At 44.2% G+C, this 144,179-nt stretch overlaps 2 protein-coding genes across 33 annotated transcripts in view; both read left to right on the forward strand.

Annotated features, from left to right (window-relative positions):
- The first annotated feature begins 7,417 nt into the window (after positions 1 to 7,417).
- Positions 7,418 to 117,649, forward strand: LOC129836539 (disks large homolog 5-like). 8 transcript variants are annotated; one of them, XM_055902861.1, is made up of 35 exons: positions 7,418 to 8,184; positions 29,641 to 29,709; positions 34,323 to 34,506; positions 35,582 to 35,725; positions 47,846 to 48,029; positions 48,926 to 49,185; positions 49,269 to 49,467; positions 49,676 to 49,789; positions 67,945 to 68,175; positions 72,484 to 72,668; positions 72,933 to 73,058; positions 74,833 to 74,965; positions 75,160 to 75,287; positions 75,398 to 75,573; positions 75,737 to 75,840; positions 81,663 to 81,755; positions 82,307 to 83,341; positions 83,840 to 83,960; positions 84,811 to 84,964; positions 85,469 to 85,605; positions 85,700 to 85,789; positions 86,511 to 86,679; positions 87,288 to 87,365; positions 88,103 to 88,265; positions 94,237 to 94,370; positions 94,779 to 94,943; positions 95,094 to 95,280; positions 96,057 to 96,205; positions 100,573 to 100,743; positions 100,878 to 101,071; positions 101,193 to 101,336; positions 103,056 to 103,183; positions 106,515 to 106,624; positions 114,872 to 114,981; positions 115,119 to 117,649. In XM_055902861.1, exons 1-35 carry the CDS (start codon positions 7,884 to 7,886, stop codon positions 115,220 to 115,222), a joined length of 6,174 nt encoding a protein of 2,057 aa, XP_055758836.1. In that variant the 5' UTR covers positions 7,418 to 7,883; the 3' UTR covers positions 115,223 to 117,649. The 8 variants fall into 8 exon arrangements, with proteins under 8 accessions (XP_055758836.1, XP_055758838.1, XP_055758840.1 ...); XM_055902863.1 differs by having other exon boundaries at positions 87,306 to 87,365; XM_055902865.1 differs by having other exon boundaries at positions 85,469 to 85,566.
- A 5,451-nt stretch (positions 117,650 to 123,100) lies between these two features.
- LOC129836540 (calcium-activated potassium channel subunit alpha-1-like) overlaps positions 123,101 to 144,179 on the forward strand; it is a 361,164-nt gene continuing 340,085 nt past the window's right edge. For 5 of the 25 annotated variants that reach the window (XM_055902878.1, XM_055902876.1, XM_055902880.1 and 2 more), the window contains exon 1: positions 123,106 to 124,357. In XM_055902878.1, coding sequence (XP_055758853.1) covers positions 124,070 to 124,357 — 288 coding nt within the window. In that variant the 5' untranslated portion in view covers positions 123,106 to 124,069. Of the gene's footprint in view, positions 124,358 to 144,179 lie in introns of all 25 variants that reach the window. The other 20 variants (XM_055902877.1, XM_055902875.1, XM_055902874.1 and 17 more) reach the window with 7 other exon arrangements.

Consider the following 144,179-nt stretch of genomic DNA (forward strand, 5'->3'; position numbering starts at 1 on the left):
TCGGTGTCCTGTTGGAAGGTGAACCTTCGCCTCAATCTGAGGTCTTGAGCGCTCTGGAGCAGGTTTTCACTAAGGATCACTCTGTACTTTGCTCCTTTCATCTTTCCCTCGATCCTGACTAGTCTCATAGTCCCTGCTGCTGAAAAACATCTCCACAGAATGATTCTGCCACCACCATGCTTAACCATAGGGATGGTGCCAGGTTTCCTCCAGATGTGATGCTTAGTATTGCTTGGTATCCTCTAGCACATTGGTGCAGCTGGCTTCCGGGTTAAGTGGGCATCGTGTCAAGAAGCAGTGCAGCTTGTTTGGGTTGTGTTTCGTAGGACGCACGGCTCTCAACCATTGCCTCTCCCGAGTCTGTACGGGAGTTGTAGCGATGAGACTAGACTGTAACTACCAATTGGATACCACGAAATTGGGGAGAAAAAGGGGTAAAAAAATATTAAAATATGTTTTAAAAAGACCAGAGAATCTTGTTTCTCATGGTCGGAGAGTCTTTAGGTGCCTTTTGGCAAACTCCAAGTGGGCTGTCATGTGCCTTTTACTGACAAGTGGCTTCCTTCTGGCCACTACCATAAATGCTTGATTGGTGGAGTGCTGCAGAGATGGTTGTTCTTCTGGAAGGTTCTCCAATCTCCACAGAGGAACTCTGGAGCTCTTTCAGAGTGACCATCGGGTTCTTGGTCACCTCCCTGACCAAGGCCCTTCTCCCCCGATTGCTCAGTTTGGACGGCGGCCAGCTCTAGGTAGAGTCTTGGTGGTTCCAAACTTCTTCCATTTAAGAATGATGGAGGCCACTGTGTTCTTGGGGACCTTGAATCCTGCAGCAATTTTTTGGCACCGTTCCCCAGATCTGTGCCTCGACACAATCCTGTCTCGGAGCTCTAATAAATTTAATTTACCACAGGTGGACTCCAATCATGTTGTAGAAACATCTCAAGGATGATCAATGGAAACAGGATTCACCTGAGCTCAATTTCGAGTCTCATAGCAAAGCGTCTGAATACTTATGTAAATAAGGTATTTCTGTATTTTGGTTTTATAAATATGCAAACGTTTCTAAAAACCAGTTTTTTGCTTTGTCATTATGGGGTACTGTGTGTAGATTGATGAGAAAAACAAAATAAATGTATTCAATTTTAGAATAAGGCTGTAATGTAACAAAATGTGGGAAAAGTGTGTTGTTTGTTTAATGCGTTCCAATTTTCCTGGAAGTGGTTAGATTCTATGGATTCTTCAATTACATTGAGCTGATTTCTGACGTGCTGTTCCTTCTCTCTCTCGTCAGGGTGGTTTAATAAAAAATTCATGGTGTTTCAGGAGCATTTCCCAGACACATAACGACATCATACTGACGTGCCTGCTGCTATCACTGTTTATAAATTATACACCCATAATAAAATCACAAAGTAGTCTTCAAATGGCCTGTCCTCATAACCAGGGCATCATAGACAGCAGCACTCCCCATGCACCTTCCCTGTGTGTGTGCGCGTGCGAGCGTGTGTGACTAAAGTACTGTCAGCAGTCATAGAAGCACCTGCCTCTCTTTTCCTCTTTGACATGAATGTGTGTTATGAATGATAGGGGTGTGTTGTTGCGTAAGCTGTTGAGTAGCATGCACGATACTGAGCAGCAGTCTGACTGACTGACTGTCACCATGGAAATGTGGCGTATGCATGATGATGATTGAGGTCAAACTCATGTTTTAAGATGAGTCTCTCTCTCTCTGTGTGTTGGCACTGCTGATTTAGCAGGGGGCCGAGGACACTCATTGTGATTGTAAAAACTGGTAGGCTGAAAGAACTTTATATTCGGTTTGATTTCTGGTGTTGGTATGGGTGGTGTGTCTGTAAAAACACAGAGAGAGAGGAGTACAGCTATTTGGGCTATTGCCCGGTTTATTCGTAGAATGCAATAGCAGGGATGATGGGATGCTTTGTTTCCACAGAAGTAAAGTCAGGAAATGGTGGGAACATAATATTATGGTAGGAACATAATAAACTCTACAAACTGCATATCTTAAAGTTAAGGGCTTGTTAGGAAGCATTTCACGGTAAAGGTGCTTTACCGTGAAATAAATCATGCTTCGATGACAGCATGGCCAATGTTGAATGTTTATCATTTTAAGTTTGGAAAAGAGACCTCTTGTATTCGGCACATGTGACAAATAACATTTGATTTGATTTAATTTGAAACAGTAAAACATATGTCTGTTTGTGCAGTATGGCTAACGCAGCCGACTAAATGAAAGTTGACGAGTGAAGTCGGGGTAGGTGCATCATCACAGCCAAAAGTCAGACACTGTTGTGGTTAACCTATCGAAAGGCTCCGTGCAACATGTCAGTGATTACATGATTGAACGTTTGCTATGTTGCGTAACGGCTTGTACTGAATGACATGTTTGCAGTGGTTATTTTAGCATGTACATCTTTGTGGGGCAAACAAAACAAAAATGTGGGATGCGTGCCAGCAAAGCCACTACACAACACAACACTAAACAATACATTAATTACACTATAATGGTGACAAATGGTGCCCACAAACTATCAGGACCTACATAAAGCTGTCCCAACACCTTACCACTGCTACACCTGGATATCAGCGGAGCCTTGTCTGGCAGCGAAACAGTTAATTCAGCCTCATTTACTGCCTTTAAAAAAAACATAGCTGATATGGCTGACTTGCTTAAACAAATGTGGTTTCTACTGACAATTGAGATGTACACACTGTGGCATAAGGGGATGACAAGAGGATAAGAGGCAATCCGTAATTTCGATTAAGACATTAATGACCGAGCTAGGACGGACGTACTCAATATAACTATTTGTTCAGCACTTTTGAAATGTACAGCAACAGAATTCAGAACATGGGCCGTTCTTGCAGTGTTCATCCTGTACACCAAGTCAGAACCGTAGGATAAATAAACGGGGCATATAAGCAGACAATGAAAGCTCTTACAATATTCGATGATAATATCTATTTTAAACAAGTTGTAAGGCTACATGTGCACCACCAAGTCAGAACAGTAGGCCATACTAAGAGAGGAAAATATACCAAATTATTAGGGTGAGGCACATGTGCTACTAACAGCTTACTACACAACATATACTTAGTAATACTTTCTTAGCTACAGTATGCATATCTCCCTGGCATATTACATGATTTATGCAGCAGCATACAAGACATTTTTGGACTCACCTTATTGTGCTGTGCTCACTTGAACAGGAAGGTGGTCCTTCGTGGGCAAATTTTTTCATCACACTTTATCATCAAAGTGTCACGCCCTGGCCTTAGTATTCTTTGTTTTCTTTATGTTTTTTAGTTAGGTCAGGGTGTGACATGGGGAAGGTATGTGTTTTGTAATGTCTAGGGGTGTTGTATGTGTATGGGGCAGAGTTAGAGTAGTGTTGTCTAGTTATGTCTATGGCTGCCTAGATTGGTTCTCAATCAGAGACAGCTGTCATTCATTGTCTCTGATTGGGAGCCATATTTAAGGCAGTCATAGGCAGTAGGCTTTTGTGGGGTGTTGTCTATGTTGAACGTTTGTTGCTTGTCTGTGCACTTACGTTATTTAGCTTCACGGTCGTTTGTTGTTTTGTTAGTTTGTGTATAGTGTTCGTTTCGTGTTTTTCTCTCTTCCAAAATAAAGAGATGTATTTTGCACACGCTGCGCCTTGGTCCTCTCTCTCTCACGAAGACGATCGTGACACAAAGTTTGGCATTCTCTGGATTTATGGTGCTTTCAAGACAACTGGGCACTCTGGAAAAAAAACAGTCTGAATCATGATGACGTCAGTGATCTTCAGGTCGTAGCTCTAGAAAGAGGCCAGAGTTCCAGATTTAAAATTCAGAGTTGGATGACCGTTCAAAACGTATTTTCCCAATTGGAGCTCGTTTTTCCCGAGCTTCCAGTTGTCTTGAAATTTCGCTGTTCCGAGTTAAGTTGTTTTGAGCACAGCACAAATCATGCTTCAATGACAGCATGGCCAATGTTGAATGTTTATCATTTTAAGTTTGGAAAAGAGACTCTTAATCCCAGACTTGGGACCACAAAGCCACTCCACGGAATAGCAGGCTAGGGATTGCTTTGCAATGCTTGCAGTTAGCCACTGATTCCTTCCAACCCACTCATTGTTGAATTTGCGATTTGCAACTTGTTGTGTAATGTTTATGTCCAATGGCCAATGAGCACCGATAAGTTTTATATATAATTTCTCTTTATTATTTATCTTCATATGACAAGGATTAAAAAGGATTTGCCAGTAGATTGTCGACTTAATTCATGAGGATGACAGCTAGCTAAGATTTTGAAAGTATAATGTTGACATGATCAGTCCAATCAAAGCTACTGTAGATGTAACGTGATTTGACAATTTTATCTGTGGCCAATGACCTTGAGGGCACTTCTAATGTAACTCTATGGCAGCACCCAAGGGGCTTGAATTTTTTTAGCTCTACACTTAGACTTGGCGGTGACGTAGTGTCCCCACTTAGACATGGCGGTGACGTAGTGTTCAAATACATCTGTATTTGGTAATTGTTATTTAAAACTTTTTTCTGTCTTTGTCACGATCGTCGTAACGTTGAAGAGAGGAGGACCAAAGCGCAGTGTGGTTTGAATACATCTTCTATTTTTAATGAAGACGAAAACGAAGAACACTTGACAAACTAATACAAAACAATAAACGACGAACGTGAAGCTAATCAAAACAATGTGCTAACATGCAACATAGACATAGACAATCACCCACGAACTACCTAATGAAAAAGGCTGCCTAAATATGGTTCCCAATCAGAGACAACGATAGACAGCTGTCTCTTATTGAGAACCAATCCAGGCAACCATAGACATACATACACCTAGACTATACACTGCCCCATAAACATACAAAACCCCTAGACAATACAAAACACATACATCCCCCATGTCACACCCTGACCTAACTAAAATAATAAAGAAAACAAAGCTAACTAAGGCCAGGGCATGACAGTCTTTAAGTATTTTAATGGTTATTTGGAAAAACCAACTACTCAATCAAATTGTATTTGAACGATTTTTCAAATACTTATTTGAAATACTATTTTCAAATACCTGGGTTAAATGCATCGGCGTGCATTTGAGTGTTTTCTAATAAGTACTTGTTTTTTCAAATAAAGGTTATCTGAATACTTATTTTGAAATGTATTGAAAAGTAATTGCAATAACTGAAATAGTATTTGAACCTAGGGGTGTATTCATTCCGGTGATTCTGTTGGGGCGGCAGGTTGCCTAGCGGTTAAGAAAGTTAGACCAATAACCGAAAAGTTTGTTGGTTCGAATCCTTGAGCTGACTTGGTGAAAAATCTGTTGATGTGCTTTTGAGCAAGGTCCTTATCCCCAATTGCTCAAGGGTCGCTGTCAATGATGGCTGATCCCTGGCCATGACCTCACTCTCTCCGGATATGCAAAAGAAAAACATTTTAATTTCACACCTCATGCTTGTACAGGTTACCCACTTGTAAATGCATTGAAACAGAACAAATATAAGCACCCCAAAATGTTTCTTAAACGGAAGCAAACTAAATGGCAAGGGACTTAACTGAATTTGTCCAATAGAAACTCTTGTTTAACTGTTTGGACTAATAATTACACTCCAGGCGTGCTACTCAGTGATTATTTGATCTTATTCACAACCAACATGGTAAATCAAATCAAATTTGATTGGTCACATACACATGGTTAGCAGATGTTATTGCAAGTGTAGCGAAATGCTTGTTCTTCTAGTTCTGACAGTGCAGCAATATCAACAAGTCATCTAACAATTCCACAACGATTACCTAATAAACACAAATCTAAGTAAAGGGATGGAATAAGACTATGTACATATAAATATATGGATGAGCAATGACTAAGCGGCATAGGCAAGGTGCAATAGATGGTCTAAAATATAGTATATACATATGGGATGAGTAATGCAAGACATGTAAACATCATGATTAAAGTGGCAATATTATTATTATTATATATATTTTTTTTCATTTCACCTTTATTTAACCAGGTAGGCTAGTTGAGAACAAGTTCTCATTTGCAACTGCGACCTGGCCAAGATAAAGCATAGCAGTGTGAACAGACAACAACACAGAGTTACACATGGAGTAAACAATAAACAAGTCAATAACATGGTAGAAAAAAAGAGAATCTATATACAATGTGTGCAAAAGGCATGAGGTAGGCAATAAGTCGAATAATTACAATTTAGCAGATTAAATAAAGTGACTAGTGATCCATTAGTGGCCAATGATTTCAAGTCTGTATGAAGGCAGCAGCTTCTCTGTGTTAGTGATGGCATTATTCATCTTCTTGGTTGCTGCCTCCCTTCAATTCATTTTGGCTGCACAGCAATGTGTCAGAGACTGAGAAAAATCTCAGTACAGTTGGCACACTGGTAAGAATAGTTCATTCAGTATCACATGAAAACACATGTTGACAAAACATTAGAAACACCTTCCTATTATTGATTGCACCCCTTATTGCCCTCAGAACAGCCTCAATTTGTTGGTGCATGGACTCTACAAGGTGTCGAAAACATTCCACAGGGATGCTGGCCTATGTTGACTCCAATGCTTCCCACAGTTGTGCCAAGTTGGCTGGATGTCCTTTGGGTGGTGGACCATTCTTGATACGCACGTGAAACTCAAATCTGTGTGCCTGGCGTCTACTACCATACCCCGTTCAAAGGCACTTAAATATTTTGTCTTGCCCATTCACCCTCTGAATGGCACACATACACAATCCATATGTCTCAAGGCTTAAAAATATATTTTTAACCTGTCTCCTCCCCTTCATCTACACTGATTGAAGTGAATGTAACAGGTGACATCCATAAGGGATCATAGCTTTTTCACCTGGATTCACCTGGTTAGTCTATGTCATGGAAAGAGCAGGTGTTCCTAATGTTTTGTGCGCTGTGTGTATTGCTATGTAATTAAACATGTTTTTTTCACAACAAAACCATATGAATTAATATATTCAACGATTTTAATTAATCTAAACATATTAATTTATATTCATATAAACATAATAAAATATCTCCTCTTTAGTTTAAATTTGTACATTTTAATGTCACGTGCACAAGTACAGTGAAAATCTCCTCTTCATCTCACCAAAATGGATAAATGTTGGATACCAAAAATGTTTTAATTGGCTACCACAATGTTTGCTGAGTTGGTTGTCATTACTGCCTCTTCTACAATGTTTTTATGCTACAATGTATGTATCAAAGCAACATTTTTATGCATTTTTTTTATCCATTCTCATCTTTTCCGCCTAGGTTTTCAGAACGTACGCCCATTGAAAAATCAGGTGTGTCTTGGTGTAAGACCCGCCCCGATTTACTTTACATGGCATTGTATGGGAATTTGATTGACAGCAGGCAGCAGCTGCTGAACAGCCCAGACATTGCGCAGGATACAGTATAGCTGGGGAACGGCGAGAGAGTTACGGTAGTTTTCCTCGCACTTGAGTTGGTATAGTGCATGAAATAAATGACTCTTTGGAAAAAGCTCATGTGTTAGGGCAGGGTTTTGTCGGAATAACGCAAAAATGGATGAAGTTGCCAAACGTAAGTAACCTGGGAAAATGTATGGCTGTTTAGTGCAGTCAACAGTAGGCAACAAATATGGCTTCGTGTGCCTTTTCCTATTTGTTATAAAAAATTGCTGTCCCATGCCATTAGATGTCATGGCTGTTCTGCTGAATTCATACAAGTGACAATTAGGAAGTTAGTTCCTTGTTCGCTTATCGGGCAGGGGGGTCATTTTGGAGAAATAAAGCCAAGGATACGTTAGCTAACCAGTCTGCTAACGTTAGCTAGTTAGCTACCGAACTAAAGCGAACGGCAATGGAGCCAAAGCACAAAGAGTTGTTAGACCAATGCCACCAAAACTTGCTGGACTCAATAACTGACGCAGACCGGCTGATAGAGTTGCTGATAATCTCCGGTACTCTAAGCCAGCTCGACCGCTTCGAACTGGACCAAAACTGCTCTTCCAGCGCGGAGAAAGTGGACCAGCTTTTGAAGATGCTTGTGAACAAGGAAAGCGACCATTTCCTCGAACTGTGTGTGGCCTTGGAGAAGACGTACCCTGAGCTGTATTCTGCACTCTTTACTAACGGCGGTGGACCCGTTGACCATTCGTCTGGTAAGATACCATGCACGCATGCAACACTTTTGCACATCAAAACGTACGACGCATTCTTGCTACATTCCTCCACACAACATTAGAGATATTGAAGTGCTACCTATACCCACGTCTCATAGTGCACTTACAGGGTGGTCTGCTGTGCAATACTTCTAAAAGCTATCCTACATAAGATAAAAATGTTTCCTTCCAACCCCAGCCCCATGATCCTATGGATCATTGACTAGCTATGTCATTCTCATGTTGACATTAGGGGTGTTGATATGCAGCATTCAAAGCCATAATATCAGAACTCCAGGTCCTTGTGTGGCCCTTGTGGTTTCTTTCAGGATGGAACTTTTTTGAAGGTGAAATATTGCAGTGGAATGAAAAATGTGATGCTGAAAAGAATGGAACTTTGTTAACATTTTAAGTTGTTACCAAAGTTTGGTTCTGTTTCAGCATCACATTGTTCATTCCACAGCAACATTTCACCTTCAAATGATCACCAGCAGAGACATAGAGGCCACAGGCTCTATAACCAAACTCTTATCACTATTTATTATAGTCAGTGTGGACTCTGCTACTGTTTGGCTAGGCAGTAGATGCTAAATGAACACACTTGCCATTCCTCCTTTTGAATGAGGAGCATGCAATATCTATTCCAGAATAACACTTCAGAGACCACCCATATATAGGTAACAACATATCTTCATTGCAGTTGCAATGCACATATAGAGTCACATTCATAGTGGGCATATTCTACAATGTATAGGATACAGATGGGGCTATTTCACTGTATTTAGGTATGCTTTCCCCCCCCATCAAACTATACTGAACGAAGAGGGCAACATGCAACAAATTAATTGATTTTACTGAGTTACAGTTCATATGAGGAAGTAAATTCATTAGGCCCGAATCTATGGATTTCACATGACTGGGAATACAGCTATGCATCTGTAGGTTACATATACCTTTAAAAAAAAAAAGTAGAGGCATGGATCAGAACCAGTCAGTATCTGGTGTGACCACCGTTTTGCCTCATGCAGCGCGACACATCTCCTTCACATGGAGTTGATCAGGCTGTTGATTGTGGGCTGTGTAATGTTGTCCCACTGCTCTGCAATGAGGCCTAATGAATTTACTTCTTCATGGATATTGGCCGGAACTGGAACATGTCATACACTTCAATCCAGAGCATCTCAAACATGCTCAATGGGTGACATGTCGGGTGACATGTCTGGTGACAATGCAGGCCATGGAAGAACTGGGACATTTTCAGCTTCCAGGAATTGTGTACAGATCCTTGCATCATGGGGCCGTGCATTATCATGCTGAAACATGAGGTGATGGCAGCAGATGAATGGCACGACAATGGGCCTCAGTACCTCGTCACGGTATCTCTGTGCATTCAAATTGCCCTGGGTAAAATGCGGGTGTGTTCGTTGTCTGTAGCTTATGCCTGCCCATACCATAACCCCATCGCCAACATGGGGAATTTTGTTCACAACGTTGACATCAGCAAACCGCTCGCCCACACAACGCCATACATGTGGTCTGCGTTTGTGAGGTCTGTGGGACATACTGCCAAATTCTTAAAATGTTTGTTGGAGGCGGCTTATGGTAAAGCAATAAACATACAATGTTCTTGCAACAGCTCTGGTGGACATTCCTGCAGTCAGCATGCCAATTGCACTCTCCCTCAACTTGAGAAATCTGTGGCATTCTGTTGTGAAAAAACTGCAAAATTTAGTGGCCTTGTATTGTCCACAGCACAAGGTTCACCTGTGTATGACCATGCTGTTTAATCAGCTTCCAGATATGCCACACCTGTCAGGTGGATGGATTATCTTGGCAAAGGAGAAATGCTCACTAACAGGGACAAACACATTTGTGAACAAAATAGAGAAATAAGCTTTTTGTGCGTATGGAACATTTCTGGGGTCTTTTCAGGTCATGAAACATAGGACCAACAGTTTGCATGTTGCATTTATATTTTTGTTCAGTGTAATTGAAGTGTCCTTTTACTTTAGGTTTATTAGGGGAAATGAAATGCAGTAGCCAGTAGGGCTAAATGTGCACGTAATTTCCCAAGTTGTCATAAATATGTAATATCATGTAATTTGCATTTACGTTTAAATACAAGTGCTTCCTGGCTCTTATATTATACGCTCAGACTGACTTGTTTCCATGGAAATGCTCTCGCGGCTAACGTGCCCTTTCATATCAACCCTAGCATGATGTGCATGCGTATAACTATGCTTATAAATCCATAACATGGTGTCAGTCATATTCTCTATTTTCCATTGTACAGTAGATTGCATATAGCCAGTACTATACACCCAGTTATTGTCCTACTAGACTAGTGGTCCCCAATTACATTCAGCCGCGAACCCTGTACTAGGGTTGGTGACTTGTACTTGGTGAACCCTGTACTAGACCATTTTGAAAATGTTGCATCTGAATGACAGTCATTCATTCAGTCTGTATGCACTTTCTCAAATGGAGGTTTAAACCAACCGTTCCCAGACAGTTTGAAGGTGGACTACAGTTGACTCTTGATAAATGCACATCGTATATATGCATTAGGGATGTGCGTCTTTCCCTTTCAAGAGGATACGTATCTAGATACACTACCGTTCAAACATTTGGGGACAAAAAGCAAAGAAAGTGTCCATTTAAATAACATCAAATTGATCAGAAATACAGTGTAGAAATTGTTAATGTTGTAAATGACTATTGTAGCTGAAAACGGCAGATTCTTTAATGGAATATCAACATAGGCGTGCAGAGGCCCATTATCAGCAGCCAACACTCCTGTGTTCCAATGACACGTTGTGTTAGCTAATCCAAGTTTATCATTTTAAAAGGCTAATTGATCATTAGAAAACCCTTTTGCAATTATGTTAGCACAGCTGAAAACTGTTGTTCTGATTAAAGAAGCAATAAAACTGGCCTTCTTTAGACTAGCTGAGTATCTGGAGCATCAGCATTTGTAGGTTCGATTACAGGCTCAAAATAACTTTCTTCTGAAACTCGTCAGTCTATTCTTGTTCTGAGAAATGAAGGCTTTTCCATGTGAGAAATTGCCAAGAAACTGAAGATCTCGTACAATGCTGTGTACTACTCCCTTCACAGAACAACGCAAACTGTCTCTAACCAGAATAGAAAGAGTGGGGGGCACTGGTGCACAACTGAGCAAGAGGGCAAGCACATTAGTGTGTCTAGTTTGAGAAACAGACGCCTCAAGTCCTCAACTGGCAGCTTCATTAAATAGTACCCGCAAAACACCAGTCTCAACGTCAACAGTGACGAGGCGACTCCAGGATGCTGGCCTTCTAGGCAGAGTTGCAAAGAAAAAGCCATATCGCTGACTGGCCAATAAAAATAAAAGATTAAGATTGGCAAAAGAACACAGACACTGGACAGAGGAACTCTGCCTAGAAGGCCAGCATCCCGGAGTCGCCTCTTCACTGTTGACGTTGAGACAGGTGTTTTATGCATACTATTTAATGTGCAAGAACAGGAACAGGCCGCCTACCTTGCATTGGTCAGCGCTCAAACATGGGCACAGTGACGTTACCCTGTGTATCTGAAAATGACCATATACAGTTGAAGTCAGAAGTTTACATACACCTTAGCCAAATACATTTAAACTCAGTTTTTCACTCATTTAATCCTAGTAAAAATTCCCTGTCTTAGGTCAGTTAGGATCACCACTTTTTATTTTAAGAATGTGAAATGTCAGAATAATTTGTTTCATCACATTCCCAGTGGGTCAGAAGTTTACATACACTCAATTAGTAGTTGGTAGCATTGCCTTTAAATTGTTTAACTTGGGTCAAACGTTTTGGGTAGCCTTCCACAAGCTTCCCACAATAAGTTGGGTGAATTTTGTCCCATTCCTCCTGACAGAGCTGGTGTAACTGAGTCAGGTTTGTGGGCCTCCTTGCTCGCACACACTTTTTCAGTTCTGCCCACAAATTTTCTATAGGATTGAGGTCAGGGCTTTGTGATGGCCACTCCAATACCTTGAATTTGTTGTCCTTAAGCCATTTTGCCACAACTTTGGAAGTATGGTTGAGGTCATTGTCCATTTGGAATACCCATTTGCAACCAAGCTTTAACTTCCTGACTGATGTCTTGAGATGTTGCTTCAATATATCCACATCCTTTTCCTTCCTCATCATGATGCCATCTATTTTGTGAAGTGCACCAGTCCCTCAAGCAGCAAAGCACCCCCACAACATGATGCTGCCACCCCCGTGCTTCACGGTTGGGATGGTGTTCTTCGGCTTGCAAGCCTCCCACCTTTTCCTCCAAACATAACGATGGTCATTATGGCCAAACCGTTCTATTTTTGTTTCATCAGACCAGAGGACATTTCACCAAAAAGTGCGATCTTTGTCCCCATGTGCAGTTGCAAACCGTAGACTGGCTTTTTTTTATGGTGGTTTTAGAACAGTGGCTTCTTCCTTGCTGAGCAGCCTTTCATGTTGTGTCGATATGGGACTCGTTTTACTGTGGATATAGATACTTTTGTACCTGTTTCCTCCAGCATCTTCACAAGGTCCTTTGCTGTTGTTCTGGGATTGATTTGCACTTTTCGCACAAAAGTACGTTCATCTCTAGGAGACAGAACGCGTCTCCTTCCTTAGTGGAATGACGGCTGCGTGGTCCCATGGTGTTTACTTGTGTACTATTGTTTGTACAGATGAACGCGGTACCTTCAGGTGTTTGGAAATTGCTAACAAGGATGAACCAGACTTGTGGAGATCTACAATATTTTTTTCTGAGGTTTTAGCTGATTTCTTTTGATTTTCCCATGATGTCAAGCAAAGAGACACTGGGTTTGAAGGAAGGCCTTGAAATGCATCCACAGGTACACCTCCAATTGACTCAAAATGATGTCAATTAGCCTATCAGAAGCTTCTAAAGCCATGACATCATTCTCTGGAATTTTCCAAGCTGTTTATAGGCACAGTCAATTTAGTGAATGTAACCTTCTGACCCACTGGAATTGTGATACAGTGAATTATAAGTGAAAAAAATCTGTCTGTAAACAATTGTTGGAAAAATGACTTGCGTCATTCACAAAGTAGATGTCCTAACTGACTTGCCAAAACTATAGTTTGTTAACAAGAAATTTGTGGAGTGGTTGAAAAACGAGTTAACCAACCTAAGTGTATGTAAACTTCCGACTTCAACTGTAGGTCTACTGATTGTTTTGACTACCAAAACTATTGCTAATGGTGAACCTGAATCATCGAAATAGTGCGCACTTTGCCAAGGCTTTTAATATTCCCTAGGGTTGTTAGGCATGCAAAATCTCTTGACTTACAACACAAGATCAATGACTTACAACACAGTTCCATGCTTAGTTTGACACTGAAGGAGAGGGTGCATCAGTTGTCACAAAAGATGAGGTATTTTCGGAAGAATTGGTGATTCTTAACGTTTGATTCGGTTTTCCAGACCTATGCATGCCCCATTTGGATTGGTTTAGGGTCCGCAGTCCAATGCTGTTTTTTCATTAAACATTTGAATCGGGGACCAATGTGTCTGTGAATTGTTACATTCCTAGTATGCTTGCATACACACTTTAGTGCATACTCCCCTTTTAGTGTATTGCAATTCACCAGTATCAAAATGCACTGTTTTGAATGGTTGGTGATACCATGCTTCATTTAGTCAGTGGCTGTGTGGAGAGAGGGAGCAAGGCGGAGAGGGAGATGTTTACTTATGGGCCCTTACCAACAATGCAGAGAGGGGGAAAAATAATTGGCAATTTGCACATTGCCACCTTGGTGTTGCTGTAGACGAGAGGAGCAGCAGCAGGGCTGTACGTATGGAACTTCGACTGCGTCCCCCAAGGCACCATATTCCATTATGTAGTGCACTACTTTTGGCCAAAGCCCTATGGGCCCTAGTCAGAAGTAGTGCACTAATATGGGCCCTAGTCAGAAGTAGTGCACTAATATGGGCCCTAGTCAGAAGTGGTGCACTACATAGAGGATATGGTTGCATGTAGTACGCAGTCGGAGTGGGTCCATGGCGGTTATTCACCAGAGCACTCTACTCTGCCTGTTGTAAGGTGTCTCTGTGAGATGTGTATTATCATGCCTCCACTGCCCTCTCTATTAACTCCTGCCTCAACACACACACAGGGAGAGCTGTAGTCGAGGTATTTTTGAATTATTTTCATTATCTTAAGTGCAGCGATTCAGGCTGACGCGACTACTGCGTTTAACCAGGCAGGGCTGGTGAGAGAACGGAGACGAGCCTCCTAGTTGCTTCAGGCAGAGAAAGAAAGGGAGCGTAGAGAGGAGACAACTCGTGTGTGTGATAACAACCTGCTCTCAAGCCATCCTCTCATTCGCATTTCCTCACTGGCAGACTCTCCTCCTTTCACTGAGACACACACACAGTGCATGCATCATACACTGTACAAACACACACAAGACACACCCCTTTGACTTCAAGGCACACACACACTTGCAAGCACGTAGACCGTGGAGGAAGAGCAGCGCTTTGGTTCTCCCTTCTCCAACCTTCCCAATATGGCTGCTGTGGGAAACCCAGAGAAATGTACCTTAATTTAATGCACCATTAGCCTAATTGGTTCTCAGATTATGAAAAGCTATAAAAGTTCAAATGCAGGCATGTCACATTGTGCAAAATGCAGGGCCCTAATGCAACATTTTGTTTATTATGGGAATTCTTTCAATGGGATTTTAAATCAATCAATCCGTCAAAACTGCCAATATGAGAGTTGTATTTTGTCAATTAGAGAATATATAGCCTAAGTAGACCACCGGTATCTTTGCCTTGTATAATAAACTATGCTATAGCATTTCAAGCTGATTTCATTCATACACATATGGTGCAATAGGGCTAATCAAAACCAATTTCATGGCTTCTAGTCCTCTCCTTTGTGTAGAGACTTCTCCCAGTCCCCTGCAGTGCTTTGTGGAGAGACTTCTCCCAGTCCCCTGCAGTGCTTTGTGGAGAGACTTCTCCCAGTCCCCTGCAGTGCTTTGTGGAGAGACTTCTCCCAGTCCCCTGCAGTGCTTTGTGGAGAGACTTCTCCCAGTCCCCTGCAGTGCTTTGTGGAGAGACTTCTCCCAGTCCCCTGCAGTGCTTTGTGGAGAGACTTCTCCCAGTCCCCTGCAGTGCTTTGTGGAGAGACTTCTCCCAGTCCCCTGCAGTGCTTTGTGGAGAGACTTCTCCCAGTCCCCTGCAGTGCTTTGTGGAGAGACTTCTCCCAGTCCCCTGCAGTGCTTTGTGGAGAGACTTCTCCCAGTCCCCTGCAGTGCTTTGTGGAGAGACTTCTCCCAGTCCCCTGCAGTGCTTTGTGGAGAGACTTCTCCCAGTCCCCTGCAGTGCTTTGTGGAGAGACTTCTCCCAGTCCCCTGCAGTGCTTTGTGGAGAGACTTCTCCCAGTCCCCTGCAGTGCTTTGTGGAGAGACTTCTCCCAGTCCCTTGCAGTGCTTTGTGGAGAGACTTCTCCCAGTCCCCTGCAGTGCTTTGTGGAGAGACTTCTCCCAGTCCCCTGCAGTGCTTTGTGGAGAGACTTCTCCCAGTCCCCTGCAGTGCTTTGTGGAGAGACTTCTCCCAGTCCCCTGCAGTGCTTTGTGGAGAGACTTCTCCCAGTCCCCTGCAGTGCTTTGTGGAGAGACTTCTCCCAGTCCCCTGCAGTGCTTTGTGGAGAGACTTCTCCCAGTCCCCTGCAGTGCTTTGTGGAGAGACTTCTCCCAGTCCCCTGCAGTGCTTTGTGGAGAGACTTCTCCCAGTCCCCTGCAGTGCTTTGTGGAGAGACTTCTCCCAGTCCCCTGCAGTGCTTTGTGGAGAGACTTCTCCCAGTCCCCTGCAGTGCTTTGTGGAGAGACTTCTCCCAGTCCCCTGCAGTGCTTTGTGGAGAGACTTCTCCCAGTCCCCTGCAGTGCTTTGTGGAGAGACTTCTCCCAGTCCCCTGCAGTGCTTTGTGGAGAGACTTCTCCCTGTCCCCTGCAGTGCTTTGTGGAGAGACTTCTCCCAGTCCCCTGCAGTGCTTTGTGGAGAGACTTCTCCCAGTCCCCTGCAGTGCTTTGTGGAGAGACTTCTCCCAGTCCCCTGCAGTGCTTTGTGGAGAGACTTCTCCCAGTCCCCTGCAGTGCTTTGTGGAGAGACTTCTCCCTGTCCCCTGCAGTGCTTTGGTGTTTCACCTATAGAGTAGTTCTACCTGTATAGGCCTCTCTCCTGACTGACTGAGACATTGATTTAAACAGACACAAAGAGGAATGTGTTATGCGCTGCTCCCTGACAGATCTCTCTGTGTATTGAAGATGGACCATTGCCTCTGGGCGACTGTGCTACACCTCAACTCGGCTCAGGTGTGTGCCGTGTACTCTGAAAACACCTCTGTTTTTACGCTCTACTGATTAGTGGTGAGCTGAGAGGCAGTCGTTAAGAGAAGGCCTCTCTTTCTGTCTTCTAGCTATCTCACCCACCCTCCCCGTTTCTCTCTTTCTATGCCCTTATCGCTCTTTTTTTTAGTCTCTTCCTCAAAATTGGCATCTGTTTTGAAGTGTAGCAGGCCCAAAGTTCCCAATCAGCAGCTTGCTGTTCTCTGTGTGTGTACACGGACTAGGACAGGACCAGTGGGTCTGTCTGCCTGTCGACTAGTGTCCCACTCCCAGCAGCACATAAACCATGGGGACACAATGAGTTATGTCCTGACACTTTGTTACTGCTACTCACTACTACCAACCCAGTGCTCTTATCTCTCTCCTGGGATCTGACTACTGTTGCGCCAAGCTACAACCGCTCTCTTTCTCCCTCTTTCTCTCCCAGCATGTCTCTAGATTAGGCCATCAATCCATCCATCGTACAACCAGCCTGTCTGCTGGATATGATGTCATTTCATAGGCCTTATGTTATACTACATGTCACTGGGCATTTTATTATTGTCTTTTGTACTGCCGTGGTGTATCCACTCCAGCATAACGGGTTACAACTAAGGGTGTGAAGTTGGGGTCCATAACGTTAAGAAAAATCCATAACCAATTTTTACCCCACATAATTTAAATCACAGTGCAGTTATCACAGTTAGTGATGTACCGATATGACATTTTTGGCTGATACTGTTAACCAATATTTAACATTTTAGCTGCCTTTTAAGCATTCTAGTACAGTTTAATAGTTAACACACACACATGGACACAGCGTTCTAAGTCACTGCATCTCAGTGCAAGAGGCGTCACTACAGTCCCTGGTTCGAATCCATGCTGTATCACATCCGGCCGTGAATAGGGCGGCGCACAAGTGGCCTTTTGGGTCTTTGCGTGTCAAATAAGCTTGTTGACCAATCTGGACCTGAATATGACTGTACATCACATAATAATTTAACACGTTCATACATTTTTTTAGTAGTTATTACACATTGATTACACCAGCACTCGTATTTCATATGTCACAACGATTGCTCAATGATGCTGGTAAATTTGTCAGTGCTGGTCATAAATAAAAGCAGGCTAGCTCATGGATGCAAACAATGTTCTTCCCCATAAACATAGCAAAAAGACATCCGTTTCAGTAGCTATAGTTTGCTAGCTAACTCGATAGCTAGGTGTCAATATCTAAAATAATCGTAATATATATGACCGTTCTTTGATTAATGGTGGTTGGCCCCATCTATGTGAAGCTAGCCACAATAAAGATTAGCCACAATAGTGGACTTCGCGGTTAGCCTTCAAAATTAAACTACTATGTCATTGACAGTAATGCAAATGAATACAAATAGTAGAATTATGCCATAATTGAATAGATCATGCTAAATGAGGTTGGAATGTTATATAAAATCAACAAAAGACAATTTGTTAATTTGACAAACCTGAACTCACACTGGATGTATTATATTTTACAATTGTGTTGGGGGCATAGTTATTTCACTGAACAGCTTTACCTATGGATTGTGGATCAATGACATGGGGTATCAGTCTACTCGGAACACCCAGAGAACATTATTGTCGTAGCTCTTATTGTGGGACTCTGAAACAACTGTGAATTGAGACACATTTATTGTCAACCTATGTGTATTGAACACTATTCCCGAGGAAAAACAATACCGTGTGGATGTTTTGAAGTCTGATAACTCTGAGGAGGATGTTGGGAAACATTTTATTGAGTAGACTGATACCCCATTTAATTGATCCCAAATCCTTAGGTAAAGCTGTACAGGACAATATGAATGTCAATACACACAATAGGCTGACTGGGGAGGTGATTTCACAAAGTCATAGTCCCGCGATAAGAGCTACAACGCTAATATTTGCATAAACTTCACAGTTGTGTTCTGTGGGTGTCACCGAGTAGCCTGATACCCCATTTCATTGCTTCACATTCCAACCTTGTTTAACCTGTCTAGGATGAGGGTGCCGCTAGCGGCACTCCCCCCCCCCCCCCACTGAAAAGGCAGAGCCGCGAAATTCAAAAAAAAATATTTTTTTTAAATATTTAACTTTCACACATTAAAGTCCAATACAGCTAATGAAAGACACAGATCTTGTGAATCCAGCCAACATGTCCGATTTTAAAATGTTTTTCAGGGAAGACACAATATGTAAAGATGTACATCTATTACCTAAAAACACATTAGCATAATCCACCATCTTTTATTTGTCCACCAACACCAGTAGCTATCACCAATTCGGCTAAACTAAGATATTTATAGCCCCTAACCAAGAAAAAAACTCATCAGATGACAGTCTGATAACATATTTATGGTATGGGATAGGTTTTGTTAGAAAAAAGTGCATATTTCAGGTAGATGGCATAGGTTACAATTGCACCCACCGTCACAAATGGAATAGAAAAACTACATTGAGCGTTTACCTACTTACTAATCATCAAACATTTCGTAAAAATACACAGCATACACTAATTGAAAGACACAGATCCTGTGAATACAGACAATATCTCAGATTTTCTAAGTATCTTACAGCGAAAACACAATAAATCGTTATATTAGCATAGCACATAGCACATAGCAGCCCAGCATTGATTCTAGCCAAAGTGAGCGATAAAAGTCAACATCGCCAAAATATATTAATTTTTTCACTAACCTTCTCAGAATTCTTCAGATGACACTCCTGTAACATCATATTACACAATCCATATAGAGTTTGATCGAAAATGTTTATATTTAGCCACCAAAATCATGGTTAGACAATGTGAAATGTAGCCCAGCTGGTGAGAAAATGTCCGTGCGCCACTTAGACAGTGATCTACTCTTATACATAAATACTCATAAACGTGACTAAAAAATATAGGGTGGACAGGGATTGATAGACAATTTAATTCTTAATACAATCGCGGAATTACATTTTTTAATTTATCCTTACTTTTCAATACAGTTTGCGCCAAGCGAAGCTACGTCAAAAAACATGGCGTCCTAAGCCACTAACATTTTTCGACAAACACGATTTATCATAATAAAAATGTCCTACTTTGAGCTGTTCTTCCATCAGTATCTTGGGCAAAGGATCCTTTCTTGGGAGTAATCGTCTTTTGGTGGAAAGCTGTCCTCTTGCCATGTGGAAATGCCAACTGCGTTCGGGATGAACTGGAAGCGTGCCCAGCAATTCACAGCGTTTCAGAAATAAATGTCCCAAAATCGCACTAAACGGATATAAATTGCTATAAAACGCTTTAAATTAAATACCTTATGATGTTTTTAACTCCCATAACGAGTAGAAACATGACCCGAGTAATATTACTCCCTCCACTAATGCTTGGAACAGGTGCGGGTCGGTGTCCTCTAGGCGCATGACGCAGCTCCAAAAGAGTGACTAGCTCAGGGTTTTTTAATTTGTAGTGCCTGTGAACGCGCAATCGACCCCATTCAAATCGTCATCACGTAAAGGCATCCAGGGGAAGACGTAAGCAGTGTCCGTATACTCATAGCAATAACAGTGCCCTTTTAACTGACTCCAGATCAGGGGCCAAAATTTCTGAAATCTGACTCCATGTCAGGGAAATTGCTGTAGAATGGGCTCTGTTCCACTTAGAGACAAAATTTCAACTCCTATAGAAACTATAGACTGTTTTCTATCCAATAATAATAATAATATGCATATTGTATGATCAAGGATTTTGTGGGAAGCCGTTTCAAAAATTACACGATTAGCATAAATAGTCACAACAGCGCCCCCATCCTCAACAGGTTAACATTATCTAGTCTAAATATGGCATGATAACATCACTTTGTAACCATCTGCATCACTTTCAAATAGGTACTTTTATTTTGAAGGCAAACTGAAAATTCCACTACTGTGCTAAATCCTTATTGTGGCTAGCTTCACAACATAACCCTGTCCGGTCGAGCCTCACTACTGTAGACAGATTAAGTTAGCTGGCTGGCTATTTATTTTCATGAAATTATCAACTTTAATAAGCGAACAACAAGTGGCTACCTAGCCAATACTTACTCACAAGGATTCCTAAATCATTGCTGAGAATAATGAAAATGACTGCAGCTTCTACTGCTCATTGTTTTACAGGCTGGTTGTATTTGTGCTGGCTAGGTACCAAGCTAAAGCTAGCTACCGGTCCAGCAAGCTAGCTACCGGTCGACGTTGCTGTCAAGTAAATAATGCTTTATTACCAACGCAGTATTGTAAACACATCGTTCGTGGTCGGTGTTTGCAGACTTTTTTTGTACAGCTTTGACAGTGGTGGTGCTTGGCTTGCACGTGCAAATTCAGAACACACAACATTCTATAATAGAACTGTTATTTGACCTGTCAAAATTAAAGATTATTTAACACATCAAATTGTTTTTTGACACGTGAAGACCCAAACTGCGTTCCAAAATATGTCGTGAAGCTAATAGCACTGACGCTATTACTGTGTAACTCCGGTAAGGCAACATGTGTACCGGTGCTCGTCCAGTCGGGCGAAAGCCAACATCATCCACGACAGAGAACGGTTGATTGTCAAGGGCAATGGATTCCATTATCTTGGTGTTAATGGATTTCATCTTTGAGTTGTCTCGATGAAATGTTCTTATTCTTTAAAATAACTGCTCGACTTGTTGACTGCTTGATCCACACAGCAGACATTGTGGGCTAGGCTAGGAATGCTGTGTTGCACATGTAGCGCAACATTTTACGTGGCATCATTACTTCATGTACCTAGGTTATATAGGTATGCACGTCAGCTTTGACATCCGTTTTGCTTTGACATCGGCGTTAAACTAGACATCGGGCCGATACTGATCTTGGCATTTTTAGCTAATATCGGCCAATTCCGATATCACGCATCCCTAATCACAATACATTATTTTCTGTGTTATAGCCTAACTAGACTATTATGGCTATAAAGGCCTGGGGAAAGCTCTGTCATTTAAATAAAGCCAGAGCGGAAGAGGCAAACTTTAAGATACTTTGGTAAATTTGTGAGGCATGCTAGACAATTAAAACATGGCGAGATGCCGATTACGTTGCGTATGTGCACGGTTCTGCCTGCCCCTCCTCGCTCTCGCGCTGTCCTGCCTGCCCCTCCTCGCTCTCGCGCTGGCCTGCCTGCCCATCCTCGCTCTCGCGCTGGCCTGCCTGCCCCTCCTCGCTCTCTCGCTGGCCTGCCTGCCCCTCCTCGCTCTCGCACTGGCCTGCTCTTTCTTTTTGCTAATGACGGGGCCAGTCTTTCGAGCACACCGGGTAGGCTACTCTTCGTTGCAGAGTGGGTTTGGGTGTTTTTGTCTCATAATATGAAATGACAGTAGGCACTGATTCTAGCCTGTATCAATTATCCTCTTCACAATGCTGGAGGAAACGGGTACAAAAGTATCTATATCCACAGTAAAACGAGTCCTATATCGACATAACCTGAAAGGCTGCTCAGCAAGGAAGAAGCCACTGCTCCAAAACCGCCATAAAAAAGCCAGACTACGGTTTTCAACTGCACATGGGGACAAAGATCGCACTTTTTGGATAAATGTCCTCTGGTCTGATGAAACAAAAATAGAACTGTTTGGCCATAATGACCATCGTTATGTTTGGAGGAAAAGGGGCTTGCAAGCCGAAGAACACCATCCCAACCGTGAAGCACGGGGATGGCAGCATCATGTTGTGGAGGTGCTTTGCTGCAGGAAGGACTGGTGCACTTCACAAAATAGATGGCATCATGAGAAAGAAAAATTATGTGGATATATTGAAGCAACATCAAGACATCAGTCAGGATGTTAAAGCTTGGGTCTTCCAAATGGACAATGACCTCAAGCATACTTACAAGTTGTGGCAAATGGCTTAAGGACAACAAATTCAAGGTATTGGAGTGGCCATCACAAAGCCCTGACCTCAATCCTATAGAAAATTTGTGGGCAGAACTGAAAAAAGCGTGTGCGAGCAAGGAGGCCCACAAACCTGACTCAGTTACAACAGCTCTGTCAGGAGGAATGGGCCAAAATTCAACCACCTTATTGTGGGAAGTTTCTGGAAGGCTACCCAAAACTTTTGACCCAAGTTAAACAATTTAAAGGCAATGCTACCAAATACTAATTGAGTGAATGTAAACTTCTGACCCACTGGGAATGTGATGAAAGAAATAAAAGCTGGAATAAATCATTCTCTCTCTTATTCTGACATGTCACATTCTTAAAATAAAGTGGTGACCATAACTGACCTAAAACAGGGATTTTTTACTAGGATTAAATGACAGGAATTGGGAAAAACTTGAGTTTAAATGTATTTGGCTAAGGTGTATGTAAACTTCCGACTTCAACTGTAGATACCCAGCATCCGACAGAGCTGCAGGAGTTGTGACCCATTTATGTTGTCTTAGTTGTGTCAAGGGGGGCTTATTGGGGAGGGAAGCTGTCACATCCAAGTAGGTGGTTGTCCCCCTGTGTGCTGAGGTTGTCGGGCTCTTGTTCAGTTCTGACATTTAGGTCGCTATAAACTAGTACAGTACATGTCCCGGGGCCTGGAAATAGTTGATCTCCCCCTCTAGGATGGAGAAGCTGTCATCGTTAAAGCATGGGGATTCTATTGGGGGGGATATAGGTACCACACGAGGATGTTTTTCTCTGTTAAGATCGTTTTATTATGAATTTCTAGCAAGATGTAAAATGTTCCTCTCTCATCTGCCCCCCCCCCCCCCCCCCTATCTTCCCCCCCTCTCGCGCTCTGTCTTCTACCCCCCCTTCTGTCTTCTACCCCCCCCCCCCCCCCCCCCTCTCTGTGGTCTACCGTCCGTCCCCTTCTCTGTCACTATTCCAATGCAGTCTCTGATGCATAACCAAAGGCCTGTGTTTCCCGCTACTTTATGTTATGTCATGATAAGATGTAGTCTAGACAGGGTGTGTTAACATTTACCTACCTTGTTCATAAAGGAGCGACGGTGTTCTGCTCTCGGAGATAACTCAAGATTATTCAGGATGTACAGATATAATCTGATCACAGTATATTACACAACTGCATGCCCAAGACAAGCTATAGCCAAATGATGACTAAGCTTGCCAAGTGGTCACAGCATTCTGCTGGTTTCCCTGTCTCCCTGGTCTCTCCCAGTCTCCCAATACTGATTGGCTGGAGAATTCACACACCTGGAGAAATTAGTCCCTTGTCAAAAGCCATCGGTGATGTAATCAACAGGACTGTGGCCCCAGGGGACCCGAGCAATGCACCTCCGCTATCGAGATTTATGAGTTGCTATCATAGTTGTTTTTTTAACTATGTTGACTTCTAGTATTCTTCAGGGTTAAAGCACCACTAGCTTGGCTGATAATAGGCTGTGTGTTCGCTGTAATGCAAGTAGGGGCATTACTGGACCAGCTAGACTGCTGCTGTTCAGCATTTCTGCTAGAGGGACAGCAAGCAGCTCATCTCATTGCGTCTCAATATTCAGACTCTTTACCCCAGCCTAGTCCCAGATCTATACTTGGTCATTTTTATGCTAAATGCCAGCGACCATACGAGTTGGCTGTATAGCACTTGAGAGTAGAGGTCGACCGATTTATGATTTTTCAACGCCGATACCGATTATTGGAGGACCGAAAAAAGCCGGTACCAATTAATCGGCAATTTTTCATTTTTTTGTGTGATAATGACAATTACAACAATACTGAATGAACACTTATTTTAACTTTAAATAATACATCAATAAAATCAATTTAGCCTCAAATAAATAATGAAACATGTTCAATTTGGTTTAAATAATGCAAAAACAAAGTGTTGGAGAAGAAAGTAGAAGTGCAATATGTGCCATGTAAGAAAGCTAACGTTTAAGTTCCTTGCTCAGAACATGAGAACATATGAAAGCTGGTGGTTCCTTTTAACATGAGTCTTCAATATTCCCAGGTAAGAAGTTTTAGGTTGTAGTTATTATAGGAATTATAGGACTATTTCTCTCTATACGATTTATATTTCATATACCTTTGACTATTGGATGTTCTTATAGGCACTTTAGTATTGCCAGTGTAACAGTATAGCTTCCGTCCCTCTCCTCGCTCCTACCTGGGCTCGAACCAGGAACACATCGACAACAGCCACCCTCGAAGCAGCGTTACCCATGCAGAGCAAGGGGAACAACCACTCCAAGTCTCAGAGCGAGTGACGTTTGAAACGCTATTAGCGCGCACCCTGCTAACTAGCTAGCCATTTCACATTGGTTACACCAGCCTAATCTCGGGAGTTGATAGGCTTGAAGTCATAAACAGCGCAATGCTTGAAGCACAGCGACGAGCTGCTGGCAAAACGCACAAAAGTGCTGTTTGAATGAATGCTTACGAGCCTGCTGGTGCCTACCATCGCTCAGTCAGACTGCTCTATCAAATCATAGACTTAATTATAACATAATAACACACAGAAATACGAGCCTTAGGTCATTAATATGGTCGAATCCGGAAACTATCATCTTGAAAACAAAACATTTATTCTTTCAGTGAAATACGGAACCGTTCCTTATTTTATCTAACTGGTGGCATCCATAAGTCTAAATATTCCTGTTACATTGCACAACCTTCAATGTTATGTCATAATTACGTAAAATCCTGGCAAATTAGGCGGCCCAAACTGTTGCATATACCCTGACTCTGCGTGCAATGAACGCAAGAGAAGTGACACAATTTCACCTGGTTAACTTCTTGGAACTATAGGGGGTGCTGTTCTGCATTAGCATATTTGGGTCTCCAAATTAAACTGCCTCGTGCTAAATTCTTGATCATACAATATGCATATTATTGTTATTATTGGATAGAAAACACTTTCTAGTTTCTCTAAGCGTTGAAATTTTGTCTCTGAGTGGTACAGAACAATATCTACAGCACTTTTCATGACGGGTCAGATTTCAGAAATTTTTACCTCTGATCTGGAGTCTGTTTTTAAGGCGACAGTGAATGCTATGAAGAAACCGACACTGCCTACGTCTTCCTCTGGGTGTCTGTACGTCATCACGTTTTGAATGGAGTCGATTGCACAATCACAGCCACTATAATTCACGAAAACGTAGAAGTACCGCTCTCTCCCTGCATGCGTCATGCGCCAAATGGACATCAGACCTGCCTCCTTCCAAATCGTTTTTTAGAGAGTGATATTTCTCCGGTCATGTTTTCAGTCGTTATAGTTGTTAAAAACATCATAATGTAGTTAATTTGAACCGTTTTATAGCAATTTATATCCGTTTAGTGCGATTTTGAGGAATTTCTTTGTTGTGCACTCTGAAACTTTGGACACGTTTTGTGGTCCCGTTCGATCGTTAGTGGATATTTCGAAGGACAGAGGACATCTATCGACCAAAAGAAGATTACAACATAGAAAGGATACATTGCCCAAGAATCTGATGGAAGAACAGCTCAAAGTAAGCAATATTTAATATGATAAATCGTTGTTCTGTCGAAATATTTTAAACGCATTTCGCCATTTTGTTTGTTATCGCGTCACTTGGCGAACCCTGTATTGAAAAGTAAGGATAATTTTAAAAATGTAAGTCAGCGGTTGCATTAAGAACTAATTTGTCTTTCGATTCCTGTCAACCCTGTATTTTTTAGTCAAGTATATGATTAGCTTTCAATTAAACTAGATCACTCTGATAGATGACGTCAGACATATTGAGGCTTGATTTCCTAGTATTTTTATTGTGTAACCACGGTTTTGTATGGCTAAATATGCACCTTTTCGAACAAACTGTATATGTATGTTGTAAAATGATGTTACAGGAGTGTCATCGGAAGAATTCTGAGAAGGTTAGTGAAAAAATTAATATATTTTGGCGGTGATTACGTTATAGCGCTCTTTGGCTGGAATCGATGCTCTGGTAACGTTTTCACATGTGCTATGCTAACTTATCGATTTATTGTGTTTTCGCTGTAAAACGCTTAGAAAATCTGAAATATTGTCTGGAATCACAAGATCTGGGTCTTTCCATTGCTATGCTTTGTCTATTCTTATGAAATGTTTTATTAAGAGTAAATTGGTCATACACGTTGCTCTCTATAGTAATTCTAGTCGTCTTGTGATGGTAGGTGCAATTGTAAACTGTGATTTCTACCTGAAATATGCACTTTTTTCTAACAAAACATATTTATGGTATAGGATAGGTTATCAGACTGTCATCTAAAGAGGTTTTTTCTTTGTTAGTGGCTATCAATATCTTAGGTTAGCCGAATTGGTGATAGCACCTGAAGTAGTAAGAAACTGATGGAGTTAGAAAAGTGGTGTATTTTGCTAACTGTTTAGCTAATAGATTTACATATTTTGTCTTCCCTGTAAAACATTTTAAAAATCTGAAATGGTGGCTTTATTCACAAGATCTGTATCTTTCATCTGGTGTCTTGGACTTGTGATTTAATGATATTTAGATGCTACTATTTACTTGTGAAGCTATGCTAGCTATGCTAATCAGTGTGGGGGGGGTGGGGGGTGCTCCCGAATCCGGGTTTCTGAGGCAGTAGAGGTTAATATTGCCTGCTAACCTGGATTTCTTTTAGCAAAATATGCAGGTTTAAAAATATATACTTCTGTGTATTGATTTTAAGAAAGACATTGATGTTTATGGTTAGGTACAGTCGTGCAACGATTGTGCTTTTTTCACAAATGCGCTTTTGTTAAATCATCCCCCGTTTGGCGAAGTTGGCTGTCTTTGTTAGGAAGAAATAGTCTTCACATAGTTCGCAACGAGCCAGATTAGCAGGCAATATTAACTAAATATGCAGGTTTAAAAATATGTACTTGTGTATTGATTTTAAGAAAGACATTGATGTTTATGGTTAGGTACACATTGAAGCAACGACAGTCCTTTTTCGCGAATACGCACCGCATCGATTATATGCAACGCAGGACACACTAGATAAACTAGTAATATCATCAACCATGTGTATTTAACTAGTGAATATGATTGATTGTTTTTTATAAGAGAAGTTTAATGCTAGCTAATAACTTACCTTGGCTTCTTACTGCATTCGCGTAACAGGCAGTCTCCTCGTGGAGTGCAATGTAATCAGGTGGTTAGAGCGTTGGACTAGTTAACTGTAAGGCTGCAAGATTGAATCCCCGAGCTGACAAGGTAAAAATCTGTCGTTCTGCCCCTGAACAAGGCAGTTAACCCACCGTTCCTAGGCCGTCATTGAAAATAAGAATTTGTTCTTAACTGACTTGCCTAGTTAAATAAAGGTAAAATAAAAAATACGTAAATAAAATAAAGGGAACACTTGTGTAATGAGTGATACAATTTATATTGAAAACGTGGGGTGTTTACCTTTTTATTTTGGCAGTTACCTGTAGCAGCAGGCTACATGGAAAATGAAATGGCTCGAGTAGCACAAAAGAGAATATAACATTACAGATAAAGTTCTGAATGACACAATTTCATGTGTACAACATCTAAATACCTGCATCACTTTACTGAGAGCGTTGCCATTTCTAAAATTATGTTTGGAGTTTTTTTTGGCTATTTTGTTATTTTGAGGGCCCCCATACTACACAATGAGGATGAGGAAGTGATTTGCTGTTTTGGGGTAACTTTATCGAAAACATGTGAAATCACAAAGGTGTCTGGACCCTTCTATAACATGCCATTTACAATACAAATTGATTTGGTTGTAAACAAAAAAATAACTTCTCCTTTAATTGCAGTCTTATGCCTGCTTGAAGTGTGACAGAGGCACATCTCAGTTGATCACAATATACCCATTAGACTATATATAACCAGCTATTGTATATCTGTTTGTCTTAATACTCAGAGGAACACTAAACGGTATGTCTATTATGTACTATGGCAAACCTAACTGATTCTTAAAGATGACAACAGCAAGGGCTGCTCATTCAGTCTGTACTGAAGTAAAAATTCCAAAGAGGAACACTGAGAATGATGACATTCTAAGAACTCACTCCGCAAAGGGTTAAACTCATATGTTTACGTGGCCCCTTAAAGGCAGTCAATCTGTTGCTGCAGCTAGAGCAGTGATGTCCAGCAGCATGACCTTGTATAGCTCCCTCTATGGGTTCCTCTACATGAAAAGGTAGCCTAGTGATTAAGAGCATTGGGCCAGTAACCGAAAGGTCACTGGTTCAAATCTCCAAGCCGACTAGGTAAAATCTGTCTGTGCCCCTGAGCAAGGCACTTAACCCTAATTGCTCCTGTAAGTTGTTCTGGATAAGAGCGTCTGCTAAATGACTAAAACGTAGAAATATCAAATGAAATCTCCCTGGGCGTAAAGGAGTCGGCATGCTTCAGGTCGGCTAGGCGAACCAAACTAGTGTGCTCGCATACTCCCTTAAAAGACCATCGCTTGAAAAACAAGAATAAAGCAGCAAAAATGTCCATTTTGAGATGCCGTTTCCAGTATGTACTTCAAAATGAATCTAAGAACTCAAATCAGTCATTAGTTTCGGCCTTTTGTCAAGGAGCTCTTAATCATGCAATTTTACATCTAACTAAGATGTTTGGTCCAGTATTTCTCAATCGGAAAAATGTGCTTGAAAACGAGTCGTCTCTCGTTGAAAAACAAGACAAACAAAACAAACAAAAACGTCAATGTCATAATATATGCATGACCTTTTTTGGAACTGTTTCTGCTGGGAAGCATGCAGGCGCCTTTAGAAGTGTGTAGCGCTATGCAAATAGGGCATCATTGTCCTGAGTGCTGTCTCCATGTGCTGCTTGACTTAGAATGCGATTTTTCTCCTTTAACTGTGACACTCTGCTTGACTAGCAGGGCGATACAGGAAATATACATCAAAGCATTGTACTAGTTGCATGGAGAGCGAGAGGGGACATTAATAAAGATGAGTTAAAATCATAAGTACAGGAGAAGATATATTTGTCCATTTATTTTCATGCATATTTGTATTGGGTTATGAAGCTAACTTTACAGTATTAATTCATTGATTGACGAACCAAACCATTTGTTTCAAGAACGACTTCAATGGAAAATGCCTGATTTCGGGATCTTCTTTTTGACTGGTTACTCTCTTCTTCTCCACCTCTTCACTGTCTTTGCAGGCTCTACATACAGTGTTCTCTCCACCATGCCCTCAGACTCTGAGAGTAGCAGCTCCCTAAGCAGTGTCGGTAAGTATTAGGCCTAGGACATTTTCTGTGTGTGTTCACCATGCTACCTCCTTAACACTCACTTAGTGCCAGAGCTTGACAGGGGTCCAAATGACTCAGCATCACTGGGTGTTACGTAAACCCTTAAAGGCCCAAACTGATGCCAAGGATGGCACATAATCCTCCGAATTCCTGCCTGTTTGGCTCTGCCTGCCTGTCCGTCTGTCTCTTGGTCTGGCCCGCTCCTCCTTCTGTTTCGGGAAGTGAGGGAGGGAGGTAGACGTAGAGAGAGATGGGTCTGTGTCGGCCAACCTGACAAGCCTGCTTCTGTTCTGGGATGAGTGGGAAAGAGGGGTAAACTAAAAGAGAGAGAGGGTGAAGGGAGGTAGAGGGGTCTTCTGTGAAAGGCGTGGTGTAGGCTTACATGCTGACCAGACTGGACACGTCACATGTGCGAGCGTCACAAAATAAATTTAGAAATCCATGTTATTCAAATATTGCACCCACACTGCTCGCGCGTGCCAACAAGCGTCTGCGATGCCAAGGGCTAAAATAGAACCCCTTTCTTTTTCTGATGCAGAACGTGCAGCAAGTCCTGCCTCTCCCATCTCGTCATTGGTTTATAGAAGCAGGTACCGATGTGCCATCTCCTCATTGGTTATAACCACATGGGTGATTGAAAGACCAACTGTTTTGCCGGTCGTCGTGGTAATACTATGAAAGTTTAGATGCGATCAACATATAAATTCAAAGATGAAAAAGCCTGGAAGGAGGAGAGATGACTAGAAACAATTCGGTTGGCCGTTTCATGTGTGGATTAATTGTCGGAGTAGAGGACCTTGTGCATTTCAGGTAAAATAACAACTCAATGTTTATATCCCAGGACAAATTAGCTAGCAACAGCAAGATGGCTAGCTAATTTGCCATACTTATTTAATGCTTTTTGACCTGTCCCCAAATGAATGTCATTGGTTCAGAGTTTGTTTTGATATTTTAATCTGTGTCGTGATCACGTTTGGTGTAGGGGGACAAAATACATTTATGCACGATAGCGCACACGACATTTTGTCAGCCGGTGATTGTCAAGCAAATAACTGCCAGTCCCATGGTAATTGACCAGTAATTAACATAAACATGTTTAGAATCTCCTTGCTTCCACACATAGTCTAGAAGCCACTGATACAGACCTTTTTGAAACATCTAGAATAAATCCATTCAATATAGCCTACACCATCACAATTTTTCATTTATTTTAGACCGGTCTAAAGAAACATGAAATTAAGACATTTTAGAAGAACAAAATGGCATACTCTGAGTTGTCCTGTTCTGGCTACGCCATATGGCTGTGGCCTACACTAGTTCATTTAGCAGACAAGATTAGCTTAGTATTCCGTGGCATTCTTTTATAGTATGAAGAATACAATTGAACATAGCTGAATAAAATATAAAAGGGATATTTTCTACAAACAGTTTCCGAGAAGTGCGTACATGCGGCTATTCTTGTGTTGAGCGGTTAACAAAGAAACATGTCCTTCTATATGCTTAATCTAAGGTTATTTATGCAACTTTAGTTGTGATACAAACGTTGGGCTATATGTTTGGATTTGGAATGTATTCTAAGCCTGCATGATGCGACTCTAATGATGATTTGAAAAAAGTAGCATGGAAGGCAGTGCGGGCTTGTACACACTTCATCAGTCTCTCATTCACAATTTGACAAGCACTTGACAATATTCTTACCAGGCCTCAAATTTCACGGCGGCATCCCCATTGTGTGGCCATAATGCTCCCTAAAAAATCCATGCCTTTTGCGGCCAGTGGTCGTTGTGCTTTTGGGCTGAATATTATAATTCCCTTTTCCGAGCTGCCGTCCTCCGAAGCACCTCACTCACATGGCTCTCTCAGATATCTCAATTCTTATTAGCCAATGCCCGTCACGTGATTGGTTCCTTCTCACAGGCATCTCAGCTAGAAGTAGACTACAAGTGAAGACGGACGCAACTGCGCATCCCTCTTATCAAATTCTGAGGCGCATATTTTAGATGTTTAGCAGAATTGTCCACATTTAGGCTAATTTTCATCAACCAACAAGGTGAGTTGGCCTAACAAACAGCAAAAGTACTAGCCTATGTCAATCTACTATGCCCCATAGTACAAAAGTCGACATTCTATTGGTTAACTTGTCCTTCTATGCAATAAATAAATATTCCAAACATGCTTTGGGACAGTTGTGGGATGCGATAGATCCAAAATGAATACAACCACTTGCATCAAACATTTTAAAAGCAATGAGGCTGATGCCACAGATCAGAACGTTTAGCTTAAAATGGTGATAAACTATTAGGCTATTTCTTCACATTATAAGCGCAGCAATGTGCTCACGGCAGTAGGCCGTAAGTGTGAATGTTCCAAAATGCAGTTAGCGGGAAAACACTGTTCTCAAAAGTGACCGCGAATGTGATTATTAATGTAATGCTTTATTATAAAGGTGCATTTTTATGGTAAAAATGATCTTCCCCAAAGTTGAAACTCACGCGCCGACTATGTATGCCAGTTAGGCTCTACAACGATTGTAAAGAGAATTAATATGCTTAATTTAAAGTTTTTTGTTACTCTAGCTGTGATACAAACCTTATCAAAACATATAGGCAGGCCTATGGGCTAGACTACATGAAGTGTGTGACTATGATTTGAAAAAGACATGAGCTGTTTCTTGCCTTACTGCACACGCTGGGCATCATTCACAAGCGACAATGCAGCGCACAGAAGCGACAATGCAGCGCTCTCAAGTGATAGGCTAATATTGTCACCCATCAGACTACTTTAATCTTCTCTTTACATATACTAAATAATATGTGTGAAATTTGTTTTGATTTAGAATGAACCATTATCATGCACCTGTATCGAAACGGGGGCAGCGGGAAACAATACATGTCATCTATGCACTTAAATAGCGAATGGAGGACGCTTTTCCCCGTGGTTTATTGTCATGCCAGCCTGGTAGGCTATACTCCTGTTGTAAAGATAAGCAACGTGCTTAACATTAGGAAAGTTGAGAAATAAATAGTAGGCCTAGCCTACAGAAAGCTGATGGGATCCTTTTTTTAATGGAGGCCATCACTGTTTTCTCGCGCAATTGCATAGCCTATAGAAATGTTGCGCAACATGAGCTCATGGGTTCTCATGAACTGTTTGATTTAGATTTTCATTTATATTTGCATTGATGTCAGAGTGATTAGAGGGACAATAGAGTGGCGAGTACCAGGCAGTTACCATGTTTGGCAGGCTACTTATGGCCATCAGCAGTATCTGAGCTTGGAGAAGCCTAGTTACCATGACTAAACGGTCATGTGGAATTTGACTGCCTTCATGACCACCGGTGTGGCGGTAATACAGTCAGCCTACCAAGGGCTGTTACGATAACTAAACACGTCCTGTTTCACACCTTAGTCATGTTTAGATGATCCAGGTGTTTCACCTATAGGTGGTCACAAGGAAGAGACGCAAAGAAAAGGTAAAGGGATATTTGAAAGTATTAGGATAGACTATTGGCCTACAGCAGCTTAGAAAAAAACAAGCTTTTTTTCATGATCTGTAGGTCAATAAAAGGATGGAACAAATGTCATCGTAGCTAAGGGAACAGGGGAAATTATTAATTTCAATGTAGACTATTAATCTTTTATTTTCTACTTCCTCAATTTACCTTTTAAATTGTCTTTTTGTACGACTTCATGAATCTATTGCTTAATGCAACGCGATAAAAGTGCCCCAGAGACTCTGCATAAGCCAGACAGACAAAGAGTTCCAGAAATATGTTTTATGAGATATAAATCCCATCTCTAGTATGCTGCTGTCTGAGATTACCAGCATTGTTGCCTTGTGGATCTGAGGCTATTCTTGGAAAATTTGGATATTTACATGGAAAATATTAGAGGAATTTCACATCAGAATATGCTGTGCTAAAGCAGTTCTTTGATAGTGAATTGGTTGAGAATGTCAAGGACAAGGCCTCAACCACTTTAGGTTTGTTTGTTTTGTCATAGTCCAGACTTGCTGTGTTGCATTTAATCATAATTGTCAGTCTACTCGTGGTGGTAACTGGGTTTTTGAGAAACATTGCACTCATATCCAACATTAATACAGTATTAGGCCTAGTAGAAGTTGACAATGTTGCATGAGGTTCAAGTGAGGTTACTCTTTCTTGTTTGTTAGCTGAAATCCTAACTTGAGATTTATGTGCCTTACCACAGCCTTCATCTGAATAACACATTAATGTCAACTTGCAAGTCTAATTCTTGTTTATGTAAATAACTTGTTTAACTCAAGTCAGATGTGGTAGGCCTGTATACACCTGTGGTAGAACCCTATTTTACCCAGAATGAGACACAGGAGAACCAGATCAAGAATCACTTAAAGTTAGAGGTTATTCAATCAATACTCACTGAACTCTAGTGCTCTTCCAATATGAAGGACTGCGCTTATAAAATGTTTCTTTATAACCTTAGGTATTTCTGTGTTTGGTTGATATGATGCAAGCGTGCATTTCATCTTCTCCCAACCCTTCCCCTTCCTGTCCCATGTATTCCGGTGGCGGTGAGCTGTTCTTGCCTGTGGTGACATACTCACTGTTGCAGGTTCACCCCCCGGTACCGGTAACGGCTCAGCCTCGTCTCCGCCCCCAGCCCTCAACGACAACCGGCCAGCTGGTGACAACCTGGACACCATCCTGTTCCAGCTGCGCCAGGTGACCCGTGAGAGGGACGAGCTCCGCAAGCGCCTGGCCCTGGCATCACCCGGCACCACCTTCGACGACTGCAGGTACAGACAACCCCCACCCACCACATGACTGAGGAGAGGGAAGAGCAGAGTGGATAGTCTTTATTCTGTAAATCAATATATTAATCCAACAATTGGTCAAATACATCTATACATAAGTAGAGTAGATCATCTTTACTGAATGTCTCTATGCAACAAGTAGTCAAAATGCAAAATTTAGACAGAGAATACCATCTAGCTAGTCATAAAATTCTAGGAAATCAGCCATTGTTGTGTTGTCCCTAAGCACCTGAACTACATCACACGTTGTCTGCTACGATAGACACAAATATTTTGTTAATTCCTCTCTGTCGGTCATTACTTTGATGATATTGACCTGTCGGTTTATGATTGGTCATGTTTACAAACATTTTTATGAAGCATTCTGTTTCCTGAAGTGAGTGTACAGAATCAAGAGGGATGCACAATAGTGAGTTCATCTCTCATAGGCAGACGTGCTCTCAGGGAAAAGGGCTACAATCCAATGATATTAGTCAACAAACTTCAGACACTGCTATGAAGAGTAGTCTGAAAGTTGCAAAGTTGCCCTGCCTCTGAGTGTATTTAAGGTCCTATCAAGTCTATTGCCCTCCCTGTCATCTGGCTTTACGACCAGTACTGTTGACAGAAATTGATAGGTAACCATCCTGTTCAGTTTATGAACGTCCTCGTGAGTTCCGGGTACCAGGTTGTTGAAAACGCAATTCAGAACAGGGCGGGACGCCTAGTGGATTTGAAGTGTAGAAGAGAGAGATATAGTTTGACATGACTCAGTTATGACATTTTACCATTTTAATCAGAGGTACTTTGAATTTAACAAAATGTACCAAGACAATCAAATTCCAGTCAGAGTGCAAATTAGGAACCCTTCATACAGTTTGCTGAGCTCTGTAGCTCTGCGTTAACTCATGGATGCATTTTCCTTTGGGTCCTCTGCATTTTGATGCAAGGCAAAGCAACTGCATGCCTTGGTTCTATCTAACTCTTATATCTAAACTGACATTGGGCTGCCCTTGTAGACCAGGTCTCAGTTGGTAGTTCTTATGTAGTGTAGCGTCTTATTGTCTCGTCCCCAAAGGCCAAATTCCAAAGCCAGCCATGATTACGAGCGTCTGAAAAACCAGTGTATGAGGGCCATGGCAGATCTCCAGTCTCTACAGAACCAACACACCAAGACTCTGAAGAGATGTGAGGAGGCCGTCAAGGAGGCTGACTTCTACCAGTGAGTACCACCATCACATCACTGACTGACTGGGTTGTTGAAAGAAAGACGTGTCATGTCTGGGTAGAGGTGGACGTTTAGTGGTCCTGGACTACACTTCCCAGCCTAATGTCAGGAATCCTCTGTTCCTCTACTGTTTCGGAATAGACTGTAATTAGATGGGAATAATGAGAGGTTGTATGGCATCATGGTTTTACTCACTTAGACTGGAGAAGTGCCTGGTGCTGCAATTACACTAATTGAAAGAACATTGATGTGCTAATGGTGTGTTTCTATTGAAATGTAATGGGGATTATCTGATTTAAGGAGTTGTAGATCTGCCAACCCTGTTCCACTTTTTAGAGTAACAGACGTGCGCGGCAAATTGGAGATTCAACTCGCGCTTGTAGCACCGCTCAGAATTGGTGTTTACTCTCCTCCCACCCCCACGCTCGTGCGCACGCAGTTTGTGAGTCTATAGAAGCATTGCCTCTATTGCTAATACCAGACACTCATTCATTCTTCATCGTGCAGTCTTCTAAACTCCCCACTCCATTTAATGCCAAGATGTTTATAGTTATTTTGGATTATACTTATGTGATCATAATTAGTTAATCAGGTTGCATGATCCTCGTAATGTTACGTGGAAAATACACCTGATGGGATGCAGAATTAAATGTGCACATGCGACCAGTTATTTTTCGTATTTGCATTTCTTTCACTAGCAAATGCGAGTGAACTGCTGGCACTTTAGAGCCCACTGAATGTCCATAAACGTTAGCTTGAAACAATTAGTGTTTACCTTTCCACAACACATGTAGTCGATAAGGGTTTTGTCCATGTGTTTACCTACAGCTGACAGTCGGCAAACTCAGCATCACAACAAACAGGAGGGGCAGACAGCTACGTTAAATAATGATGTACTAATCTCCATGTCCGTTGACACAAACACCGTACATGTCTGTGTGTTGCAGCTAGAGAATCAGGATGTTAGATTTACTCAGTGGATGTATTTTTTATTAAAATGTATAACATAAAATAAATCAGGCCCTATTAATTTTTGCGTACTTTTAACTCGGATCTCATACCTTCGTACATGGACAGAGAATTGCATAGTTGTTAAGTAAAATGCATCCATGTTGGCAGGTCTATCATTTATAGTCAATTGATAACTTGATAGTAATCCATTATGTTCTATAGGCCTAGCAAATGCTTTAGTCAACCGACAGTATGTGTACCTGTCATGCTTTTAATCACTTACCAGAGTAAAAAAGCTTAATTTAACTAGGCGTAAGTCAGTTAAGAACAAATTCTTATTTACAATGACGGCCTAGGGACAGTGGGTTAACTGCCTGCTCAGGGGCAGCTCGGGGATTCCACCTAGCAACCTTTCGGTTAATGGCCCAGCGCTCTAACTGCTAGGCTGCCTGGCGCCATAGGTATCCTATATGTGGTAATCCATGGCATTAAATCCAGGCATGGAAGGTGAGTGCATGCATGCACTTAAAGGGATAGTTTGTGGATACCATTTGTATGTTGCTTTGTCCAGTATGAAGGAAGTAAGGGGTAGTTTTGTGAGCCACTGCTAACTAGCTTTATGCAAAGACTGGAAGCTAGCTAGCTGTGCCTGACTATTTCTAGTCTTTGCGCTAAGCTTGTTAGCACTGGCTCTGGAAACTAAACTCAGCAAAAAAATAAACGTCCTCTCACTGTCAACTGCGTTTATTTTCAGCAAACTTAACATGTGTAAATATTTGTATGAACATAAGAAGATTCAACAACTGAGACATAAACTGAACAAGTTCCACAGACATGTGACTATTAGAAATGGAATAATGTGTCCCTGAAAAAAGGGGGGGTCAAAATCAAAAGTAACAGTCAGTATCTGGTGTGGCCACCAGCTGCATTAAATACTGCAGTGCATCTTCTCCTCATGGAATGTACCAGATTTGCCAGTTCTTGCCGTGAGATGTTACCCCACTCTTCCACCAAGGCACCTGCAAGTTCCCAGACATTTCTGGGGGGAATGGCCCTAGCCCAACAGGTCCCAGACGTGCTCAATGGGATTCAGATCCAGGCTCTTTGCTGGCCATGGCAGAAAACGGACATTCCTGTCTTTCAGGAAATCACGTACAGAACGAGCAGTATGGCTGGTGGCATTGTCATGCTGGAGGGTCGTGTCAGGATGAGCCTGCAGGAAGGGTGTCACATGAGGGAGGATGTCTTCCCTGTAACGCACAGCATTGAGATTGCCTGCAATGACAACAAGCTCAGTCCGATGATGCTGTGACACACCGCCCCAGACCATGACAGACCCTCCACCTCCAAATCGATCCCGCTCCAGAGTACAGGCCTTGGTGTAACGCTCATTCCTTCAACAACAAACGCAAATCCGACCATCACCCCTGGCGAGACAAAACCGCGACTCGTCAGTGAAGAGCACTTTTTGCCAGTCTTGTCTGGTCCAGCGACAGTGAGTTTGGGCCCATAGGTGACGTTGCCGGTGATGTTTGGTGAGGACCTGCCTTACAACAGGCCTACAAGCCCTCAGTCCAGCCTCTCTCAGCCTATTGCGGACAGTATGTGCACTGATGGAGGGATTGTGCGTTCCTGGTGTAACTCGGGCAGTTGTTGTTGCCATCCTGTACCTGTCCCGCAGGTGTGATGTTTGGATGTACCGATCCTGTGCAGGTGTTGTTACATGTGGTCTGCCAGTGCGAGGACAATCAGCTGTCCGTCCTGTCTCCCTGTAGCTCTGTCTTACGCGTCTCACAGTACGAACATTGCAAATTATTGCCCTGGCCATATCTGCAGTCCTCATGCCTCCTTGCAGCATGCCTAAGTCACGTTCACGCAGATGAGCAGGGACCCTGGGCATCTTTCTTTTGGTGTTTTTCAGAGTCAGTAGATAGGCCTTTTCAGTGTCCTAAGTTTTCCTAACTGTGACCTTAATTGCCTACCGTCTGTAAGCTGTCTTAACGACCATTCCACAGGTGCATGTTCATTAATTGTTTATGGTTCATTGCACAAGCATGGGAAACGGTGTTTAAACCCTTTACAATGAAGATCTGTGAAGTTATTTGGATTTGTACCAATTGTCTTTGAAAGACAGGGTCCTGAAAAAGGGACGTTTCTTTTTTTGTTGAGTTTACCTCTAGCTTCCTTCATACTGGGTACAGAGACATAAAAATGCTATCCATGAGTTCATCTGACTCTGGGGAAGTAGAGAAAGGGCTTCGTTGCCAAAATCCTGAACTATAATTTAAAGGTGTGTGTTTGTGTGAGCAAGAATGAATGAATAAAGCCAAAGTCAAGTCCCTCGTTCCCTCATTAGAAAATGTCAACGTGACAAAAATAGAATATGATGACAATGGTTCTTCAAATTATTCAACAAATCATTGTATGCTAATAGATGGCAGGAATTGAGCTTCAAGTAGACTTAAATATATTCTACAATTTAAATAATGACGCATGAGGTAGCAAGTGAAGTGACGTTGCCATAGACCTAATATGTTGACCTTTAGGTTATTGGTTAGGCTACAGGGAAATACGTTAGGTTACATCTGAGCCGCTTCAATATATCTAATGTCTTAGTACTAGGTAGGTCTATCGATTGCACATACATGAAAGTGATGTCAATCTTTAGCCTAATAATCAAACTATTATATAATTTTGTTCTCAGTTTTTATTTCTTGCTTCGCTTGTTATTCTATTTATATTCAACTATGATGTTTTTGGCTGTCAGAGACAATTTCATTATTTGTCTAGCTGAGGTCTTCTATGTGTAAAGTGACAGTGATCTAACGACACTGAGCTGTTGTAAGAGTGCACTGAGGCAGGTGTTACATTACAAACGATTTCATGTGGTTCTGGGAAACGGATCGGAAATTTACAGATGCTCTTCCGAAGGTTCTAACGATGAACTTAGCCTTGAGGCTTTTGGGAAGCGGGCCCTGGACAGGCATCTGGTGTTTTTATTTATTTTTATTTCACCTTTATTTAACCAGGTAGGCTAGTTGAGAACAAGTTCTCATTTACAACTGCGACCTGGCCAAGATAAAGCAAAGCAGTGCGACAGAAACAACAGAGTTACCCATGGAATAAACAAGCGTACAGTCAACACAATAGAAAAAAAGTATATATATACAGTGTCTGCAAATGGCATGAGGAGGTATGGCAATAAGTAGGCCATAGTAGCAAAGTAATTACAATTTAGCAGATTAACAATGGAGTGATAGATGAGCAGATGATGGTGTGTAAGTAGTGATACTGGTGTGCAAAAGAGCAGCAAAGTAAATAAAAACAATATGGGGATGAGGTAGGTAGATTGGGTGAGCTATTTACATATGGACTATGTACAGCTGCAGCGATCGGTTAGCTGCTCAGATAGCTGATGTTTAAAGTTAGTGAGGGAAATGTAAGTCTCCAGCTTCAGCAATTTTTGCAATTTGTTCCAGTCACTGGCAGCAGAGAACTGGAAGGAAAGGCGGCCAAAGCAGGTGTTGGCTTTGGGGATGACCAGTGAGATATACCTGCTGGAGCGCGTGCTACGGGTGGGTGTTGTTATTGTGACCAGTGAGCTGAGATAAGGCGGAGCTTTACCTAGCATAGACTTAGATGACCTGGAGCCAGTGGGTCTGGCGACGAATATGTAGCGAGGGCCAGCCGACGAGAGCATACAGGTCGCACAAAACGGATGGCACTGTGATAGACTGCATCCAAATTGCTGAGTAGAGTATTGGAAGCTATTTTGTAAATGACATCGCCGAAGTTGAGGATCGGTAGGATAGTCAGTTTTACTAGGGTATTTTTGGCAGCATGAGTGAAAGATGCTTTGTTGCGAAATAGGAAGCTGATTCTAGATTTGATTTTGGATTGGAGATGTTTGATATGAGTCTGGAAGGAGAGTTTACAGTCTAGCCAGACACCTAGGTATTTGTAGTTGTCCACGTATTCTTGGTCAGAACCATCCAGAGTAGTGATGCTAGTCGGGCGGGCGGGTGCGGGCAGCGAACGGTTGAAGAGCATGCATTTGGTTTTGCTAGCGTGTAAGAGCAGTTGGAGGCCACGGAAGGAGTGTTGTATGGCATTGAAGCTCGTTTGGAGGTTAGTTAAGTGTCAAAGAAGGGCCAGATGTATACAGAATGGTGTCGTCTGTGTAGAGGTGGATCAGGGAATCACCCCCAGCAAGAGCGACATTGTTGATATATACAGAGAAGAGAGTAAGCCCGAGAATTGAACCCTGTTGTACCCCCATAGAGACTGCCAGAGGTCCGGACAACAGGCCCTCCGATTTTACACACTGAACTATATCTGCGAAGTAGTAGGTGAACCAGCCGAGGCAGTCATTTGAGAAACCAAGGCTATTGAATCTGCCAATAAGAATACGGTGATTGACAGAGTCGAAAGCTTTGGCCAAGTTAATGAAGACGGCTGCACAGTACTGTCTTTTAGCGATGGCGGTTATGATATCGTTTAGTACCTTGAGCGTGGCTGAGGTGCACTCGTGACCAGCTCGGAAACCGGATTGCACAGCGGAGAAGGTATGGTGGGATTTGAAATGCTCAGTGATCTGTTTATTAACTTGACTTTCAAAGACTTTAGAAAGGCAGGGCAGGATGGATATAGGTCTGTATAGGGGATGACTGCGGCAGCTTTCCAATCTTTAGGGATCTCGGACGAAATGAGAGTTTGAACAGACTGGTAATAGGGGTTGCAACAATGGCGGCAGATCATTTTAGAAAGAGAGGGTCCAGATTATCTAGCCCAGCTGATTTGTATGGGTCCAGGTTTTGGATTTGGGTGAAGGAGAAGCTTGGGAGGCTCGGGCAAGTAGCTGCAAGGGGTGCGGAGCTGTTGGCCGGAGTTGGGGTAGCCAGGAGAAAGCATGGCCAGCCGTAGAGAAATGCTTATTGAAATGTTCTATTATCATGGATTTATCGGTGGTGACCATGTCGCCTAGCCTCAGTGCAGTGGGCAGCTGGGAGGAGGTGCTCTTGTTCTCCATGGACTTTAGTGTCCCAAAGCTTTTTGGAGTTAGTGCTACAGGATCCAAATTTCTGTTTGAAAAAGCTAGCCTTTGCTTTCCTGATTGACTGTGTATATTGGTTCCTGACTTCCCTGAACAGTTGCGGGGACTATTCGATGCCATTGCAGTCCGCCACAGGATGTTTTTGTGCTGGTCAAGGGCAGTCAGGTCTGGAGTGAACCAAGGGCTATATCTGTTCTTAGTTCTATATTTTTTTAAAGGGGCATGCTTATTTAAGATGGTAAAGATGGTCAATCCAAGGTGGCTTAGCAGTTCAGACGTCTTTTTCCGTATTGTCGTGTCCTGTATATATATATATATATATTTACACCTTTTCTTCACATATCTTTTATTTATTTTATTATCCAAGAACTCAACTACAAAAGCTTTCCTGCAAAAGCTTTCCTGCAACCCGCTTCACCAATTACAATAAGTATTATTTACCTCAATCTGAAAATCCATCGTGGAAGATAGCCAGGGGCTAATTCAGAAGCTAGCCTGAAAGCTAACCAGAAGCTACTCCGATAGCTAGCCAGAAGCTAATCTGTAGCTGCCCCGAAATTAGCCGGTTTGCTGGCTAGCGTTGGTGTTTCAGCTGCCCACGTTTTGCGGTCATCAGCTATTCCTTTAGCTCGATAATCTACCGGCACTTTTGTGCAACGCGACTCGGACCGGAGCATTCCGGGACTTTTTTTTTTTTTTTTTTTTCTCTCAGTTTCCCCGGATTCCAACCGCAGGCTCTGGACACTTGCACCTTGATTTCGCAGCTAGCTAGCTGCATACCGTGTGACTATTGGCTTACGTCGACCCCGGAGCAAACTCAAATCATGCTGGAGCTAGCCAGCTGAGGAGTTACATCACCATCCGGACCCGTTTCTTTTGTTGCTGCTGCAGATACGGAACCCCACCGGGCCTTCACGACTGACTGCCGACGTTATCTGCCCGAGGGATTTATCCAACCGGCACCTCCGTCCCGACGTTACCTGAACGCTCATCTGAGGCCCGCTAATCGTTAGCTGTCTTATCGGCTGCTATCTGAACAAAACCCCACTACACGGAACCTACCGACGGAAACGCACGAGGTATCTACAAACAGACCTCCATCCTATGCTGCTACCGATAGCCATATACCCGGCCAGCTGTCTGGATCGCCACGACCCCAACCAACCTCTACTCACTGGACCCTTATTGATCACTCGATTAAGCATGCTTCTCCTTAATGTAAATATGCCTTGTCCATTGCTGTTCTGCTTAGTGTTTATTGGCTTATTTCACTGTAGAGATTCTAGCCCTGCTCTCTATACCATATCCAACCTCTCAGTTCCACCACCCACATATGCGATGACATCACCTGGTTTCAATGATGTTTCTAGAGACAATATCTCTCATCACTCAATACCTAGGTTTACCTCCACTGTATTCACATCCTACCATACCTTTGTCTGTACATTATTCCTTTAAACTATTTTATCGCCCCCAGAAACTTCCTTTTACTCTCTGCTCTAGTAGCTCTAGGCGACCAATTCTCATAGCTTTTAGCCGTACACTTATCCTACTTCTCCTCTGTTCATGTAGAGGTGAATCCAGGCCCTGCAGTACCTGGCTCCACTCCTATTCCCCAGGCGCTCTCTTTTGATGACTTCTGTAACCGTAATAGCCTTGGCTTCATGCATGTTAACATTAGAAGCCTCCTCCCTAAGTTTGTTTTGTTCACTGCTTTAGCACACTCTACCAACCCGGATGTTTTAGCCGTGTCTGAATCCTGGCTTAGAAAGACCACCAAAAATTCTGACATTTTTATCCCCAATTACAATATTTTCAGACAAGATAGAACGGCCAAAGGGGGCGGTGTTGCAATCTACTGCAAAGACTGCCTGCAGAGTTCTGTTATACTATCCAGGTCTGTTCCCAAACAATTTGAACTTCTACTTTTAAAAATCCACCTCTCTAAAAACAAGTCTCTCACCGTTGCCGCTTGCTATAGACCACCCTCTGCCCCCAGCTGTGCTCTGGACACTATATGTGAACTGATTGCCCCCCATCTATCTTCAGAGCTCGTGCTGCTAGGCGACCTAAATTTGAACATGCTCAACACCCCAGCCACCCTACAATCTAAGCTTGATGCCCTCAATCTCACACAAATTATCAATGAACCTACCAGGTACCACCCCAATTCCGTAAACACGGGTACCCTCATAGATATCATCTTAACAAACTTGCCCTCCAAATACACCTCTGCTGTTTTCAACCAAGATCTCAGCGATCACTGCCTCATTGCCTGCATCCGTAATGGGCCAGCGGTCAAACGACCTCCACTCATCACTGTCAAACGCTCCCTGAAACACTTCAGCGAGCAGGCCTTCCTAATCGACCTGGCCGGGGTATCCTGGAAGGATATTGATCTCATCCCGTCAGTAGAGGATGCCTGGTCATTTTTTAAAAATGCCTTCCTCACCATCTTGAATAAGCATGCCCCATTCAAGAAATTTAGAACCAGGAACAGATATAGCCCTTGGTTCTCTCCTGACCTGACTGCCCTTAACCAACAGAAAAACATCCTATGGCGTTCTGCATTAGCATCGAACAGCCCCCGTGATATGCAACTTTTCAGGGAAGCCAGAAACCAATATACACAGGCAGTTAGAACAGCCAAGGCTGGCTTTTTCAAGCAGAAATTTGCTTCCTGCAACACAAATTCAAAAAAGTTCTGGGACACCGTAAAGTCCATGGAGAATAAGAACACCTCCTCCCAGCTTCCAACCGCTCTGAAGATAGGAAACACTGTCACCACCGACAAATCCACTATAATTGAGAATTTCAATAAGCATTTTTCTACGGCTGGCCATGCTTTCCACCTGGCTACCCCTACCCCGGACAACAGCACTGCCCTCCCCTCTGCTACTCGCCCAAGCCTTCCCCATTTCTCTTTCTCCCAAATACAGTCAGCTGATGTTCTTAATGAGCTGCAAAATCTGGACCCTTACAAATCAGCCGGGCTAGATAATCTGGACCCTTTCTTTCTAAAACTATCTGCTGAAATTGTTGCCACCCCTATTACTAGCCTCTTCAACCTCTCTTTCGTGTCGTCTGAGATCCCCAAAGATTGGAAAGCAGCTGCGGTTATCCCCCTCTTCAAAGGGGGGGACACCCTTGACCCTAACTGCTACAGACCTATATCTATCCTACCCTGCCTTTCTAAGGTCTTCGAAAGCCAAGTCAACAAACAGATTACCGACCATTTCGAATCACACCACACCTTCTCCGCTATGCAATCTGGTTTCAGAGCTGGTCATGGGTGCACCTCAGCCACGCTCAAGGTCATAAACGATATCGTAACCGCCATCGATAGGAAACAATACTGTGCAGCCGTATTCATTGACCTGGCCAAGGCTTTTGACTCTGTCAATCACCACATCCTCATTGGCAGACTCGACAGCCTTGGTTTCTCTAATGATTGCCTCGCCTGGTTCACCAACTACTTCTCTGATAGAGTTCAGTGTGTCAAATCGGAGGGTCTGTTGTCCGGGCCTCTGGCAGTCTCTATGGGGGTGCCACAGGGTTCAATTCTTGGACCGACTCTCTTCTCTGTTTACATCAATGATGTCGCTCTTGCTGCTGGTGATTCTCTGATCCACCTCTACGCAGACGACACTATTCTGTATACTTCTGGCCCTTCTTTTGACACTGTGTTAACAACCCTCCAGGCGAGCTTCAATGCCATACAACTCTCCTTCCGTGGCCTCCAACTGCTCTTAAATACAAGTAAAACCAAATGCATGCTCTTTAACCGATCGCTGCCTGCTCCTGCCCGCCTGTCCAACATCACTACTTTGGACGGCTCTGACTTAGAATATGTGGACAACTACAAATACCTAGGTGTCTGGTTAGACTGTAAACTCTCCTTCCAGACCCACATCAAACATCTCCAATCCAAAGTCAAATCTAGAATTGGCTTCCTATTCCGCAACAAAGCATCCTTTACTCATGCTGCCAAACATACCCTTGTAAAACTGACCATCCTACCAATCCTCGACTTCGGTGATGTCATTTACAAAATAGCCTCCAAAACCCTACTCAATAAATTGGATGCAGTCTATCACAGTGCCATCCGTTTTGTCACCAAAGCCCCATATACTACCCACCACTGCGACCTGTACACTCTCGTTGGCTGGCCCTCGCTTCATACTCGTCGCCAAACCCACTGGTTCCAGGTCATCTACAAGACCCTGCTAGGTAAAGTCCCCCCTTATCTCAGCTCGCTGGTCACCATAGCAGCACCTACCTGTAGCACGCGCTCCAGCAGGTATATCTCTCTAGTCACCCCCAAAACCAATTCTTCCTTTGGACGCCTCTCCTTCCAGTTCTCTGCTGCCAATGACTGGAACGAACTACAAAAATCTCTGAAACTGGAAACACCTATCTCCCTCACTAGCTTTAAGCACCAGCTGTCAGAGCAGCTCAGATTACTGCACCTGTACATAACCCATCTACAATTTAGCCCAAACAACTACCTCTTTACCTACTGTATTTATTTATTAATTTATTTTGCTCCTTTGCACCCCATTATTTCTGTCTCTACTTTGCACTTTCTTCCAATGCAAACCAACCATTCCAGTGTTTTTTTTGTTTTTATTTACTTGCTGTGTTGTACTCACTTCGCCTCCATGGCCTTTTTATATTTTTATTTATTTATACATATATCTGTTTGCCTTCACCTCCCTTATCTCACCTCACTTGCTCACATTGTATATAGACTTATTTTTTTTTCACTGTATTATTGACTAAATGTTTGTTTTTACTCCATGTGTAACTATGTGTTGTTGTATGTGTCGAACTGCTTTGCTTTATCTTGGCCAGGTCGCAATTGTAAATGAGAACGTGTTCTCAATTTGCCTACTTGGTTAAATAAAGGTTAAATAAAAATAAAAAAATAAATAAAAAAAGAAATTACTTTCAAAGAACGACCAGGCATCCTCGACTGACGGGATGAGGTCAATATCCTTCCAGAATACCCAGGTCAGGTTGATTAGAAAGGCCTGCTCGCAGAAGTGTTTTTAGGGAGTGTTTGACAGTGATGAGGGGTGGTCGTTTGACCGCGGACCCATAGCGGATGCAGGCAATGAGGCAGTGATCGCTGAGATCCTGATTGAAAACAGCAGAGGTGTATTTGGAGGGCAAGTTGGTCAGGATAATATCTATGAGGGTGCCCATGTTTACGGATTTAGGGTTGTACCTGGTCGTTTCCTTGATAATTTGTGTGAGATTGAGGGCATCTAGCTAAGATTGTAGGACTGCTGGGGTGTTAAGTGATGATAAGAGAGGTTGCATTGCTGGACACGCTGTTTTATACTGGGTGAGGTCACCGCATGTGTGGGAGGTGGGACAAAGGAGGTATCTAAGGCATGTACAGTGGGACTAGGGGCTCCGCAGTAAACTAAAACAATGATAATTATCCTAAACAACAGTATACAAGGGATATTGACATTTGAGAGAGACAAAGCGAGGCATAAAGCAATCACAGGTGTTGATTGGGAGAGCTAGCTAAGTCAACAACAGCTAATCAGCTAAGTCAACAACATGTAAAATGGCGACGAATGGGCAGAGAGGGTCGGTTAACTACACACAGGGCCTGTGTTTCGGGCTAGGGCCGACAGATAAACAAAGTGGAGGACCGTGATAAATGAACAGTCCAGCAGGCATCGGCTATGTAGCCAGCATCAGCTATGTAGCAGTATTGGCGCAATAATGGGCTGAGCTTTGATTGGTTCTCTCCAATGTTTTTTTTTTTAATTCCTGGGGGATTGAGACTTCACGTTGTTTAGATTTGAAAATCCAACAGTGTTATGGGAATGGGGCGGCGCTCGGGAGCTCTGTGGGGTTGTCCATGAGGGATTTTTGTGAGAGACACAGAGGAGAACCAAACTTTAAAACAGTAGAGCTGCCTTTATTATCGACTCCATGCCTACAACACCAAGCAGCCAGACTCTGTAGTCAGGAGGACAGTTTGGTGTTAGTCTGACTACCATGTGATCATGGGGAATCTCTATTCAGACCGTGTTAAGGGATGTGCCATCAGTGTCTTCCCCTCCCCCAGTTTTGACCTCTGTCTCCAGTATGCTCCACAGCCGTGTGTTCGGAGACCAGTCTCAGCTGAAGGAGGAGCTGGAGGTGTTGAGGAGAGACCACGCTCAGCTGGTCAGGGAACACAACCACCTGAAGCAGAGCTGTGAGGAGCTCCACAGGCTGCACAGTGACGACCAGAAGGAGGTGGCTGACATGAGGCTGCAGCAGCAAGAGGTACCACACACACACACATCCACACAAGGTTGCTGTGACCTATACTTGGCTGCCGTGCTTCCACACATCCTGGGAGTAGACTACTGCGGTGGACAGGAGACACACTGCTTGGAGATGCATACGGAGCGCTTCTGTAAAGGGCAGTGTTTGAGGACAATGTCAATGGCTCATGTAAAGGGTGTGTAGACACTTACCCCTCCCCCCCCGTACCTCGTCATGGTCCTGTGTTCAGAGATCTGTAAGGTCAGGGGAGGTGTTTGAACTAAGCAGCATATAGGTCTCCATCTCCTGTAAGGCCACAGACATACCTATACATGTTGTGATGTCTGGATCAATACTGCCCTGGGGTCTCACCTGCTCCCACACTAATTACCACAGAGTTCAGCAAGCCTGGAGGTTATTACATTTTAATGATGAACAGGTGATTTTACAGGCCGGCAAAAGTGAAACCTAGTTAGTTACACCATACTATCTAAGGCTGCGTTTACACAGGCAGTCCAATTTTGATATTTAGCCTAATTATTAATAGATCCTTTGCCAATAATCTGGCAAAATATGAGAATTGGGCTGCCTGTATAAACGCAGCCTAATCGTCTTGAATAATCCACACTGCATCTCCTCACTGTCGCCCTCTGCTGATTAACTGGTGTAATAATGAATCCATGCTCATTCTGGCTTGTTAATGTTTCCTTGTGGTTTGGTGGTTTAGAACAATAACATTACCACACACTATCAATCTGAAGAAATGCATCTATTTTAATAAACCAATGTTTTTTTGAATGTGTCAACTGTATATAATAAACATGTTAAATTCATAGTTTCACACAGATGGGAACTGTACATGAACTGTATGTAGTTATAAAATCATCAGCTGGATGACCGTGTCCTACCTCCAGGTGATGAGAGAGAACGGTTCCTCAGATGTTCTCAACAAGCTATACGACACAGCCATGGACAAGCTGGAGGGGGTGAGGAAGGAACACGATTCGCTGAGCAAACGCTACGGTGAGAAAGTTGCGAATCACAACACGGACCTGAGCAGGCTGGAGCAGGCGGAGGAAGAGAACCGACGACTACAGAAACAGATGGACACGTTGCTGAAACAACGAGACAAGGCCATACACTACCAACAACATTGCTCTACGTCCATGAGGAGGTAAACACACTGCACAATCCACGAGAATAGTCTATACACTCAAACACCTATACAGCACTACACACCTCTCCTTCTCTCCCCAGGTTTGACTCTGTACAACAGGAGCTGGACAAGTCTTCAGCCCAGAACAAGGTGCTGCAGAGGGAGATGGAGCGGCTGCAGTCGGAGGTGATGCGCTGTAAGAACTTCCAGCTGAAGGCAGTAAAGGACTGTGAGAAGTACAAGGAGGAGAGAGACTCTGTGTTCAACGAGTATAGGCTCATCATGAGTGAGAGGGACCAGGTCAGAGAGAAATACATTTATTACTTTAAAGCCCAGTTTCCCAGACAGATTATTCCTAGTCCTGGACTAAGAAACTACTTTCAATGTATAATCACCATTGAGTATGCTTCTTTTGTCCAGGAATTCAGCCCATTATTATTTTATAAAAATACTATAATAAAATTGTAATACTAAAATATAAAGTGGTTTATTAAATTCTGTGGAACAGGTGATCAAGGAGCTGGAAAAGCTGCAGACGGCGCTGGAGGCTGCAGAGGCCCGCATCAAAAACACCTCTTCTGAAAGGATGGTGGCCAGCGAGGAGACGGAGGCTCTCAGACAGGTTCAGATCAATTTAGAATGGAATCAATCAGTCCACCAACCAAATCAAACACCGCTTCTGTGAGGTTAATCTATTATTTAATCAATCTATCAATAAGTTTATTGCTAGACAGTCAAAACAACTAATACAATAGGGTATCCAGAGAGGATATTGCGTCTGACAGCTAATCATCAATAGGTTAATCAATGAATATACAGTATCAGTCAGGTTTGGACACACCTACTCATTCAATGTTTTTTCTTTATTTGCACTATTTTCGAATAATAGTGAAGACATCAAAACTATGAAATAACACAGAATCATATAGTAACCCAAAAAGTGTTACACAAATCAAAATATTTTTTAGATTCTTCTAAGTAGCCACCCTTTGCCTTGATAGCTTTGCACACGGTTGGCATTCTCTCAACCAGCTTCATGAGGAATGCTTTTCCAACAGTCGTGAAGGAGTTCCCACATGTGCTGAGCATTTTCCTTCACTCTGCGGTCCAACTCATCACAAACCATCTCAATTGGGTTGAGGTCAGGTGATTGTGGAGGCCAGGTCATCTGATGCAGCACTCCATCACTCTTAGTCAAATTGCCCTTATACAGCCTGGAGGTGTGTTAGGTCATTGTCCTGTTGAAAAACATAGTCCCACTAAGCACAAACCAGATAGCATTCTGCAGCGATACGCCATCCTATGGTAGCCATGCTGGTTAAGTGTGCCTTGATTTCTAAATAAATCACTGACAGTGTCACCAACAAAGCACCATCACACCACCTCCTTCATGCTTCATGGTGGGAACCACACATGCGGAGATCATCCGTTCACCTACTCTGCTTCTCACAAAGACATGGCAGTTCGAACCAAAAATCTAAAATTTGGACTCACAAGACCAAAGGACAGATTTCCACCGGTCAAATGTCCATTGCTTGTGTTTCTTAGCCCAAGCAAGTCTCTTCTTATTGGTGGCCTTTAGTAGTGGTTTCTTTGCAGCAATTCGACCATGAGGGCCTCATTCACACAGTTGATGTTGAGGTGTGTCTGTTACTTGAACTCTGAAGCATTTATTTGGGCTGTAATTCCTGAGGCTGGTAACGCGAATGAACTTATCCTCTGCAGCAGAGGTAACTCTGGGTCTTCCTTGCCTGTTGCGGTACTCATGAGAGCCAGTTTCATCATAGAGCATGATGGTTTTTGCGACTACACTTTCAAAGTTCTTGAAATTTTCTGGATTGACAGACCTTCATGTCTTAAAGTAATTATGGATCTTTGTTTCTCTTTGCTTATTTGTGCTGTTCTTTTTGGTAAAATACCATATTCTGTATAGCAACCCTACCTTGTCACAACACAACTGATTGGCTCAAACGCATTAACCTCTCTAGGGTATGTGGGACGGTAGCGTCCCACCTCGTCAGCCAGTGAAACTGCAGGGCGCCAAATTCAAAACAGAAATCCCATAATTTAAATTCCTCAAACATACAAGTATTTTACACCATTTTAAAGCTACACTTGTTGTAAATCCAGCCAAAGTGTCCGATTACAAACAAGGTTTTACGACGAAAGCACACCAAACGATAATGTTAGGTATGAGCCAAGTCACAGAAAAAGACAGCCATTTTTCCAGCTAAAGAGAGCAGTAACAAAATGCAGAAATAGATAAAATGAATCACTAACCTTTGATAATCTTCATCAGATGACACTCATAGGACTTCATGTTACACAATACATGTATTTTTTGTTCGGTAAAGTTCATATTTATATCCAAAAATCTGAGTTTAGGCAAGACGCTACTGTATCACTTGGCAAAAAGCCTGATAAAATGCAGAGCGCCAAATTAAAATTAATTTCTATAAATTACTATAAAATCAAACTTTCATTAAATCACACATGAAAGACACCAAATTAAAAGCTACACTGGTTGTGAATCCAGCCAACATGTCAGAATTCAAATAGGCTTTTCAGCAAAAGCATACGATGCTATTTTCTGAGCATAGCACCATAGTAAACAAGAGAACATTTCAACCCTGCAGGCACGACACAAAACGCAGAAATAAAAAATATAATTCATGCCTTACCTTTGACGAGCTTCTGTTGTTGGCACTCCAATATGTCCCATAAACAACACAAATGGTCCTTTTGTTCGATGAATTCCGTTGATATATATCCAAAATGTCCATTTATTTGGCGCGTTTGAATCCAGAAAAACACCGGTTCCAACTTGCTCAAACGTGACGACAAAATATCTCAAAGGTTACCTGTAAACTTTGCCAATAAATGAACTACTTAGGTATTTAACGTTAATAAATCGATAAAATGTGTTCAATACAGGATTAAAACAAAATGTTGCATGCCTTCTGTTTGATTGAAGCGCATGTCCAGGACACGTGGAGTGCCTCGACTTCAAGATGGCCGTATTTCTTCATTACTCAAAGGAATAATCTCAACATATTTCTCATGACTGTTGACATCTAGTGGAAGCCGTAGGAACTGCAAGCAATTCGCTTAAAAATCTGGTTTCCCAATGAAAACTCAGTGACCTCAACAACAACAAAAATTCTGAATGGTTTGTCCTCGGGGTTGAGGACAAAAATAAGTTCTCTTGTACACAGACATGATTCAAACAGTTTTAGAAACTTCAGAGTGTTTTCTATCCAAATCTAATAAGATGCATATCTTATCTCCTGGGGATGAGTAACTGGCAGTTGAATTTGGGTATTCTTTTCATCCAAATGTGAAAATGCTGCCCCCTACCCGAGAGAAGTAAAGAAAGAAATTCCACAAATTCACTTTTAACAAGGCACACCTGTTAATTGAAATGCATTCCATGTGACTACCTCATGAAGCTGGTTGAGAGAATGGGAAGAGTGTGCAAAGCTGTCAAGGCAAAAGGTGGTGCTAACAGTTGTTGATGTTATTCTTCAATAACAGACCCCAAAGCATATCAGGGGGAGGAAAAGAGGTTTATTCAAAGAGGAGAAATCATGCGGGGAGGTAGATATACATGCTCCCCTGGCCTCAGTGATTCTCCACAAAACAAAGGAACAAGATCTACTTTGTAACTATCCCATTTCAGGTTGTACCAATAAGAATGTGCTACACATAACTACAGAAACAACACTTTCCATTGATTGTTAATTCTAGTCCTCTCGTCCTCTGCGTTGTGTATTTATCGTTGAGATATTTTTACCCTAAAAAAACATGTCTTTTAGAAAATAAAAAACATGAACAAATAGGCAGTAACAAAATCATTCACATTACACCTTGCATTTCTATAAAACACAAAGGGCATATTGTACTTGCTGTTACAATAAGATTTCAAACAAAGTTATAGAAAATAAGTATTAACAGGTGTAATGATGTCCCTTACAATTCCTACCACATCCTGTACTAGGAGGAAACAAAATAAATAATTGTCTACAAGAAAATATTAAATTGTTCGATTGGCAAGGTAATTATTCACCAAGTCCTTTAAAAGTGACCTGCTCTTCCACACTGATATCAGTCCCCCATAGATAACTATTTGAGATGATGTTCTGACAGTCTGCCGGTAGTGAGGAATTCTTCTTCCGTTCCACTGGTTGATAAGGACTTCTCTAATGAGCACTTCACCGGTGATCTTGTCTCATTTCAAGTACAGTCCTGGATCAAGGGATATTGCTTCAGACTATAGAGTCTCATAACCTGTAACAAAGGAAACAAGTGTGAAAGTAACATGTCCTGGTTTCAAGAGAAAGTTTTGTTTCACAGATTTCCTTAAGTAAAGCATGTCGTGATTTTCAGGAAGAAGTTGGACATTTCACCTAGATATCCCTAATATGATGACTGTGGTATACAACATAGAAGCTTATCAGGTTCTGATCATCTTACTATGCTTCAACAGATTGGCCCCCGATTTCTAATCAATCAGTTCTTTATTCTCCAGGCTCCGCTTTGTCATCAAAATGGACAACATGTATCCATTTTGATTTGCCCTGGACTTTTACTGTTGACCAAGTTATGAGCAAAACCTTCTCATTTTGGCACTGATGGGTCTTACATATCTTTTTACCGTCACCCACTGTCCTGGCACGACGTTATTCCCCACGCCTCTTTTACTTGTCTTTCTGATTTCTCGAATCAATTTTTGTTGTGTGTTGTGCAGATCCTCTTAGGGTAGGCTTCAACCCATCATGAAAAACATTCAACAATGACCAGCACATCTTTGTGTCCTATACATTTGGGCAGCGTGATGTAATCAAGCTGTAGATGTCTGAAGGGTCCTTGTGGCGCAGGCGCTCGTGTCTGTACTTTAACTCGTCCTTTGGTAGTGTTTTCCATACAAATGCTGCAATTTGCCACAACAGCCTCAGCCTCTTTACGCACACCAGGATTCCACCATTTGCCCACAAAACGATAAACTATCTTGTCCACACCAATGTGTCCCAAAGAGTGGATCTGTGTCACCAAGTAGGGTCAGGTTGTGTTTCCACACACCTTGATTGAGTTTGCATCCTGCAGCCATCCATTCCCAACCTTCATCTTTTGGTGCACTGCTTTGCATATCTCTGTGTTGCAATGTATCCAAGGTGTATCTCCTAATCAGTTTAGGTGACAGAGGTGTTCTCTTGGCAGCCACCTTGGCAGCTCTGTCAGCCAAATCATTACCATTACTCTTGTCTGTAAAGATATTTCCCATGTGCTTTCATTTTCAAAATTGCAACTTGTCCAGGTAACTGGAGAGCATTCAGTAGAGCCATCACCTCTGGTCCATTCGTCACAGGAGCTCCCAGTGATATGAATCCTTTTTCCATATTTTTCCAAAAAGCATCCTTGAGTCTGTAGATATTAGCTGTTTTTCCTTCAGCCTGTTTCCATTCTTCTGTCAAAGCAACCAGTTCCACCACCTGTGCTGATGCTCCTGCAGGTAACGTGTCTGTCACTATCACATTGTCTGTTGTAGTAACTGCCCAGCCTGCCTTCCTCACACCCCCTTCCACAACGTTTAAACCATCTGGGTATAAGAAACTTAGCGTTTTCCAACGGCTGACTCTTAATAAACCCATCAAAGAGCTGATCCAAAACCAACTCGCAACAGTCGTGTTCAAGTAATGTGGTATCTGGAGGAAGCATCAGAGTAGCTGGATAACATAGTGTGCCACGTTGTATGATGTTAGGAGCCTCCACTACTTTAGTAGCGGCCATAGCTTCCTTTGTTTTGTGCAAGGTGGGGCAACCTGTCAAGCACTCTGGCTCCATATCCAACATTCCACACTAAATTGTTTTCATTGTCCTGAACTGTAGATCCCTGCAGTTGTCTAATTTGCCATGTCACCTTTCCTTCAGAAATGTTTAATGTAGTCAAGGCCTAAAATAGGTTGTTCAAATGAGCCATCCACACCCCTGCATCAATTTATTGGATCAATAGAAATTGATAATGGTTTGGTCTGTTTCATATGTCTCCCCTCCACTCCTGTTGCTCTCATCTTCTTGCCTGTGTATTGAGGACATATTGCATAAGATAGTGACTTCAGCACCCATATCTACTGCAAAGTTATGTAAATGTCTAATCCATCCAATTTTCATATGCACACCAGCTGAGATGGTACGAAAGAGGGGGTCTATTAGTTTCCCTCCACATCATCCAGCAAATTCTGCTCAGCCACAGAGAGCTTCTTACATTTCTGCATCAGCAGTGTCGTTGGGGCTGTCGTCTTGATTCCATTTTCCCATACAGACCCTGCTTCTCCTGGCCATTCCTCATAAGAACATGGTTTCTTTTCCGACATTCGTTGCCAGTGACCAGAAATCCCGCAATAATGAACATTCACCAGGTTTCTCTTCTGCTGAACGAATCTTGTTTGTTTCACTCGGAAACCTGCACAACTCTGATTCCAGCCGGTTTAAATCAAATTGTATTTTATTTGTCACATACACATGGGTAGCAGATGTTAATGCGAGTGTAGCGAAATGCTTGTGCTTCTAGTTCCGACCATGCAGTAAAATCTAACAAGTAATCTAACCTATCAATTTTACAGCTACCTTATACACACAAGTGTAAAGGAATGAATAAGAATATGTACATAAAAATATATGAATGAGCGATAGCCGAACGGCATAGGCAAGATGCAGTAGATGGTATAGAGTACAGTATATACAGTGGGGCAAATAAGTATTTAGTCAGCCACCAATTGTGCAAGTTTTCCCACTTAAAAAGATGCCTGTAATTTATCATAGGTACAACTTCAACTATTAGACAAAATGAGAAAAAAATCCAGAAAATCACATTGTAGGATTTTTTATTTATTTTATTTATTTATTTATCCCCTTTTCTCCCCAATTTTCGTGGTATCCAATCGCTAGTAATTACTATCTTGTCTCATCGCTACAACTCCCGTACGGGCTCGGGAGAGACGAAGGTCGAAAGCCACGCGTCCTCCGCACAACCCAACCAAGCCGCACTGCTTCTTAACACAGCGCGCCTCCAACCCGGAAGCCAGCAATGTGTCGGCTCGCCCTCGAGTCAGCCATGTGTATGGCTCGCCCTCCATATACCTTCTCTTCAAGTACACCATGTTCACGGTTGTTCAAAACAAAGGCTTGTAACTAACTTCCTAAGATTGTAGAGTTTCTTAACGCTTCAAATCGTCCTATGTTTTCATACCCACTTCTCGTGGATGTTAACGTTTTTGACATGCTGATTTGTGTGATTACTTTCACCCCAGGTTTGTCTTTACTACCCTTTACAGCCTGTGTTCTGGTTGGCCTAAGACATCGTTTGTCACTGCTGTCAGAATCTGTTGACTCAAAGCCAGGTAATGCTGACCAGATGCTTGAAACCCGATCATTTTTGCGCAACTTAGCCTGAGGGTAGATTGAGGGAACAAAGTGTCCACTTGTTGGCGCCAAGTCTGTTTTTACTACCCTCTCCTGTAATTGTTGAATCTCTTCTTTCAAGGTTTCTGTTCACCAAGAGCTTTCAAACTTTAACGTCCTGTCATGATTCCCCAGAAAGAATTTCTCAACCCGTTTTGTTTCTTCTGCTAAAACAGTTCAAGACCATAGTCTTTGTCAACAAATTAGACACTTTATTTTTCCCAATCAGACAGATTCCATCTTTGTCAACAATGACAGAATATTTTTCTCGTGCCTACACTTCTACTTTGAAATGGTTCTTCATATGACTTGTTACAACCTGGCTCAAGATTGTAACAAACAATGGGAAACCACACACCGAGTAAAGGAATAACAAAATGAATTTATTCCATAAATAAAGTAAACACTCGCAACAATAATCAGATGATACATGACGGTCAGTAAATTAGGTGTCAACTACAAAGGTATGTATGGAGAGAGTAATCTCTTGCTGAATTGGGAAACAGTGGCTTTATGCAACCGTTGAGCTTTCACAGGTGTGCCCCATCAGCACTGACAACCCTCCCAGCTCTGCCCACCAATCTCCTGCAGGAAGTAAGCGCGGCCAAACCCATTAGCCCCTCCCTGCTCCGTCTATCACACCCCACCCATAAAAACAGGGACCTCCTATGTTCCTGAAACAAATTCAAAAATGTTTTAATAAACACAAGCAAAAATATACCATACTCCCTGGACATCCAACCACCTAGGTCCACCACTTAACCCACACCTCCAGCAACCATGGCGCCTGGATGCAAATTAAGAAGAGGAGGAGGAGAGAGACCGCGAGAGGAGACCAAACACAGTATTAAACAGGACGGCTAAGGAGAAGGCACACAGGACAACGCATCCGCCAAAAACATTGTCCTCCCCTTAATATTTCATTATCAAGCATATACTGAATCTGACTTTAAATGTTTCTTTCTCTAACACACGGTAAAACCGTTGCCGGATAAGTGTGGCATCACCAACGTCAATATCATGATTTACCAAATGGGTACGAGAAGGCATGTCTGTAATTAAAGTAGTACAACTCATGACCAAATTCAGAGCTCGGCACAACAAGGAACAGACAAGTGTCCCAGCAGAGTATCCAATCTACCCAGAGACTCTGAATTCTTTAACCATCCTTCTAGGACACCATCTGGGCTAAGCGACTAGGTTGTCAGGGCTAAATCCTGTGCTTTCCTGTAAAACTTCTAGCTGCAAGCATCAACCAAGGCTACCCCTCCTCCCAGTCTCGGTACAACAACTTCAAGGTCTGATGGAACCGCTCCAGGGCTCTCTGACTCTGCATGATATGCGGTCGCAAGATTGTGTCTGATGCGAAGTTGGCTTAACACCTGTGCAAACGTGAAATTGGAACCTTGATCACTTTTAATAATTTGGGCTATTCTGAAAACAGAAATAAACGGAGTCAATGCCCTAACAATAGACTTGGTTGTTATGATATGGAGAGGATAAGAAGCGGGATAACGGGTCTTATCACCGTAAGCAAGTAAATATAACCGGCTTTGGAACAAGGCAATGGGCCAACACAATCAATAGTTAAATGCTTGAAGGGTTGGCTTACTACTGGTATTGGGTACAAAGGTGCTGGCTTTAACGTCTGGTTATGCTTCAGTCAACTGGCAAAGTTTGATAAATGCTGAGACATCTCTTTTCAGCCAAGTCCAAAAGAAATGACACAATACGGTCATAGGTCTTCCGAACACCCAAATGACCAGCAATATCCCCATGAGGTCTGCAAAACAAAATCACGTAAGGTATATGGTACCACAATTTTGAATGACAGGGTCACCATGAGGCAGCCATTTTCTCACCAACAATTTGATCCTGTAAGTAGTATTGCTGTACTACACTTGGAACATCATCAGCCAGGAGGACCTGCTCAAACAATCATTTCAAAGTAGGGTCAGCCCACTGTTCTGCTACCAGGTCACTACGGGAAACAGAAAGGTCCGGCCCACAAGTTTCAGAATAGTCCGCCACCTCGCTGGTCCCTACACCAGACTCCGACACGGAATCAGCGCGGCTCATTGCACGAGTCACAAGCAGTAAAGACTTTGGGGAAACTCAGCACTTTCATCCGGCACCTCAGATGGGCCGAAGGCATGAAAACCACGAGAGGTGGTTATATATTTCGCCAGACCCGCCCACCGGCAAGGTCATTTCCTAGAATCACCGCCACTCCTTTGACAGGCAATGAGGGACGCACTCCTATCATGACCTCACCTTGTACAAGATCTATGGAGAGCACAGGTTTGTGTAAAGGGACAGACAATATGCAAACCTATCCCTCGGATCAAGACTGTCCTGTATCTGTCTCTGGAGAAAAAGGGAGCACTGACTGAAGAATGAGACTGAAGCACCAGTGTCTCGCAGGAGATTAACTGGGACCCTCGGTTACCCATCAAGGATACTGTTATGAGAATTATTTTCTCAATGTTCATAAACTGAACTTCATTAACCTACTCGGTCTGTTACCAATAATTTGTAAGGTTCTTGTTGAAATGAAACAGACAGAGGCCAGTCTACAATAGTCAATGTTTATTTACGATGTTTGTTTATTTATTTATTTATGCCCATCCTTACATGTACATTGGTTTATATACCTCTCATTTTGTCATAACTGTCCATCCTCTAAGACTATGACAATACAGTTCACAAGTCTTCTCCTTCTCATACATTGCCTGCCACCTGTTATACAATCCACTACAAGCCCAAGGTTTCTCCCCTCCCTGGGTGGGGAGACTTCCTTCCCTGTTATCAGTTCCACAGTGGTCACAAGTTGTCTGCCACAGTTCCTTGCCTGCTAACAGTCCCTCTTATGGAGAAAAATTATTTATCATTATACAGAGACAGGGTAGAATTCTGTTAGTTGTAGTTCTACGTTAAATGTATACAGCATTTAGTCATTCATAAAATTCATAACAGATACGTAACCCTCCGTAATGAACAGTGAATAGATGGATGCAATGTCAACCATACACAATGTTTTTTTTTACTGGTCTTGAGGTGGAACAATTGAATTCCTTAACTTAAAAACAGGTGCCGCTAATGTGTTAGGCCTAACGGGCGCATTAACCCCAGAAGGCCTAGCTTTAACTAAGGACAGGGCATTCATTTTTTCAATGACCTTTACCACGGCAGAAATGGCCGATTTTGCCATGGTCTGTGTTACGAATCCCTCTGGCCCGACAGTCTAGGGGGGATGGTAATGGGACCCGTAACACAACTCATGCAAATTATTATAGTGACAACGTAACAGTGAGAACAAAAATAACCACAGACAACTAAATTACTACCGTCAAACACTCAAGGTTTATTTAAAAACACACGGTAATGGGGGGAGCAGGAAAAGGGGCTGAGCGGGACCCAAGGAATGAAAGAATAATAATTCAAAAACACCCCTAAGCTAGACTAGCCTAATTCACAAACAGCTAACTAACTAACCAAAAATACAGGGGGTGGTCCGCCCAGTTCTAACTAGTGTTTTTAACAATATTTAACTACGGGTAGTGTAGCCCAAGGGCAACTTGTCTGGTTATCCCCTTTTCCCACCATCAAACAAACACTCAAACACCATAACCAAAACAATACTCACAGGTGGGGACAAAGTGACATGTAGATGCAAAACACACAAGCGATCTACAGACAGAAGGCATTTACAAAAGAGATTGAGCTCCTGAGACAACAACTGACAGGGGTTTTAAACCAAGGGAAAGGGACTGTGATTGGGTAGGGGAAAGGAGCAGGTGTCTTCCGATTAGCGACTGATTGATGACTGATTGGGGAATGATTGTCACCTGTGAGTAGGGGAGAAGGAGAGAAAAGAAATACACACAGGATACACACAGAACATTTGTATCCGTAACACTCCCACCCTTAAAAGAGCAACCCTAGGGATTGCGAACACATTTACAAAACATACAAACTTATTTATTTTTACACACGCGACAAAGCATCTGCTATCACATTTTCTGAACCCTTTTTGTGGCGGATTTCCATATTATAATTTTGCACAATCAGGGCCCAACGCATTAGGCGCTGGTTCTGATTGTACATACGGTGGAGAAACACTAAGGGGTTGTGGTCCGTATATACAATTACTGGTAGGGCACTGGAACCAATGTACACCTCAAAGTACTGCAGAGCCAACAACAAAGCAAGAGCTTCCTGTTCTATTGTGGCATATTTTGTCTGACATTTGTTAAACTTCCGAGAAAAATAACAAACAGGATGATCCACTCCACTCTTGTCCTGCTGCAGTAGAACAGCACCAGCACCTCTGGCACTAGCATCTACCTCAAGTTGAAACGGTTTTTCAAAATCCGGAGCAGCAAGTACAGGGGTATTACACAAGAGGGCTTTTGCAGATTCAAAAGCTATTTTACAATCCGGAGACCACACAAATGATTTAGCCGGACTAAGTAAATCGGTCAATGGCGCAACTACCGCAGAGAAATTTTGACAGAAACTACGGTAGTAGCCAACCATCCCTAAAAAACGGCGTAGCTGTCGTCTGGTGGTAGGTGCGGGAAATGCAGTTATAGCCAACACCTTGGCATCAACAGGGCGCACCTGTCCATGGCCGACCTCTTTGCCAAGATAAGTAACAGTAGCTTTTCCAAACTCGCACTTTGCCAAGTTCAGGGTTAGCGAAGCAGCTGCCAACCGTTCACATACTACCCTGAGAGAGTCAACATGATCTGACCACTCAGACGAATAAATCACCAGATCATCAAGATAAGCACTACAGTTGGGTACTCCAGCTAATACGGAGTTAACCAGTCGTTGGAAAGTGGCTGGTGCATTTCGCATCCCAAAAGCCATGACTGAGTACTGTAGGAAGTTGTCGGGGGTTACAAAAGCTGAAATCTCCGAAGCACGTGAAGTTAACGGAACCTGCCAGTAACCTTTTAAGAGGCCCAACTTAGTAACATACTTAGCAGCTCCAATAGTGTCGATACAGTCGTCCAGTCTGGGTAACGGGAACGAATCTGGCATTGTGACAGAATTAACCTTTCGATAATCCGTACATAACCTGGACGTACCATCAGGTTTAGGAACCAGAATGCAAGGAGAACTCCAAGGGCTTGAACTTGGCGTAGCCAGGTCATTCTCCAACAAATATGTCACTTCATCCCTCATTATCTTCCTTTTGTAAGCGTTGATACGATAGGGGTGCTGCTTGATAGGTGTAGCATTTCCAACATTAATGTCATGTTCCAACACATTTGTGCGAGTAGGAACGTCATTAAAGAGACATGGAAAACTGTGTAGTAGCCTCACAACATCGTCGGCCTGTCCGTCCGTTAAATGAACCAGACCTGACTGGATAGACAACAGCATTTCTGAGTTGGGCAATCTAACGCACTGCTGCTGAGTATTGCGCAACTCTAATCCATCTCCCTCACCATCATCAATATGACAGTCCACTATCATAGCAGTAGAAGCAGAGGAGACAGCAGTACCTTCCTCTATTTTTGAACTATCCACTTGGGTGACGGGTCGGATGTGGTAGGCTTTTAACATGTTAATGTGGCACACACGAGATTGGCGTTTTCTATCAGGCGTTTGAAGCACATAATCAGTTTCACTTAATTTCTTCTCAATGAAGTAAGGACCAGAGAAACGAGCTGACAGTGAAGATCCTGGAACAGGCAATAACACCAGTACTTGGTCACCTGGCTGTAGTGGACGAGAAACAGCCTCTTTATCATAGTGTCTTTTCATGATCCTTTGGGAGGAAGACAGAGCTTCCTTTGCAAGAGCACAGGCTTGGTGTAGGCGCTCCCGAAAGCGACTAACGTAGTCCAACACATTTTCATCTCCTGTACACAACTCTTGGGACAAAAATTGTTCTTTAAGAACTTTCATTGGTCCTCTCACTGTGTGACCAAACACTAGTTCAGCCGGGCTGAAACCTAGGGACTCCTGTACAGTGTCACGAGCAGCAAACAAAACTAGAGGAACTCCCTCATCCCAATCTTTCTCAGATTACAAACAATATTTACGTAGCATAGACTTCAATGTCTGATGCCAACGTTCAAGCGCACCCTGAGACTCTGGGTGATAGGCGCTTGACACACGGTGCGTAATTGACAAGGATTTTAACACCTGCTTGAAAAGCTTGGACAGGAAATTGGTAGCTTGATCACTTTGTACCACCTTAGGTAATCCGAATGTCGTGAAGAATTTAATTAAGGCTTTACTCACTACCGGGGCTGTAATCCTTCGCAGAGGAATGGCCTCGGGGTATCTTGTTGCCATACACATAATTGTCAACAGAAACTGGTTACCCGATTTTGTCTTCGGTAATGGTCCAACACAATCAACCACCACATGTTCGAATGGTTCACCTATGACAGGTATTGGACAAAGAGGAGCGGGAGGAATAACCTGATTTGGTTTTCCTGTTATCTGACATGTGTGGCATGTACGACAGTACTGAGACACATCTTGTTTTAAACCTGGCCAAAAGAAATGGCGAAGAATCCGATCATAAGTTTTTGTGATTCCTAAATGACCAGACCACTGGTGATCATGAGCAAGGGATAACACATTTTGTCGAAAGGCTTTAGGAATCACTATTTGGTAAACAGCATTCCAATCTCCGCCCGCGTCATCATGGGATGTCCATTTACGCATGAGGAGATTACCATCAATGAAGTAAGCCACATTTTTCTTCTTTACCTCTTCCAATGAGACAACACTAGAAAAACATTTAGCAAGCTTTGTGTCAACCTTTTGGTTAGCAACCAGCTGCTCACGAGTGACTGGTAACTGTATTGCATCAGCAATAAGTTCAACTTTCTTCGCTTCTTTCCTGGGCTGTTTGTCAGAGGTGATCAGCTTCCCAGAGGTAGCGCACAACCCATCCTCTTGATCATCCTCTTTGAACAGAACTGTGTTAGACAAATCTATCACGTCACTCTCTTGTCGTGCCTGAGCACGAGTGACAGCACAAGCAGGGAACACATGTGGATAACTCTGTGCCAGCTCATTGGAGAGAGAGTGGTCACTTTTATCCAATACTTCCAATACGGGTACTACCTTTCCTCCGGCAATATCGTTTCCCATTATAAAGGTCACACCTTTTACTGGCAACATAGGACGTACTCCCACTCTGAATATTCCACTGATTAACTCAGAGTGTACTTTCACAAAGTGCAATGGCACTGGAACAAGACCCATTTCTATACCCTGAACTAACACACTGGAACCACATGGGAACCACATTCAACCCTTGAGACAAGATAAGGCGCAGTATTAAAGAATTTAGTCATGAATCTCCCTGGGACCATCACTGCGAAGGGGTTCCCCGAAGTGACCTTTATGCATCAGCACATATTCCTCAGCCAAGACGGCAGCCTCCGTGGCGGTCTGCATCTTGTGCTCATTTGTGTGTGGCAAGGCAGTCAGAGAATCTTTGAACTGCTCCAGCACAACTAAACTGCATAACTGCTCGTAGGTTGTAACATCCAATGAAGTGCACCATTGGTTAAACTGGGTGTGCAAATTCTGTGCGAACTCAACATAGGTCTGTCAACTTTTTTCCAGGTTCTAAACCGCTGGTGATACGCTTCAGGAACTAACTCATAGGTGTGCAACACAGCATCTTTAACTTTGCCATAGTTTTGGCTGTCAGCAACGTAAAGAGCCGAGTAGGCCTCTTGTGCTTCCTCAGTTAGCACACATTCCAACATCAGCGTATGGTCGGAGTCAGGCCAATTCCTGAAATCTGAAATCCAACACCTTTTGCAAGGCTTGTTGCTGTTTCAGCCTATCATGATCTAGTTGTAGCAACAACCGTTTCTTTTGCTTTTCAGAACGGATTAGGGGTATTTGTAGTGGACCGAAATGTAGCCAAACCAGGAGAAAATTACTCCATTTGAATGCTGGATTCGATCAAGTTGGCCTTTAGTATGGACTTGAACATCTCATCGTCCATCTCAATTCGTAACAATTGGTCTTTAGTATAGCAATCCAGAAGCTCCCCCTTGGGACTTGAAGAATTCGTCAATGTTAGCCATAGTCTAACAGTAAACCAACTATGGACGAACAACCTGTTCTCGGCCCAATTGGGTTTAAGAAAATAGAAGCAGTGTCAACCACACGAGAGACAAAAAAACAAATGGAACTTCCTCAACCTATTACTAGCTCAACCCTGGTCTTCATGCAGGTACTGGCGGTGGGTATTTATGTACTTTAGCCCGCTGTCGCAGAAAAATCTCCCAGCAAGCTGGTTACCCCTCCGAGCCATGGATGTGCTCCCGAGACAACTGCTCCAGCCACGGTCACCAAACAAAAGTAACAGAGTTAACACTGCCCAACATGTCATAACGTCGCTAAACCTACCAGGGGAGAAGACAAGTCCAGGTGGTCCGTTCACGCTACCCGAACAATCTCTCACTGCTAACACAGCACAAACACTAACCGGATGTCCCAACAATGAGCAAAGCAGGATCTCCAACCGGAACAGGGGATGGAGATAAACTGTGATCCGCTCTCAACTGCAGCACAAACCAACACTACTTCCACACCAACCACAGGTGTGTAACCAAAGAAAGTAGCAACTGGCAGTATCCAAATGTCACATACTTTGTACCTTAGTATATAACTTCCAGTCAAAGTAGTGCCCACAACACAACCCCATAGACTGAAGGGTTAGCCAAACAATAATCACATAGCACTTTACTTTGAAATACCACATTAACCAGTTAGAAAATGCTACTAAACAAATGCAATTCCAGGGAGTAACTCCAGAGGTCCCAGATGAGCCCCCACTTGTTACAACCTGGCTCAAGATTGTAACAAACAATGGGAAACCACACACAGTAAAGGAATAACAAAATGAATTTATTCCATAAATAAAGTAAAAACTCACAACAGTAATCAGGTGAGGCATGAAGGTCAGTAAATTAGGTGTCAACTGCCAAAGCCACAACAAAACAACCAAAGGTATGCATGGAGAGAGGAATCTCTTGCTGAATGGGGAAAAAGTGGTTTTATGCCACACCTGAGCTTTCACAGGTGTGCCCCATCAGCACTAATTACCCTCCCAGCTCCGCCCACTAATCTCCTGCAGGAAGTAAGCACAGCAAAACCCAGAAGAAAGAGCATGGAGGGGCTATCACACTAGACAGTGAATTTAAAATCTCTTTCATGCTCACATCTGGAGGAGCTGTTCCAACCTTTTCCAGAGTTGTTTTCTCACTTAATGGCATTACATTAACTTCAACAGTTGTTTTGTCACCAAAGCCCCATATACAACCCACCACTGTGACCTGTATGCTCTCATTAGCTGGCCCTCGCTACATATTAGTTCGACAGACCCACTGGCTCTAAGTATTTGCTTGGTAAAGCTCCTCCATATTTCATCTCCCTGGTCACGATAACACCCACCCGCAGCACACGCTCCAGCAGGTATATCTCACTGATCATCCCCAAAGCCAATACCTCCTTTGGCTTCCAGTTCTCTGCTGCCAATGACTGGAACAAATGGCAAAAATCACTGAAGTTGGAGACTTCAGCTATCTGAGCAGCTTACCGTTCACTGTAGCTGTACACTGCACATCTGTAAATAGCTCATCCAACTACCTACCTCATATTTTTTCCCCTGCTCTTTTGCACACCAGTATTTCTACTTGCACATCCTCATCTGCACATCTATCACTCCAGTGTTAATTGCTAAAATTGTAATTACTTCGCCCCTATGGCCTATTTATTGCCTTACCTCCTTACTTCATTTGCACACACCATATACAGATCTTCTATTATGTTATTGACTGTATGTTTGTTTATTCCATGTGTAACTCTGTTGTTTTTTCGCACAGCATTGCTTTATCTTGGCCAGGTCGCAGTTGTAAATGAGAACTTGTTCTCAACTGGCCTACCTGGTTAAATAAAGGTGAAATAAAAATGAAATCTATTTATTTCACCCCAAAGTGTGTGTAACCCCTTTTTAAGGACTCAAACCTCTTCTAGAACACAAAACCTCTTCTAGAACACATTGTTTCTGTAGGGCCTGGCTACCCATAACTTATGTCCACTTCAAAAAACTTGAAGGCTTACATTAACCACACGTGTAAAAATTGCTACTCAACTAGCAGCTCACTTCTATGCAACAAGGTTTCACAAAAAGGACTAACCTTTTAATAGAGAACAAAGGACTTGAACCTTATACATCACAGATACGTATCACTCATTGTACGCACTAATTTTAACCTGATTTTAAAAAAAGAAGAAAAAAGTTTGTTATATTGGTCTTGACTTACCCAGCACTTCCATCAATCAGGAGATTAAGAGTTGACTCCCCAAAGTGGCTTGTGCTCAGCCTTTCTTCTGGATCAACACACAGTTGAGTTTTTCTTGTTGACCAATTCATTTCGGGTCACGGCACCAAGTGTTAGCATTTGATGTTATTCTTCAATAACACGAACACCAAAACAAATCAGGGGGAGGAAAATATGTTTATTCTTATTCAAAGTGGACAAATCATGCAGAGCGGTAGATGTACATGCTTCCCTGGCCTCAGTGATTCTCCACAGAACAAAGGAGACAGGATGCACTTTATAACCCAGCCCTAGCCGGTGGTTGACCAATTAGAATTCCTTGCAATAAAACTGGGCCAATGGCCAAATAACAAGTATCCTATTTCAGGTTGGACCAATGAGAACGTGCCACATGTAGCTATGAGTTTAGGACTGACATTACTAACAGATGTTGAACTGAAAACCAACTATTTCCATTGATGCCCTATTACAGAAAAAACGCTGTTTCCATTGATCGCTAATTCTAGTCCTCTGCGTTGTGCATTTACGTTCAACATATTCTTACAGTGGCTACTTGAAGGATTTTGATTTGTTTAACACTTTTTGTGGTTACTAGGCTCTCAGACCACTGCCAATTAGCTTAATTTGTCACTTTATTTTTTTATTTTTTTATTTTACCGTTATTTTACCAGGTAAGTTGACTGAGAAAACGTTCTCATTTGCAGCAACGACCTGGGGAATAGTTACAGGGGAGAGGAGGGGGATGAATGAGCCAATTGTAAACTGGGGATTATTAGGTGACCATGATGGTTTGAGGGCCAGATTGGGAATTTAGCCAGGACACCGGGGTTAACACCCCTACTCTTACGATAAGTGCCATGGGATCTTTAATGACCTCAGAGAGTCAGGACACCCGTTTAACGTCACTGCCTGATCAACGAAGAGATTTTGTGATTGATTGTGTTATGCTGTTAAATCTGATTGAAATGTTTGTTTTTAGGAGCTGAACTCATCGTTGGTGGACCGGGATAGAGCAATCTGTGAGAGGAACGAGCTGTTGGAGAAGTTCTGCCACGAGGTGAAGGACAAGGCTGAGGCCCAGAAGGAGTTGAGCCAGGCTTGTAAAGATATCGAGGCGGTCCGGGAGGAGAGAGACGTGGCCCGCAAGGAGAGGACAGAAGCTATCATACAGAAAGAACAGCTACTGAGAGAATACTACCAGGCTAGACAGGTAACACACACACACACACCTGGGAACAACGCACAAACACCTGTATTAGAGAGAGGACAAAGGTTGTCATACAGGGAGACCAGCTACTGAGAGAGTATTACCTTGCTAGACAGTGAACACACTCGCACCTGGGAACAACACATACACCTTACAGATATAATACACCTATTTACGCATTAAAAAAAATGTATATACACTACCGTTCAAAAGTTTGGGGTAACTTAGAAATGTCCTTGTTTTTGAAAGAAAATCAAAATGTGTCCATTAAATAACATCAAATTGATCAGAAATATAGTGTAGACATTGTTAATGTTGTAAATGACTATTGTAGCTGGAAACGGCAGATTTTTAATGGAATATCTACATAGGCGTACAGAGGCCCATTATCAGCAACCATCACTCCTGTGTTCCAATGGCACGTTGTGTTTGCTAATCCAAGTTTATAGTTTTAAAAGGCTAATTGATCATTAGAAAACCCTTTTGCAATTATGTTAGCACAGCTGAAAACTGTTGTTCTGATTTAAAGAAGCAATAAAACTGGCCTTCTTTAGACTAGCTGAGTATCTGGAGCATCAGCATTTGTAGGTTCGATTACAGGCTCAAAATGTCTAGAAACGAATAACTTCCTTCTGAAACTCGTCAGTCTTCTTGTTCTGAGAAATGAAGGCTATTCCATGCGAGAAATTGCCATGAAACTGAAGATCTCGTACAACGCTGTGTACTACTCCCATTCACAGAGCAGCGCAAACTGTCTATAACCAGAATAGAAAGAGGAGTGGGAGGCTCTGGTGCACAACTGAGCAAGAGGGCAAGCACATTAGTGTGTCTAGTTTGAGAAACCGACGCCTCACAAGTTTTCAAATGGCAGTTTCATTAAATGGTACCCGCAAAACACCAGTCTCAACATCAACAGTGAAGAGGCGACTCCGGGATGCTGGCCTTCTAGGCAGAGTTTCTCTGTCCAGTGTCTGTATTCTTTTTCCCATCTTAATCTTTTCTTTTTATTGGCCAGTCTGCGATATGGCTTTTTCTTTGAGACTCTGCCTAGAAAGCCAGCATCCCGCAATCGTTTTGCAGGAGAATGTTAGCCTATCTGTCTGCCAATTGAAGCTCAACAGAAGTTGGGTGACGCAACAGGACAACAACACAAAACACAGAAGTAAATCAACAACAGAATGGCTTCAACAGAAGAAAATACGCCTTCTGGAGGTGCCCAGTCAGAGCCCTGACCTTAACCCAATTGAGATGCTGTGGCATGTCCTCAACAGAGCAGTTCACACAAGATATCCCAAGAATATTGCTGAACTGAAACAGTTTTGTAAAGAGGAATGGTCCAAAATTCATCCTGATCATTGTGCAGGTCTGATCCGCAACTATAGAAAACGTTTGAGGTTATTGCTGCGAAAGGAGGGTCAACCAGTTATTAAATCCAAGGGTTCACATACTCTTCCACCCTGCACTGTGAATGTTTACATAGTGTGTTCAATAAAGACATGATAACTGTTTATTGGTTTAAGCGGACTGTTTTGTCTTGTTGTGACCTAGAAGAAGATCAGATCAACTTTTATGACCAATTTATGCAGAAATCCAGGTATTTCCAAAGGGTTCACATCATTTTTATTGCCACTGTGTACACACGCAAGCACACACACACAAATGTTTTCTGAAACACCGGTATGGACAAAGTACATAGGCATCGAAGGTCAATTTGAATAAAGAAAAAAATACAATCTACCCAGTTATCAACACCATCCCTGCTGCCTGTCAAAAAGTGACAGCTCCCAGCCACAGGTTAGACACATGATGAAGTGACAGCTCCAAGCCACAGGTTAGACACATGATGAAGTGACAGCTCCCAGCCACAGGTTAGACACATGATGAAGTGACAGCTCCCAGCCACAGGTTAGACACATGATGAAGTGACAGCTCCCAGCCACAGGTTAGACACATGATGAAGTGACAGCTCCCAGCCACAGGTTAGACACATGATGAAGTGACAGCTCCCAGCCACAGGTTAGACACATGATGAAGTGACAGCTCCCAGCCACAGGTTAGACACATGATGAAGTGACAGCTCCCAGCCACAGGTTAGACACATGATGAAGTGACAGCTCCCAGCCACAGGTTAGACACATGATGAAGTGACAGCTCCCAGCCACAGGTTAGACACATGATGAAGTGACAGCTCCCAGCCACAGGTTAGACACATGATGGAGTGACAGCTCCCAGCCACAGGTTAGACACATGATGAAGTGACAGCTCCCAGCCACAGGTTAGACACATGATGAAGTGACAGCTCCCAGCCACAGGTTAGACACATGATGAAGTGACAGCTCCCAGCCACAGGTTAGACACATGATGAAGTGACAGCTCCCAGCCACAGGTTAGACACATGATGAAGTGACAGCTCCCAGCCACAGGTTAGACACATGATGAAGTGACAGCTCCCAGCCACAGGTTAGACACATGATGAAGTGACAGCTCCCAGCCACAGGTTAGACACATGATGGAGTGACAGCTCCCAGCCACAGGTTAGACACATGATGAAGTGACAGCTCCCAGCCACAGGTTAGACACATGATGAAGTGACAGCTCCCAGCCACAGGTTAGACACATGATGAAGTGACAGCTCCCAGCCACAGGTTAGACACATGATGGAGTGACAGCTCCCAGCCACAGGTTAGACACATGATGAAGTGACAGCTCCCAGCCACAGGTTAGACACATGATGAAGTGACAGCTCCCAGCCACAGGTTAGACACATGATGAAGTGACAGCTCCCAGCCACAGGTTAGACACATGATGAAGTGACAGCTCCCAGCCACAGGTTAGACACATGATGAAGTGACAGCTCCCAGCCACAGGTTAGACACATGATGAAGTGACAGCTCCCAGCCACAGGTTAGACACATGATGAAGTGACAGCTCCCAGCCACAGGTTAGACACATGATGAAGTGACAGCTCCCAGCCACAGGTTAGACACATGATGAAGTGACAGCTCCCAGCCACAGGTTAGACACATGATGAAGTGACAGCTCCCAGCCACAGGTTAGACACATGATGAAGTGACAGCTCCCAGCCACAGGTTAGACACATGATGAAGTGACAGCTCCCAGCCACAGGTTAGACACATGATGGAGTGACAGCTCCCAGCCACAGGTTAGACACATGATGAAGTGACAGCTCCCAGCCACAGGTTAGACACATGATGAAGTGACAGCTCCCAGCCACAGGTTAGACACATGATGAAGTGACAGCTCCCAGCCACAGGTTAGACACATGATGAAGTGACAGCTCCCAGCCACAGGTTAGACACATGATGAAGTGACAGCTCCCAGCCACAGGTTAGACACATGATGAAGTGACAGCTCCCAGCCACAGGTTAGACACATGATGAAGTGACAGCTCCCAGCCACAGGTTAGACACATGATGGAGCTTAGAGTAACTGTCAACCATTGGATTATGTCAGTGGAATGACCCTAAAACAGACCCTAAAATTTAGACCCCTAGATTAATATTGCTGCTGCTGACACTTCCCTGTTCAGACCACTAGATGGCCCTCCTACTACGGTTTACACGGTTTACACTGCGGCAGCGTAGCCTAGTGGTTAGAGCGTTTGACTAATAACCAAACGGTTGCAAGATTGAATCCCCGAGCTGACGAGGTACAAATCTGTCGTTCTGCCCCTGAACAAGGCAGTTAACCCACCGTTGCTAGGCCGTCATTGAAAATAAGAATTTGTTCTTAACTGACTTGTCTAGTTAAATAAAGGTAAAATACATTTTAAAAAGTCGGGATGCCTAAAGGTTGACTCAGTAAACCGGTTGACTCGGCAGCAACGCAGATATTGAGATGAGCGAGAAGCAAGACTTCGCTCTCACAGTCACACACAGTATCTGCGCATGTGCATGGGTTCACTTCACGCTGTCACAGCATGGAAGCCAGGGAACCAAAACAGCGGAGAAGTTGAGCCTCGCTTCAACCCTCTTAGTTGTTGCGGAAATTGACCCACTATGCTGTTTACTTTCTATATCTATGTCATATCGCTGAGTTCACCTTTAAAATATGTGTTAGATATACCAGTTGGAGGATTTCCTCTGGTTATTTCCTTCTGATTGTGGGAATTCTCCAACTGGGATTACTGAGAAACCTGGAAAGTTTCTGGAAATTTGGGTTTGATCTGTTCAAGTTGCATGTACTGAAAGTGACTGACTAACTGTGTCTCCTGTGTGTCTGCTTTTCTCTTGTGTCTGCGTCTCATGTGTGTGTGTGTGCGTGTGTCCGCGTCTCCTGTGTGTGTGACAGAAACAAGATTCTGCCACCCTGGACATAGAGCGTGTCAACAAGGAGATGGAGGTGTTGAGGAAGCAGTACGAAGCCATGTCTCAGGAGCTGAAGGAGGCCACGCAGGAGGCTGAGGTGGCCAAGTGTCGACGTGACTGGGCCTTCCAGGAGAGAGACAAGATAGTGGCAGAGAGAGAGAGCATACGGTGAGTACAGGGGAGAGAGAAGGGGGGCTGGAGAGAGGGAAAAGAAAAGGTGGGGTAGACTCGCTCTTAATTGGTCTTTCTTTGATTCCTTGTATCTTCTCTCCTTGCCCTCTTCTGAAAACACATTGGAGTAAATGGTCAGAGAGGGGGAACCTCGGATCTTCCCCAATGCGTTTCGAGAAGGAAGCAAGGAGAGGGGATGCAAGGAATAATAACAGACTAAACTGTGCTGATGCTTGACGATGTCATATCCTGCCCCACCAGGACGCTGTGTGATAACCTGCGTAGGGAGAGGGACCGGGCGGTCAGCGATCTGGCCGACGCCCTGCGTAACCTTGACGACATGAGGAAGCAGAAGAACGACTCGTCACGGGAACTGAAAGAATTCAAGTGAGTCCCTGAGTCTTTATACACACACACACACACACACACACACACACACACACACACACACACACACACACACACACACACACACACACACACACACACACACACACACACACACACACACAGACACAGACACAGACACAGACACACACAGACACGCACTTTCAACTTTCTCATCCCCTCTGTATTGATGTGAACATCTCCCTCTACTGGTCAGTGTGTGACTGCCATTTTAAATTCTCTCTGTTTCTTGTGACTTTGAGAGGTCGACCTCCTTCCTTGTGACGAAGAAGAAAATAGTAAGATTTAGACTTTCAAGTCAAAGACCCCCTCTAGGTCTGCCTCATGAGGACATAATGCATCTTAGTGACAGTCAGCCACCGTAGGCCAGTTTCTCCTTCAAACTTTCCTTTACACACTGCAGAATATGACCTTCCTACCGCTTTTTAGACTTGCTGCACTTGCAGCATCTTTAAATGGTAGGTAGCATGAATGCAACTACAATGAATATATGGATTTGCGTTATACGCATCAAAAGCTCCAATGCAAAGTTACACCTCACTTTTCTATTTTCCGATCAGAATTCCTGCAGACTTTAGCCTGCAGACGCTATTCCTACCAGCCTGCAGACGCTATTCCTACCAGCCTGCAGACGCTAGCCCTACCAGCCTGCAGACGCTAGCCCTACCAGCCTGCTGACGTTAGCTAGCTAGCCAACCAACCACGGTCAACATGGCTAAGTAGTAAGCCAGAGAACAACACCAACTAGTCTTGCACAGGCAGGAAACCACAGAACACACACAAAAAGAGAGAGCAGAGACTTACCGATTGACGGCTGAGTTGGCTACCAAAGGAGGACCAAGGAGCGATACCCTTCAGAGGGATTGTCAGCTAATCCAATAGCGATATAGTGAGGTAAATCCAAAAAGACAGATTCCAGAGGCAATAATCCATTGGACAAGGGGAGGAGTCAACAATACGACAGCGATCGGAGGAAGGCTTCAAGCAGATGGAAATTATCACAACAGCACAGTCAGCTAGCTACTGTAGCGCGCTAATACTAAGCAAAGGTTGAAAAACTCTGGTAGCCTACTACACGGAGATCATGTGAGTAATCTGATTGGTTGTTTACATCACACCTCGTGATTGCAGGATTGTAGCTCAACACTTGTTTTGCGTGGCTAATGTTAGCCAGCTCTGGGATGTCACTTCATGACTTGTGTGCAGAGGCCCCTCAGATTTGTCCTGTCTTTTGTTGATGTAGTGCTACTAGCCACCTAGCAATTTTCTGAAGTTGGCTTTAGCTAGCCCACATATTTTCCCAACCTCATAACTAGCTACCAAGAACCAATTTCAGGCTATCAAGTTAGTTTAGACAAGCTAGCTACTCAATCTTAGCTGGTATGCCTGCTGGCAAGGTTGGTAGACTTTAGAAAAACGAGCAATAACTAAATGTGCTGAATAAGTCTCACATTCTTTTGAATGTGTTACCCAGATTTTACCAGAGAAGCAAATGTAGTTTGTTTAATAAAGAACCACCAGTCAGGTGGCCACAGACCGATCAAGAGGTAGGCTTAGATATTTAGGAAATGTGACATATTTTTTACATAGAAGGTAGCATAATGATTATAGATCTAGATTGCAGGAAAAAGCTTTTTCACGTGTTTGAAAAATGCTCAATTCTCCAACTTCCGGATGTTTCGAAACAACCCCCAGCCGTCCTCACATACTTCGTGATATCACTTCCCGACCTGTGTCTTGTCACTGTGTTCAGAGAGAAGATGGAGAGCCAGCTGGACAAAGAGGGAAGGTTCTGTCAGCTGATGGCACACAGCTCCCATGACTCGGCTATCGACACAGACTCTCTGGAGTGGGAGACTGAGGTGGTGGAGTTTGAGAAGGACAGGGTCAGTCTCGAGACGTCAACTACTGTTATCGATTTAATTGAATTATTATTTCCCCATGCGTGGATGTATTGATGGCTCGATTGACTGATTTCATACTTTGATAAATTGATTTCCAAATCCTGGTAAATACATTCTCTGAACCGATGTATAGAAAACCAGTGTACAGTATATTAAACTTAGATGTTTTCCTGCAGGATGACATGGATTTGAAGGCACTTGGGTTTGACATAGCAGAAGGGGTAAATGATCCGTATTTACCAGGAGATTGTGGAATATTTGTGACAAGAGTTGACAGAGGAAGTATTGCAGATGGAAGGTTAAGGTAATTCTCAGATTTTTAAAAAACATTTCCATATGTTACTTTTAACATCACTGAACACAACCTGTTCTTTCCTCATCTCCAATAACACGTTTTCACTTCCTGCTTTTCAGAGTGAACGATTGGCTGCTGAAGTTAAATGATGTGAATTTGACCAATAAGGACAGGAAGCAGGTGGTGAACGCGGTGCTTAATGGAGGCGGACTGATCAACATGGTGGTGCGCAGAAGGAAGTCTCTGGGAGGGAGGCTGGTCACCCCCATACACATCAACCTAATCGGACACAAAGGTACCAGCTTTTTTGACAAACTCTTTTTAGAGTTAACGTTGGTAATGAGTGTTCTGGCACCTTCCATATTGAACTCTGCCTTATGATGCATCCCTTTTAATAATGTTCCATCTAGTGGACATGGCTTTTATATCTTTGTCCTCTATCCTTCTCTCTAATCCAGACAGCGGTATAGGTCTGGAGAGTGGCGTGTTTGTGACGGCCCTGGTCCATGGGAGTCCTGCTACCAGGGAGGGATCTCTGACAGTCGGAGACAGACTTATCGCTGTGAGTCCTTCTTCTCCTACACCTCTTTTCATCCTCCACCTCCTCCCACGTCTACTCCTCTTCTTCTCCGCCTCATTCTCCTCCTCCTGTTCTTCTCCTCCTGTTCTTCTTCTAATCCGTTATCTTCCAACCTCTCCCTCCTTTTCCTTCACCTGATTTCACCCCTGTTCCATGTATGTCTAGTTAGTATTAGTACGTTAGTATTCGGCTAACCACGGTTTGTCATCAGCTGTTCCTTTAGCTAGAAAATCTATCGCCAGTTTTGTACAACGCGACTCAGACCAGAACATACCGGACCTATTTTTCTCTCCATATCCCCGGATTTCAACCGCAAGCTCTGGACATTTACACCTGGATTTCGCAGTAGGCTAGCTGCTTTCCATGTGACTATTGGTTTACGTCGATCCCGGAGCAAACATCAATTATTCCGGAGCTAGCCAGCTGAAGAGTTCCATCAGCCACTCCTGGGCTTCAATCACCTATCCGGACCAGTTTTACTGCCGATGCGGAGCCCCACCGGGCCTTCACGACTGGACTACCGACGTTATCTGCCCGAGGGAGTTATCCAACTGGCCCCTCCGTCGCGACGTTACCTGAACGCCCATCTGTGGCCCGCTAATCGTTAGCTGTCTTTTCGGCTGCTATCTGAATAAGTCTATCGGACAATTTTTCTTGGGTCACTATAACTATATCTATTTTGCCAATTGGATTGATCCCCTCTACCACACGGAACCCCACTAATCTACCGACGGAAACGCACGGGGTGGCTAAAAACAGACCTCCATACTATGCTAGCTTGCTACCGATGGCCCGGCTAGCTATCTGAATCGCCGTGACCCCAACCAACCTCACTACTCACTGGACCCTTATGATCACTCGGCTAAGCATGCCTCTCCTTAATGTCAATATGCCTTGTCCATTGCTGTTCTGGTTAGTGTTTATTGGCTTATTTCACTGTAGAGTCTCTAGCCCTGCTCACTATACCTTATCCAACCTTTCAGTTCCACCACCCACACATGCGATGACATCAACTGGTTTCAATGATGTTTCTAGAGACAATATCTCTCATCACTCAATACCTAGGTTTACCTCCACTGTATTCACATCCTACCATACCTTTGTCTTAACATTATACCGTGAAGCTATTTTATCGCCCCCCAGAAACCTCCTTTTACTCTCTGTTCCAGACGTTCAATTCTCATAGCTTTTAGCCGTACCCTTATCCTACTCCTCCTCTGTTCCTCTGGTGATGTAGAGGTGAATCCAGGCCCTGCAGTGCCTAGCTCCACTCCTATTCCCCAGGCGCTCTCTTTTGATGACTTCTGTAACCGTAATAGCCTTGGTTTCATGCATGTTAACATTAGAAGCCTCCTCCCTAAGTTTGTTTTATTCACTGCTTTAGCACACTGCCAACCCGGATGTTCTAGTCGTGTCTGAATCCTGGCTTAGGAAGACCACCAAAAATTCTGAAATGTCCATCCCTAACTACAACATTTCCAGACAAGATAGAACAGCCAAAGGGGCTGTTGGGGCCGGTGTGGCAATCTACTGCAAAGATAGCCTGCAGAGTTCTGTCTTACTCTCCAGGTCTGTACCCAAACAATTTGAACTTTTACTTTTAACAGTCCACCTCTCTAAAAGAAAGTCTATCACCGTTGCCGCCTGTTATAGACCACCCTTTGGCCCCAGCTGTGCTCTGGACACCATATGTGAACTGCTAGGCGACCTAAACTGGAACATGCTTAACACCCCAGCCATCCTACAATCTAAGCTTGATGCCCTCAATCTCACACAAATGATCTACCAGGTACCACCCCAAAGCCGTAAACACAGGCACCCTCATAGATATCATCCTAACCAACTTGCCCTCTAAATACACCTCTGCTGTTTTCAACCAAGATCTCAGCGATCACTGCCTCATTGCCTGCATCCGTAACGGGTCTGCGGTCAAACGACCACCCCTCATCACTGTCAAACGCTCCCTGAAACACTTCAGCGAGCAGGTCTTTTTGGCCGGGGTATCCTGTAAGGATATTGATCTCATCCCGTCAGTAGAGGATGCCTGGTTATTTGTTTAAAATGCTTTCCTCACCATCTTAAATAAGCATGCCCCATTCAAGAAATTTAGAACCAGGAACAGATATAGCCCTTGGTTCTCTACAGACCTGACTGCCCTTAACCAACACAAAAACATCCTATGGCGTTCTGCATTAGCATCGAACAGCCCCCGTGATATGCAACTTTTCAGGGAAGCTAGAAACCAATATACACAGGCAGTTAGAAATTTGCTTCCTGCAACACAAACTCAAAAAAGTTCTGGGACACTGTAAAGTCAATGTAGAATAAGAACACCTCCTCCCAGCTGCCCACTGCACTGAAGATAGGAAACACTGTCACCGCCGATAAATCCATTATAATTGAGAAATTCAATAAGCATTTCTCTACGGCTGGCCATGCTTTCCACCTGGCTACCTCTACCCCGGTCAACAGCACTGCACCCCCCGCAGCTACTCGCCCAAGCCCTCCTCATTTCTCCTTCTCCCAAATCCAGTCAGCTGATGTTCTGAAAGAGCGGCAAAATCTGGACCCCTACAAATCAGCTGGGCTAAATAATCTGGACCCTTTCTTTCTAAAATGATCTGCTGAAATTGTTGCCACCCCTATTACTAGCCTGTTCAACCTCTTTCGTGTCGTCTGAGATCCCCAAAGATTGTAAAGCAGCTGCGGTCATACCTCTCTTCAAAGGGGGGGACACTCTTGACCCAAACTGCTACAGACCTATATCTATCCTACCCTGCCTTTCTAAGGTCTTCGAAAGCCAAGTCAACAAACAGATTACCAACCATTTTGAATCCCATCATACCTTCTCCGCTATGCAATCTGGTTTCAGAGCTGGTCATGGGTGCACCTCAGCCACGCTCAAGGTCCTAAACGATATCTTAACCGCCATCGATAGGAAACAATACTGTGCAGCCGTATTCATTGACCTGGCCAAGGCTTTCGACTCTGTCAATCACCACATCCTCATCGGCAGACTCAATAGCCTTGGTTTCTCAAATGATTGCATCTCCTGGTTCACCAACTACTTCTCAGATAGAGTTCAGTGTATCAAATCTGAGGGTCTGTTGTCCGGGCCTCTGGCAGTCTCTATGGGGTTGCCACAGGGTTCAATTCTTGGACCGACTCTTCTCTGTATACATCAATGATGTCGCTCTTGCTGCTGGTGAGTCTCTGATCCACCTCTAAGCAGACGACACCATTCTGTATACCTCTGGCCCTTCTTTGGACACTGTGTTAACAACCCTCCAGGCGAGCTTCAATGCCATACAACTCTCCTTCCGTGGCCTCCAATTGCTTTTAAATACAAGTAAAACTAAATGCATGCTCTTCAACCGATCGCTGCCTGCACCTGCCTGCCTGTCCAACATCACTACTCTGGACGGCTCTGACTTAGAATATGTGGACAATTACAAATACCTAGGTGTCTGGTTAGACTGTAAACTCTCCTTCCAGACTCACATCAAACATCTCCAATCCAAAGTTAAATCTAGAAATGGCTTCCTATTTCACAACAAAACATCCTTCACTCATGCTGCCAAACATACCCTCGTAAAACTGACCATCCTACCGATCCTCGACTTCGGCGATGTCATTTACAAAATAGCCTCCAATACCCTACTCAATAAATTGGATGCAGTCTATCATAGTGCCATCCGTTTTGTCACCAAAGCCCCATATACTACCCACCACTGCGACCTGTACGCTCTCGTTGGCTGGCCCTCGCTTCCTATTCGTCGCTAAACCCACTGGCTCCAGGTCATCTACAAGACCCTGCTAGGTAAAGTCCCCCCTTATCTCAGCTCGCTGATCACCATAGCAGCACCCACCTGTAGCACGCGCTCTAGCAGGTATATCTCTCTGGTCACCCCAAAACCAATTCTTCCTTTGGCAGCCTCTCCTTCCAGTTCTCTGCTGCCAATGACTGGTACGAACTACAAAAATCTCTGAAACCGGAAACACTTATCTCCCTGACTAGCTTTAAGCACCAGCTGTCAGAGCAGCTCACAGATTACTGCACCTGTACATAGCCCATCTATAATTTAGCCCAAACAACTACCTCTTTCCCTACTGTATTTATTTATTTATTTATTTTGCACCCCATTATTTCTATCTCTACTTTGCACATTTTCCACTGCAAATCAACCATTCCAGTGTTTTACTTGCTATATTGTATTTACTTCGCCACCATGGCCTTTTCTTTGCCTTCACCTCCCTTATCTCACCTCGCTTGCTCACATTGTATATAGACTTATTTTTCTACTGTATTATTGACTGTATGTTTGTTTTACTCCATGTGTAACTCTGTGTTGTTGTATGTGTCGAACTGCTAAATGAGAACTTGTTCTCAACTAGCCTACCTGGTGAAATAAAATTAATGTCTCTAGTGACTTAGTGACAAACAGAATCATAGCCAGTCATCACTCTACCTAGCAGAATGACCTGCTCTCTAATCATGATCCACCAACTGCAGCAGAAAGCATAATCCTCCAGATCCTGATGGTGAAGTTCTGCTGCTTAATAAAGCTACTGGGCTTAGATGTCTCCCCACTCACCTCTAATGGCAGACCAGGGCTGTGTCGCAGTAGTGCACCCTATTACTCCCTACATGCAGCACTGTTTTTAACCAGAGCACATTAGGCCAAGGTCAAAAGTAATGCACTATATAGGGCTTAGGGTGCCATTTGGGATACACCCAGTTGATACCCTCACCTTCAATAGTAAAGTCAGGCTAGCTGATATGGGAGATGACCGCTCAGTGTTAGTGATTAGCAACTGTTGGATCAGATGCCTGCAGATGTCAATCATGGTTGTGTATCGTCTTATAAGATGTGCTTGTAGTTGTTAATGAATGTAGTAGCAGGTTATGTTTCGCATATACGGTAGATGTTTAATGATGTTAGTAGGGAAAGGACTTGAACGCGCTGACCCTAGAGCGACATGCAGTCAGTGCACAATCTGCATATACTAATGCTCATTACTCCAATGTCTCAGACTAAGCTGTCAGCCCCACAGATGGAATAAACTGCTTCAAACAGTACAGTGTTAAATATTCACTAGTCTGACCTCTTTTTAGAGAAGACTCAGGCTTGCATTTATTACCAAATGTCCTCTTCTCCCTCCCTGCGATCCCTCTCCCCTCAAGTATGTTTTAGAATTCGCCTCAGTCCTATTGTCATTGAAATGTGGGAACTACATTTCTGATGGAAGAGCCGCTGGACCGCCTTTCTGATGGAAGAGCCGCTGGACCGCCTTTCTGATGGAAGAGCCGCTGGACCGCCCTTCTGATGGAAGAGCCGCTGGACCGCCTTTCTGATGGAAGAGCCGCTGGACCGCCTTTCTGATGGAAGAGCCGCTGGACCGCCTTTCTGATGGAAGAGCCGCTGGACCGCCTTTCTGATGGAAGAGCCGCTGGACCGCCTTTCTGATGGAAGAGCCGCTGGACCGCCTTTCTGATGGAAGAGCCGCTGGACCGCCTTTCTGATGGAAGAGCCGCTGGACCGCCTTTCTGATGGAAGAGCCGCTGGACCGCCTTTCTGATGGAAGAGCCGCTGGACCGCCTTTTTGATGGAAGAGCCGCTGCAGCAGGAAGGAAGGCAGACTCCAGTCTCTAGCACTGTTCTTCGGGGGCAGAGAATATCTTAGGGTTAGGTTCATTCTCAACCTAGCTTGAAAGCAAGACAACCTAGCAGAATGTGTGTTTGTGTCTGAGAAAGGTGTAGTTTGAGTAGTGTGTTTCTGAGCGTGTCCTCTGTTGTCCCCAGATCAACGGCATCGCTCTGGACAACAAGTCGGTGACGGAGTGTGAGACTCTGCTGAGGAACTGTAGGGACTCTCTAAGCCTCTCTCTCATGAAGGTGAATCTAAACTAGCCCCTTGTACTAAGCTCCTTCAATACGCACTGGCTTAAAGTTCTCCTCCAGCCAATGTGGTGCCACATAACATTCTCATTTAGGATAGAGCTTTGACTTGAAGGTGAATCTAAACTTCACTGCAAACTGGCCTCAAATTAGCCTTGCATTTTAGTTCTCCTTGAGTCTGAAACAACCTTACTTGATGCTATAGAGGGCACTCGTTTTCGGACGATGATTTGAATTTCTCAATAACAAACACTTTAGATACTAATGCACTGCACAGGAGGTTGGTAGCACCTTCATTGGGGAGGACAGGCTCGTGGTAATGCCTGGAGTGGAATCATAGGAATGGTATCAAACACATTGTTTATTGCCATTCCATTTGCTCCGTTACAGCCATTATTATGAGCTGTCCTCCCCTCAGCAGCCTCCACTGCTACGCTGCAGTGGCTAGATTTCAGGATAGTGTAATACTTTTTTGGGGGGGAAAAGTAAATGTGTTCACTATTCCTAACACACCTCTTTCTCTGTCCTCTATCCTCTTATGTCCCCAGTTCTTCCCTCACAGTTGGTCGGGCCAGAGCATCTTCGAGAGCCTGCGGGAGTCATCGTCCAACGGCCGTCTCTCCGAGGTACTCTCCAGGAATAGCCTCAAACACAAGAGCTCCACACAGACAGACATCTTCTGCCCCGACACAGGAGGGGGGGGTTGTAACGTCAACATCCCTGGAGAGAGGAGGAAGGGCGGGGCAGGTGAACCTGAGGAAGGGATGGGGGTGTACGGGGACATCAGGAAGCCCTTTTCCATGGGGTCTCTCCACTCAACCAGCCTTCGGCCGTCCTCTGACCTCGGTCTGGGTCCCCCGGGCCGCTACGGCCCCAGCGCCTTCCAGGAGTGCTGCTCTGGGTCCCCCTACGCCAAGGCACCCCCACCCCCCATCACCTATGACCCCTCTAACCCTGCTGACTGCATCACCATGGAGACCACCCTGGAGAGGAAGCAAAGTGGCGGCACCTGGCCTAAGGTGATCGTAGGTGGGATGTCCTTCGCCGTGGATACGACCACAGCGATGACTCCGACCCAACTGTCCATCTTCAAGTCGCCCAAACAGAGGAAGTCCATCTTCAACCCGGATGCCTTCAAACCACGGCCTGAGACGACGCCCCAGTCTTCCAAGATGGAGTACCTGTCGCCCAGTCAACTGGTGGCCCACTCCCCGCAGCCCTCCAAGACGGAGTCTCTCTCCTCCTCCTCTACGGTCACACCTCCGACTCCACCCACCCGCAACGATTCGTTCAAACACAAACAGCAGAGCAGCTCTGCCTCCGACTGCACGCTTACCTCCGATGGGGCCAAAGGGGAGGCTGTTTCCGTAGTTAAGGGGGAGAGCAGTGGGGAACGAGAAAGGGACAGGAATGGGAACCACTACTTCCTGGACGGGAAGGTCCTGACACAGAGGAAGTCATGTGACGAGGACATTGGTCGAACCAGGGGTAGGGAGCCTGAGGTAAAGAGGCTCCGCCCTAAATCTGCCCCAGCGCTCAGACGTAGGATGACCCCCCAGTCCATCACCCTGCCCTCCTTTCAGGTCAGTTTGTTATTAATGTGATGCTATCTATAGTGCTTTTCACGAGGGCCGGTCACAATAGTCTACCCTAAAGGCTGCCTCTCCTCCATCTACAGTGACGTTAAAGAACTGAACAGGTGAAGGCATCCTCTTATGTTGCGTGCACCTTCCAAGACTATGTTTAACATCAACTATGATCAAGTAGAGGAGAGGATGCCACTTAAGACTATAGAGATGCGTCTTATGTCTCAAAACACAAAGAGAGAAACTGCTTGATACCTCTGCACAGAGTTCCAGGCAATAAGCAGACCATGTCTCACAGTGCTGAGCCGGGGGGTGTGGCCCCATCCCAACACTCTCAAACGGCTCCTTTAGTCTCCTCCTCTTCCTGATTCTGCTCCTGGTCATTGAACTGTGATTGTCATCCAAACACTCTGAAATGGGTCCTTCTCCTTATTCTCCTGCTGTTTCTGTTTATCATCATTAAACTAATTGATTTCTGTATCTGTCAATCACAAGAGCTACTCCAATGATGATCACTCTCCAGAGCCCAGAGAGATGCTTCGCTCCTCCCCCAACCGCTCCCACAGACAGAGTGTGGGCTTCGGCACCACAGTCTACAACGGTACCTTGCCTGCAAGTGAGTCTCTCACACACAAACACACACACACGCACGCATCAAAAAGAAAAGGGGATACCTAGTCAGTTGTACAATTGAATGCATTCAACTGAAATGGGTCTTCTGCATCTAACCCAACCCCTCAATCAGAGCGGTGCAGGGGGCTTCCTTAATCGACATCCATGTCCTCAGGGCCCGGGGAGCAGTTGTTTTTGGGGGTCAACTGCCTTGCTCAAGATTTTTCCACCTTGTCCGCTTAGGAATTGGAACCAGCGAATTACTGGCCCAACGCTCTTAACCGTTCCTCCCATCTAACCAGTGTGTTCCCCCCATCTAACCAGTGTGTTCCTCCCATCTAACCAGTGTGTTCCCCCCATCTAACCAGTGTGTTCCCCCCCATCTAACCAGTGTGTTCCTCCCATCTAACCAGTGTGTTCCTCCCATCTAACCAGTGTGTTCCTCCCATCTAACCAGTGTGTTCCTCCCATCTAACCAGTGTGTTCCTCCCATCTAACCAGTGTGTTCCTCCCATCTAACCAGTGTGTTCCTCCCATCTAACCAGTGTGTTCCTCCCATCTAACCAGTGTGTTCCTCCCATCTAACCAGTGTGTTCCTCCCATCTAACCAGTGTGTTCCTCCCATCTAACCAGTGTGTTCCTCCCATCTAACCAGTGTGTTCCTCCCATCTAACCAGTGTGTGTGTTCCTCCCATCTAACCAGTGTGTGTGTCCCCCATCTAACCAGTGTGTGTCCCCCATCTAACCAGTGTGTGTCCCCCATCTAACCAGTGTGTGTCCCCCATCTAACCAGTGTGTTCCCCCCATCTAACCAGTGTGTTCCCCCCATCTAACCAGTGTGGTTATGTTCTCAGATTCGGCCCATCGTGGCCTGGCCCCGTGTCCAGCAGTGACTGCTGTGATAAGGAACCCAGTATACACAGTCCGCAGCCACAGAGTCCACACCAACAACTGTCCCTCTGTCTCCTCCCAGATCTGCCAACACCAGCACAACAACCAACACCACAGGTAAATACCCCAGACAGAATAACTGCCCGAAAACCAAGATGCCCAGTCATTCTTAACGGGGGCAAATGACTGTTTCGTCTAAATTACAGTATAGTGGCTTAAAAATATGATGCCATTGCTAAAGTAGGCAAATAATTAGTAGGAAACAACTTGGTCATCATTATAATGTAGTCAAATTTACTTTACACAGATGGCAAGGTTGCTATTAGTAAGGAAAGTTTGTTAAAAATACCTAGCAATGCTAATGTTAGCTAGGTAAAATGCTCTCCCCTCAATCTTAGCTAGCTAGCTAACGTTGAACAACATGTGAAGTCTGTGACGACATTACAGTAATGACCAAAGGTTTTCCTACTAATTAGTTGCCTTCTTTTGAAATGTCGTCCTGTTTGAGAATGCATTGAGTAGCACTTTCAGTCGTGCACCAGTCCTCAAGATGCATTTTATAACTATGGCGTGCGTTAATGACGCTAAGTGCAACCCATGAATTATGTGTGTGTGTGTCAGTCCGCAGCACCAGGGCCGTCTGAGCCTAGACCTGAGCCAGAAGCGTCCAGCAGCAGACTACTCATCGTCCTCGTCACGCAGCAGCAGCACCTCCCATGGTACCAACTCACTACCCTCCAGCGCTCGCCTGGGCCTTGGTCAGTCAGTCACCCACGCACGCACGCCACACACACAATACTCATATTATACAGTGCACACACACACTGATGGACTTTTCCTCTATTCCATCAGGTTGGTCCAGTAACGTCCAGTACCGGACAGAGAGGATAAAGATCCCCTCCACTCCCCGCTACCCACGGTCCATGCTGGGCTCTGACAGAGGTACATTAATCGATAGAGCAATGAATGAATGAACGGATTAATTTATGCATGGATGGATAATTGAACAAAGAAATGGGTGGGTGGTTGGTTGGGAAAATGAATGAATTAACAAATGGCTGGATGGATGAATGAATGTATTAACTTTTAAGATTCCTGTTCCCTGAATACTGGGCATCTCTACCAATATTTTCTGACGCTGGACCCAATGGGCCTTTAGAGCACTGATTTTACACTCAAGTAAATAACTTATTCCAAGTCAAACAGCTGACTACGCTCATGTATTCTCGGAGGAGAATGTGACAGCCCTGTTAACAGCTCATTTAAAGGTGCTGTAATTTACTGCTGAAAGAGGTGGGACGAAAACAGTCATAACACTAAACTCAGGGAAACACTTGGTTAATCGTATAGATTTTCGGTCCCGCGAAGTTAAGCTGGGGGTCAACATGCTTGTGTCTGGTATTTCCAACCTGATTACCCCTCTGAGAAATGATACTGGAACTATGGACCAATTCTCTCCCTGTCGTCCTACTACCATGTTTTAACTGTTGTGAGTATTTTAATTGTTTTTACTATGATTGTAAGAATGACAAACACATTTTCCTTTTGGGATTGATTAAGTACATTCTCATCTCATTTTAAGTTTCTTCCCCTCTCTCCACCCCCCCCCCCCTCTCCCTTCCCCTCTATCTCCCTTCCTCTCTCCCCGGCCCCTCGCCTCCAGGCTCCCTGTCCCATTCAGAGTGCAGCAGCCCCAGCCTCATTACTCCACCCCACTCACCTCTCAACCTGGAGACTTCCTCCTTTGCCAGCAGCCAATCACAGAGCTCTATCTCCACCCTGCCCAGAATCTCTGTCAGCCCTGTGACAGTAGGAGAGCGGAGTAAAGACCGGTAGGAAGGAAAAGAGGAGACAAGGGGGGGAGGGAAATGATTTTGAAAAGGGCAGGAAGGTGTAAAACCATGTCTGTAGTACCTCCCGCCACCAGCAGTTCTATGTATTGACTCTGTTCCAGTACTAGAACACATGATTCAATTGGTCAAATTATCACCAAGTCCTTTATTAGTTGAATCAGATGTGCATGTACTGGAATAGGCTGAGGGTACTCGAGGAGAGGTTTGGCAAACACTGGTCTAGAATAATACAAATAGGAAGTGTGTGATGCATTGTTTATAGATCAGTTATAATGCTGTTGGTAAATGCAGTATGTTGCTGTCATTTCTCTTTGTAGCCTGGTCCCAGATCTGTTTGTGCTTTAGCCAACTCCCCTGACTATGCCAGTGGAATGACGATGTTAGAAGGATTTGCTAAAGCACACACAGAAGGAACCAGGTTAGTATTCTTGTGTATTTTTCTGTTTTTCTTCTCACAGCAGAACTGTTTGGCCTCTGCATATTTTCTCTTTTTCACCACCTTGCTGTCTTTCTTCCTCTGCCCTGTCTGCTTTTCTCTCCTCCCTCATTTCTTTTCTTCTATCTGCCATGTTTGTAAATGTCTTCAGGTCTCTGTACCGTAACAGGTCTTTTCTGAGGATCCCTCTGGCTGCTAGGCCGAGGTTCTCCTCTCTCAGGAGCCTCAGGTTCGTTGGATCCACCTCAGACACAGATGATCTTACTTTTAACATGCTTGAGATAGAGAGACCCAGGCCTGTCCAGAAACAACCCCTACCCTGAGGCCTAGTTACTAGGAGAGAGCCCATCGAGATTTGGTCTAGACACCTAGGATGTATAAAGCATGTGTTGTGTGGTATTTCTCAACCCGAACAGCAGTTAGGCCTAAATCCCACCTTCCAGTCAAACGGGTCTGTGCATGCGAGGTTTTCAAAGATCCAGAAAACCTGCTCAACTATTCCTCTTGATCCAGATTTGATAGATTGATGTGTGCTGTCTCTCAATTGTGTTTGTATGATTGGACTTGTTTGAAATTACGTGGCCCCTTGTTTCATGTGTAAAGTCATTCTCACTGAAGCTGCATGCTACTGAAGGTCCGTGCCCTTTTGCAGATGGCATGGCATTCTGTGTGTGTTTGGGTCCAATCCTAGTCGCGATGCTGAGTGTGAAGCTACCTCTGAGTCCACCTCACCACCTTTTGCTTGTCTTCATCTTTTAGCACGCTGTTTGTCCCTTTTATTTCTGGCTGTTGGTCCTTCCTGTGATATATAATATGGCTCTATGTATGAACTATGCCTATGTATTGTGAAAATCAACATGTGCGTTTCATAGCACCCTAGTCCCTATGTAGTGCACTACTTTTGTCCAGACCCTTATCGGGGAGTTGACATGTAGCCCTGATGTTTATTCTCATCCCTCCCATCAGGCCGTACCTGGAGGAACCTCGGAATGTGATCGTTCACAAAGGGGCGGAGCCTCTGGGCATCTCTATTGTCGGTGGCGAGAACGGCGGCATCTTCGTCTCCAAGGTGACGGGAGGCAGCATCGCCCACCAGGCCGGCCTGGAGTACGGCGACCAGCTCCTCGAGGTAACTTCCTGTTTCATTTCTTCCTGACAGGGTTAAGGATCAAATCCATTTCAGCTCAGGAGGAAATTGTCAATGTGATTCTGTGATGAAGTTTATTCCAATTAATGGAATAAAACATTATAGTAATTTACAGCACCAGTCAAACGTTTGTACACACCTACTAATTCAAGGGTTTTTCTGTATTTTTACTATTTTCTACATTGATGAACAATTGTGAAGACATCAAAACTATGAAAAAACACATATGGAATCATATAGTAACCCAATAAGTGTTACACAAATCAAAATATATTTGACATTCTTCAAAGTAGCCATCCTTTGCCTTGATGACAGCTTTGCACACTCTTGGCATTTTCTCAACCAGCTTCACCAGGAATGCTTTTCCTACAGTCATGAAGGAGTTCCCACATGTGCTGAGTACTTGTTGGCTGTTTTTCCTTCACTCTGCAGTCCAACTCATCCCAAACCGTCTCAATTAGGTTGAGGTCGGGTGATTCAGCACTCTAATTCTTGGTCAAATAGCCCTTATACAGCCTGGATGTGTGTTGGGTCATTGTCCTGTTGAAAAACAAATGGGATGGCGTATCGTTGCAAAATGCTGTGGTAGCCATGCTGGTTAAGTGTGCCTTGAATTCTTAATAAATCACTGACAGTGTCACCAGAAAAGCACCATCACACCACCTCCTTCATGCTTCACGGTGGGAACCACACATGCGGAGATCATCCGATCACCTACTCTGCTTCTCACAAAGACATGGAGGTTGGAACCAAAAATGTGGAATTTGGACTCACAAGACCAAAGGACAGATTTCCACCGGTCAAATGTCCATTTCTTGTGTTTCTTGGCCCAAGCAAGTCTCTTCTTCGTGGTGGTTTCTTTGCAGCAATTCGACCATGAAGGCCTGATTCACGCAGTCTCCTCTGAACAGCTGATGTTGAGATGTGTCTGTTACTTGAACTCTGAAGCATTTATTTGGGCTGTAATTCCTGATGCTGGTAACGCGAATGAACTTATCCTCTGCAGCAGAGGTAACTCTGGGTCTTCTTTGTCTGTGGCGGTACTCATGAGAGCCAGTTTCACCATAGAGCTTGATGTTTTTTGTGACTGCACTTGAAGAAACTTTCAAAGTTCTTGACATTTTCCGGATTGACTGACCATCATGTCTTAAAGTAATGATGGACTGTCGTTTCTCTTTGCTCATTTGAGCTGTTCTTGCCATAATATGGACTTGGTATTTTATCAAATAGGGCTATCTTCTGTATACCACCCCTACCTTGTCACAGCATAACTGATTGGCTCAAACGCATTAAGAAGGAAAGAAATTCCACAAATGAACTTTTAACATGGCACACCTCCTTATTTGAAATGCATTCCAGGTGACTACCTCATGAATCTGGTTGAGAGAATGCCAAGAGTGTGTAAAGCTGTCATCAAAGCAAAGGGTGGCTACTTTGAAGAATCTCAAATATAAAATATATTTTGATTTAACACTTTTTTTGGTTACTACATGATTCCATTTGTGTTATTTCATAGTTTTGATGTCTTCACTATTATTCTGCAATGTAGAAAACAGTAAAAAATAAAGCAAAACCCTTTAATGAGTAGGTGTCCAAACATACGACTGGTACTGAAGCAGACGCTCTTATCCAGAATGATTTAGTCACACATTAATACCTGAAACTTTTTGAGGCTATTTGATCCTTTCAGTCTGGAAAAACCTCAGGGCTTGATGGCATACCGGTGGAGGTATATCAAGTATTTTTTGATATACTAAGAGCTCCATTGTTAGATTATTTTAACTACTCCTATAAAATGCTAGTCTCAGGTACTCGGCATGAAGGTCTGATTTCTCTATTATTAAAACAAGACCCAGATGGCAAATATAAAGACCCAGTCTAGCTAAAAAAAAAACTGGAGGCCCCTTACACGTCAATGTTGTGATGCAAAAATACTAGCAAAATGCATAGCACTCAGAATTTAAAAGGGTTTTTATCAGGTATTGTTCATCCTGATCAGACAGGGTTTTTACATGGACGATACATTGGAGATAATATACGACAACTACTAGAAATAATAGAACATCATGAAACATATAAGAAGCAAGGAATGGTATTTATAGCGGATTTTGAAAAGGCATTTGATAAAGTAAGACTGGCTTTAATTTATAAATGCATGGATTTTTGCAATTTCGGTAATTTCCAGGTGTAAAATAGTAATTAACGGGCTACTTCTCAGAGTTTTGAATTGTCAAGAGGAGTTAAACAAGGGTGTCCGCTGTGACCATAACGAATAGATATGGTGATCGAAATGCTAGCTATTAAAATCCGATCCATTAACAACATTAAAGGATTAGAAATCCAAGGCTTAAAAACAAAGGTGTCCATGTATGGCGCCGACTCAAGTTTTATATTAAGTCCGCAAGCTAGATCCTGCAATGTCTCATTGAATATCTAGAAAGGTTTTAGTCCAGAGAGTACAGAAAAGTTAATTAGGATAAGTGTACAATATTACGTATTGGATCCTCAAAAAATACAAAATTTACATTACCCTGCAGTTTGTCTACTTCACCATCAGCCCATTTTATAGGTCAACTCGGTATTCATATCACAAATTATATAAATAAGCTCTCCACAATGAATTTCAATAGAAAACTTGTAAAAATAGATAAGATACTGCAACCACGGAGAGGTAAATACCTGTCTATTTATGGAAAAAATTGCCCTGATTAACTCGTTAGTCATATCAGTTTACTCACTTACTTATGGCGCTGCCTACTCCTGATTCATTTTTCAAATCATATGAGCAAAAAACATTTAGCTTTATCTGGGATGCTAAACCATCTATATAACAAATATGAATTGGGTGGGTTGAGATTATTAAATATATAAGCACTAAACATCTCTCTAAAAGCTTCACTCATTCAAAAGTTTTAATTGAACATTGAATGGTTATCAAGTAGATTACTAAGAAACGCTTATCCATTGTTTAAAAATTGCCTTTTTGCCTTTGTGCAGATTGCCATGTCTCATTTTCGATTAATTGAAAATGATTTTTTTCCCCAAACAAATATTGCAGAGACAGACAATTTCAATTTCATCACCCTGAAAAGATAGAACAAATATTATGGCTGAACTCAAATGTGCTGGTTGATAAAATATCTTTATTTATGGGAAAGATGTTTGAAAAGGGTATTTTGTTCTTAAATGATATTGGAATGGGAGAATTATGTCCTTCATGGCGTTATCAGAATTGTACAGAAAGGTCTGCTCAATCCAAGAGTACAACCAATTGATTACAGCATTACAAAATTGACCCTAGAAATAGTACTGTTAGGACATCTGGAGAGACCGGGTCAGTCAATTACTAATACTCTTAGTAAAAGTATTTATCTTCAACTCGCAATCTGTGGATTAGATAGATTGAAATTGTACGTTAAGCATCATAGCATAGTTGAAAGATATGTGTTGCGTTGAAACTCGAAGTGGGTGGCCAGCAGAGATAGATGGGATGGGCTGAGGGAAGCTGAGGGTGGCCAGCAGAGATAGATGGGATGGGCTGAGGGAAGCTGAGGGTGGCCAGCAGAGATAGATGGGATGGGCTGAGGGAAGCTGAGGGTGGCCAGCAGAGATAGATGGGATGGGCTGAGGGAAGCTGAGGGTGGCCAGCAGAGATAGATGGGATGGGCTGAGGGAAGCTGAGGGTGGCCAGCAGAGATAGATGGGATGGGCTGAGGGAAGCTGAGGGTGGCCAGCAGAGATAGATGGGATGGGCTGAGGGAAGCTGAGGGTGGCCAGCAGAGATAGATGGGATGGGCTGAGGGAAGCTGAGGGTGGCCAGCAGAGATAGATGGGATGGGCTGAGGGAAGCTGAGGGTGGCCAGCAGAGATAGATGGGATGGGCTGAGGGAAGCTGAGGGTGGCCAGCAGAGATAGATGGGATGGGCTGAGGGAAGCTGAGGGTGGCCAGCAGAGATAGATGGGATGGGCTGAGGGAAGCTGAGGGTGGCCAGCAGAGATAGATGGGATGGGCTGAGGGAAGCTGAGGGTGGCCAGCAGAGATAGATGGGATGGGCTGAGGGAAGCTGAGGGTGGCCAGCAGAGATAGATGGGATGGGCTGAGGGAAGCTGAGGGTGGCCAGCAGAGATAGATGGGATGGGCTGAGGGAAGCTGAGGGTGGCCAGCAGAGATAGATGGGATGGGCTGAGGGAAGCTGAGGGTGGCCAGCAGAGATAGATGGGATGGGCTGAGGGAAGCTGAGGGTGGCCAGCAGAGATAGATTGGATGGGCTGAGGGAAGCTGAGGGTGGCCAGCAGAGATAGATGGGATGGGCTGAGGGAAGCTGAGGGTGGCCAGCAGAGATAGATGGGATGGGCTGAGGGAAGCTGAGGGTGGCCAGCAGAGATAGATTGGATGGGCTGAGGGAAGCTGAGGGTGGCCAGCAGAGATAGATTGGATGGGCTGAGGGAAGCTGAGGGTGGCCAGCAGAGATAGATTGGATGGGCTGAGGGAAGCTGAGGGTGGCCAGCAGAGATAGATGGGATGGGCTGAGGGAAGCTGAGGGTGGCCAGCAGAGATAGATGGGATGGGCTGAGGGAAGCTGAGGGTGGCCAGCAGAGATAGATTGGATGGGCTGAGGGAAGCTGAGGGTGGCCAGCAGAGATAGATGGGATGGGCTGAGGGAAGCTGAGGGTGGCCAGCAGAGATAGATGGGATGGGCTGAGGGAAGCTGAGGGTGGCCAGCAGAGATAGATGGGATGGGCTGAGGGAAGCTGAGGGTGGCCAGCAGAGATAGATTGGATGGGCTGAGGGAAGCTGAGGGTGGCCAGCAGAGATAGATTGGATGGGCTGAGGGAAGCTGAGGGTGGCCAGCAGAGATAGATTGGATGGGCTGAGGGAAGCTGAGGGTGGCCAGCAGAGATAGATGGGATGGGCTGAGGGAAGCTGAGGGTGGCCAGCAGAGATAGATGGGATGGGCTGAGGGAAGCTGAGGGTGGCCAGCAGAGATAGATTGGATGGGCTGAGGGAAGCTGAGGGTGGCCAGCAGAGATAGATTGGATGGGCTGAGGGAAGCTGAGGGTGGCCAGCAGAGATAGATAGGATGGGCTGAGGGAAGCTGAGGGTGGCCAGCAGAGATAGATGGGATGGGCTGAGGGAAGCTGAGGCTTGGTATGTGGAATTGGAGACAAGTGGGAGTGGAGTTGCTGCTTGGGAGATGGAATGATGGTCAAAGTTATTATAAATAAAAGTCAAAATGAAACATAAAAAGTACGTTTGAATGACACTAAGTGGCAGTGTTTTTACAACTAATGCCGGTTTGCCCGAGGCTGATGCAGTGCAGGTGTTTGTACACATGCATATACACACACTCTCATTCAAATAAACACATACAAGAACACACACATACATGCACACAAACATATACAGTTGCTGTTATGATTTTAGTTGTCCTTGATGTCCTTTGTTTTACATTTATTATTGTGTTTTATTTGTAATTTTTTTAGCGTTTGCTGTTTTTGTCTGTCTTTTCCTTTTTTCTCTATTTCATTCTCTAGTTTGTTGGAGCATTGGGGGGTTCTTGGGGGAATGGAATTAATTGTGTTTTTTATTTTTCTTCCTGGGGGGGACTGTGGGAGTGGTCTCGAATGGTTGAGGGACAGCTATTGGGGAACTGTGGGGGGATCTTGGAGGGTTCGGGTTCACGTTTTTTGGCCTGGTGGGAGATCTGTCAACATGCCCTTGAGCAGGCCATTGACCCTGGATGCTTCTGTGTGTCGCTCTGAATGGGAATCTGTTGGATGACTTGTATGGTGTAGTTGTTGAGTGGCTTCACTGCAAGTATATTGTAAGTTTCGAATATTCAATAATAAAAAATTATAATTAATGCCTGAATATGACCTGTAGAATTGAGAAGTGCTGTTAATTTTCAGTGAGTTTTTTTCAGTAACATATAGACTTTCTCTTCTCCTCCAGTATAACGGTATTAACCTGCGTAATGCCACAGAGCAGCAGGCCAGGCTGATCATTGGTCAGCAGTGTGACACCATCACCATTATGGCTCAATACAACCCCCACATGTACCAGCTGGGAAACCCCTCACGATCCAGGTAAACAATGACATTTCTTCCCAGTGGTTAATTTACATAAATATATAGGTAATCAAAGATAATGTCAGTCTTTCATACTTAAAAAGGCATGTAAAATTGACCTCAGACATGCCATGACAAATCTCGTAGTCATATAAAATATACAGGCCTCATTTACCACCATTTAAATAGATGGCACCAATATTTAACCTTTATTTAACTAGGAAAGTCAGTTAAGAAAAAAATCTTATTTACAATGATGGCCTACACCGGCCAAACCCGTCCTGTGGGACTCCCAATCACGGCCGGTTGTGATACAGCCTGGGTTAGAACCAGGGTGTCAGTAGTTACACCTCTGAGATGCAGTGCCTTAGACTTCTGTGCCACTCGGGAGCCCATACTAAGGTTTTTCTCTCTCTGCGTGTGTAGTTCTGGTCTGGAGCCGGTGAGCAGCCAGTTCACGTCCCAGGGCAGTGGAGCCACCACCCCAGACAACCACTCTACTATAGACACTCTGAGTGAACAAGACGAAGGAACACTCACCCCCTCCTCCAAACAGACCACCCCTACAACTAGTCCTCACAGCTTCATCAGGTAACACACACACACCTCTGACGGGTCCACCTCTGACTGCTCCAGCCTCTCCAACTTCATGTGGATTTGTGTATATTGCAAGGGTTGGGTACCGCAGAAGACACATTTCTGTTTGGTAAGGTATTCGTGTTCTTCCCTCCTCCACTCCAGGGTGTCATCAGAGGGCAGTCGTAAGGTGTGTGAGCCGCGGGTGGTGACGGTGCGCAGGGCCCAGGGTGCAGAGCTGGGGCTGGGGCTGTGTGGAGGGAACCTCCGGGGGGTCTATGTAAAGAGTCTGGAGGAGGACAGCCCTGCTAGGGGACCAGAGGGCCTGCAGCCTGGGGACCTCATACTGGAGGTAGGTTACATACACCACCATGTAGGTGGACACACACACACACACAAGGTCTATCACAACTTTTTTATGAATTAACATTTTTCACCATACAGCATCCCTGCTAAAGCCCATCGCTGTTTTCCTTGCCTGTCTTTGTTCCTTTATCGATTGCCCCTCTCCTCTCTTTCTCTCATTGTACACTGTGGTGTACCTACACGGCCAATCTCTATACAGAGATACGCAGGCAGCTAACTCGTACTGTCCCATTCCTGTCATGCTCCCACTCTGTCAATTTAATCTCTGTTCTCCAAGCAGGCCTAGAGCCTTGTCATCAGAACAGAACTCTATGTCCATTCTCCTCCTCTCTCATCCTCCTCCTAATCAATAGACAGACACTTCAAACATTCAAGGGGCTTCTGCCCCCTCCTCCTCACTAATCAATAGACAGACATGCAACCAAAAAACCACAGAGGCTGAAGGAGTCGGTGTTTTACTCTCTGGACCAGCCCAGGGCTTTGAAATTAATGTATTGATTGGTCTAGACATTGCCAAAATCTATCACTCATCTCTCTCTCTCTCTATTTCCCTTTCTCTCTCTGTATCGCACAGTCCTGCTCCTTCTCACCCCCCTCTCCCTCTTCTCTCCTTTTTCTCTCTCCTCCCTCACTTCTCTCTCGCTCTCCTTTCTCCCCCACCCCCTCCCTCTGTCCTAATTTAAAAAAAAATAATAATAATAATTGTGTAATGATGATGTTTACCCAATAAAGGAGTTTGTAAATTCCAGTTCTCTATCTCAGTATGGGTCAGTGAATATGAAGAACAAGACGGTGGAGGAGATGTATGTAGAGATGCTGAAGCCGGCCGAGACGGTCACTCTCAGAGTCCAACAACGACCTGACGACTTCAACATGGTCAAAGACACACCGGGGGACGGCTTCTATATCAGGTACACACACACAACCTGTCTCCAAAATGCCTGTTTCATGATGCACCAGTGAAGCCCATGGAGAGGAACTCTCTCTTCATCTAAAGCAATTATGTCCCACATCCAGGAGAATCATCCTTTGTTACACTATAGAGATACTGTCTGTTTATATGTCTGTATGTTTATTTATATATACACTGCTCCAAAAAATAAAGGGAACACTAAAATAACACATCATAGATCTGAATGAATGAAATATTCTTATTAAATACTTTTTTCTTTACATAGTTGAATGTGCTGACAACAAAATCACACAAATTATCAATGGAAATCAAATGTATCAACCCATGGAGGTCTGGATTTGGAGTCACACTCAAAATTAAAGTGGAAAACCACACTACAGGCTGATCCAACTTTGATGTAATGTCCTTAAACAAGTCAAAATGAGGCTCAGTAGTGTGTGTGGCCTCCACGTGCCTGTATGACCCACCTGTGGACGTCGGGCCCTCATACCACCCTCATGGAGTCTGTTTCTGACCGTTTGAGCAGACACATGCACATTTGTGGCCTGCTGGAGGTCATTTTGCAGGGCTCTGGCAGTGCTCCTCCTGCTCAAAGGCGGAGGTAGCGGTCCTGCTGCTGGGTTGTTGCCCTCCTACGGCCTCCTCCACGTCTCCTGATGTACTGGCCTGTCTCCTGGTAGCGCCTCCATGCTCTAGACACTACGTTGACAGACACAGCAAACCTTCTTGCCACAGCTCGCATTGATGTGCCATCCTGGATGAGCTGCACTACCTGAGCCACTTGTGTGGGTTGTAGACTCCGTCTCATGCTACCACTAGAGTGAAAGCACCGCCAGCATTCAAAAGTGACCAAAACATCAGCCAGGAAGCATAGGAACTGAGAAGTGGTCTGTGGTCACCACCTGTAGAACCACTCCTTTATTGGGGGTGTCTTGCTAATTGCCTATAATTTCCACCTTTTGTCTATTCCATTTGCACAACAGCATGTGAAATTTATTGTCAATCAGTGTTGCTTCCTAAGTGGACAGTTTGATTTCACAGAAGTGTGATTGACTTGGAGTTACATTGTGTTGTTTAAGTGTTCCCTTTATTTTTTTGAGCAGTGTATATACATACACTACCGTTCAAAAGTTTGGGGTCACTTAGAAATGTCCTTGTTTTTGAAAGAAAAGCACATTCCTCAACTGGCAGCTTCATTAAATAGTACCTGTAAAACACCAGTCTCGACGTCAACAGGGAAGAGGTGACTTCGGGATGCTGGCCTTCTAGGCAGAGTTGCAAAGAAAAAGCCATATCTGTCTGGCCAATAAAAATAAAAGATTAAGATGGGCAAAAGAACACAGACACTGGACAGAGGAACTCTGCCTAGAAGGCCAGCATCCCGGAGTCGCCTCTTCACTGTTGACGTTGAGACTGGTGTTTTGCGTGAACTATTTAATGAAGCTGCCAGTTGAGGGCTTGTGAGAGGCGTCTGTTTCTCAAACTAGACACTCTAATGTACTTGTTCTCTTGCTCAGTTGTGCACCGGGGCCTCCCACTCCTCTTTCTATTCTGTTTAGAGCCAGTTTGCGCTGTTCTGTGAAGGGAGTAGTACAGTCGTGGCCAAAAGTTTTGAGAATGACACAAATATAAATTTTCAAAGTCTGTTGCCTCAGTGTCTTTAGATATTTTTGTCAGATGTTACTATTGAATACTGAAGTATAATTACAAGCATTTCATAAGTGTCAAAGGCTTTTATTGACAATTACATGAAGTTGATGCAAAGAGTCAATATTTGCAGTGTTGACCCTTCTTTTTCAAGACCTCTGCAATCCGCCCTGGCATGCTGTCAATTAACTTCTGGGCCACATCCTGACTGATGTCAGCCCATTCTTGCATAATCAATGCTTGGAGTTTGAGGATTGACCACAAGTTCTCAATGGGATTAAGGTCTGGGGAGTTTCCTGGCCATGGAGCCAAAATATCGATGTTTTGTTCCCCGAGGGACTTAGTTATCACTTTTGCCTAATGTAAGGTGCTCCATCATGCTGGAAAAGGCATTGTTCGTCACCAAACTGTTCCTGGATGGTTGGGAGAAGTTGTTCTCGGAGGATGTGTTGGTACCATTCTTTATTCATGGCTGTGTTCTTGGGCAAAATTGTGAGTGAGCCCACTCCCTTGGCTGAGAAGCAACCCCACACATGAATGGTCTCAGGATGCTTTACTGTTGGCATGACGCAGGACTGATGGTAGCGCTCACCTTGTCTTCTCCGGACAAGCTTGATTTTTTTTTGCCCTTTTTGTGCAAAGATCACACAGTAGGCAAAATGTCTCCTCTTCAGGGGCTTTAACTCTACCCATCTCTATATTCATAATCTGAGCACAAACTGAGCTTTGGCTTTTTGTTAGGTTCAGACGGACATATGTTTCAGGGGTGTAGTTCTCGTTGAGTGTACGTTATAAGTTCAGGTTGAAACTCAAAATCAACTGCCCATTTTTCCACAAGGCTTGTCCTTGATTTGGTTAACACCACCTGGTAATTTGTTCCTGAATATACTGCAAATCAGTTTCACAAAACATAGATAACCATTTTCTAGACCACGGATAGTTATGAGTAAGGTCCCAGTCAAATTGTTTTTGGTGATTCTGTGTTCTGGCAAATGTATCAGTCTGTTCCATGTCATCTTTTTGCCGAACCACACATGGTTCCCAACCCATATCTCCACAGATGGCCAGGTTTGGAGTCAGTTTGTGAAGACCAAGAAAGCAGCGGATTGCTCTGTTCTGAACATTGTTACAATTAGTATCTCACTATAGAGGTCCTGTCTGTCTACGAATGGTTTACCTTCAGACAGAAAAACAGAGGAGACTTGCCCTCTCATTAGCCCCTGGTTAAATTCCCCTGTAAAGAGTTTGCGTGTGTGCACGAGGCAGACCGGGACAGCTCATAGACTACAGGCTGTGGATGAGTAGGTGTGTGTTGGTCAGTGCAGGTGTTCGTTGTTAGAAGTCTGTAAGAAGCTGACTCTGTGTCCCAAATGGCACTCTATTCCCTATATAGTGCACCATTTTGAACCAGGGCCCATTGACAAGTAGTGCACTATATAGGGAATAGAGTGCCATTCGGGATGTAACTTGAGTCTCTGCATGGCAGCAGCTGCCTGCCGAAGTCACACAGACCGGGTCAGTATGTCCGCCCCAACCCTGACACGGCCTTCACACACACAGATAGACACACACACCCCCATCCCTGACAGGACCTTGACACACACACAGCCCCATCCCTGACACGGCCTTCACACACACAGATAGACACACACACCCCCATCCCTGACAGGGCCTTCACACACAGATACATGCACACACACAGCCCCATCCCTGACAGGGCCTTCACACACACAGATACATGCACACACACAGCCCCATCCCTGACAGGGCCTTCACACACAGATACATGCACACACACTGCCCCATCCCTGACAGGGCCTTCACACACAGATACATGCACACACACTGCCCCATCCCTGACAGGGCCTTCACACACACAGATAGACACACACACGGCCCCATCCCTGACAGGGCCTTCACACACACACAGATAGACACACACACGGCCCCATCCCTGACAGGGCCTTCACACACACACAGATAGACACACACACTGCCCCATCCCTGACAGGGCCTTCTCACACACAGATAGACACACACACTGCCCCATCCCTGACAGGGCCTTCACACACACAGATAGACACACACACGGCCCCATCCCTGACAGGGCCTTCACACACACTGCCCCATCCCTGACAGGGCCTTCACACACACAGATACATGCACACACACAGCCCCATCCCTGACAGGGCCTTCACACACACACAGATACAGGCACACACACAGCCCCATCCCTGACAGGGCCTTCACACACACACAGATACAGGCACACACACAGCCCCATCCCTGACAGGGCCTTCACACACACACAGATACAGGCACACACACAGCCCCATCCCTGACAGGGCCTTCACACACACTCACAGATACAGGCACACACACGGCCCCATCCCTGACAGGGCCTTCACACACACAGATAGACACACACACGGCCCCATCCCTGACAGGGCCTTCACACGCACAGATAGACACACACACAGCCCCATCCCTAACAGGGCCTTCACACACACAGATAGACCCACACACAGATATGCTGAGAAAAAGAGCTATGGGGCTCCAACCTTAGTGGGCTAGACTTTGAAGGGGAATAGGTACGAATGCTCGCTCACATAGGAGCGCACACACACACTCACAGTGAACACACACACTAACCCTCTCTCCATTCCACCCCTCCTCTCGCTCTCCCCCTCTCCGTACTTCCCCCCTCCATCTCTCTAGAGCACTTTATGAGCGGACTGCGGAGGCAGAGCTGGACCTGAGTTTTCAGAAGGATGATATCCTCTATGTGGATGATACTCTACCAAAGGGCAGCTTCGGCAGCTGGATGGTCTGGCAGCTGGATGAGAACGCACAGCGAATTCAGAGAGGACAGATCCCCAGCAAATACATGTAAGACACACACACACACACACACACACACTACTAAGTTATTAGCTGATACCAGTTAGTCTCTCCTCATCATTTGGGTAACTTCCGTGTGTCATGACGAGTCTTGTGTGACTATATTGTATATGTCTGTGTAGGATGGACCAGGAGTTCTACCGTAGACACAGTATGACAGAGCTGAAGGACGACAAGGACAGTAAGAGTCTGTCTGCGGCCGCCAGGAGATCCTTCTTCAGGAGGAAAAACAAGCACAAACGCAGCGGCTCTAAAGACGGCAAGGAACTGGTGGCCCAGGACGCCATTAGCACAGACTCCATACCATTTCTAGAGGGTGAGGACACACACCTTTACATGGACAAAGTATTAGGCTGTCGTGTGTAACGCTACCCCACTGACTGATTTGGTTGTGTGTGTGTAACCATGTATATTGTGTGTGTGTCTCTCCCCCTCAGACTGTGTGAGCCTGGCGTACCAGCGGGTCCAGAAGGTAGTGTGTGTTTCCTCTAGGCCGGTCGTGATCCTCGGCCCTCTCTCAGACCCCGTCAAGGACATGCTGGTTAAAGAGTCCCCCGGGAAGTTCTGCAGATGTGTCCTTGGTGAGTAAAGTACAACAGTACCACAATATAATACTGGTTGAGTAGAGTACAACATATAGTACCACAATATAATACTAATAATACTGGTTGAGTTGAGATCAGCACTGTATTCAGACCCCTTAACTTTTTCCACATTTTGTTACATTACAACTTTATTCTAAAAAGTATTATTGGATATGACGCTATAAGCTTGGCACACCTGTATTTGGGAGTTTCTCCCATTCTTCTCTGTAGATCCTCTCAAGCTCTGTTAGGTTGGATGGGGAGCATTGCTGTACAGCTATTTTCAGGTCTCTCCAGAGATATTCGATCGGGTTCAAGTCCGGGCTCTGGCTGGGCCACTTAAGGACATTCAGAGACTTGTTCCGAAGCCACTCCTGCATTGTCTTGGCTGTGTGCTTCGGGTCGTTGTCCTGTTGGAAGGAGAACCTTCGCCCCAGTCTGAGGTCCAGAGCGCTCTTCATCAAGGATCTCTCTGCACTTTGCCTTGATCCTGACTGGTCTCCCAGTCCCTGCCGCTGAAAAACATCCCCACAGCATGATTCTCCCACCACCATGCTTCACCGTAGGGATGGTGCCAGGTTTGCTCCAGACGCAACGTTTGGTATTCAGGCCAAAAAGTTCAATATTGGTTTTCATCAGACCAGAGAATCTTGTTTGTCATGGTCAGAGTCCTTTAGGTGCCTTTTGGCAAACTCCAAGCGGGCTGTCATGTGCATTTTTACTGAGGAGTGGCTTCTGTCTGGCTACTCTACCATAAAGGTGTGATTGGAGTGCTGCAGAGATGGAAGAACCTTCCAGAAGGAAAACCTTCTCCACAGAGGAACTCTGGAGCTGTGCCAGAGTGACCATCTGGTTCTTGTTCACCTCCCTGACCAAGGCCCTTCTCCCTCGGTTGCTCAGTTTGGACGGGAGGCCAGCTCTAGTCTTGGTGGTTCCTAACTTCTTCCATTTAAGAATGACTGTTCTTGGAGACATTCAATGCTGCAGAAATGTTTTGGTATCCTTCCCCAGATCTGTGGCTTGACACAATCCTGTCTCTGAGCTCTACGGACAATTCCTTCAACAGCATGGCTTGGTGTACATGCTCTGATATGTACTGTGAAATGTGGGACTTTGTATAGACAGGTGTGTGCCTTCCAAATCATATCTAATCAATTGAATTTACCACAAGTGAACTCCAATCAAGTTGTCGAAACATCTCAAGGATGATCAATGGAAACAGGATGCACCTGAGCCCAATTTCGAGTCTCAATTCAAAGGCTCTGAATACTTATGTAAATAAGGTTTTTCATTTTTTTTTATTTGTAATAAATTTGCAAACATTTCTAGCTCTGTTTTTGCTTTGTCATTATGGGGTATTGTGTGTAGATTAATGAGGCTGTAACGTAACAAAATGTGGAAAAAGTAAAGGTCTGAATACTTTCCGAATTCACTGTAGTGCCTTACTTTTGACCGCAGCCTTATGTGCCCTGTGGATGGGGTTTTATTGGGGACATATTGTCCTACATGCAGTCCAAAAGAAAAGCATACATAATAATATATTATTATTGCCTGTTGATGATTGCTTGTCATTTTATCAAACAGAATGGGGTTTAGACTTATAGATATACAATCATTGAGTGTAGCCCTTGTCATTTTCTATTTCTTTGGTTAGACTACTGGGTTGTATTCATTAGGATGAACAGTCTCTGACTTCTGTCTGTGTGTTTTCCTCAGAGGTGATGAAGGCATCCCAGCAGGCTATAGAGCGTGGAGTCAAAGACTGCCTCTTCATCGACTACAAACGCAGGAGTGGCCATTTTGACGTGACCACCGTGGCCTCCATCAAGGAGATCACAGAGAAGGTACAATATCAGGGCTGATCTAGCATTAGTTTCACCTTTTAGATAATAGTGAAAAAGATTATATGAACGGGGGGACCTGATCCTCGATAAATACTTCTACATTGTCAGATCCTGAATAAAGTTAGATGTGGTCAACTATAAGCTTATTTAATGTCACCTCAAAAGCAGTCTTCAGGTTTTTCATTTCTCACAATTTACAACGTTCTGTCTTAATAGACGTCGAGTCTCTTGCATTTGATCCTTTCTGAAAGCAGCAGTATCATGTTGGTCCTTTCTGGAAGCGGCAGCAGCATCATGTTGGTCCTTTCTGGAAGCGGCAGCAGCATCATGTTGGTCCTTTCTGGAAGCGGCAGCAGCATCATGTTGGTCCTTTCTGGAAGCGGCAGCAGCATCATGTTGGTCCTTTCTGGAAGCGGCAGCAGCATCATGTTGGTCCTTTCTGGAAGCGGCAGCAGCATCATGTTGGTCCTTTCTGGAAGCGGCAGCAGCATCATGTTGGTCCTTTCTGGAAGCGGCAGCAGCATCATGTTGGTCCTTTCTGGAAGCGGCAGCAGCATCATGTTGGTCCTTTCTGGAAGCGGCAGCAGCATCATGTTGGTCCTTTCTGGAAGCGGCAGCGGCATCATGTTGGTCCTTTCTGGAAGCGGCAGCGGCATCATGTTGGTCCTTTCTGGAAGCGGCAGCGGCATCATGTTGGTCCTTTCTGGAAGCGGCAGCGGCATCATGTTGGTCCTTTCTGGAAGCGGCAGCGGCATCATGTTGGTCCTTTCTGGAAGCGGCAGCGGCATCATGTTGGTCCTTTCTGGAAGCGGCAGCGGCATCATGTTGGTCCTTTCTGGAAGCGGCAGCGGCATCATGTTGGTCCTTTCTGGAAGCGGCAGCGGCATCATGTTGGTCCTTTCTGGCAGCGGCAGCGGCATCATGTTGGTCCTTTCTGGCAGCGGCAGCGGCATCATGTTGGTCCTTTCTGGAAGCGGCAGCGGCATCATGTTGGTCCTTTCTGGAAGCGGCAGCGGCATCATGTTGGTCCTTTCTGGCAGCGGCATCATGTTGGTCCTTTCTGGCAGCGGCATCATGTTGGTCCTTTCTGGCAGCGGCATCATGTTGGTCCTTTCTGGAAGCGGCAGCAGCAGTATCATGTTGGTCCTTTCTGGCAGCAGCAGCATCATGTTGGTCCTTTCTGGCAGCGGCAGCAGCAGTATCATGTTGGTCCTTTCTGGCAGCGGCAGCAGCAGTATCATGTTGGTCCTTTCTGGCAGCGGCAGCAGCAGTATCATGTTGGTCCTTTCTGGAAGCGGCAGCAGCATCATGTTGGTCCTTTCTGGAAGCGGCAGCAGCATCATGTTGGTCCTTTCTGGAAGCGGCAGCAGCATCATGTTGGTCCTTTCTGGAAGCGGCAGCAGCATCATGTTGGTCCTTTCTGGAAGCGGCAGCAGCATCATGTTGGTCCTTTCTGGAAGCGGCAGCAGCATCATGTTGGTCCTTTCTGGAAGCGGCAGCGGCATCATGTTGGTCCTTTCTGGAAGCGGCAGCGGCATCATGTTGGTCCTTTCTGGAAGCGGCAGCGGCATCATGTTGGTCCTTTCTGGAAGCGGCAGCGGCATCATGTTGGTCCTTTCTGGAAGCGGCAGCGGCATCATGTTGGTCCTTTCTGGAAGCGGCAGCGGCATCATGTTGGTCCTTTCTGGCAGCGGCAGCGGCATCATGTTGGTCCTTTCTGGAAGCGGCAGCGGCATCATGTTGGTCCTTTCTGGAAGCGGCAGCGGCATCATGTTGGTCCTTTCTGGAAGCGGCAGCGGCATCATGTTGGTCCTTTCTGGCAGCGGCATCATGTTGGTCCTTTCTGGCAGCGGCATCATGTTGGTCCTTTCTGGAAGCGGCAGCAGCAGCATCATGTTGGTCCTTTCTGGAAGCGGCAGCAGCAGTATCATGTTGGTCCTTTCTGGCAGCGGCAGCAGCAGTATCATGTTGGTCCTTTCTGGCAGCGGCAGCAGCAGTATCATGTTGGTCCTTTCTGGAAGCGGCAGCAGCAGTATCATGTTGGTCCTTTCTGGAAGCGGCAGCAGCATCATGTTGGTCCTTTCTGGAAGCGGCAGCAGCATCATGTTGGTCCTTTCTGGAAGCGGCAGCAGTATCATGTTGGTCCTTTCTGAAAGCGGCAGCAGCAGTATCATGTTGGTCCTTTCTGGAAGCGGCAGCAGCATCATGTTGGTCCTTTCTGGCAGCAGCAGTATCATGTTGGTCCTTTCTGGAAGCGGCAGCAGCAGCATCATGTTGGTCCTTTCTGGCAGCAGCAGCATCATGTTGGTCCTTTCTGGCAGCAGCAGTATCATGTTGGTCCTTTCTGGAAGCGGCAGCAGCAGTATCATGTTGGTCCTTTCTGGCAGCATCATGTTGGTCCTTTCTGGCAGCATCATGTTGGTCCTTTCTGGCAGCAGCAGTATCATGTTGGTCCTTTCTGGAAGCGGCAGCAGCAGTATCATGTTGGTCCTTTCTGAAAGCGGCAGCAGCAGTATCATGTTGGTCCTTTCTGAAAGCGGCAGCAGCATCATGTTGGTCCTTTCTGGCAGCGGCATCATGTTGGTCCTTTCTGGCAGCGGCATCATGTTGGTCCTTTCTGGAAGCGGCAGCAGCAGCATCATGTTGGTCCTTTCTGGAAGCGGCAGCAGCAGCATCATGTTGGTCCTTTCTGGAAGCGGCAGCAGCAGCATCATGTTGGTCCTTTCTGGCAGCGGCAGCAGCAGCATCATGTTGGTCCTTTCTGGCAGCGGCAGCAGCAGCATCATGTTGGTCCTTTCTGGCAGCGGCAGCAGCAGTATCATGTTGGTCCTTTCTGGCAGCGGCAGCAGCAGTATCATGTTGGTCCTTTCTGGAAGCGGCAGTATTATGTTGGTCCTTTCTGGCAGCGGCAGCAGCAGTATCATGTTGGTCCTTTCTGGCAGCGGCAGCAGCAGCATCATGTTGGTCCTTTCTGGCAGCGGCAGCAGCAGTATCATGTTGGTCCTTTCTGGCAGCGGCAGCAGCAGTATCATGTTGGTCCTTTCTGGCAGCGGCAGCAGCATCATGTTGGTCCTTTCTGGAAGCAGCAGCATCATGTTGGTCCTTTCTGGCAGCGGCAGCAGCAGCATCATGTTGGTCCTTTCTGGAAGCAGCAGCATCATGTTGGTCCTTTCTGGCAGCGGCAGCAGCAGTATCATGTTGGTCCTTTCTGGAAGCAGCAGTATCATGTTGGTCCTTTCTGGAAGCAGCAGCATCATGTTGCTTGTCATCCCAGTTGTTGTACCTAGAACAAACAGGACTAAACTGAGATGTCCTCTTCTCCCCTTCTTAGGACTGTCACTGTCTGCTAGACATCGCCCCCCACGCCATTGAGAGGCTGCACAGCGTTCACATCTACCCTATCGTCATCTTCATCCGCTACAAAAACGCCAAGCAGATCAAGTAAGTAGCCAGCCACACCCATCTTCTTCACGGATTTACAGTGTTCTCATCATTCTAGATCTTTTAAATGTTATGTTCCATTTGACCAGTTCCCAGGTCTGAGATGAAATAATTCCATTCCATCTTTAGTGTGTTTTGTCCATTTGTACTTGGTGGTTGAGTTCACAGAACGCTTTTGTGTGTGTCTCTGTCTGGGTGTGTGTGTGTGCGATGGTCCCCCGGGTGAGTAACTAATTGGAGAAATTAATGGGATTCAGCAGGAACAGTATAATAAGAGCGGTATAACGCTAGCACAGTCAAATCCCCAGGCTCCTTTTCTTCTTGACTACTACCACACGCACACTGACAAATCCCCTGGCTATATCCCAATGTTATTTGATAACTTCTTCTCCTCCTTGACCAGTCAGTAATGAAAAGGTTGGCTAGATTTCCTCTCTACCATGAGATTCCCCCGGCAGACACATTGCCGTGCTGAATAGCTCTCTGTCTGACCTGTGTGTGGACATGAGTGTTTGAATGAGGTGTGTGTGTGTCAGTTTACATTAGGAAGATTTGACTCCAGACAACGTGCCTGGGAAGATTTGAATTTACCGGACATTTGAGAAATTTACCGGCCATCCGTATGCATTCAGATCCGACCTGGCGCAGCCTTAAAAACAGCCGATGACAAAAACACTATTCCTTGTGTTTTCGATTTGTAGCACATGCAAAACATTATAGCCTAATATTTTATTGGTCTTTACTTTCCTAAAACAGTAATTGTTCAACTGTCAGCAATTTGAGCACTAATTGCATCAGAGCATTTCATGCATAGATCAATAGGCTTAGGCATCCACTGTATGATATTGTATGTGTGTGTGTGTGTGTGTGTGTGTGTGTGTGTGTGTGTGTGTGTGTGTGTGTGTGTATATATACAGTTGAAGTTGGAAGTTTACATACACTTAGGTTGGTTAAAACTCGTTTTTCAACCACTCCACAAATTTCTTGTTAACAAACTATAGTTTTGGCAAGTCGGTTAGGACATCTACTTTGTGAATGACGCAAGTCATTTTTTCAACAACTGTTTACAGACAGATTATTTCACTTATAATTCACTGTATCACAATTCCAGTGGGTCAGAAGTTTACATACACTTAACTGTGCCTTTAAACAGCTTGGAAAATTCCACAAAAATGATGTCATGGCTTTAGTAGCTTCTGATAGGCTAATTGACATCATTTGAGTCAATTGGAGGTGTACCTGTGGATGTATTTCAAGGCCTACCTTCAAACTCAGTACATATTTGCTTGACATCATGGGAAAATCAAAAGAAATCAGCCAAGACCTCAGAAAAACAATTGTAGACCTCCACAAGTCTGGTTCATCCTTGGGAGTAATTTCCAAACATTTGAAGGTACCACATTCAACTGTACAAACAATAGTATGCAAATATAAACACCATGGGACCACGCAGCTGTCATACCGCTCAGGAAGGAGACGTGTTCTGTCTTCTAGAGATGAACGTACTTTGGTGCGAAAAGTGCAAATCAATCCCAGAACAGCAAAGGACCTTATGAAGATGCTGGAGGAAACCGGTACAAAAGTATCTATATCCACAGTAAAACGAGTCCCATATCGACACAACATGAAAGGCCACTCAGCAAGGAAGAAGCCACTACTCCAAAACCGCCATAAAAAAGCCAGACTACGGTTTGCAACTGCACATGGGGACGAAGATCGTACTTTTTGGAGAAATGTCCTCTGGTCTGATGAAACAAAAATAGAACTGTTTGGCCATAATGACCATCGTTATGTTTGGAGGAAAAAGGGGGAGGCTTGCAAGCTGAAGAACACCATCCCAACCGTGAAGAACGGTGGTGGCAGCATCATGTTGTGGGGGTGCTTTTCTGCAGGGGGGACTGGTGCACTTCACAAAATAGATGGCATCATGAGGAGGGGAAAATTGTGGATATATTTTAACGCAATATCTCAAGACATCAGTCAGAAAGTTAAAGCTTGGTCACAAATGGACAATGATCCCAAGCATACTTCTGAATTTGTGGCAAAATGGCTTAGGACAACAAAGTCAAGTTATTGGAGTGGCCATCACAAAGCCCTGACCTCAATCCCATAGAACATTGCGACTGGGCCAAAATTCACCCAACTTATTGTGGAAGGCTACCTGAAACGTTTGACCTAAGTTAAACAATTTAAAGGCAATGCTACCAAATACTAATTGAGTGTATGTAAACTTCTGACCCACTGGGAATGTGATGAAAGAAATAAAAGCTGGAATAAATCATTCTCTCTACTATTATTCTGACATTTCACATTCTTAAAATAAAGTGGTGATCCTAACTGACCTAAAACAGGGAATTTTTACTATGATTAAATGTCAGGAATTCTGAAACTGAGTTTAAATGTATTTGGCTAAGGTGTATGTAAACTTCCGACTTCAACTGTAAATGTGCGTGTGTGGGTATATTGATTTTACTGAGTTACAGATCATATGAGAATCAGTCAATTGAAATAAATTCATTAGGCCCTAATCTATAGATTTCACATGACTGGAAATATAGATATGCGTCTCTTGGTCACAGATACCTTTAAAAAAAATGGGCCTCACAATGGGCCAAATTGCCATCGATAAAATGCAATTGTGTTCATTGTCCATAGCTTATGCCGGCCCATATCATAACCCCACCGCCACCATGGGGCTCTCTGTTTACAACGTTGACATCAACAAACGTCTCACCCAGACAACGCCATACACATGGTTGTGAGGCCGGTTGGACGTACTGCCAAATTCTCTAAATGATGTTGAATTCTTTAAATGATGGCTTATGGTAGAGAAATGAACATTAAATTATCTGGCAACAGCTCTAGTGGACATTCCTGCATGCCAATTGCACGCCCCTTCAAAACTTGAGACATCTGTGGCTTTGTGTGACAACTGCACATTTTAGTGGGCTTTTATTGTCCCCAGCACAAGGTGCACCTGTGTAATGATTATGCTGTTTAATCAGCTTCTTGATATGCCACACCTGTCAGGTGGTTGGATTATCACTTTACATTGGGTTTACATGTTGGGTTTATATTAAGTGTATGTATGTGTATACAAATAAAGTATTTAAAAGAAGAGAAGGTTAGTTCTGGCCCCAGAGAGATGGAGACCTAGAGATATGCCGGCGGCATGCAATAACACCGACATGCATTTCTTTGTCAGATTGTTACTGCGTCTGCTATATAGACGTACAGAAGGAGGTTAATTCGTACATTTTCTCTCCAAATATTTTGTATAAAGATAAGCATTATATTGTTAGATTATAGGAGTAACTCTGGTAGGCCTGAAACACTTCCTCACCTCAAGTTCAACTGTTGGAGTTAGTAAGAGCACCGTCCTGTACTGCCTTCATATCATGCCTTAAAATCATAGGCCTGCAGTATAATAGGCTAATAGCCACACCACACAACTTTTACAAAAGTTTCTCAACTTAATTAGGGTAATTCAAAAGTAAGTCAAGCCATTGTTTATAGGGAAAATAAGAGCAGGCTATTATGTTGCGACATACACAGCATTACAGTTGGAACTTAATTTGGCCAAAGAAAATGGCTGAACAGAATTAAACAGAACATTTGTGAACTGGTTTAAACCTTCACAATACACTTTGCCCCCCCCCCCACACACACACACCCTTGCCTAATCCCAAACAGCTGGAGATGCTCTTCCACTTTTTTTATGTAATGTCATTTGGTGTAGCCACATCTTCTGTGTGTGGTTATATCACTGAGTCCTACTGTTAGCAAGCAGCTAGCCTGTGTTAGCCAGAATGTGTTGTCATACTCTAAACCAAGGATCTCCAACTCTGTTCCTGGAGAGCTACTGTCCTGTAGGTTTTCACTCCAACCCTAATCTATCACACCTGATTCTAAAAATTTGCTGGTTAATATGCTGAATCAGGTTAGTTACAACTGGGGTGGTAGTGAAAAGCTACAGGAGAGGGTAGCTCTCCAGGAACAGGGTTGGAGTGTAAACCTACAGGAGAGGGTAACACTCCAGGAACAGGGGTTGGAGTGTAAACCTACAGGAGAGGGTAACACTCCAGGAACAGGGTTGGAGTGTAAACCTACAGGAGAGGGTAACACTCCAGGAACAGGGTTGGAGTGTAAACCTACAGGAGAGGGTAACACTCCAGGAACAGGGTTGGAGTGTAAACCTACAGGAGAGGGTAACACTCCAGGAACAGGGTTGGAGTGTAAACCTACAGGAGAGGGTAACACTCCAGGAACAGGGTTGGAGTGTAAACCTACAGGAGAGGGTAACACTCCAGGAACAGGGTTGGAGTGTAAACCTACAGGAGAGGGTAACACTCCAGGAACAGGGTTGGAGTGTAAACCTACAGGAGAGGGTAACACTCCAGGAACAGGGTTGGAGTGTGAACCTACAGGAGAGGGTAACACTCCAGGAACAGGGTTGGAGTGTGAACCTACAGGAGAGGGTAACACTCCAGGAACAGGGTTGGAGTGTGAACCTACAGGAGAGGGTAACACTCCAGGAACAGGGTTGGAGTGTGAACCTACAGGAGAGGGTAACACTCCAGGAACAGGGTTGGAGTGTAAACCTACAGGAGAGGGTAACACTCCAGGAACAGGGTTGGAGAGCCCTGCTATAATTTGATGTATTTTTTTCTTCCAACTTATGAGAGAAGATGATTCAGTGTTAGTAGAGGATTCATTCTTCAATTGCGGTGGCATTTGCATCTATTTTGCCACCATTTTAAAACACTTTAAAATGGCGTAGTTTCCTCTACTACATATTTTTATGCATTGTTTAAAGTTCTTAGGGCACAAAATTGGTTTGTCCCAGGACTGATTAGTAGAGTTGTAGTGACATGGGGATTTAAATGTATCTATTATTTAGAATTCTACAATGTAAACAAAAGTATTTCATATATTTTACTCAGACAAACCTCTTTTCCCAGAAGTTGGCCAACTTAGTCCCTAAAAATTGTCAAAGACTCCAGCCACCCTATTCAAAGACTGTTCTCTATGCTACCACATGGCAAGCGGTACCAGAGCGCCAATTCTAGGTCCAAGAGGCTTCTAAACAGCTTCCACCACCAAGCCATAAGACTCCTGAGCAGCTAATCAAATGGCCACCCAGACTATTTGCATTGACCCCCCACCCCCACTGCTGCTACTTTCTCTTTATTATCCATGCATAGTCACTTTACCTCTACATGTACATATTACCTTGACTAACCGTTGCCCCCGCACATTGACTCTGTACCGGTACCCCTTGTATATATCCTCGCTACTGTTATTTTATTGTTGCTCCTTATTAATTATTTATTTTTAATAAAACATTTTTTTAATTATTCCGTTCATTTTAGTAAATACCTTAACTTATTTTTCTTAACTGCATTGTTGGTTAAGGGCTTGTAAGTAAGTATTTCACTGTAAAGGTCTACACCTATTCGGCGAGTGTGACAAATACAAATCGATTTCTACTGTGTGATGACACGAACAAATGAATGATTTAGGTCCACTCAAGTTCCGGTATTAAGACTAAACAGGATGTGCTCTTAGGCCTACAGCTCAATGGTGGTTATACAAGGCTGCTATACTAACCCTACTAGTGATATTGATAATTACTTATTATAATGATGGTCATAATAGTAATAATAACAATAAGGAGATCAAGAAAAACGAGAGTTATAGACAATATGATGAATTTTTCTGACAATTTCATTTTAAAGTGTAAACAACACAATAAATGATAAATAGAAGAGATGCAGTTCTAACAAAAAGTATATAGTCTTTATTACAGCAAAGATTAAAAACAGCTGAATTTGTGAAATAGTTTTCCCAACATGTGTGGTTGCCTGAGGCTTGGTGATCACGAAATCAGTAGGCTGTTAAACAATCACAGGCAACAGAAGCAGGATCTGTCTTATTTTTATAGATATCTGTGGATGATTGATAAAGCCGGGCACCAATGAAATGACTGCCTCGCCTGGTTCACCAACTACTTCTCAGAGTTCAGTGTGTCAAATCGGAGGGCCTGTTGTTCGGACCTCTGGCAGTCTCTATGGGGTGCAACAGGGTTCAATTCTCGGGCCGACTCTTCTCTGTATACATTAGTTATGTTGCTCTTGCTGCTGGTGATTCTCTGATCCACCTTTACGCGGAAGACACCATTCTGTATACCTCTGGCCCTTCTTTGGACACTGTGTTAACTAACCTCCAGGCGAGCTTCAATGCCATACAACTCCTCTAACTGCTCTTAAATGAAAGTAAAACTAAATGCATGCTCTTCAACCGATCACTGCCCGCACCTGCCTGCCCGTCCAGCATCACTACTCTGGACGGTTCTGACTTAGAATATGTGGACAACTACAAATACCTAGGTGTCTGGTTAGACTGTAAACTCTCCTTCCAGACTCACATTAAGCATCTCCAATCCAAAATTTAAAGCTAGAATCGGCATCCAATTTTGCAACAAAGCATCCTTCACTCCTGCTGCCAAACATACCCTCGTAAAACTGACTATCCTACCGATCCTTGACTTTGGCGATGTCATTTACAAAATAGCCTCCACCACTCTACTCAACAAATTGGATGTAGTCTATCACAGTGCCATCCGTTTTGTCACCAAAGCCCCATATACCACTCACCACTGTGACCCGTATGCTCTCGTTGGCTGGCCCTCGCTTCATATTCGTCGCCAAACCCACTGGCTCCAGGTCATCTATAAGTATTTGCTAGGTAAAGCCCCGCCTTATTTCAGCTCACTGGTTACCATAGCAGCACCCACCCGTAGCATGCGCTCCAGCAGGAATATTTCACTGGTCATCCCCACAGCCAATTCCTCCTTTGGCCGCCTTTCCTTCCAGTTGTCTGCTGCCAATGACTGGAACGAATTGCAAAAATCACTGAAGCTGGAGACTCATATCTCTCTCACTAGCATCAGCTGTCAGAGCAGCTTACAAATCATTGCACCTGTACATAGCCCATCTGTAAATAGCTCATACAACTACCTCGTCCCCATATTGATTTTGTTTTTTTTGCTCCTTTACACCCCAGTATCTCTACTTGCACATTCATCTTCTGCACATCTATCACTCCAGTGTTTAATTGCTAAATTGTAATTATTATGCCACTATGGCCTATTTATTGCCTTACCTCCCTAATCTTACCTAATTTGCACACACTGTATATAGACTTCTATTCTGTTATTGACTGTACGTTTGTTTATTCCATGTGTAACTCTTTGTTGTTGTTTGTGTCACACTGCTTTGCTTTATCTTGGCCAGGTTGCAGTTATAAATGAGAACTTGTTCTCAACTGGCCTACCTGGTTAAATAAAGGTGAAATATGTTTTTTAAACAATTAGGCTATTGATTATATACCTCATTTAAGTTGGTTTTCCCACTTTTCTTAGACAATTTAAGGCAAGTGCTGTTTTCTCATCTCCTCATTCTGCTGCTGCCTCCGCCGCATTGTTCTCAACACCAATATGCTGGTTAACTTTGCTATAATGCAACATGGTCTAGGAAAGGGATTAGAGCGTCTGCTAAATTACTAAAATGTTAAAGGCGCCAATTCAACAGAGCACTGATGTTTCAGAACCGCGGACAACAATTGCTAGAATTTATGCCAAGGTGCGTTGAAGCTGTTCTGGCGGCTCATCGTGGCCCAAAACCCTATTAAGACACAATGTTGGCGGTTCCTTTATTTTGGCAGTTTACCTGTATGTGTTAGTAGTGAGGCTGTGTGTTATTACTCTGCACTGGTTTGTCTTTGTTGGTAGTGCGGCTGTGTGTTATTACTCTTTGTTGGTTTGTCTGTGTTGATAGTGAGGCTGTGTGTTAATACACTGCACTGGTTTGTCTGTGTTGGTAGTGAGGCTGTGTGTTATTACTCTGCTCTGGTTTGTCTGTGTTGGTAGTGAGGCTGTGTGTTAATACACTGCACTGGTTTGTCTGTGTTGGTAGTGAGGCTGTGTGTTATTACGCTATATTGGTTTGTCTGTGTTGGTAGTGAGGCTGTGTGTTAATACACTGCACTGGTTTGTCTGTGTTGGTAGTGAGGCTGTGTGTTATTACTCTGCGCTGGTTTGTCTGTTGGTAGTGAGGCTGTGTGTTATTACTCTATATTGGTTTGTCTGTGTTGGTAGTGAGGCTGTGTGTTATTACTCTATATTGGTTTGTCTGTGTTGGTAGTGAGGCTGTGTGTTAATACTCTGTGCTGGTTTCTTCTCCTCAGGGAACAGAAGGATCCAGTGTACCTGCGGGACAAGGTCTCTCAAAAACATTCCAAGGAGCAGTTTGAGGTAGCACAGAAGATAGAGCAGGAGTATAGCACATTCTTTACAGGTTGGTATTCAACGCATGTTGCACTGTCTCTGTTTCCCTTTGGCTGTGTGTGGGGGTGGGTGGATGCATATGTGTGTATGTGGCTTCGTGTGTCATTTTCTAACCTAGTTAACCCTTCCCTTCCTGTATCTTTCCAGGTATTGTCCAGGGCGGCACTCTGCCCTACATTTGCACTCAGATCATAACTATAGTTGACCAGGAACAGAGTAAGGTCCTGTGGACTCCCCTTGGCTGCCCCTAGAGGGTGGAGGCCACCACTGCACCCTTCTCCCCTAGAGGGTGGAGGCCACCACTGCACCCTTCTCCCCTAGAGGGTGGAGGCCACCACTGCACCCTTCTCCCCTAGAGGGTGGAGGCCACCACTGCACCCTTCTCCCCTAGAGGGTGGAGGCCACCACTGCACCCTGTTGCACTGCGCCTCTCCACTCACAACAAACACTACAAAACCTTCCACACTATACCAATAGGTACACTACAGTAAGCTACTACACATGTAAGCTAGATATTTTTGTTATTGTTTTCAGGGTGTTGATTTGTACCTTTTTAACCAGAGCCTTTTCTTCTCTGTAATCTGTAGCAGGTTGGTAGAACTGACAGGTGGTGTTACTCTTCATTTGGCCTTCCCTAAGGGTTTTAAGGTGGTGTTTCTGTAAACCTGCATTGTAAGCAGCCTTTTACAGTTAAGAAATGAGTGTTGTTGTTAAATGTTCTGCTGGAATGTGTTAGACCCCCCCCCCCTGACCCAGAATCAGCCCTTAAATCAAACCTGTGTATCAAATGACATCACCCTGTTTTACACACCCCGTTCAATGAATGACAACTAATAATGTGGAATAATAACTGTGTGTGCGTATGAATCGTGTGTGTGTATGAGCGAGAGAGAGCGAGAGTAATATTATTGATGAATTGTAATGACTTTGTTGGTTGGATTGAAACATGGTCTTTGATATTGGTATGAAGTTGACGCCATAGAAACGTTACCTGTAGAACAGATAAACCTCTCCAAGCGATATGTCTTATTGGTCTTCTGTCAAAAAATGTTTTACCCAAAAGAGATTTTGAATGGGTCAAATCAAACAATATTTTACAGCTTTCAATCAGACCAAACTTCAGTGTGCATCACGTGTGTAACTGTGTCAATAAATTAAATTGTGTGTCTATAGCAAAGCAAAAGCCATGAAAATCACACATGGCAGTAGCGAATGTTGTCTGGTCTACTCGTTGCGTTTCTATGGTCACTGCACGTGAGTGGACAGTTTACGGGCTTATCGGAAGTGCCTTCCGTAGGAGACGGCCCCCATTCCGATCTGATGGAACAGGATAAGTAGAAGCAATATGGTGATAGGACCTCCCCACTGCCCATTGGAAGGCTAGCTAGAGCCATCACCATGCTGTTCACACCCATCTGTTACCTTGAGATCTGCAAACACCATGAAGTTAACACTAGGGTTGCAAAATTCCCTGTAGTTTCTTAAATCCCATTCGGAGGATTCCCGGAATCGTGAGGTGATTAAGCAGGAAATCCGCCAATCAGGATTTTCGGTAAACCAGGGATTTTATTGAAAGTTCACGGAATTTTGCAACCCAAGTTAACACTATAGTTCTGCAAACAAACCAAACTCGGTTCTGGGGCCCCCCCAGAGCTTGTTTTGGAATGAAACAGTACAGAGCATATGACAATTGCAAGGTTGTGAGGGTAGTCCAGACGGCGACCACCTCAGAATACACTCCAGGGCTAGACAGACCACTGTGTCTCCATCACATATCTATCTGTCACATATTTAAAGACAATATAGAGAATATATATATAATATGTTTGTGTGTGTGAGTGTACATGCCTCACGGGGGCCTATGGACTGTAACAGTATGCAGATTAATTATTCTATAGTACATGTATTTCAACTAGTTCTCAGGCCTGTGGAAGTTCAGTAGTCATGTCTTAGCAGGTATTTGCATGTTTTACTGTTTTTGTCTTTGGTTGTCACCTTTTTTAAATGTACTCACAAACCAGAATGACACCATGGAGCAAATATATTTTCTTTATTCCTTAATAAAACCATTTAAATGTTAGTGATACATTTTTTTCCATTATTTAATGTATTTTTTATCTAAGCGGCACAAACACATTCTCCTGCATCCTAATGTGCCAAAGTCCAGTACGTCAGTTTGATCTTTTTTATTTCTGTTTTGCACTTGTTATTCTGTGGACCTTAACAAATAGTTCCTAGGTTTCCCAGTAGACGTTATAAATGAATAGGTACTATCATTTTTACTAACTAATTCACATTTTAAATGTATCACATTAGTTCCATACATTTCATTGATGGCCTTTATTTTTTAATAATCTTGATTAGAAAACAGACAGAATGCTCCTCCATATTTGCATTTTTGCTGAAAAAGGGACTTAATGCACAGTTTTTCAAAGGAAAATCAGATCTGAAGTTTGACTATTGGGCTGTATGATCGGTATATTAAGTACAATTGTAATGTACCTTTTTGTAGTAGGTAGAGATGGTTTAAAATGTGAAATGGTTGTATTTCTAAGAAGAATGACAAGCTGCCAGGTACTGTTCTGCGGTTTTATTTTTATTTTCTTTGAAAAATGTGATATGTATCAAATGTTGAGACATTAACATTAGAATAAAAGTCATTTTCTCTATCGCAATGACATGGCTTCTGTGTCAGACTCATTACTGGGGATTTACATTTGTCGAGAATATCAGCGACCTAGCTGCAGTTATTTTCAATGGAAGAAGACGAGAGGAGACACAGCGACTTAACGGTTGGCGACCAGCGAGCTAGCAGTGTTCAAGGTTCCAAAAGTTTATGCAAATTTCAGCGACGTGACTACACAACAGCCAATCGGGAGAGTGCAGCTCTTGCAAGAACGCTTTGACATTGGCTAACAACCAAACTGCCATTTTGCTGCATGCTGTTAAGGATACAACCACCTGTGGAGATCTCCACGACTTGATCGCTGATTATCTCTGCAAGTGGGAGTCATCAGTTATTTGTGTCTCGCTATCTCCCCCTGTTCTTGAATGAGATGACAACCTTGTTTCATTCAGTACTAGGAAATATTAAATGTAGACCACTTAATACTGTTCAATCATCCCCTTTGGAAATAGAATACAGTAGTTATTGTTCATTTTGCATTGAAAAGGTACCCAACCAGACACCACACACAGTTACCTAAAGGGCAGCTTTGGCCCCTGATGGTCTGGCTTCTGGATGAGAACGCACAGCAGATCCATAGAGGACAGATCCCCAGCAAATACATGTAAGACCCACTGCACAGAGGTTTATTTTGATTTTGATATAAAGCAGGAATATGCAGTGTTTCGCATTCTGAAATATGATGCCCCTAAAATCTGCCGCCCTTCAGAGATGCACTATAATTTAAAAAAAATAATTTAGCTGAAAGCAGCAGAGTAAATGACATGGCAGATAAAACCAACATCCATCAATTTTTCTGTGCAGAGAATGAGAAGGCAGCCGTATCTCTCTGGATCACTGTAGAGAGATACGGCCTCTCCTCGCGACACATTCCTCTGCATTCAAACCAGCATCCCTAACCAAGATGTACTAGTAGAGCAACAATCAACCAGGTTTTCCACTCTTGGCTGACATCACAGAGACAGGACTTTCACCTGTCCAGTCCTCTGACTCCTCTCCCATCAGTGTACAGGATGGGAAGACAGACTGAATGTTAGAGAACAGGGTCATGTTCTTTTACTGAATTACTTTGTTCTTGCCAACAGTGTCATCAAATGGTCCTACACTGATCATTGTAATGGATTTAACAATGAAAATAGCTAAATGTCCCCCCCAAAATTGTATTCGCATGATTATATTCCATTTGGGGAAATTATTCAATTACAATATTCTCATTACTGATAAACTACAGTATCTTCACTGTCAGTAAATCCAAGAAACTTAGACACAACATTTCTATACAGTCCAGTACCAGAAATGCACTTTGTGCTGTGTGATTCCCCATTCCATCAAGTTAGGCAGCCTCTAGCTACACCAGATCTGATTGGTGGATTGGGCTTCCAATGCTCAAGGTCACTTCCTCAAAGCTGTAACTAAGGTCACATGGTCTTCTTCCCATGATGTTCAAGGACATAACTGGCCTCCAGCTCCCTGGCCTTCTCATTGGGGCGAGAGATCGCCCCATGACCCACCTACCCATCATACCCTGTCCCGTTTGCCAGGCCCTTGGACCACCCCTCAAGCACCGCTATCTCGCTCCCCTTTCTCCCGAAAGTGTGCACTCTTTCACTCCCTATCAAAGATTTGAAAAAATATAATATTATTCATAATTATGTACGCAATCAGATAGGCTGATGTATTAGCTGGAGGAAGTTTCCCACCATATTCCATAGAATAGGAACACTGTTTTTGTTGTCATGGAAAGCTTGGCACCCAAATGGAGACCAGTTTGTCAAATACGTGTACGGAATACATATTATGAACTGTGTCATTCTTCCTCAGAGCTCAACCCTCCCCTAGCCAAGCGTCACACCTCCTCAACTCTCAACCCTGTATTAGTAAAGCCTCATCATCCTTCCTCTACGGGATGGCACATTATTTTGTGTGAAATCCTGCAAAAAGTATTCCTGCATATTTATTGGAAAAATAAACAAATGCATCGAACAGACACAAGCCTATGGAACCATGTCTCAACCCTGCATTAGTTAAGCCTCACCTATGTAAAAATCCACGTAAAAAGACAATTACCACTAAATAAGTCACAACTGTGTCCTCTACATACGGTGCATTCGGAAAGTATTCAGACCCCTTGACTTTTTCCACATTTTGTTAACAGCCTTATTCTAAAATGTATTTAGAAAAATCTACACACAGTACCCCATAATGACAAAGTGAAAACAGGTTTTGAAAGTTTAGGAAATGTATTAAAAATAAAAACAGAAATACCTTGTTTACATAAGTATTCAGACCCTTTGCTAGTAGGAGACTTGAAATCGAGCTCAGGTGCATCCTGTTTCCATTGATCATGCTTGAGATGTTTCGAACCACCAATCTAGGTTTCATCAGACCAGAGAATCGTATTTCTCATGGTCTGAGAGTTTAGGTGCCTTTTGTCAAACTCCAAGCGGGCTGTCATGTGTCTTTTACTGAGGACTGGCTTCTATCTGGCCACTCTACCACAAAGGCCTGATTGGTAGAGTGCTGCAGAGATAGTTGTCCTTTTGGAAGATTCTCCCATCTTCAGAATAACTCTAGAGCTCTGTCAGAGTGACCATTGGGTTCTTGGTCACCTCCCTGACCAAGGCCCTTTTCCCCCGATTGCTCCATTTGTTCAGGCGCCCAGCTCTAGGAAGAGTCTTGGTGGGTCCAAACTTCTTCCATTTAAGAATGATGGAGGCCACTGTGTTCTTGTGGATCTTCAATGCTGCAGAAATGTTTTAGTGCTCTTCCCCAGATCTGTGCCTCGACAAAATTCTGTCTCTGAGCTTTACGGACAATTCCTTCGACCTCATGGCTTGGTTTTTGCTCTGACATGCACTGTCAACTGTGGGACCTTATATAGACAGGTGTGTGCCTTTCCAAATCCTGTCCAATCAATTGAATTTACCACAGGTGGACTCCAATCAAGTTGTAGAAACATCTCAAGGATGATCAATGGAAACAGGATTCACCTGAGCTCAATTTCGAGTCTCATAGCAAATACTGAATACTTATATAAATAAGGTATTTCTCTTTTTTTATTTTTTATAAATTTGCAAACATTTCTAAAAACCAGTTTTTTCTTTGTCATTATGGGGTTTTGTGTTGATTTCTGTCAAAAAAATATTTATTCCATTTAGAATAAGGCTGCAATGTAACAAAATGTGGGAAAAGTCAAGGGGTCGGAATAGTTTCCGAAACACGTGCCGCGTTCTACCAGTTGGGAAGTTGGACATTTCTGAGTTTCCTAGTTCCGACAAGCACATGAACGCAACATAAAATCTTATTTTAAGAAGAGAAATGCTAGAAATGCAGGGTTTATGACTGTGGCTGTGGTAACTAGTGATGACCAGGCCATGGCAGCAGGGGCATTCAAGTAGGCAGGATTTAACACAAAGACGCACCTTGCCCAGCAGTCTAGTCTCATAAACTAGATGTAACAAAGTAAATGTAAATCCGGGACACACTCAAATTAGTATGATATGTTAGGATTGGTATGGTTGCATAAGACAGAAGGTTACCTAAGGCATAAACAAAAGGAGGGTGGTTGGTCGGGGTGGATGTATAATGCGAACGTCTAGTAACCCAAAGGTTGCACGGTTGAATCGCTTCACGAACAACTTTAGCATTTGAGCTAATTAGCATCTTTGCAACTACTTACTACTTTGAGCTACTTTGCAACTACTTAGCATGTTAGCTAATCCTTCCCCTACCCCTTTCAGCTAACCCTAATCTTAACCCTTTAATCTAACTCCTAACCTCAACCCTACGCTGCTAGATTATGCCATTTGTATTTTCGCATTGTGGCAACTTGAAATATCTTCAGCCATTCGAAAACCCTTTAATCTAACTCATAACCTTAACCCTAATCCCTAGCCAATGGTAGCCAGCTAGGTAACAATAGCGCTAGCCACGTAGATAATGTTAGCAACAACAAACTGTTAATTAATATATTGTACAAATTGCAATTAGTAACATATTGTACGTTTTGCAAATTCTTAATATATTGTACGAATTTCAATTGGTAACATATCCTACAAATTGTAATTCGTAACATATCATAAGAAATGGATGATGGACATCCACAAATTAATACATACCATACGAAACGCAACAGATCATACTAAATGGAGTGTCACGAATTTACGTACAGAATCATTTGAAATGCTCTGAGACCAGGTTGCAGCTGCCCAGAAAGACAGCCCAAGGCGGCTCAGGGGTCAACCCCCTTGTTTTCGTTCAAAGTGAAAACACTACACAAGAAGTGGGGCAGCATAGGGTCGCCCACGATCTGCGGCTACACGTCTCCCTGAAACTGTTGATTGATTTAAATATTTTTGATCTGTGTGTCCTTGGTCTCATCTACCAGGAGCGGACTAGTCATCTGGCATTTCTGGCATACACCAGATGGGCTGGTCCAGTTTTAGCCCCGTGAGACTGTCAAATTTAGATTTTTCGTGCAAAAAGGATCCTTATCTGGCTAAAAATGGGGGCCTCGAGAGAAAAAAATGGGTCGGTGTGTTAGAAATGCCTGGGACGATTTTTGTCCCAGTCTGCCTCTATCATCAACACAGATCTGAGATCAGTTCAACAGTGTAGTTAGTATAGAATATGGTGAAAAGTATTCATGGCTTTGACCTCAAAGGACATAGGTAATAGGGTAGTTGTTGAGACAGTGTAGCACACTATGACCTCTGTCAAGACAAGAGGTCTGAACCTTTATGGCACATGGCAGGCCTAGTGTACTTTCCCTGGAAGGGTGAGGTCACTGGTTCCAGTCCAAGTCCCACTCCCAGCTGTGGGTCCTCATGTGCCCTCTGTGACCGTCCTGTCCTGAGACACACCATGTCTTTCTATAGGCCACTGATGCATCTGTCTGTGGGTGGCACCTGTTCCTGTCTTATCCTCTGTCTAATTGTCTTCAGAATGTAAAGGATAATTGACTGGGGGCAGAATAAGGGCTTTGGCACTGGAAACACATATTATGGTGAATGATTGAAGGAGCCTCCTTCAAATGAAGATGAAAATAAGCCAATGTAATGTACAGATAACAGAACATTTGAAAATATCATTATAGTGACAGAAGCCTGTTTAGCAAGGGAAACTCCTATCATCAGGTTCAGGTCTGAGAATTAAAATGGGGGCAACTGCTGTGATGTATGAACTCATCTGTGGCCAATCTAATAACTGTCCTAAAATGGAAGCCTTGGCATTTCAAACCGAAGTTGCTGCTGCATCACAGTACGAGTTATTGTGGGCTGCTGTTCAAATGAACATGACAGTCACATATGTAGCTCAGAGACATGTGTCACGTGAATACATTACACCGAAAGGGCGCAATGTATTGCCTAATGCCGCGTTCAAGACCACTGGGGACGCGGTAAAAACAAGATGCGACTGGGATTTTTTTTTTTGAACGGTCATCCAACTCGGAATTCCAAGTCGGAAACTCAGTGGCTCTTTCTAGATCTCCGACTTTCCGACCTGACGTCACTGACGTCATGACTTGATCTTGTTTTTTCCCGAGTTCTCAGTGGTCTTGAAAGCACAATAGGAACTGACTGAGACGAGTGGCTGGCACTTGGTATAAACATCAGCGCTTGGCGGTATTACTGCTTTCTGACCATCTTTGAGCGGTTTGAGCTACGCACCGCCCCTCCTACCTGTAAATCTCTCTAGCATTCAGTGGAGCGAGCGGCTCTGACAGGCACTATCAACTGGCCGAACTGCGCGATCCTGGGCTGGATGAAGGGGAAGGAATGGGGACAGTCAATTGCGAAGGCGACATCACCCGAGCGCTTGTATGTCAGAAAGCGAACACGCCGCTAGATGATGTCGTTTGTGTTTTCGCATCTTGGCAACAGTTTGGGGACTTGAAATAGCTTCTGCCATTCAAAAACCATCGAGGCTATCGATTAAATTGGCGTTTAGAAAAGTGAAATCGATTTTCCGCTGTTAATCGACCGAATCCCTGGATGGAAGACGACTTGAGAGGTCAGACAGAAACTGTTTGAAGAAAACAGCCCCTTTTCAATGTCGCTGCGCCTATCATAATCTGAAACATCATTGGCAGCCTCGACGGCTGATAGATGAGACAGACCATCTTTGCCATGGCATTGGTCCTGAAAAACTCGGAAAACCTCACAAAATGAAAAGCGCTCAACGTTTGTCATTACTGCGGATTTAAATGCCTCTCGCGAATGGACACCGACCGGCTATTTCGGTCCAGTTAGTGAGTGCGGCGTTTTCGACTGTCGCGGAAATCTGAAATAAATTGAAATAAACATACAATTAATTAAGTGCGGGTGAGAATATACAACGCATAGTTTTTTTAAAGCAATATGGCTGGTGAGTGGGGCTGGGGACGCTGGCATAGGCTCGCCAAGGCTCCTAGATGCTAGCTGAGGCGGACGCCACCGTTCCCCATGGAAGCGGCAACTCTATGATGAGTAGAAATAACTATTTTAACAAAAATCCGGACGCCTCGATCTCGATGTCCAAGATGGACGTGATCATCCCCTTCTCGCCAGACGTGCCCTGCGACAACAATGGCCAGCGCATGTGGTGGGCATTCCTCGCCTCCTCCATGGTCACGTTTTTCGGAGGTCTCTTCATCATTCTCCTGTGGAGGACCCTCAAATACCTGTGGACCGTCTGCTGCCACTGTAACATCAAAAAGAAGGTAATGACAAACACCTCAACCGTCAACGGTTGGTTATTGATGTGGCGCTCATATTATAAAGGCAAGTTGTGCATAATGTCACATTTACGGTGATAGATGATACGCCACTGTCTGTCTTGACACATTTTACTGTCCACCTTATGACCCGACGTTGTCATCCCTTGTTTATAAAAGCTCCCCGGCCTGGACTGGGGTGGTTGATTTACCATGGCATATTGACTTGAGTCCAATTCGTGTTGTTGCTTTAGCCTTCACTGAGATAGTGACTCACCATCAACTTATAGTGTTGATTTACATTTGGTTGAGTTGTCAACTAACGTTTATTCCACGTAAAATCAACAAAACATGTTATTGGATTTAGGTTAAAGGTAGGGTGAAAAAAATAGTAAAGTTTTCCACATTGTGGAAAAAAAACGTTGATGCAACCAGTTTTTCCCAGTGGGTAGGCTGAGGAGCTGTCAACTACTCTATAGCTAGACAACTGTCACCAACATACAACAGGCCAGTCTATGTGGTAGGGGAGTACACCTAATATAGGCTGCAAAATTCTCTAATTTATGATAATATTCCAGACCCCTGGGAAACCAGTTATTACATGTTTTTCAGTAGAGTCAATACTTAGTATATTTCAGTATTCTGTGTCTGTGAAATGCCTGGTGGTGTTGCTTGCTGAATGTAACCTGGATGGCTGATCTGAAAATAGACTGTATGGATGCCCCTGCTGTGCTGCCTGCCTAGTTGGTTTGTTCCAGTGCAACAGTAGGCTAGGGGTGGCCCACATAAAGAATGAATCATGTATGAATCACCTGTGGGTAAAAGACTGCTTCAGTTTGCTATCACCCAGTGTTGTATAGGGCACAAGTGGTCCTCTTGTTGGTTTAGCTGGATAGTTATAGACCTCCGAGGTGGGCACCTCACAGATCAAATCAAATTGCACACGTAACATAACATACACCGCTGCAACTCCAAGAGCATTTCATTGTTTTCTCCAGTCTCTGCACAGATGATGCTGTCGGTTAAAAAAACATGTTTTAGGAGGCCAGTCGAGGTCTCAACTTACTGGTAGCATAATATAATAACATGCCGTTTTGAAATTTGGTAGTGCATCAGCCGTTTTCCTCCTATGTCAGTCACTGACAGTCACTAACATTTTCAATTAACAGTAAGTTGGTCTTGCCAGTTATATAAGTGTCCAGCAGCCCTGACCTCTAGGGGGTCCCCATTGATTTTGTTAGTCACGCTCACTCAGATATCATATTACCGGAAATCAGTTTTAAAATTGCACCCCCCAAAAAAGGTTGCGAGAGGGAGAAAGAGGGCCCTTTCTGCCCCTCTGCAAAGTCCTCCTGGCATAGGGTGGGGGGACGGCCCCTTTCTGCCCATCTCTGTTGGGTGTTGTATTGTGACAGCCAGGGGCATCAGAGGGATGACAGCAGGACAGGCAAAGGGCACTCTTTCCATCCACCCTCCTCCAGCCTCCACCATCCCTTAATTTCAACTTCAAGTTTTATTCTTCACATGCACATGTACAGTGTAATATGGAGTTGCTCCCCCTTTTGCTGCTATAACAGCCTTCATTCTTCTGGGAAGGCTTTCCACTAGATGTTGGGATATTGCTGCAGGGACTTTCTTCCATTCAGCCATGACCATTAGTGAGGTCGGGCACTGATGTTTGGCTATTATGCCTGGCTCGCAGTCGGCATTCCAATTCATCCCAAAGATGTTCAATGGGGTTGAGGTCAGGGCTCTGTGCAGGCCAGTCAAGTTCTTCCACAGCGATCTCGACAAACCTTTTCTATATGGACCTAGCTTCGTGCACAGGGGTATTGTCATGCTGAAACAGAAAAGGTCCGTCTGCAAACTGTTGCCACAAAGTACGAAGCACAGAATTGTCTAGAATGTCATCATATGCTGTAGCGTTAAGATTTCCCTAGCCCGAACCATGAAAACAGCCACAGACCATTATTCCACCTCCACCAAATGTTACAGTTGACACTATGCATTGGGGCAGAAAGCGTTCTCCTGGCATCTGCCAAACCCAGATTTGTCCGTCGGACTGCCAGATGATGAAGCGTGATTCATCACTCCAGAGAACTAGTTTCCACTGCTCCAGAGTCCAATGTTGGCTAGCTTTACACCACTCCAGCCGACGCTTGGCATTACACATGGTGATCTTAGGCTTGTGTGCGGCTGCTCGGCCATGGAAAGCCATTTCATGAAGCTCCTGATGAACAGTTATTGTGCTGACGTTGCTTCCAGAGGAACTTTGGAACTCGGTAGTAAGTGTTACAACCTAGGGCAGACAAATGTTACACACTTCAGCACTTCAATGTTCCGTTCTGTGAGTTTGTGTGGTCTACCATTTCCCAGGCTGAGCTGTTGTTGCTCCTAGACGTTTCCACTTCACAATAGCAGCACTTAGAGCTGTCATAACTCTCCTGTGACGATCTGAAGGATCGCTCTACGAGTAGGAAGTCGGCTGTTTTATGCTCGGTCATAAAACACGCTGCCCCTATGCTCTGTAGTGTTCAAGATTGGAATGTAAACTGTGGAACACAGAGAGACCCTTGGACATCAAAAGTTTTAATAATTAAACAATATTTCTATTTTTGAGAATGTGGGAGTGGTCCGTGGACACTTAAGGCACAGTCATGACGAGTGTTTTTCATTTGGTGATCTCATGACGGACAGGAAACCCACATTACTGTATCTCTGTTTGTGTACACTTTTCAAAGATCAGATTTACATATAGATGTTGGATAAAATGAATGAGTAAATATGAAACTATTTGTAAAAAGGTGTAATGTGATGTTAGCCTTCTAAATGAGAGTTTGGATTTTCATATAAAGTTTAACCTGTCTAGGATCAGCGTGCCGCTAGCGCCACCCCCCCCCCCCCCCCCACTGAAAAACCAGTGCCGCGAAATTCCAAAAAAAATATTTTTTTTAAATATTTAACTTTCACACATTAAAGTCCAATACAGCTAATGAAAGACACAGATCTTGTGAATCCAGTCAACATGTCCGATTTTTAAAATGTTTTACAGGGAAGACACAATATGTAAAGATGTACATCTATTACCTAAAAACACTTTAGCATAATCCACCATCTTTTATTTGTCCACCAACACCAGTAGCCATCACCAATTCGGCTAAACTAAGATATTTATAGCCCCTAACCAACAAAAAAAATCATCAGATGACAGTCTGATAACATATTTATGGTATGGGATAGGTTTTGTTAGAAAAAAGTGCATATTTCAGGTAGATGGCATAGGTTACAATTGCACCCACCGTCACAAATGGACTAGAAAAACTACATTGAGCAACGTGTTTACCTACTTATCATCAAACATTTCGTAAAAATACACAGCATACACGAATCGAAAGACACAGATCCTGTGAATACAGACAATATTTCAGATTTTCTAAGTGTCTTACAGCGAAAACACAATAAATCGTTATATTAGCATAGCACATAGCACATAGCAGCCCAGCATTGATTCTAGCCAAAGTGGGCGATAACGTCAACATCGCCAAAAATATATTAATTTTTTCACTAACCTTCTCAGAATTCTTCAGATGACACTCCTGTAACATCATATTACACAATCCATATAGAGTTTGATCGAATTTTTTTATATTTAGCCACCAAAATCATGGTTAGACAATGTGAAATGTAGCTCAGCTGGTCAGAAAATGTCCTTGCGCCACTTAGACAGTGATCTACTCTTATACATAAATACTCATAAACGTGACTAAAAAATATAGGGTGGACAGGGATTGATAGACAATTTAATTCTTAATACAATTGCGGAATTACATTTTTTAATTTATCCTTACTTTTCAATACAGTTTGCGCCAAGCGAAGCTACGTCAAAAAACATGGCGTCCTAAGCCACTAAAATGTTTAGACAGAAACACGATTTATCATAATAAAAATGTCCTACTTTGAGCTGTTCTTCCATCAGTATCTTGGGCAAAGGATCCTTTCTTGGGAGTAATCGTCTTTTGGTGGAAAGCTGTCCTCTTGCCATGTGGAAATGCCAACTGCGTTCGGGATGAACTGAAAGCGTGCCCAGCTATTCACAGCGTTAAAGAAATAAATGTCCCAAAATCGCACTAAACGGATATAAATTGCTATAAAACGCTTTAAATTAACTACCTTATGATGTTTTTAACTCCCATAACGAGTAGAAACATGACCCGAGTAATATTACCCCCTTCACTAATGCTTGGAACAGGTGCGGGCCGGTGTCCTCTAGGCGCATGACGCAGCTCCAAAATAATGACTAGCCTCAGGGTTTTTTCATTCGTAGTGCCTGTGAACGCGCAATCGACCCCATTGAAATCGTCATCACGTAAAGGCATCCAGGGGAAGACGTAAGCAGTGTCTGTATAGTCATAGCAATAACAGTGCCCTTTTAACTGACTTCAGAACAGTGGCCAACATTTCTGAAATCTGACTCCATGTCAGGGAAATTGCTGTAGAATGGGCTCTGTTCCACTTAGAGACAAAATTTCAACTCCTATAGAAACTATAGACTGTTTTCTATCCAATAATAATAATAATATGCATATTGTACGATCAAGGATTTTGTGGGAAGCCGTTTCAAAAATTACCCAATTAGCATAAATAGTCTCAACAGCGCCCCCATCCTCAACAGGTTAACTAGACAGTGGCCATGCCCCCGTGAGGCCAGACATTACATCATGCGTCATGGAATTGGCCTAGCTTCGTCCGGGTTAGGGAGGGGATATCCTCGTCCCATTGCGCACCAGCGACTCCTGTGGCGGGCCGGGCGCAGTGCACGCTAGCCAAGGTCGCCAGGTGCACAGTGTTTCCTCCGACACATTGGTGCGGCTGGCTTCCGGGTTGGATGTGCGCTGTGTTAAGAAGCAGTGCGGTTGGGTTGTGTTTCGGAGGACGCATGGCTTTCGACCTTCGTCTCTCCCGAGCCCGTACGGGAGTTGTAGCGATGAGACAAGATAGTAATTACTAACAATTGGATACCACGGAATTGGGGAGAAAAGGGGGGTAAAGAAAAAAAAAATGGTTAAGAACAACAACTGTATAGGTCATGGAGACCATACAGCTTGTAGCGTTGGCTGGAAATGGTTCAACTCTGAGACTATCTATCACTACAGAATAAGAGCAAATCCTAGACGTAGAATTTCTAGTCTGCAGCTGGAAATTACGTAAGTCTAGTACGAGAATACTTATCAATGCATTGTGTTAGTAACCAATATCTATTGTTTGTTTTATGTATTTCTGTGGTTATTTCGTTAGTCAGTAAATAAATAATTAAGCCAATTTGTATATCGATGATTCATCATTTAGGCCTGGGTTCGTGCAGATATCCAAGGGTTTGCAACGTTCAGTAATGAGAACTCATGAGGTAATAATGATACATTAATAGAAGACTAATCGATAAGATATGAAAATATCTGAAGAGTCGATTTGGGAAATAGAGACTCTATAAACATTTTCCCTTGGTTCCCCGACTTCCTAGTTAAAGTTTACATGATTGGTTTAATCAAGTAATAATAATTACACAGAGAATAGATTTGATAAAATAGCAGTCTTCACATTTAATGATAGTCCAGACACGACACAGTTGACCAGGGTAGACATTTTGAGGAACTGACTTGTTGGAAAGATGGCATCCTATGATGGAGCCACGTTGAAAGTCACTGAAGTCTTCAGTACGGGTCATTCTACTGCCAGTGTTTGTTTATGGAGATTGCATGGCCGTGTGCTTGATTTTATGCACGCGTCTGCAACGTGTGTGGTTGAAATAGCCGAATCCACTAATTTGAATGTGTGTTCACATACTTTTGTGTGTGTGTATCCACTTTGTCCTGTTTCTATGTTATATGTGAAACACAGAGAGCCATATCAGTCTTTAGAGGATGACAGATTGCGCTGAACCCCTTAAGCCGATTTGGGTGATGTGAAACCGGGCATTATGATGTTTGTTAACATGACGATGGTGTGTCCCTTCTGGTTAGGAGTAATTAAAGGATAGAAACCTAATTTGAGAAACATGCGTGAAACTACTTCACCATTGAATCGTGCATTGATCTCAATGGAAAATTCGTGCTAAGATTTGAGTTGTATGCATTTTCCTGCATCTCAAGTTAGGATTATGCCAGGGAGAGCTATAGGGCTAACAGCTTCTCAGGAGTCTCTTTCCTGTATTACCTTTTAATTACCAGCGTGAACACATCACCCAGGCCAGTCAGCCAACCAGGCAGCCCAGCTGAAACACACATCCGGGGCTTTGTACCTGGGGAGTGGTTCTAACGCAACCATGCCTGACCTGGGTCTCTGGATGGATCACCTGTCTTTCTCAATATAATGTATAAAGATATTCAGGGTGAAGGCAGGGTAGAGTGGTGCTAGTCCTCGGGGGTGACTTTGGGGGGAGGGGTTGGTTTGACACTTGGCCACAGAGGGAACAGGCTTGTTGGGAGCATTAAGGAGGGAAACCGGATCTGTGTTCAGCTGACTGGCGAGGCTGGCTTCGTTGGCATGGTGTTAGTAACGGGATTCAGGGCAGCGGGGGCCTCTGGCGCTGGGGATACTGGGCATCAGGGGGGAACTGATGGCTGGGGGGGATGATGCGTGTGAGGTGGTGTTGCATTTCATGACCTTACCCCCTCTCTGTACCATCCCTGGGACATGTCCCAATACTGTTTAATGGCTTCCTCTCCATCTATTTTAACCTCATCTCCTTCCCTTCCTGATCACTGGATGGGCACTCAACTCAGTGTTCTCACCTATCACGCAGGCAGGTGTTTTCTGCAGAAGGGGAACATTTTAAAGCTTTTTGGTCACATCCACAGGATACAGCATGTGCAATAAAGTACAGTGAAATGCTTAACTTGCGAGCTCCTTCCCAACAATGCAGAAAGAAGGTAGTAATATTGATATGAAATAAAACAGTGAAATGTGAGAGAAGAAACAGGATAATGCAGTTCTAAAGCTATATACAGGGGGTACCGGTACAGAGTCAATGTGGAGGCTATATACAGGGGGCACCGGTACCGAGTCAATGTGGAGGCTATATACAGGGGCACCGGTACCGAGTCAATGTGGAGGCTATATACAGGGGGTACCGGTACAGAGTCAATGTGGAGGCTATATACAGGGGGCACCGGTACCGAGTCAATGTGGAGGCTATATACAGGGGGCACCGGTACCGAGTCAATGTACGGGGTACAGGTTAGTCAGGATATATACAGGGGGCACCGGTACCGAGTCAATGTACGGGGTACAGGTTAGTCAGGATATATACAGGGGCACCGGTACCGAGTCAATGTACGGGGTACAGGTTAGTCAGGATATATACAGGGGCACCGGTACCGAGTCAATGTACGGGGTACAGGTTAGTCAGGATATATACAGGGGGCACCGGTACCGAGTCAATGTACGGGGTACAGGTTAGTCAGGATATATACAGGGGGCACCGGTACCGAGTCAATGTACGGGGTACAGGTTAGTCAGGATATATACAGGGGGCACCGGTACCGAGTCAATGTACGGGGTACAGGTTAGTCAGGATATATACAGGGGGCACCGGTACCGAGTCAATGTACGGGGTACAGGTTAGTCAGGATATATACAGGGGGCACCGGTACCGAGTCAATGTACGGGGTACAGGTTAGTCAGGATATATACAGGGGGCACCGGTACCGAGTCAATGTACGGGGTACAGGTTAGTCAGGATATATACAGGGGGCACCGGTACCGAGTCAATGTACGGGGTACAGGTTAGTCAGGATATATACAGGGGGCACCGGTACCGAGTCAATGTACGGGGTACAGGTTAGTCAGGATATATACAGGGGGCACCGGTACCGAGTCAATGTACGGGGTACAGGTTAGTCAGGATATATACAGGGGGCACCGGTACCGAGTCAATGTACGGGTACAGGTTAGTCAGGATATATACAGGGGGCACCGGTACCGAGTCAATGTACGGGGTACAGGTTAGTCAGGATATATACAGGGGGCACCGGTACCGAGTCAATGTACGGGGTACAGGTTAGTCAGGATATATACAGGGGCACCGGTACCGAGTCAATGTACAGGGTACAGGTTAGTCAGGATATATACAGGGGCACCGGTACCGAGTCAATGTACGGGGTACAGGTTAGTCAGGATATATACAGGGGGCACCGGTACCGAGTCAATGTGGAGGCTATATACAGGGGGCACCGGTACCGAGTCAATGTACGGGGTACAGGTTAGTCCAGGTCATTTGTTCATGTAGGTAGGGGTAAAGTGACTGCATAGATAATAAACTGTGAGTAGGACCAGTGTATAAACAAGGGGGGGGGGGGGGGTGAATGTAAATAGTCATGGTGGTCATTTGACTAATTGTTCAGCAGTTTTATGGCTTGGGGGTAGAAGCTGTTAAGGAGCCTTTTGGACCTAGACTTGGCTCTCTGGTACTGCTTGCCGTGCGTTAGCAGAGAACTGTCTATGACTTGGGTGACTGGAGTCTTTGACATTTTTTGGGGCCTTCCTCTGACACAGGCCTACCACTGTTGTGTTGTCAGCAAACTTCATGATGGTGTTGGAGTCGTGCTTGGCTACCCAGTCATGGGTGAACAAGGAGTACAGGAGGGGGCTAAGCACACACCCCTGGGGGGTCCCCGTGTTGAGAGCCAGCGTGGCAGAGGTGTTGTTTACCCTGCCTGTCAGGAAGTCCAGGATCCAGTTGTAGAGGGAGGTGTTCAGTCCCTGGATCTTGGTAACGAGCTTGGAGGGCACTATGATGTTGAACACTGAGCTGTAGTCGAGGAACATCATTATCCAACCCAAAACCATGCTCATATATGTGCATATCTAATACAGAGGTTACTAGCGTACAGTAGGCCACACAGTGATGCGGAGTGGGGAACACTGTTTGTCTTATTAGTATGGGCCTATCTTATTATTTTCTCTTAGTGTCCCAGTGTTGCTGACTTGTACTTCCTACTTTGTACTTCCTATGACCAGACTAGGTGTCTGGGGACTACATGCAAGGTTTAGGCCAGGACACACACACACTGGAATGGAAGTAGAGTGCCAGCAGTACATTGGGAGACAGCCTGAGAGGTGGTGCTACAGTTTGTTTGTCTTTGAAGGGGCACTATGCAGTGATCACTCCGCCATTTCCTGGTTGCTAAACTTCTAATAGTTCGCCTAATTTCAGATTTTGTGACAAAACAAGCAGTCATTGTGTAGAGAATCATTGTACTATTTAAAACATTGTAAAATATATTTTCCTTAACCAAAAATATTGTGTATTCAGCTGTTTTTGAAGAAAAACGAAACTTCAGAAAGGGAAGCATAGAAAAAGCACCTGACCCTTACCAACAATGCAGTGAGAAATAAAATTGAGAAAGAACTTTAAAAACGTAATAATAACACATGTCTTTTCAAAATGTGCAGTGGTCCATTCATCTGAACTGTGTATGAGCACTGGGCTATTTCCTAACCTTTCCTGTCCACTGTAGCCTACTGTATGTGTTGTCCCTCCCTATGGCCTGGCTACTACAGTAGGCTGTCAATGGTTGACTTCAATGCGTTGTGTCATGTGTTGTTGATACTAGCATGGAGTCGGCAGCGTACCTCCCAGCCGTCCAACAAGGGTGTGATAAGTTTCTACTCACTGACACACATGCCCCTCTCCGCTGCTCTGATGTCCTGGGAATAACATGCCCCTCTATCCTGCTCTGCTGTAGTGGGAATAACATGCCCCTCTATCCTGCTCTGATGTCCTGGGAATAACATGCCCCTCTATCCTGCTCTGATGTCCTGGGAATAACATGCCCCTCTATCCTGCTCTGATGTCCTGGGAATATCATGCCCCTCTATCCTGCTCTGATGTCCTGCGAATAACATGCCCCTCTATCCTGCTCTGATGTCCTGGGAATAACATGCCCCTCTATCCTGCTCTGAAGTAGTGGGAATAACATGCCCCTCTATCCTGCTCTGAAGTAGTGGGAATAACATGCCCCTCTATCCTGCTCTGCTGTAGTGGGAATAACATGCCCCTCTATCCTGCTCTGAAGTAATGGGAATAACATGCCCCTCTATCCTGCTCTGAAGTAGTGGGAATAACATGCCCCTCTATCCTGCTCTGATGTAATGGGAATAACATGCCCCTCTATCCTGCTCTGAAGTAATGGGAATAACATGCCCCTCTATCCTGCTCTGAAGTAGTGGGAATAACATGCCCCTCTATCCTGCTCTGAAGTAATGGGAATAACATGCCCCTCTATCCTGCTCTGAAGTAATGGGAATAACATGCCCCTCTATCCTGCTCTGAAGTAATGGGAATAACATGCCCCTCTATCCTGCTCTGAAGTAGTGGGAATAACATGCCCCTCTATCCTGCTCTGATGTCCTGGGAATAACATGCCCCTCTATCCTGCTCTGCTGTAGTGGGAATAACATGCCCCTCTATCCTGCTCTGATGTAATGGGAATAACATGCCCTTCTATCCTGCTCTGATGTCCTGATAATAACAAGCTCCTCTATCCTGCTCTTTTGTCCTGGGAATAACAAGCCCCTCTCTCCTGCTCTGATGTAGTGGGAATAACATGCCCCTCTATCCTGCTCTGATGTAATGGGAATAACATGCCCCTCTATCCTGCTCTGATGTCCTGATAATAACAAGCCCCTCTATCCTGCTCTGATGTCCTGATAATAACATGCCCCTCTATCCTGCTCTGATGTAGTGGGAATAACATGCCCCTATCCTGCTCTGATGTCCTGATAATAACAAGCTCCTCTATCCTGCTCTTTTGTCCTGGGAATAACAAGCCCCTCTCTCCTGCTCTGATGTCCTGGGAATAACATGCCCCTCTATCCTGCTCTGATGTCCTGGGAATAACATGCTGGGAATAACTTGGCTGTCTGGCACGCTCATGTCCCAAAATACAGGACGACAATACAAGTTGTGTGGCTGGATATAGAGCCTGTATGGTTCAGACAAATAAAGGCAAGCAGAAAGTGTGTATGAACTTCTGGTTTCACTTTATTTCATACTCCACTGTTTAAGAAAACAATTAGCTTAATTGCTTACAAGATATTACTTCGTCCTGTAATTCTTTTGGATTTGATTGAAAAGAGAGGAAAAGGGGCATGTTATTCCCACATTGGAACTGTACTCCACACACAGAGATGCATACAAAGCTCTCCCTCGCCCTCCATATCTGACCATAATTCTATCCTCCTGATTTCTTACAAGCTAAAATTAAAGCAGGAAGCACCTGTGACTAGATCAATTAAAGTGTTCAGATGAAGCAGATGCTAAGCTACAGGACTGTTCACTCGATCTACTTCACTGATAAACCAATGCAGCCTGGCAGTAGATGCAAATTTGCTTTTATCCAGAGAGCCATCTTGGATTGATTTGAAATTGAAGTAACCCCTTTACTAGCATTCTCCATCATTCAGTCAAACAAGTAGCTAGCTAACAGTGGTTGTCAAACTAGCGCATCGGAGTGAAATTTGAATTATGGATGGCTCAGGGGGTCGAAGTAAGAAAATGTGTTAATGGAGGTAATATGCATTCAGGTAACTATTCAGACCCCTTGACTTTTTCAAGTCAAGGGGTGTAGAGCCTAACTGGTAGATATATAAGCAGCACATGTGTTTCAAGTTTGGGGAAGATAAATTTCACCATAAAAATTCGCCTTTATAATAGAAGCATTACATGCATAATGGTGTTTCCCGCTAATAGAACATTCGTGTTTACAGCCTACTGCCGTGTGCACATTGTTGCACTTATAATGTGAAGAAATAGCCTAATAGTTTATCACCATTTTAAGCTAAATGTTCTGATCTGTTGTGTCAGCCACATCGCACAAAAAAAGTTTTTTTGATGCTAGTGGTTGTCGTAATTTGGGATCTGTTTGGAATATTTATTTCTCGCTCAGAATAGAATAGGTCAGCTTTTGTACTATGGGGGACAGTAGACTGACAGAGGCTCTTCATTAGGCCTACTCATCTTGTTGGCTGACAAAGTCAATATAGACAGTTCTCCCAATATTTTTATTATGCACCTTGGAATTGGATAAGGATGTGCGATGTGTCTGAGATGTACTTGATGGAGAGCCGTGTGAGTGAGATGAGAGATGCTTTGGAGCTGGCAGCATTTAGGGTGGAGGGCAGCAAAGGGCATGGATTTTTTTGGGGTGCCGGCAGGAAATTTTAGGCATTATCAAGTGCTTCTCAAATTGTGTATGAACAACCTGTGTGTACAACCTGCGCCAAAAAACAAAGCAGGGCTCATGCCTTTCAATTAACTTTTTTCAAATCATCATTAGAGCCGCATCATGCATCCTTACAATGTGGTCAAAATCTAAACATATAGCCCAACATTTGTAGAACAACTAAAGTTACATTAATAACTCTAAATTAAGCATATAGGAAAAACTATTTCTTTGTTAACCGCTCAACACAGAATAGCCTCATGTGCGCACTCCCTCTAATCTTTTGTAGAAAATATCCTTTCTATTTTAATCGGCTTTGTTCAATTCTATTCTTCATACTATAAAATAATGCCACTGAATTTGAAGCCAATCTTGTCTGCTAAATGAACTAGTGTAGCCCACAGCCATTTGGCACAGCCAGATCAGGACCTATCATTCTATTCTATTCTGTTCTCTTCTGAAATAGACTACATTTTCTTCATATCATGCTTCTTTAGACCTGTCTAAAATAAATCATGGATTTATTGTGAAGGTGTAGGCTATATTACATGGATTTATTAGACCTTTTAAAAATGTAGCTGTTCCAAAGGTCTGCATCAGTGGCTTGTAGGCTGTGTGGAAGCCAGGAGATGCTAAATGTGTGTATGTTAATTAATGGTCAATTACCGTGAGAGCAACCAGTTATTTGCTTAACAATCACCGGCTGATGAAATTTCGTGACTGCTACAGCCCTAGGGATGACACTACTAGCTTGGTACACCTATATTTGGGGAGTTTGTCCCATTCTTCTCTGAAGATCCTCTCAAGCTCTGTCAGGTTGGATGGGGAGTGTTGCTGCACAGCTATTTTCAGGTCACCCCAGAGATGTTCGATCGGGTTCAAGCCCGGGCTCTGGCTGGGCCACTTAAGGACATTCAGAGACTTGTTCCGAAGCCACTCCTGTGTTGTCTTGGCTGTGTGCTTCGGGTCGTTGTCCTGTTGGAAGGTGAACCTTCGCCCCAGTCTGAGGTCCTGAGTGCTCTGGAGCAGGTTTTTATCAAGGATCTCTCTGTACTTTGCTCCGTTTATCTTTCCCTCGATCCTGACTGGTATCCCAGTCCCTGCCATCGAAAAACATCCCCACAGCATGTCCTCACCATGCTTCACCGTAGGGATGGAGCCAGGTTTCTTCCAGATGTGACGCTTGGCATTCAGGCCAAAGCGTTCAATATTGGTTTCATCAGACCAGAGAATCTTGTTTCTCCTTTAGATGCCTTTTAGCAAACTCCAAGCGGTTTGTCATGTGCCTTTTACTGAGTGGCTTCTGTCTGGCCACTCTACCATAAAGGCTTGATTGGTGGAGTACTGCGGAGATGGTTGTCCTTCTGGAAGGTTCTCCCATCTCTACAGAGGAACTCTGGAGCTCTGTCAGTGACCATCGGGTTGTTGTTCACCTCCCTGACCAAGGCCCTTCTTCCGCGATTGCTCAGTTTGGCTGGGTGGCCAGCTCTAGGAAGGCTCTTGGTGGTTCCAAACTTCTTCCATTCTAGAATGGAGGCCACTGTGTTCTTGGACCTTCAGTGCTGCAGACATTTGTTTGGTATCCTTCCCCAGATCTGTGCCTCGACACAATGCTGTCTCGGAGCTCTATGGACAAGTCCTTCGACCTCATGGCTTGGTTTTTGCTCTGACATGCACTGGCAACTGTGGGACCTTATATAGACAGGTGTGTGCCTTTCCAAATCATGTCCAATTTATTGAATTTACCACAGGTGGACTCCAAGTTGTAGAAACATCTCAAGGATGAATAATGGAAACAGGATTAATCTGAGCTCAATTTCGAGTCTCATAGCAAAGGGACTGAATACTTATGTAAATAAGGTATTTCTGTTTCTGAAAACCTGTTTTCGCTTTGTCATTATGGGGTATTTTGTGTAGATTGAGGAAGACAAAAATGTGTTTTAATTGATTTTAGAATAAGGCTGTAACGTAACAAAATGTGGTAAAAGTCAAGGGGTCTGAATACTTTCTGAATGCACTGTAGATAGGGGTGAAAGTGACATGGCAATCAGGATAGATAATGAACAGAGTAGCAGCAGCGTATGTGACAAGTGTGAAATTGTATGTGTGTGGCGTCAATATGCGTGTGTGTGTTTTTTGTGTGCGCACGTGTGTCTGTGGGTAGAGTCCAGTGATTGTGCATGAAGTCAGTATTAGAGAGTGCTGTGCAGAAAAGGGCCAGTGTAATAGTCCGGGTTGCCATTTGATGAACTGTTCAGCAGTATTATGGCTTGGGGTTGTAACGGGAATTTATATGTTTGTGCTTTACTTATAACTAATTTCTGTGTTCTATTTATGTGCTGTTTTGTAAACCAATTTCTGTGTTTATGCAAGTGGCAGTACGCCCAGACCTTGTTTTGAGAACAAACTAAAGATATCTCAGTTTAAGGTCTCCGCTTAGAAAGGAGAAGCCTTGTGAGGTGTTGGACTGTCACATGTTATGAAACAGTATTCGTCGCTCGCATGTAGGAAACAAAACGGTAATGATTTATTAATTATGCTAAATCATGCAAATATAACTTGTCTGTGTAGCCGTATATAAGACAACTGCTTGGTCTGCCCAGGCAGAGCTCCTGATTGACATGTGTACTATGGTGCATTGAGTTGGTTGGAACCCATCCAGCGTGCTGAAAATAAACAATGATTTTTCCACAACAGGGGTAGAAGCTGTTCAGGTACCCTGTGGTCCCAAACCGTTTGCCGTGCGGTAGCAGAGAAAACAGTTTATGACTTGAGTGGCTGGAGTCTTTGATCATTTTTAGGGCCTTCCTCTGACACTGCCTGGTATAGAGGTCTTGGAGGAAAGGGCGCTCGGCCCCAGTGATGTACTGGACCATCCGCACCATCCTCAGTAGCGCCTTGCGATCGGGGCGGTGCAGTTGCCATACCAAGCGGTGATGTAGCCAGTCAGCATGCAGGGGAAATTAAAATATAGTGTATCCACTTCACTCACACTTCGGGCTGCTCCAATAAGCCACCCCAGCTCGCCATCACGGCTAAATTGATAAAAACTGATGGAGATGTGCAGAAAAAGCGGACGGAGAGAAGCAGATGACGGCTGGTAGGGGATATGCGGCTGGTAGGGGATATGCGGGTGTTTTTGGTGAAATTCATATTTTGATCTCAAAGTAGGCCATCCACATGAATCGTGTAGATCTGACATAAGTTTCAATGACAGTGCACAGGATGCACCCCTACGCCTTCAACAAAGAGAGTATCAGATTACAGAGCGTCATGTCAGAATGAGTGCTTCATCCAGTATTATGTGTGACAGCTGTGATCAGCCAGCCTCATCCCCGTCATATCCCCCGTCATATCCCCCGTCATATCCCCCGTCATATCCCCCGTCATATCCCCCGTCATATCCCCCCGTCATATCCCCCGTCATATCCCCCGTCATATCCCCCGTCATATCCCCCGTCATATCCCCCGTCATATCCCCCGTCATAACCCCCCCGTCATATCCCCCGTCATATCCCCCGTCATATCCCCCGTCATATCCCCCGTCATAACCCCCCCGTCATATCCCCCGTCATATCCCCCGTCATAACCCCCGTCATATCCCCCGTCATATCGCCCGTCATATCGCCCGTCATATCCCCCGTCATATCCCCCGTCATATCCCCCGTCATATCCCCCGTCATATCCCCCGTCATATCCCCCGTCATATCCCCCGTCATATCCCCCGTCATATCCCCCGTCATATCCCCCGTCATATCCCCCGTCATATCCCCCGTCATATCCCCCCCGTCATAACCCCCGTCATATCCCCCCCGTCATATCCCCCCCGTCATATCCCCCCCGTCATATCCCCCCCGTCATATCCCCCCCGTCATATCCCCCCCGTCATATCCCCCCCGTCATATCCCCCCCGTCATATCCCCCCCGTCATATCCCCCCCGTCATATCCCCCCCGTCATATCGCCCGTCATATCGCCCGTCATATCGCCCGTCATATCCCCCCGTCATATCCCCCGTCATATCCCCCGTCATATCCCCCCGTCATATCCCCCCGTCATATCCCCCCGTCATATCCCCCCGTCATATCCCCCCGTCATATCGCCCGTCATATCGCCCGTCATATCGCCCCGTCATATCGCCCCGTCATATCCCCCCGTCATATCCCCCCGTCATATCCCCCCGTCATATCCCCCCGTCATATCCCCCCGTCATATCCCCCCGTCATATCCCCCCGTCATATCCCCCCGTCATATCGCCCGTCATATCGCCCGTCATAACCCCCGTCATAACCCCCGTCATAACCCCCCGTCATAACCCCCCGTCATAACCCCCCCGTCATAACCCCCCCGTCATAACCCCCCCGTCATATCGCCCGTCATAACCCCCGTCATAACCCCCGTCATAACCCCCGTCATAACCCCCCCGTCATAACCCCCCGTCATAACCCCCCGTCATAACCCCCCCGTCATAACCCCCCCGTCATATCGCCCGTCATAACCCCCGTCATAACCCCCGTCATAACCCCCGTCATAACCCCCCGTCATAACCCCCCCGTCATAACTCCCGTCATAACCCCCGTCATAACCCCCCGTCATAACCCCCCGTCATAACCCCCCCGTCATAACTCCCGTCATATCGCCCGTCATATCGCCCGTCATATCGCCCGTCATATCGCCCGTCATATCGCCCGTCATATCCCCCGTCATAGCCCCATCATAGCCCCTGTCAACCGTCTAATTATTGGAGCGGCTCACAGCGTGCGTGAAGTGGATATGTTATTCATGTTGCCTGTTAGAACCAAGAGCACAGGCCAGTTTGACTAGGCTTCGCTGTCACTGCCATAGAGGAAGAATGGAGCACGGTGACAGTCATGCTTGCGTCTCTAGCCCAAAACAAAGTTATGCCCCATATTACCGGATCCACCTTTTCCCCTGTCTACCGCAATTTGTGCAAATTTTCCACTGAATTAAAATATAAACACAACGTGAAGTATTGGTCCCATGTTTCATGAGCTGAAATAAAAGCTCACAGAAATGTTCTATAAAAAAGTTTATTTCTCAAAAAATATGTGAAGAAATGTGTTTAAATTCCTGTTAGTGAGCATTTCTCCTTTACCAAGACGATCAACGTGAGGAAGGGGTTTGTCCTATAGGTAGACACTCCACTGTTGTGGGAGACAGCTGAAAGCATGTCTGTATGGAGATTTGAGGTTATTTCAGTGGAATGTGCTTATATAGGTTTGCTATTATCAGTGTTCGCCACAATAACAGCGCCATTGTCGGGTACTGATACTGTCTAGAGTGTCCTATTCTAAATATTTTCAAGGGGAAAGATGGACTCTGTATGGTCTGTCAGGATATAGGATATGAGACCCATTTTCACCCTCTCAGAAGCATCTCCTGCTAATTTTTCTGTTTGTTTGAGTGAGTGTGAATATTTGTGTACTGTTAAATAAAAGCTCCTCTATTCTGCCAGCACAGATCAACCCTGAATGCAAGCTGACTAGCTGAGACAGACATATTATGCACAATGCCATCCTGAGTGCCAGTTTGGTCTCGTTGGAACAATGTGCCCATGGAAATGTCCTGTCTGTTCTCTCAGCTATCACACGGGAACACACTGACCGGACACTGCTGGGACACGCAAAGCAATAGCCTGCTGCTCTTTTCTGGTGCTGCTGCTTATTATTACTAAGCCATAGCCAGCCATCATCCTCTCACACCGCGCCCCCCAGTCTCCCCCATTCTCAACCCCCTAGCAGCCGGGAAGGGAAGGTAGCAAACCAGTGATCTGTAGAAATCAAAATGCGCCTAACGTCAGAATTGGTACTTTGAGCTGTGTGCAGTGATGCGGAGAGAGAAAGAGGGTGGGAGAGAGAGAGAAAGAAAGGAAGAAAGAGAAAGAGGGAGGGATTGGTGGAGGGAGGGAGGCAGGCAGACAGTGTAGAGGACATGATTGTGACCTTCAGGGATCTCAGTGGTGCCGCCTCGGCTCTGTTTGCTCAGATATCAGACTAGCTCTGTGACGACAACAGGGCTCAGTTGGGTATCTAGCTAAACATGCAGGCTGGGCTGTCATGTAAAAAGAAAAGGAAAAGCTTCACTCTCTAGTTGCTCCAATGCAATCATTTATTCATGTCAGATTGCATAGTGAATCTGGGGTGCTGAGAACAAGAGTTAAGAAAAGCATGGAACTGCTGGCGCTGTTCAACATCACTCTTCCATAGAAAAAATATCATCAATGTGCTGTTTCCAAATAATGATGTTGGATAACATTTATAATTACAATTTGAGAGGATTGAGAATTGACAGTTTTTCCATGTAACCCTCATACAAATTATCATATGGGCAGTCATGTAAACACTCCGTTAGCCTCCCAGTGGCATGCTAACTCGCTAATTGTTAGCCTCATGGCAAGGCAGAAATGCTAGCTGCTAGTGCTGCAGCCAGCCAGCTGATTGCTGTTAGCTAAGTGTTGTTAGCCTGATGAGATGGAGTGTTTATGCAGGTGTTCAGGTGACAGACAGCCTGCTAGGGTGGCGTAGATGCTAACCGCTGCACAGCCAGTTTTTTACCTCCATGACTTCTTCTGACATTCTCCAAAGTGGCTACAAAGAGCCCACACACCAGCTGTCAATTAGTCTTGTTAGGTGCCGGAGAGAAATGATATTCCAGGAGGTCCGACAGTTGCTCCTTCACCTGCCTGCTTAGGTGCAGCCCGCCCAGCTTGCAGACACTTTGCTAAAACGATGTGTCTAGACCTGAGCAAAACAAGGAAGACCAATTTGAGAGTCGGGGGGCGTTGTAACATGAACTGTATTGTGTAGACGGCGTGTATGATCCGGAACACTTAGCGCCGGCTTCACTGCTCAGAACTCATTAAAGATTAATGATAATCAGAGCTGTGTTATTTAGTAACAGCTCCGGCCTACTGAGAGAAGACAAAGCATTCATCGGATCGATGGCTTCAACGCTATTAAGTTTCCCGCCTGCCCCCTATGGGAACCCTTTGGGTGTAGAAAGATTCATCTTAATCTGATGGATAATGAACTGTTCTGAGGCCAACTGGGGATTGGCAGCCATTTTGAAGTACATTCTAGATTTGAAAAGCATTATCTTCGATGCAGGATTTTTCTCCACAGTACTTGATCTCTCACAAGGTGGTTGGTGTGAGCTCTGACATGCTGAAGCATTCCTTTACATAGCATTCCTTTAGGTAGCACACCATGTACAGCATTCCTTTGGGTAGCACACCATGTACAGCATTCCTTTGGGTAGCACACCATGTACAGCATTCCTTTGGGTAGCACACCATGTACAGCATTCCTTTGGGTAGCACACCTTGTACAGCATTCCTTTGGGTAGCACACCATGTACAGCATTCCTTTGGGTAGCACACCATGTACAGCATTCCTTTGGGTAGCACACCATGTACAGCATTCCTTTGGGTAGTACACCATGTACAGCATTCCTTTGGATAGCACACCATGTACAGCATTCCTTTAGGTAGCACACCATGTACAGCATTCCTTTGGGTAGCACACCATGTACAGCATTCCTTTAGGTAGCACACCATGTACAGCATTCCTTTGGGTAGCACACCTTGTA

The sequence above is a fragment of the Salvelinus fontinalis genome, chromosome 37 (assembly GCF_029448725.1).
Source record: "Salvelinus fontinalis isolate EN_2023a chromosome 37, ASM2944872v1, whole genome shotgun sequence".
NCBI classification, from domain to species: domain Eukaryota; kingdom Metazoa; phylum Chordata; class Actinopteri; order Salmoniformes; family Salmonidae; genus Salvelinus; species Salvelinus fontinalis.

Bases quoted from the DNA above. Each gene is read 5' to 3' on its own strand.
- LOC129836539 (XM_055902861.1), top strand. From the start codon at position 7,884: ATGGAGCCAAAGCACAAAGAGTTGTTAGACCAATGCCACCAAAACTTG. The intron at 75,841-81,662 runs GTGAGTCCTTCT...TGTTGTCCCCAG, and splicing joins TCGGAGACAGACTTATCGCT to ATCAACGGCATCGCTCTGGA. The intron at 101,072-101,192 runs GTGAGGACACAC...TCTCCCCCTCAG, and splicing joins CTCCATACCATTTCTAGAGG to ACTGTGTGAGCCTGGCGTAC.